Source organism: Salvelinus fontinalis, chromosome 22 (genome assembly GCF_029448725.1).
Source record: "Salvelinus fontinalis isolate EN_2023a chromosome 22, ASM2944872v1, whole genome shotgun sequence".
NCBI classification, from domain to species: Eukaryota; Metazoa; Chordata; class Actinopteri; order Salmoniformes; family Salmonidae; genus Salvelinus; species Salvelinus fontinalis.
Window position 1 is genome coordinate 11,286,449 of NC_074686.1, and position 121,896 is coordinate 11,408,344.

The 121,896-nt window shown below is 41.9% G+C and overlaps 5 protein-coding genes, 3 long non-coding RNA genes and 1 pseudogene across 16 annotated transcripts; 4 read left to right on the plus strand and 5 right to left on the minus strand.

Annotated features, from left to right (window-relative positions):
• Positions 1–5,567: 5,567 nt before the first annotated feature.
• On the plus strand, positions 5,568–13,089 carry LOC129819791 (uncharacterized). Its single transcript, XR_008754123.1, has 2 exons — positions 5,568–6,107; positions 11,071–13,089. It is a non-coding gene; the product is annotated as an uncharacterized LOC129819791 (long non-coding RNA).
• A 1,870-nt stretch (positions 13,090–14,959) lies between these two features.
• LOC129819792 (uncharacterized) lies at positions 14,960–15,878 on the minus strand. The gene is made up of 3 exons (XR_008754124.1): positions 15,570–15,878; positions 15,363–15,449; positions 14,960–15,053 (listed from the first exon to the last, which is right to left on the minus strand). It is a non-coding gene; the product is annotated as an uncharacterized LOC129819792 (long non-coding RNA).
• Positions 15,879–24,547: 8,669 nt separating this feature from the next.
• LOC129819467 (uncharacterized) lies at positions 24,548–26,029 on the minus strand. The gene is made up of 7 exons (XM_055875777.1): positions 25,928–26,029; positions 25,658–25,804; positions 25,488–25,568; positions 25,168–25,382; positions 24,875–24,944; positions 24,696–24,782; positions 24,548–24,604 (listed from the first exon to the last, which is right to left on the minus strand). The coding sequence occupies exons 1-7, from the start codon at positions 26,027–26,029 to the stop codon at positions 24,548–24,550; spliced, it is 759 nt and encodes a 252-aa protein (XP_055731752.1).
• A 21,352-nt stretch (positions 26,030–47,381) lies between these two features.
• On the plus strand, positions 47,382–50,404 carry LOC129819790 (uncharacterized). The gene is made up of 6 exons (XR_008754122.1): positions 47,382–47,863; positions 48,682–48,762; positions 48,883–48,969; positions 49,279–49,383; positions 49,631–50,096; positions 50,193–50,404. It is a non-coding gene; the product is annotated as an uncharacterized LOC129819790 (long non-coding RNA).
• Positions 50,405–51,685: 1,281 nt separating this feature from the next.
• Positions 51,686–70,092, plus strand: LOC129819794 (uncharacterized). Of its 3 annotated transcripts, none has more exons than XM_055876383.1 (13): positions 51,686–51,771; positions 61,763–61,806; positions 62,624–62,704; positions 62,825–62,911; positions 63,221–63,325; positions 63,574–63,672; positions 63,797–63,844; positions 63,961–64,041; positions 64,140–64,376; positions 64,668–64,714; positions 65,516–65,585; positions 65,673–65,762; positions 66,218–70,092. In XM_055876383.1, exons 3-13 carry the CDS (start codon positions 62,669–62,671, stop codon positions 66,272–66,274), a joined length of 957 nt encoding a protein of 318 aa, XP_055732358.1. In that variant the 5' UTR covers positions 51,686–51,771; positions 61,763–61,806; positions 62,624–62,668; the 3' UTR covers positions 66,275–70,092. The 3 variants fall into 3 exon arrangements, with proteins under 3 accessions (XP_055732358.1, XP_055732359.1, XP_055732357.1); XM_055876384.1 differs by having other exon boundaries at positions 66,239–70,092; XM_055876382.1 differs by having other exon boundaries at positions 65,673–70,092.
• Positions 56,798–58,596, minus strand: LOC129819468 (tumor necrosis factor alpha-induced protein 8-like protein 2; annotated as a pseudogene).
• Positions 70,093–75,230: 5,138 nt separating the features above from the next.
• Positions 75,231–87,200, minus strand: gabpb2a (GA binding protein transcription factor subunit beta 2a). Of its 6 annotated transcripts, none has more exons than XM_055876392.1 (8): positions 87,006–87,200; positions 84,667–84,774; positions 84,312–84,479; positions 83,870–84,064; positions 83,375–83,519; positions 79,624–79,794; positions 78,676–78,794; positions 75,231–78,379 (listed from the first exon to the last, which is right to left on the minus strand). In XM_055876392.1, the coding sequence occupies exons 2-8, from the start codon at positions 84,772–84,774 to the stop codon at positions 78,089–78,091; spliced, it is 1,197 nt and encodes a 398-aa protein (XP_055732367.1). In that variant the 5' UTR covers positions 87,006–87,200; the 3' UTR covers positions 75,231–78,088. The 6 variants fall into 6 exon arrangements, with proteins under 6 accessions (XP_055732367.1, XP_055732363.1, XP_055732360.1 ...); XM_055876388.1 differs by having other exon boundaries at positions 79,624–79,797; positions 87,090–87,199; XM_055876385.1 differs by having other exon boundaries at positions 79,624–79,797; positions 87,006–87,199.
• A 4,131-nt stretch (positions 87,201–91,331) lies between these two features.
• LOC129819796 (protein AF1q-like) lies at positions 91,332–94,489 on the minus strand. Its single transcript, XM_055876393.1, has 2 exons — positions 94,365–94,489; positions 91,332–92,722 (listed from the first exon to the last, which is right to left on the minus strand). The coding sequence occupies exon 2, from the start codon at positions 92,714–92,716 to the stop codon at positions 92,450–92,452; it is 267 nt and encodes an 88-aa protein (XP_055732368.1). The 5' UTR covers positions 92,717–92,722; positions 94,365–94,489; the 3' UTR covers positions 91,332–92,449.
• Positions 94,490–95,159: 670 nt separating this feature from the next.
• Positions 95,160–117,742, plus strand: LOC129819797 (CDC42 small effector protein 1-like). Of its 2 annotated transcripts, none has more exons than XM_055876395.1 (5): positions 95,160–95,244; positions 110,576–110,884; positions 113,696–113,800; positions 115,254–115,325; positions 115,683–117,742. In XM_055876395.1, exons 2-4 carry the CDS (start codon positions 110,702–110,704, stop codon positions 115,320–115,322), a joined length of 357 nt encoding a protein of 118 aa, XP_055732370.1. In that variant the 5' UTR covers positions 95,160–95,244; positions 110,576–110,701; the 3' UTR covers positions 115,323–115,325; positions 115,683–117,742. The 2 variants fall into 2 exon arrangements, with proteins under 2 accessions (XP_055732370.1, XP_055732369.1); XM_055876394.1 differs by lacking the exon at positions 95,160–95,244 and adding an exon at positions 100,436–100,642.
• Positions 117,743–121,896: the final 4,154 nt, after the last annotated feature.

The window sequence follows — 121,896 nt, forward strand, 5'->3', positions numbered from 1 at the left end:
CTTAATAGCGCGTTAAGTTTCTAAAGATTGGGAGGCCCTGCCCTTAGCCTCAAAATGGTTTGATCCACTGCCTCCCAGCCCTCAGAAGTCGCACACTATGCAGGTACTGTGCACAGTGTTGCCAACTCAGCGACAAAGTCGCTATATTTAGTAAGTATTCAGACCCCTCCAGTGACAAATTTTCAAAAAAGCGACTAGCGCCAAATCTAGCGACGTTTTCTGGTGTTATTGGAGACTTTTGGAGACTCTGACGTGAAAGCACATATCATTCTTACTCTTCTCAACGAGCTGCGGGTGCTACCGCGGGCCCCACCTCCTTCGCAAAGCACTCCCAGTCCTCGCGCTGCAGTCAGGGCAGGAGATGTTCACCCTCCGCATCCAAACTGAAAATGAATCGCGTATGCGGGAAGCCGTTGCTGGCTGATCCCACCCTGGCTTGCAGAATGTGATTTTATTTTAACTGAATTAGGGCCAGACTAGTTACCATAAATTTTCTCACATTGCCTTTGACAGTTTTTTTCTATTGTCTCTTTTTGGTCCATTTAGATTAAAAATGTTCATGTTTTACTGTGACTTGTTGTAGGCTGTTGATAAAACAGTTACTGGAGAACTGAGATCAAGTTGTGACACTGGACAAGGTGGATAATGGTATAATAAAGGCAGTTTATTAAAAGGTAAAGATATCTGGCAAAGCATGCAGCACGGTCTCGTTCGTCCAGCTCGTATTGAACCATCGGAAGAGAGACCCGCAACATATTGTGCAGTTCATTATACAGTAAGTGATGTAGGTTGAATCTGGTAGTCTGGCCTTCTGATTGGTCGCTCTGGGTCGTGGGTAGTCCTGTTCGGGCCTGGTGTCGATGTTCCATTGGCTCTTAACATGGTTCTTTGTCTTAAAGTCTCAACCTTGAATATAATGTGTGTGCGGGTTGTTTTAGCAGGGCCCTGTTCATGGGGGAGGGGAGTGTGTGTGGGTCTGTGGTTGTTATCTGATGAGAGCAGAATGTGAGGGGGGAAAAGAGGGGGATGGGTGCATATTGTGTCAAGTATAGCTTGTGTTGAGAAGTTGTTATAACAAGTTTCCAGTATCTATTACAATTTCTTACAAGGCTCCTATGTGGACCATAAGGTTAAAAACCAAACCAAATAAGAAAAATAAAAACGAAGTAACTCCGCCACAGTGTCTCTTTTGGGTCACTTTTGCCGGTCCCAAGCTTGGATAAAAGAGGAGGGTTGGAATTTTGACATAAAAAAACAAGAATCGACAGAAGAAAGTTCATTTGTAGTTCTAAACATATTAAGGGTGTTTTTTACCCACTTTTTGTCTCTCCCGACTTTTAGAACAGCCAATAACTACTTTCCTTACTGAGTTGGCAACACTGATGTGCACGTGTGGGAATCTGACAATGTCAGTCGTTGGTGGCTGACATCCAGTAAGTAGTTCAAACAAAGGATATGTTAGACATTTCTTTACTTCTACCACTCAATACAAGAAAACACATTTATAACCGTCACCAGTCTTAATTTTCGCTGCATTAAAATTACAGGTCACTATGTTAGCTAGCGGTTAGCTAATGTTTGCTATCTACAGTAACATCAACCAGTGTTTGCAGCTATTTGAATGTGAGTCAATGAGAGAAGCTAGCAATGCAATGTAGTGTTCCTTACCTGGCAAGGTAACAGAGGGTTCGTGTCTGACATCTGAAAGGCACTCAATGCACGTAACTAACGTGAGGTTAATCCAGTCAATCGCACCATAGTAATGTTGTATGTTGGCAGGGTTCACACACACACAATAGCTGAATTTGCAGAGCTAGCGAGCAAACTAAAGCAAACATTAACTATCAAGCTAGATAGTACCTAATCCATTTCTGTGGCGTCGTCAGAGATGGAATTTTTGCTATCGTCAGTTTATTCCAAGATCAGCATGCAGCTGTAGTGCTTCGAAGTCCCTGTGATAAGGTTAGCGATAAACTGAACTCCAAACTGTGAGGGTTTAAAATATGCTTGGCCTATCATTGGGGTTTCTGTGTGTGCTGGAAGTAACATTTTGCAACATATGGTGTGGCTAGCGGGAAGGCTGTGGTTAACCTTGAGCGGAAACAGTATGTTGAGCTGAGGACACGATGCATAGAAAACAATGTTGCAGAACAGTCTGTGTTAACCTGATGAGGACAGGGGGTGCTGTTGTCACTTTTTCTGGAAAACGTGTCCAATTTAAACGGCTTTCTACTCAATTCTTGCTCGTACAATATGCATATTATTATTATTATTGGATAGAAAACACTCTCTAGTTTCTATAACCGTTGAAATTATGTCTGAGTGAAACAGAACGCATTCTACAGCACTTTCCCTGACATGGAGTGAGATTTCAGAAATCTTGGCCCCTGTTCCCAGGTCAGCTGTAATGTCCCTGTAAATGCTATGAGGATACAAACACTGCCTACGTCTTCCTCTAGATGTCAGTAAGTGGTGACACTTTGAATGGAGTCGATTGCGCAATCAGGGCCTGTATAAAACACCAAAGACCGGAAGTACATGTCTTTTCTTCTCTGCGCCTGACGCACGATGGACATCGGACCTGCTCTCTTTCCAAGCTTTAGTTTAGCCAGTAATATTTCTCCGGTCATGTTTTTACTCGTTATAGGTGTTAAAAACATCATAAGGTAGTTAATTTAAACCGTTTTATAGCAATTTATATCCGTTTAGTGCGATTTTGAGGCATTTCTTTCTGATGCACTTTGAACCGCTGGGCATGTTTCCAGTTCATGCCGAACGTTAGTGGTCATTTCCACATGGCAAGAGGACATCTTTCGACCAAAAGACGATTAGACCGGAGAAAGGATTCATTGCCCAAGATTCTGATGGAAGAACAGCTCATAGTAAGAACAATTTATGATGATAAATCGTGTTTCTGTCGAAAAATGTTAAATGCTTATGCCGCCATTTTGTTTGGTATAGCTTCGCTTGGCGCAACCTGTATTGAAAAGTAAGAATAATTTAAAAAATGTAATTCAGCAATTGCATTAAGAATTAAATTGTCTATCAATCGCTGTCCACCCTGTATTTTTTAGTCAAGTTTATGAGTATTTATGTATAAGACTAGATCACTGTCTAATATGGCGCACAACATTTTCTGACCAGCTGGGCTACTTTTCTCATTGTCTAACCATGATTTTGGTGGCTAAATATGCACATTTTCGAACAAACTCTATATTTATGTTGTAATATGATGTTACAGGAGTGTCATCTGAAGAATTCTGAGAAAGTTAGTGAAAAAATTAATACATTTTGGTGGTGATAATGCTATCGCTCTTTTTGCCGTGAATCAATGCTGGGGTAATGTTTGCACACGTGCTATGGTAATATAACGATTTATTGTGTTTTCGCTGTAAGACACTTAGAAAATCTGAAATATTGTCTGGATTCACAGGATCTGTGTCTTTCAATTAGTGTACGCTGTGTATTTTTAAGAAATGTTTTATGATGAGTAAATTGGTAATACACGTTGCTCTCTGTAGTAATTCTAGTCGCTTTGGTGAGATTTGTGATGGTGGCTGCAATGGCAAACTATGATTTATACCTGAAATATGCACATTTTTCAACAAAAAAAAACTATGCTATACAATAAATATGTTATCAGACTGTCATCTGATGAGGTTTTTTCTTGGTTAGTGGCTATCAATATCTTTATTTGGTCGAATTGGTGATAGCTACTGGTGTTGAGAAAAAATGGTGGACTAAGAAAAATGGTGTCTTTTGCTAACGTGGTTAGCTAATAGATTTACATATTTTGTCTTCCCTGTAAAACATTTTAAAAATCGGACATGTTGGCTTGATTCACAAGATGTGTACCTTTCATATGCTGTATTGGACTTGTTAATGTGAAAAAGTTAAATATATATAAAAAAAAAAAAATAATTTTTTGAATTTCGCGCCCTTCACCTGAGCTGGATGTTGTCATAAGTGTACCGGTGTCGGGCTGCAGCCATAACAGGTTTAACTAAGCAATACATGGCAAATGCAACTTTCGTATATACGGGTTCAATATAACATCACGCAGGATGAAACACAGAACTGGGCAACACCCCAAAGCCCCCCCCCCCCCCCCTATATACTCTAACAGTTGTTAGTTCCTGTTTCAGAGCAGGCCTGTTAGAGTAGAGGTCCAGTGGTTTTAGACTTACTGGCCTATCGCTGGTGTTGGCGCTTAAGCTAGTCCAGCCCCTTAGCGCTTCGGAGGGTCCGCTGATACCTTGATAGTGTGGCTGTCTGGTCCCCCATTCCTGTTGTTGCACTCAGTTCCTGTTATCGTGTCTTTTCGGTACTTTCCCATCCCTGCTACCCCTCGTGATGTGCACCCCTCCTCTCCCAAGAATAGTCAAGTCATGCGATATGTCTAGCCACCCTTTGTTGCACAATTATAACACACACACATATGTTTAATGTACTCATCTCCCCCCCATACAATCAATAAAACTCAGACCTCACACAGTCCTATAACATCAGGTTATACATACACTTATGTTTTGTTCGAAAATGTGCATATTTAGAGCTGAAATCAGTGGTTATACATTGTGCTAACGTAGCATCTTTTTCCCAGAATGTGCAGATATTTTTATGGCACTCAACTATTCTGACCAAATAACTATACATAAACGTTACAAAAAAATACATGTTGTATAGGAAATGATAGATACACTAGTTCTTAATGCAATCGCCGTGTTAGAATTCTAAAAATAACTTCATTACGACATCCAGCTTAGGTATAGCGAGAGAGTACCCAAAATCTCGGCGCAAACGATTATTTCACATGTTCGACAGACATGAAATAGCATCATAAAATGGGTCCTACATTTGATGATCTTTCATCAGAATGTTGTACAAGGGGTCCTGTCGGGAACAATCGTTGTTTGGATTTAGAATGTCCTCTTCTCCAGTCAATTAGCACGGAAAGCTAGCAAAGTGGCGCGAAGCTCTCCTTCCTGAACAAAGGCACACAACGCAACACGCCTAACGTCCCGAAAAAATTTCAATAATCTAATAAAACTATATTGAAAAAACATACTTTACGATGATATTGTCACATGTATCAAATAAAATCAAAGCCGGAGATATTAGTCGTCTATAACGACAGCTTATCAGAAGGCAAAACCAGGTCCCTTCACGCGCTCTCCAGAAAACAGGAAACTGGTGACACGTCATGCCGAGAGCTTTTATTTGACCCCAGATCAAGTTATTCACTCCATTTCTTCTCTCACTGCCTGTATTCTAATAAATATCAAGGACATTTATAGGCAGGCCTTAGAACAGAGCATCGATTTCAGATTTTCCACTTCCTGTCAGGAAGTTTACTGCAAAATTAGTTCTGTTTTACTGACAGATATAATTCAAATGGTTTTAGAAACTAGAGTTTTCTATCCAATAGTAATAATAATATGCATATTGTACGAGCAAGAATTGAGTACGAGGCCGTTTGAAATGGGCACCTTTTATCCGGCTACTCAATACTGCCACTGCAGCCCAAACAGGTTAAATGAGGACACGATGTATAGAAAACAATGTTGCAGAATAGTCTGTGTTAAATTTAAATGGGGACACAAAAACAGGAACCAAGCTTGTGGCCTCAGTATCTAGGGTGTGGGCACATAGGTAATCTGCATGACAACAGCAACGCCTGACAGCTGGAGCGCCTTGGGGCTGGGACTAGCATGTGCGCCTACGATAGGCTGAGTAAGTCTAAACCACACTCAGCCTCGACTCTGACAGGCCAGCTCAGAAGTGGGAACTATTTCTGTCAGAGTATATAAGAAGAACTTTGTAAGAATAAGTTAATTCTCTGTTCTGCCCTGCGTGGTGTTAAAGTGAACCTGTATATATGAAAATTGCATTTACCATTTATAGCTTGAGTAATAAAAATACTTATAGTATATTCAGTGACTCTGCGTCACATTTTATCCTGATACCAGATTCGATTGACGCAACCCTATCAATTGGTGACCCCAACGTGATCTGGTAGAAGGACTTTGCTGGAAATTGTCCGGCCGATTGGCCATTGCTGTCGTCGGACGGCGTGCCTCACAAAGTCTGACCAGTCAACTAAAAAGGTAAGCAGACACCTATTGTGAATAACTAAAGTTCTGCACATTGGCATTATCCACATTTATTTTTGTGAGGCACCTGTTTGATGTTAGTTACCAAATTCATATGACTACTATAATTGACAATGGATATTGAATTTAACATTGAATGATGTGGTGAATGCAATTTTGAAATTGATCGATCACTCTTATGATATAACTGCGAATGTAATGTACTAAATGGATCGGTTGGTGTAACGCGTATCCACTAGTTTGTGTGAGGGTGGGTCGGCGAACCGGCCAGTGTGAGTGTGGGTAGGATCGCAGTGTAACAGTGAATGTGATATACCCTTTAGTTTGTATGTGGTAAAGTCGGCGAACTTACTGGTGTGAATGAAGATTTGAAGAAGTCAAATCGTGTGAATGGGGTACATCTGATATTAGTCGGCGCACTAAATATCATTTTGAATGATCTACGGATAATATAACAGGCCAACAGATTTAAGGGACCTGTGTTACATTGGATGGTTACCGTGTGACTAGTACATTGGGTATCAAGTTGGTGTAACGTTGATACCAAGTTTGTGTGACCTAAGGGTATTGATAGGATTAAAGATCCGTAAAGAGTTAAGAGTTGGGAAAGGGTTATAGAGATATGTTACATTAAAAAATGTTTTCCAAAATTATAATATTATTGAACCCGATTTATACGACAATTAATAAAATGAACCGTTGAAATGGCTAGTCAGGAGGTCGAAAAAGTGTTGAAAACATTGAAATCCACGCTAGAAGTCAATGGAGGTAAAGACGGAACGGACTGGAAGAAGATTATATAAGGAATGGATAAAATAAGGCAGTATTAATGCGCTTAACGGACTCAAGTCGACAGGGAACCCGGTAGGATATTGGAAATTTTGAGTGAGACATATACATAAAGTGTGTAGAAAATACCATAAAACATAGCTATAGTAATCAGATAACAGTAAGAAGCTCTGTTCCTCTTTCTGGCACACACATAGATCATAGAGACCAGATACACACCATAGAAATACATACACATAGATAATGGTAAATGCCATAGTGACTAGGAACGGCAATGATTTATCAAACATGGGTAGTAAATCCTCAAAGGAGGTCCCGGAATTAACTGGGGATGAGAGGTAAATCTAATGCCCAAAATGGAGAAAGAAGTATGAATTTGAGGGAAGCCTAGATGTAGAAAAATTAGAATTAATGATCAAGCAAATGCATAAGGCATGCGAAGATAATATAGAGAAGTAGAGGGGCTAGACACCGCTAGGGTGCGGTTGTCTGAAGCCAGAAAAAGAAAGGGAGAGAGAGCGTACTGAAAGGAATCGAATAAGTATTGCTACTCTAGGGAAAGTCAGTAAAGATTTAACCGAACTAGGACAGGATTTAGCAAACTTATTGAGAAAGGGAATAGAGGTAGAGAAAGTCGAGAAGTGTATAGAGACAGTGAAAAGAAAGATTTTGATGGAATGCGTTGTCTTGCCTAAATGGTCCGCTTGAACAACGTATTGGGAATGGAGTCGTATTTAAAATACTGAATCATAGGAGAGACATTTACCTAAATCTAATGAATTCTAAATAATAACGAAGAGACAATTACGATAAAGTTGTGCCCATCGAAATGTTATTCTTATGGATTGACTGGCATACGTTATAAATTTATCGAAGTACATGGTACTTTTAAAATTTGGAGTAGAGAAAGTTGGAAAGTTTGCGATAGACTTAAAGCGGAGCTCGGTTTGAGTAGAGAGTAAATTGCAGGAGGCAGGTTGGGTTGTTGCTAATTAACGTTGTGATATCATTTAGGAACTTGCTAAAAACTGTCATAAAGTAGAATACACCATAACGGTACTCAAATTGATTTGACAGTTGCTCGGGTACAGCCGGTGTGAACGCTGCTTGTAACACATCCGGTGTCAGGATAAATAAAAAGCAAGGTCTGCTAACTTGAATTATGTTTAATTACCGCAAACAATTAATGGCAAATGCAATTTTCGTATATACGGGTTCGCTGCATCACCACGCAGGGTAAACAGGGAACTGGCAGGAAGTATGTAAACAGCTGTTCTTATACCATGATGACGTAGTTCCAACGCGTCTGTTGGCCTATCACAGTAGAGGCTGGGCGTGGTTTAGACTTTGCCCCGCCTTTGCTGGCCCTCGGATTTGTCCACGCCCCTTGGCGCGTTCCTTTTGTCCACATCTGGTTGCTGGGTAGATTAGATCCGTCTTGTGTCTGTCGATTCTACACTGAAACAGTTCCTAATATGTCCAGTATTGTCCAGTACAGTAATCCCTCGTTTATCGCGGGGGTTACGTTCCGAAAATGACCCGCGATAAGTGAAATCCGCGAAATAGAAAACTTTTTTTTTTTTTACAATTAGCAACTATTACATGTATACAAATACAGTGACTCACGTGTAGGCCGTTTCACTGCTCTTCAGACTGGGCCGCTGCATCCTGACTGCGCTCTAATTTGGCCAACTTAATGTAAATTTGCCAAGCTGTTTTATGTACGTACACATAACTGCACGAGACGACAAAATGATAGCACAATTCGTAGCATGTTTTGATACAAGAAGCGGGAGTGAGTTTTTAGCGAATCAGAATGCAGAGCACAATGCACCAAAAAAAAAAAAAAATGCATTATGAAAATCCGCGAAATAGCGAATCCGCGATAAGTGAACCGCGAAGTGGCGAGGGATCACTGTATTCTAAACTCCTGGTTGGCCTAGAGAGATTGCACCCCTCCCCTCTCCAGACTGTCCACAGCTTTTATGGCCTGTGTTGGTCAGTCCTTACACCTACACGCACACCCCCCTCTGTATAGTTTGTGTGTAACAAAACAATATTCATCTTCAAACAATATGCTAACAGGCTATTATGCACAAACATAAATCCTAACACCGGTGGAGCTGATTTTATGTTAAAGGGACAGTGCACGTTTATCACAGTTGTGGGTGTCTAATGGTAGGGTATTCCTATCAAGCATTTTGGGGAGACTGTTTGAAGAGATGTCACAGTATGTGGCAGGGTCTACAGTCAATCACGGATTACAAAAAGAAAACCAGCCCCGTCGCGGCCACCGACGTCTTGCTCCTAGACAAACTAAACAACTTCTTTGCTCGCTTTGAGGACAATACGGTGCCATTGACACGGCCCGCTACTAAAACCTGCGGGCTCTCCATCACCGGAGTCAACGTGAGTAAAACATTTAAACGTGTTAACCCTCGCAAGGCTGCTGGCTCAGACGGCAGACCAGCTGGCTGGTGTGTTTACGGACATATTCAATCAATCACTATTCCAGTCGGCTGTTCCCACATGCTTCAAGAGGGCCACCATTTTTCCTGTTCCCAAGAAAGTTCATGTAACTGACCTAAACGACTATCGCCACGTAGCACTCACTTCCGTCATCATGAAGTGCTTCGAGAGACTAGTCAAGGATCATATCAGTTCTACCCTACAAGACACCCTAGACCCACTCCAATTTGTTAACCGCCCCAATAGGTCCACAGACGACGCAATTGCAATCACACTGCACACTGCCCTAACCCATCGGGACAATCGGAATACCTATGTAAGAATGCTGTTCATCGATTACAGCTCAGCATTTAACACCATAGTACCCTCCAAACTACACTTGTGTGTGTATAAGGTAGTTATTGTGAAATTGTTAGATTACTTGTTAGATATTACTACGTGGTCGGAACTAGAAGCACAAGCATTTCACTACACTTTCATTAACATCTGCTAACCATGTGTTTGTGACCAATACAATTTGATTTGTTTTGACATGATGTAGGAAAAAGGAAATCGCACATTGCTCTTGATAGTATTACCGATATTTAATAAGCTTACGTATCGGCCACATGGACTTTGTCAGAGGTTTTGTTGTTTTGATTTTTTAAAATTTGCACCCTTATGTAGACCTGGCTTAGTGAACTTTTATGTTCACTAATTCTCTGTTTGAGAGAGCGGGTGGTTTTACCGACATAACAGAGCCCACATGAACATTTAATAATGTAAATAACATGGGTGGTGGAACACGTAATAATGTCATTTATTTTGAACCGTTTTCCTGTGTGTGGGTGGTAGAAATATTCACACTTCATCATATTGTTGCACTGTGCGCATCCTCTGCATTTGTAGAGGGCGTAAAAGAGCTTGGCTAATTTTCTTTTGTGGCTGGCAGTTGGCATGAACCAATTTATTGCGTAAATTGCGACCTCTCCTATACACAATACGTGGTGGATATTATTATTTAAATTCAGCCGGCAAAGCTTGGTCCGATCATAAAATATGCCAGTGTTTCTTGACCACACCTGCCACTTTTCGCGAATTCAAAGTATATGTATTTGTGAACATTACGGAGTGTTCTGTAGCTTTACCGTTTTTTTTTTGTAGCTGTTCATCTCGTGTTTTTTTCCAATGCCAGATTATGAGCTTCATCCACACATTGTGATGAATAGCCTCTTAGAAACCTCATGCGCATCTCCGCTGCTTTTTCTAGATAATCCTCTGTGGAGTGGCATATACGGCGCAGTCTAAAAAATTGGCTTGGAAGTCCTCTTTTTAATGGCTCAGGGTGGAATCTGTCACCCTGTAATAGAGTATTTCTGTCCGTTTCTTTTCTATACAGAGTTGTGAACAGGGTTCCATTTGATTTCTCAACCCACATATCGAGATAATGAACAGGTTGAGTGTCACGTTCAATAGTGAATTTGGGAATAGGGTCATTGTCATTGAGTAGTGCCATAAAATCTGACAGTTAATCTTCAGTTCCATCCAATATACAAAAAATGTTGTCAATATATCGATACTACTTCAGGACTTGCACCTGCAAATAAGATTGCTCAGATGTGCGAGTGCCTTTTGAATTTTGACATGATGTAAAATTAGTTTCAGATTGACAGATAATGTTTAAATGCAAAATACTTTATTTTGTGTTTGGGATCCTCAGCTCAGTTTGGGACCCATAATCCAGGCTGGACAGGAGGAAGTCAACCTGCATTTCTAGATTCACCATCACCTGCCACGAGAGCCTCAGTGGGCTTTTATAGATGGACTCATCGAGGTTGAAGATGGAGTCCAACCACGCCTTCATCTGATCCTGACGACAACAGACACATCATCAACTATTATTTAATGACCAACTACAAAGATAAGGATGAACAAACCATCACACAGTTCGAGAGAGAGAGAAATGCACATTAATGAGGAGGTAGAAGTTCCCAGCAGACTCTGTCCAGGCTCCTCCAGCAGGGCGAATCCTCATTATCACTTCCATGAGCAGATAAAAGGTACCAGGCCTCTGGAGAAGGAGCAGGGGACATGAGTGAGTGGCTACAGACCTGGTATGGCTACAGTGTGGATAGGGTAGATAAACAACAGGATGTTTACATTATTAGGGCCACTTACAGATGTTGGAAGAGATGTTTTTCCTTCTAGAAGGCTTAGTAGAACGAATTCATAAAATACATCCGTGAAGTTGATGTGGTTGATCTGAAGTCGAACAAATAAGATAATTACATCATTTTCATTGACAAGCACTTTAGAAAGTCTCATTGAGTAGATGTTGGATGACGGTGACGGTGCCTGCAGCTAACGCTCCAGCTTGCATGTAAACCTACTCCTACAAGAGCCATCTCCAGCTCTAGTCGCTCCCTGTTTGCTGGCTCATAAATTAAGTTCACCAGGATGTCGTAGGCCTGCTGAAACTCCCTCAAATCCTCAAAACAAAACAATCATAAAATTCCTTAGAACTTGGATCATAAACTCAAAGATTCAGGTCTGTAATTCAGAGGGCCTCTGATTGTTTGGCTTGTAAGACATTGTAACTTTTCAACTAAACCTTATGAATCACTATTTCCTAAATGTCAGCCACTGGGCAGACTGGTTGAATCAACGTTGTTTCCTTGTCATTTCAACAACAACAATGTAATGTGATGTTGAATCAACATGGAAAACTGATTGGAATTGAAAAAAGTATTTTTTTCACCCAACTTTTAACCTAAGTCCAATGACATGGTACATTTGTTTCATTGATTTCACATTGAATTCACATTCGTTGACAACTCAACCAAATGTAACTAAAACTACATGCTGAAATGACGTCTGTGCCCAGTGGGAACTATATATCTGGTCTGATGAATACTGTACAATTATGTAAATGGTTACCTGCTGGTTGAGCTCGGACAGGCCACTCAACACCATCCTCCCAGCGTGGGTGAGGTAATTAAGGGAGGTACTGTCTGAGGATGTCAGAGCCTGTGAGAACAAGACAGTACATTTAGAAATAGTACAGAAATGTACATCAAATGAAATACAAAAGGCGGTAAATTCACACTTTCTCACCTCCATAGCACGTTGGATACCAGCCAGCCTCAGAGAGAAGTTGGTTGTCCCTTGGTTTCCAAAGTAACTCCTGTAAATACAAATGTTTAGTAACAAATGTGCAACATAAGAAGCTTAAGTATAAATTAATGCCATGAGATTAACATATCCTTTTATGTTACAACTGCAGGATTCAGAAAAACCATACCAATGTAGGATCTTAATTTGATCACTCGTTTGTTGCTGAGAAACTTGTAGTGTATTTTTTTTTTTTTTTAAGGCTGTTAAATTTTGTCATTTCCACTTGGAAATGTCAGACTTGATTTGCCCTAACGAAAAGTATATAAACCCCTACAAAAATGTAAATTATAATCCACATAATAACTAATATTTCCTATGCCAAAAGTGTGCAAACCTGTTAGCCACCCTTTGCCTTGATATTTGAAGAATCTTAAACATAAAATATATTTTGATTTGTTTAACATTTCTTTGGTTACTACATGATTCCATATGTGTTCTTTCATAGTTTTGATGTCTTCACTATTATTCTACAACGTAGAAAATAGTAAAAATAAAGAAAAACCCTTGAATGAGTAGGTGTTTGAAAATTTTTGACCGGTAGTGTATATAAACTGTTTCAAATCTATATCTGAAATGCTAAAGGTGTCTTCTTTTTTAAGACCATATCCATGTGTGTGAGGTGTGTACTTTTGTTTCAAAGTAGATTTGTTTAAGACTACAAAGAAACACTGTGTGTGACCCTGATTAAGCCCACTGCAGTAAAAGGTTATTAAGGTCCTACATCTGTATAACTACAATATAGGGGCAGATTATTTCAAAGCAAATGTTTTTACTATAGATGAACACATGAAAGCAAACTCACCGTATTTATTTGCCAAGTATATTATTTATTCGATGACATCCTCAAATTAATTGTGAGAGCCTATAATATAATTTCCCTCCAATGCAGTTTGAGCTAAATGCAATAATAAATAGTCAAGATAGGCAGAGTAGGCTCTTTCAACAATGAGACCAACGTTGAGGAAGGTGGTATGACTATTTCTTTCACACACACCTCATTGGCTAGGTTAGCAAGCTAGGTTACGCTAACGCTAACTAGCCACATCTAGCACAAGCTCACTACTAAACTGACCTGGCAATCCTACTATCGTGGACACTTGTCTCCAAGCAGCATTTTTTGTGTTTATGTCCCTGTAGCTGTCAGCAGTTGTGTCAAAAAGACACGGTTTTGAGGATACTGCGAAAATGATTCTCTCCTCCATGTGTCCAACCGCATGCGACCATTTGCAAAAGGTACCTGCATCAGTATAGTTGCCTAGCTGCGCAAAATGTTATGCAGCAGTGATGCAATGACGCAGTCGGTGTGTTCGAAGCGTTAGACACACACCTATACACACAAGTACAAATGTCAGGAAAACAAAGAAAAGGGGTTATTGACTGTAGAAAGAGTTTTACCTGAGGAGTGCTGTCAGGGGTCTGGGCCTGGTCCTGGGTGAAGTGGTAAGGTGGAGGGGAATCGTAAGGGAACGGGGAAGGTGGAGAATCCTGAGGGAACTGGTGAGAGGAGCCAGGGGACGGCTCATGAGGGGTGGTGATAATGTCAGAGGTAGAGAACTGATACGCCATCATGTCCTCCCACCTCTCCTGGAACCTCTCCACTGTGGTGGAGATATCCACCTGCTGTTTAACAAACAACACCGTCAGCCCAACCACAATGTTGAAAACCCCTCAACCAAACACTGAAATAAATCCTACCACAGAGAAACAACGAGGCATATCTGGGCGTCCTCGTAATAGGTGAACTCTGACCTCTTGACGAGGCAAGACCTGAGTCCATGGATTCTTCTACCAAGGAACTAAAAATGACGATAGAATTCAAACGTATCATTTCATTTTGTCAACATTTATTTAAATAGGTAAATGGCTATTTGCCACTTTCAGTTTTGTTAATGAAAGTGTTTGACTGTACCTTAATAATACCAGTGACCTCCTTGTTGGTGAGGACCACCTGGACAATACCCTTTCAAAGAGACACAGGGGAAAATTACATTTCATTCAGGAAATATAAGTAGCCCTATATTTTGTGTGTCATTTGACACAAATCAGGTGCATTTGAGGTGAAAGATCAGTTGAGAATCTCACCCATGGGTCCAATTTTCCTGAATGACTCTGCTCCACCACAGCTGTTTCTCCACTCCCCTCACAATGCACAGGTGATTCATGTCCTCTTCATTTTGCTATAAAGAAAAACGTCTTCAGTCTGCACACCTCTGTGTATATTTTAGCTGTAGATTTCTATATCATTTGGCAGGCGATTTCAGTTTGGACTATCACCACTGGCAGTGATATAGAGCCCACATGCTGTTCGTCAACAACTTTCCCCTAGGTTTCAATTAGGACCAGACATACAAAGAAAACCCAGAGACAAATGGGAGTTAAAGCACACAGGTGTGTTCATAAATGTTAAGAATATGTCTGAAGTACCTGCACTCGTCCATAACGGATTATCCAGGTATGGAAATGAAACAAACCCCAGTTCCCAACCAGCTGCATCTTCTCATAGGGAAAACCAGAATCTTCACTATTTGGCTGCAAAACAAAGACATCCCCTAACTGTAGAGCTTTCTCTGTGATTAATAATAAACAGACCAAGGGATTAAAGCCAGACAGGGCCGCTGCCCAACCTCCTCATCCACATAATAAGGAACAAGACAGGATCAATTTAAGAGTCAGTTTGAATGATAGACTGGTAGCCTATAGGAGTGACAGACTGGTATATGGAGGATCACAAGAGGAGGCCACTGCATTATAGATTCTAAAAGAATTGGCAGTTGAACTACACAGGTCTGTGTTCAAAGGTTAAGGAAACATCTGAAATATCTGCATATGAATGGCTACCTGTTCAGTTTGAGAAGACAGTTCCTCCCATACCATTCTCCCTACAGGAGTGAAACAGATGAAAGTAGGCTGCTCCATCATGAAAATCTGTGAGAAAATAAGAAACAGCTTTAAAGACGTCAAAGTATTAATCTACCATAGTGGATACTGAAGGTAATTATCACTATTAGATCACATGAGCATTTGGTTAATAATCGGCATGGTTACCTGTGTATTTAATACTGACAGCTCTCTCACCAGCATGTTCCCAGCATGGGTAAGGTAATACCTTGGCTGCAGTTTGACAGGCTATAACAAAAGGGAATATGTTAATAGAAATGTATTTCCATACGTTTTTCTCTTCTTCAGAGAACGTTATGTTTAAGCCCCCTAAAGACCAGAGAGTATCAGAATGGACTGTTCCTCCCATACCATCCGCATAGCAGGAGTGAAACAGGTGAAAATAGGCTGATCCATCATGAAAATCTGTGAGAAAATGAGGGAACGGACAACAAAGTATTTCACTACTATAGTTGATACTGAAGGTAATCCTGCCTATTAGATAAAATTAGCTTTGTCCAATCATCTGCATGGTTACCTGCGTGTTTAACACTGCCAGCTCTCTCACTAACATCCTCACAGCAAGGGTAAGGTAATAAGTCGGCTGCATTTGTAAAAAAATAAATAAATATATATATATATATGGAATATGTTTGCAGAAATGTATTTCCATATTGTTCTTCAGAAAATGTCATGTTTGTGTTTAAGCTACATAAAACAGTCATAAGACCTGAGAGAAGACAGGAGAGTATCAGTACTGTGGTACAGAGCTGGGAACCCACAGAGGTCCAGACCAAGGGACTAAAGCCTGACAGGGCCGCTGCCCTACCTCCTCATCCACGAACTGAGGAATAAATCAGGATCCATTTTCGAGTCAGTAAAATGACAGTTTGAATGTCAGATTGTTATTGAACCAGTCCTGATAATGAAGCAGTATTGTTATAGCCTGGGTGCCAGGCGGTTTCAGCTCTCTGACAACTCCTTATGGAATTGTCATGCAAATAGAATTTTGCCACGATGGAATTGGCAATAGAGCAGAAACAGACCAGTACCCAGACTATTGACAGGCCTACAGTATTCTTACCTGAACAAGGACTGGGTCCTCCTGGTCCAGGGTGGGATCATGATCTATATGAATAAACAATAAAGGATTTTTTTCTGTAAGTTGAAGAAATACTACAAGACACCAAACATCTGTCCTTGTAGTTAGGCTGATCTTATAATTTAATTGTGTTTATATTGCATGATATCACATTGTATTTACGTGTCTCTTTAGCATGGTTCGTTCTGCGTTGTGTACTTTTAATTAGGACGCTGCCACAACTGAAAGTCTGCTAGTTGAATTCTTGAATTATTTTTATTTGCCCTGCACACGAAGAGACAACACACATTATGTTAACCCTTGGCGCAGTCCTAGCTCTCAGGCACCTTGCTAGCCGAAGGTCAGGCAAAAGAGCGCCAAAAGGAAATAACAGGTGCTGCGTGCACACATTCGATGCACAACAGCACACCATACAATACAAGTAAAATTATACAAAACATAATTCGGACAAAATAAAAGACATACACGAAGAGACAACACACATTATGTTAACCCTTGGTGCAGTCACAGCTCTCAGGCACCTGCGCGAGCACATGGACACTCACTCAAACACTGTCCCAAGTACTCACAAGTTACAATAGATACCCTAGTTAGCGAGCTTTGTGAAACTTGTTAACATAAATCTTTATATTATCCACATTGTAACAAACTTACGGTTGCAAAACAGTACATTGTGTAACATTATGACGGTTATATATTAAACAATTTTGGAGCCAAGGACAACATACCTTGCTAGCCGAAGGTCAGGCAAAAGAGAACAATAAGGGGCTATGGAAATACAGATAACCCGCGATGGGCCAAACCAAAATATACAAAACTTTTACAATCACATGTATGTACAATATTGATATGAAAAAGTGTTTGTATACCAAATATAAACATTAGCTATGCAGCTGTAATTAAATTTAAAAAATACACTGACATCCCCTCTTGACCTGGCCTATTTGAATTGGTCCTTGTGTGCAACTTGGTGCATAATCTAGGGGAACAACATCACACTGCTACATCTCCATAACGTACCAATATGTTCAATTCAACCTCAAGAAAAGGTTTGGTTTCAGAGGAGCATGTTCATTTGTTGTTGTTAATAGTGGAATTACTAGCCATTATCATGTCATCAAATGAGTACTAAATGGCAACCTATTCCCTATTTAGTGCACTACTATTAACCAGAGCCTTTTGACAATATAATCAATGGTCCTGGTAAAAAAAAAAAAAAAGTAGGGTATAGGGTGCCATTTTAGACGACGCCTGAATATAGTTTCAGTCCGGACGATATACAGTGGGGCAAAAAAGTATTTAGTCAGCCACCAATTGTGCAAGTTCTCCCACTTAAAAAGATGAGCGATGCCTGTAATTTTCATCATAGGTACACTTTAACTATGACAGACAAAATGAGGGGAAAAATCCAGAAAATGACATTGTAGGATTTTTACTGAATTTATTAGCAAATTATGGTGTAAAATAAGTATTTGGTCAATAACAAAAGTTTATCTCAATACTTTGTTATATACCCTTTGTTGGCAATGACAGAGGTCAAATGTTTTCTGTAAGTCTTCATAAGGTTTTCACACACTGTTGCTGGTATTTTGGCCCATTCCTCCATGCAGATCTCCTCTAGAGCAGTGATGTTTTGGGGCTGTTGCTGGGCAACACGGACTTTCAACTCCCTCCAAAAAATTTCTATGGGGTTGAGATCTGGAGACTGGCTAGGCCACTCCAGGACCTTGAAATGCTTCTTACGAAGCCACTCCTTCGTTGCCCGGGCGTTGTGTTTGGGATCATTGTCATGCTGAAAGACCCAGCCACGTTTCATCTTCAATGCCCTTGCTGATGGAAGGAGGTTTTCACTCAAAATCTCACGATACATGGACCCATTCATTCTGTCCTTTACACGGATCAGTCGTCCTGGTCCCTTTGCAGAAAAACAGCCCTAAAGCATGATGTTTCCACCCCCATGCTTCACAGTAGGTATGGTGTTCTTTGGATGCAACTCCGCATTCTTTGTCCTCCAAACACGACGAGTTGAGTTTTTACCAAAAAGTTATATTTTGGTTTCATCTGACCATATGACATTCTCCCAATCTTCTTCTGGATCATCCAAATGCTCTCTAGCAAACTTCAGACAGGCCTGGACATGTACTGGCTTAAGCAGGGGAAACGTCTGTCACTGCAGGATTTGAGTCCCTGGCGGCGTAGTGTGTTACTGATGGTAGGCTTTGTTACGTTGGTCCCAGCTCTCTGCAGGTCATTCACTAGGTCCCCCCGTGTGGTTCTGGGATTTTTGCTCACCGTTCTTGTGATCATTTTGACCCCACGGAGTGAGATCTTGCGTGGAGCCCCAGATCGAGGGAGATTATCAGTGGTCTTGTATGTCTTTCATTTCCTAATGATTGCTCCCACAGTTGATTTCTTCAAACCAAGCTGCTTACCTATTGCAGATTCAGTCTTCCCAGCCTGGTGCAGGTCTACAATTTTGTTTCTGGTGTCCTTTGACAGCTCTTTGGTCTTGGCCATAGTGGAGTTTGGAGTGTGACTGTTTGAGGTTGTGGACAGGTGTCTTTTATACTGATAACAAGTTCAAACAGGTGCCATTTAATACAGGTAACGAGTGGAGGACAGAGGAGCCTCTTAAAGAAGAAGTTACAGGTCTGTGAGAGCCAGAAATCTTGCTTGTTTGTAGGTGACCAAATACTTATTTTCCACCATAATTTGCAAATAAATTCATTAAAATCCTACAATGTGATTTTCTGGATTTTTTCCCCTCATTTTGTCTGTCATGGTTGAAGTGTACCTTTGATGAAAATTACAGGCCTCTCTCATCAATTTAAGTGGGAGAACTTGCACAATTGGTGGCTGACTAAATACTTTTTTGCCCCACTGTATGTGTCCTCATTTAACATACTGTTCCCGCTCAAGGTTAACCACAGCCTTCCCGCTAGTCACACCATATGTTGCAAAATGTTACTTCCAGCACACACAGACTCCCCGATTATAGGCCAAGCCTATTTTCAACCCTCACAATATCCTTTGTTTGAACTACTTACTGGATGTCAGCCACCAACGACAGACACTGTCAGATTCCCACACATGCACATCAGTGTTGCCAACTCCTCAGTAAGGAAAGTAACTATTGGCTGTTCTAAAAGTCGCTAGAAGTCGCTAAATGACGTCACCATCTAATTGCATAATTGGCTATGTGCATGTAATTGTGATGGAAGCTGTAGGAGAGGGGAATAACGTCGTGGGAGAGACAAAAATTGAGTAAAAAACACCCTAAATATGTTTAGAACTACAAATTAACTTTCTTATGTCGATTCTTGTTTTTGTTTTTTTTTGTCACAATTCCAACCCTCCTCCTTTATCCGGGCTTGGGTCCGGTAAAAAGAGACACTCTGGCGGAGTTACTTCGTTTTTATATAGTTTTATTTGTTTATTTTTTAGTTTAGTTTTCTTAATTTAGTTTGGTTTTTAACCTTATGGTCCACTTAGGAGCCTACAACAAGTCACAGTAAAACAGTAACATTTTTAACCATAACATTATTTATTTTTTGTATACAATCTACATTAACAATCTAAATGGACCAAAAAGAGACAATAGAAAAAACTGTCAATGGCAATGTGATAATTATGGTAACTAGTCTGGCCCTAATTCAGGTTAAAAAAATGTTTTACGTAAGCCAGGGCGGGATCAACCAGCGGCGGCTTCACGAATTTGCGATTAATTTTCAGTCTGGACACGGAGGGGTGAACATCTCCTGCTCTGACTGCAGTTCGAGGACTGGGCCACCTGTGAGTGCTATGGGACGAAGGTGGGGCCCGCGGTAGCACCCGCTGCTCATAGAGAAGAGTAAGAACGATACGTGCTTTCACGTCAAGTCTCCAAAAATCTCCAATAACACCAGAAAAAGTAAATTTGTCACTAGAGGGGTCTGAATACTCACTCAATATAGCGACAAAGTCGCTAGTACCTGCATCATGTGCGACTTCTGAGGGCTGGGAGGCAATGGATCAAACCATTGTGAGGCTCAGGGCGGGCTTCCCAATCTTTTGAAACTTAAAAACGAGCGATTAAGTGTCTATAATCAGCACAAGTGCTTTCATGGCGCATTACTAATATTATTGAAATTACAGTTATGTTTCCAGTGATATATTGGGGGGGGACAAATCATATTTTTCCCAGGATGGGGGGGTCGTGTCCCCCCCTGGGATTTCCGCCTATGTGTGCAACACAAGAACGCTTCACGAAATGCTGTTCCTGCGTTCTTGTGTAGTGTTTTTTGTGTAGCTGCTTGTAGTTATTTATTGTGTACGTATGTAGGGTATAAACTACGATTTAGTCCCATGTCATCAAATGAATACCTAAATTAAAATGAAAAATGATGAAAGATACAGTATTAATCAAAATCTGCAATACAAATTGTTTATTAAAACAACCATTAAAAAGTATGTAAGTGATCGAAAAATAAAATACCTAGTTCTGTTAGGATTTATGTTTATGCACCATAGGCTGTTAGCATAATGGTTAAAGGTGAGTGATGTTTTGTTGCACACACACACACAATTTAGAGGGGTGTGTGTGAGGGTGGGTAGGGATTGACCACCACAGGCCATAAAAGCTGTGGACAGTCTGGAGAGGGGAGGGGTGCATCTCTCTAGACCAACCAGGATTGTGAAGGGACTGGACAATACCATATTAGGAATTGTTTGAGGGAATAATCGAGGGGGACACAGAATGGAGCTGCTCTACCCAACAACCAGATGTGGAGAAGGAAAACGCCAAGGGGCTTGGACAAGTTTGGGGGCCCACAAAGGAGGAGCAAGAGTATGAACCATGCTAAACCTCTACTATGATAGGCCAACTGGAAGAGTTGAGAATAAACTTGTCATAGTATAAAACTACTATTTTGAGTACATTCCACAGTTCTCTGATCTATCCTGCGCGGAGATCCAGTGAACCCGTATATACGAAAATTGCATTTGCCATTTATCGTTTGAGTTTAATTAAAATACTTAAAATATATTCGGTGACTATGAATCACATTTTGTCCTGATGCCAGATTTGAACTGTCACAAATCTCTTTCAGTTCCTCAAAGCCCAAAAAGTTTAGCACCACTTTCCTAATCGTAAGAGTAGAAGCTGCTGTCGGCCTATCCTCCTTGTAATTCTTTAATTTAGGCTATATATCTACATCAAATGTAGAGGCTGCAATGGACGTGGATCAATGATTACAATAGGGAGAGGGCATCAGATGTACATCACATCTAGTAAATTGGTTGGGCTTCTTAGCTTATCTTCCTAATCACAGGAGAAGCTGTAGATGTCTGAATGACATTTAGAAGCTCACATTCCTAGTTACAGGAGTGGGCGCTAATAAGGTATCAAAAGACCCAGATGGAATTTTGGTGTTGAGTAGCCTATAGTGGATCTTCCTTAAGGAGTATAAACTAATGGTAAGCTAGTCCACTGACAGCCTGGTTCAAATAGAGCAGCATTAGGGGACTCAAAATGAAAACAGAAATGAACAACAAAAATAAAAATGTTGTATTGAGGCCAGTTGTGGTGTCCTCCTCAGATGTAGCCTGGCAAAAGCAACTGACATGGGCTGCACGTCATCCAGACTACCCATCAGAGGACCCAGAGGACTTGCAGGTGACCACGCGTTTCCAGGCCTTCTGGACTCCCCAGAAGAAGCCCCAGATGCCTTTCCTCATCTTGGATAATTTATCTGGCAAGAAGATGAAAATATGTAAGAATTTCAGATGGACAATTGTCTGATAAAACAATCATTTATTACTTCTTTATACTTCTTTATATATAATTGTCCCATAAGAACATTTCCCCCCAGGAATACTCACTCATAGGTGGAGAATCCGCTGCAATGTACATCTCTGGCTGGTCTGTAGTGTCTGTAAGGACGACGCTCATGTTGGACTGTGATCAGAATTCAAGGATGCACAATTAAACTTCAATTTCACTTCCTTTACATATTCCTATAATTATACAACTATACTTACTGGTGCCGATATCAAAAAAGCACAACCAATGACCATTCAAGAGTAATCTGAGCTTGTCTTACCTTTCTGCCAGTGGCATAATACACCCCCTCAGATTCCGCATCCTCCACATCATCACTGCATGAGTCTTCAAGGTCTGAGTTCTCGTGGTCATATGGGTTGGGCACTGAGGGTTTCAAGAAGGCCAGTAGCTTGTGGGAAACAATGTCAGAGACAATGGAAAGCATCTCCTGATCCTCAAATAAATGGTTCATTTTCAAGGAGCGTTTCAAATGCTTGACCTTCCCAAGGTCAGTGTAGATGGCATCTGCCAGCTTCGATGTCATCTTAGAATTGAAACCTTTTTGCTGGCTTTCCATTTCCTCAATCAGATATTTGGCCACCTCATCATCGAACATTCGAATCAGCTCAGTCACCAGATCACTGATCTGGATGCGCTGACACTTGTTGGTCCTTTTTGATATACGGCATATCTTCTTGACAAGCTTCATCAAGACTTCTTCTAATATAAGCTCCCTAATGAAGCTGGTGGAACTGGATGTCACTTGTTCCACAGTGAACCACTCCGGCTGTTCAATCTCAGTCTTGATGCTGCTTTGCTCAGCTTTCTTATTCAAAGGATGACGGGTTGTCATTTCATTAAACAAGGCTGTCAATTCTTTCAAGTTAAGTGTAGATTTCAGATTTTTGGTGCCTTGAAATTTGGACGGTGCATCCATAAATCCGTTCGTGACAAGACAGACAATGTCCTTGTGCAGCTTGGGTGCCTTGTGGCACAGTATCTTCTGTAGGGCTTCCATAGCGGTGCATCAACTTTCTATGCACAGACAGCACCAACTGAAAGATGTCTGTTGCCTTCAGGCAGACATTTGCTTCCCTCCACCTGTTAGTCAGGACTTTGAATGGCCCCACAAACCGCGGGCCAGGCTTCCTGCAGGCGGAGGGGCAGGTTTCGGGTCGAACACCGCTCACCTTCTGACTCCTCAGGTGCACATGAGCGGCTTCCCAGGTCTCCTTCGAGCGCTTACACCATTCGTCCACCGCAGGAGCCTTGATCTGGCTCTGATGCCAAAGTGCCAGAACCGGCTGATACCCCAGTACGCACTGGAAGGGGGAGAGGTTAATGGAGGAGTGACGGAGCGAGTTTTGGGCCATCTCTGCCCAGGGGATGAATGCCGCCGGCCGGTCCATTGATTTTTCCAAGCGGTGGGATGCGCAGAACTTAGAAAACAGAGTGTAATGAAATGGCACAGAAAATTTGGGGCGGTCTTTCCATAAAAGTCCATGGCCACACACCAATACATGGATTTGACAGTCAAACTATTACTTAAAAGGCAGTCAACTGTTGTCACCGCTGTTATTCTATAGAGGGTCGTGATTCGTTTAGGTTAACTAACAAAAAAAGTGGTCTGGTCCCTTTTCCATGATGGAAGCCTCCCGAAATCAACATCCAACATTCCAAAATATAGATATAAGCCTTCAAGTACTCATCTAACCAACTTCTTCAGGGCTAGCCAGGCCCCCTGTCGCCCCCCACGCGCCCTGAAACCCAACCCCCATAAGAAGAAGCCCAAATACAACCTGCCCTTGCCCAGTATACATACAAGGTCAGGGGACAACACTGGTTTTTCATCTTGTAGTTAAACGTGTTTTATGCACAGTTTAAAGGGATAGTTCATCCCAATTACAAAATGACTTAAGTTGTGTTTACATTTAATTTGAAATCCAAAGTGTACATTAGTCTTTCCTGGTTCATAACATATTTTCTGGTCCCTTTCAGATCACAGCCATGTCAACAGTGGGCGTCAGGCTTGTAAGAGACATGAATTATATGTGAGATTCAGTGAACAAAGCTGGAAGGTGAGATTCTATCTCTCTTAACTACTCATTGTACTGAATAGATAATCATGAGCTAACATTGTAGCACCTTATTTGCTGTAACACACAGTTAGTATTTTTTAGGGAAGCAAGGTATTTGTGTAGGATGTGCATTGTAGAGTATGTTCTTTGCATTCTTTATCATGTATCATTCTTTATCATGGACCACAAAGTCCTTATAGGTACGGATGAACTTGGCCTCGTCCTATGACAAAGAAAAGAGCATCTTAGTGAACAGAACACATCCCCTCAGGGACGCTCTCTTTCCCTTGAAAGAGAATGAGTTAGTGAGTTACCATGTGGTTGGCCTGAACCATTGCGCCCAGGAGGACCTTTCCCGCCACAAACAGATGGTTCCTGCTCAGGGTGGAACCAAGCAGGGTCTAGGGAAGAGGGAAGAGTTAGGGTGAGACATCTTCCTCTAGGAGACAGAACAAGAAGTCACAGAGAGAAAAAGAAAAGTGGGTCCACTCACAGTGAAGGCCTGGCGCAGGGAGACAAGCCTCAGGGCGATATCCTCCACTCTCTTGGTGGTAAGGTAGAGGCTGTGAAAGGGAGGGAATGGAGCATGTCAACCATTAGAGTCAATAGTGGATAACAGCATTATGACCACTATCCTTCAGCATCTGACAAGCCCAGACTACACAGACATTTAGAGGAACTCACTTTAGCAGAGGAACCTCCCTCTCCTCAGGCAGCAGGTCCTCCGCCCAGCCCTACGACAACAAAACAAGCATTCAAAATCAGTGACCAATGCAATGACATAACAAACAATCGGTCATTGGAAGGATCTTAATGCTCCTAGTCAATAGTATGTGTGTGTGACGTCTGACCTCATAGCAGTTGTGGCCCTCAGGCTCTGGGTCAGTGAACTGCTGAGTGGTGGGCGTAGAGAAGGAGGCAGCCTCCGACCACGCTGAAGAGGAGAGAAGCCCGTCCAGCCCCATGTGGAGAGTGGCGTACACCACTGAGACATCAGTCTGCTGCTCAAAACACACACACCTGTTTACCACACACACGTTATTAGAAAACACACCATATCTAATGCAAAATGTCTAGTCTATATACATAGGAAATCGTTTATTTACCTGGTAGCAGCCAAGCGTCACGTCCACAGACGTCTCGTGGCGGAGGTGAGACGCATAGTGGGTCACCCTGCCAGCCACACGCTGACAGAGAGAGAATACATGTTAAGGCCAAATGGAATAAGTGAAGAAAAGCCTAATCTAATACTATTTCAGTAGTATTTACGTCTTACCTGGATCCAAGTGATGGACTGCACTTTGGTGGCACAGTAGCGGATGCCCTCTGGACTAAGCCTGGCTGTCTCCTTGGAGATGGCCCACACCAGTTGAGTCTCCGGGCCTCTCACCCTACTCACGTGGTGCATCCTCACCACCACCTGCTGTTGAGATAAACAACAAGACAACATCAACAAAACCACTTCAGCAATTGCTGTGACACATTTCCATCAAGATCAAATGACTGACAATGTAGATTAGGATTAGGTAGTTACAAAGACACATACCCGGGATCCCCCACGCATGTAGGTGATGATGGGGCTGATGAACTGGAAAGTTCTCCACGCTTTAACCACTGGACTGGCATTGTTCTGCACATTACAATACATTCATGTTGGAAACAGTAAACATTGTGACCGTGATGTGACTGTGTGTGTGGGGGGGGTGTCTCTTACCCTGATCACAACAGGCCCACAGTACAGGGGGCTGAACCTAATCGGAATCAACTGCCAATTGCCAGTGGCATCCTAAAGCAGAAAGCAGACAAGATATTTGTTTAATGTCAAAGAGACACAACTTGAATATCTGGGATATTTTTCAAACATAAAACCCCAAACTTTCAGAAAATTGTACCTCAAGGTTAGTCTGCACATCTGGCACATCCTCAAGGATGATAGCAGCATTCTGGACATCAAGGAGGACTGGCAGCTGTGGAACATCTGGCACATCATCCAATGGCACATCCAACTGGACCTCATCCAGGACAGTTGTTTCTAAAATTAGGAACATTGGAATATAAAAGAAACAATTGTTAGGACATAAAACGTAGCAAGATTGCTAATACTAGCTAGCTAGGTAGCAAAAGTCCATCGCTTAGCAACAGTTACTGAAGTTAATGTTACAACATCTCTAGCACAAGCATTTTTGCCAAGTCTGAATGATAGAAATACACAACATTTCGCAAATTATAATTACATTGATAAATGTAGTAAAATAAGAGTTTTAAACTCCACATACCCTCTTCGAAGTCGCTGTCGCTGTCCACCTGTCGGCAATCACGAACCCTGCAAAACAGAAAAGGACAAGAAAAACAAGCCACAAATGAATTTGAACAACCTGTCGACGCAGTAGGCCGCCGACGTCCACGCACTCTCTCCGCCAGTTTTGAAAAGCACCCAGGCATTTTCCAGTAGATTGTTCTATCTCAGGTGTCAAAACCAATCAAGTTTGTTGTCAGCAGCAAACTGAAGTTGTTTTCGCACAGAAAACGTTCCATAGAACGTCGGTTAGATGTCTCTTGGCAACACACGTTCGTAAAATTATTGTTTACAAAATTGCCAACTGTGTCGCCATAGAAATGAGTTTGGAATTCTATGATTCCCTTTAGAATTCGTTAAAGTTGCTCGTCATCATTCTAATTACGTTGACGTGGTCCTTCGTAGCTCAGTTGCTAGAGCATGACGCTTGCAACGCCAGGATAGTGGGTTCGATTCCCGTCATCACCCATACATAAACGACAGTAGGTTTTATTGTAAGTCGCTTTGGATAAAAGTGTCTGATGAATGACATATTCTTTTTATATATTCACTTACAATGTAGAGAGAAAAAGGCTCAATTCCAGAGGGAGCTACGAAATTCATGTACAAAAGTTGTTTTCTTTGCCTGATGTCATTAGAAATTACATAGAATTAATCATTAGCTTGTTCTCTACAATATTATAACATTAATATACTTGTACTTGACAGCGTTGATGAAATAATAACGATAATTTGCTGTGACCATTGCTAGTTTAGACTGCACCGCACTTGGTTGTATGTGTCCAGGACCTCTATACCAGGCGGTTTCAGAGGAAGGCCCTAAAAATTGTCTAAAACTCCAGCCACCCTAGTCATAGACCGTTCTCTCTGCTACCGCACGGCAAGCGGTACCGGAGCGTCAAGTCTAGGTCCAAGAGGCTTCTAAACAACTTCTACCCCCAAGCCATAAGACTCTTGAACATCTAGTCAAATGGCTTCCCAGACTATTTTCAGTGCCCCCCTACACACACACACCCTCTTTACACCGCTGCTACTCTCTGTTGTCATCTATGCATAGTGACTTTAATAACTCTACCTACATGTGCATACTACCTCAAATAACCGGTGCCCCCGCACATTGACACTGATCGGTACCCCACTGTATATAGTCTCGCTATTGTTATTTCACTGCTGCTCTTTAATTACTTGTTACTTTTATCTCTTATTCTTATCTGTATTTTTTGAAACTGCATTGTTGGTTAGGGACTCGTAAGTAAGCATTTCACTGTAAGGTCTACTACACCTGTTGTATTCGGTGCATGTGACTAATACAATTTGATTTGATTTGTACATCTCTGATTCAAAGTCTTTAAGGTGATTGGGACATTAGTGTGTCCTGACAGGGTGAGGAGACAAAGTAGCCATTGATGGTTGTTGTTCTGGGGCCTGACCAGGTTGCACAGCTAACTGGTCATTCTGGAGCAGTATCCTTCCTGTATGACTGGCAGGGTATTCAGGGCTGTGTGGTGATCAGTTTCCAACTACAACAGTTGGTTCCAGGCCCATTGACTAACTGGATGATGCTAGGATTCCCCAGTAGTGGAATGGTTAGTTGTCTGGTTGTGAAGGAGAGTCTGTGAAAGAGCTGTCACTAAAGCCTTGTTCACCCTGCAAGCATTCCAGGTGAAGCCACCCTGCAAGCATTCCAGGTGAAGCTGGTTGAGAGAATGCCAAGAGTGTGCAAAGCTGTCATCAAGGCAAAGGGTGGTTACTTTGAAGAATCTAAAATCTATTTTGATTTGTTTAACACTATTTTGGTTACTACATGATTCCATATGTGTTTTTTCATAGTTTTGATGTCTTCACTATTATTCTACAATGTAGAAAATAGTAAAAAAATAAATAAAGAAAAACCATGGAATGAGTACGTATGTCAAAACTTTTGACTGGTACTGTATAAAAAATATAAAATAATAATAGTAATATATATATACATTTACAACTGTAGCAATGATACATGCCCGTTGGGGGCAATTTTACCAACACAAAAAGATTCAACCTTGTCTAGCGTATTTTGTTTTGTCGACATTTGGAAAGTAGACCAACAAATTTCCTGTTTCCATCAGGCCTATCGTGATATATTTTTTTTATCCGCCATGCACTTTATTCGCAGTAAAAGGTTGGATGAAACCTGATTAGTGTGACCATTTACGGTATGTAGTTGTTGATTCTAAAGAGCAGAAATGTGTGTCTTACTACTCACAATCTTTCCAGTGCCTAATTGGTCTGTGGATGGAGATTTTTAGGTTGATTGTGGCAAAATGTCCTGCAGTTCACATTCTACATATTCCTTCATATTCCTTTGGAAGTCGGGTAGGATGGCAGATATTAGCTCTTTGTGTTTGGCTGTGAGCAGGCCCTGCAGGAGACATGGAGAGGAACAGAACCGGGTAGGGTGACCTCAGGTTAACTACAGGTTACTTAGAGGGTAGGTCATAGACTACGACTAAGAAGCGTTATGAGGGACGTAGCACAACTCCACACGCATATACATTTGAAGAGAATCCCTGGGCTTTGATGGAAAGTAAAGGGGTTGCAGAAGGAGGTGGAGCTGGTCAAGCATGGTGCACAATGACCACTATCTCACAATTAATCCCCAGCCACCATACACAATGACATATAGCATCTTTGTTTAAGTTTGTCCATTTTAAGAGGCCTCTTTTTTGCCATAGATGGCATATGTCCATAACTGCACCCGCTGATTTGGCCTCGTTTTTATTGGATTGCTCCTCAAGCGGCCATGACAGAAGCCAAACGTGAGTTGGCTTGGGGGTGTGGTTTAATGTGGGTGTTCTTGAGTGTGTCCTTGCCACCTTCAAGACCCAGGAGTAGAGATCAACACCAGGGCAAAATGGAGTGTTAAAAAAATATGTTGTTGTTATAGTTTACTCATGTTCTCTGTACCAGACAACACAGTGCCTGACACCTGTTTGCTCTAAAATTAGACCTTGTCCAGGGTCAGGAGTTTTCCCTGGTCAGTTCATGTGGTCAGGAAAACCTCCTTAGTCTGCTCATACTTTACAGATATGCCGCTGGGTCAAGGTCAGATCCCATCCCTTTAGCATCACTGTGCTTTTTCTATGTATGAAGGGAGTGAATACTGAATATACATTGCTTTTACACTCTTTGGTTTACTGCTGCTGGCGAGTGTATGTAGTGACCCGCAGTCTAAACTCAGGGTCACTCTCAAATTCCAAATGGGGTTTGAAGGCATTTGTCGGTCCACTTCATCCTCGCGCAGGAGAAATACACTCATGGCTGTGCTTTTAAAGAAGAGACATGCTTTTAGTTTGGAAAATGCCAAACCCCAGCCAGCTGCTTTCTTCAGTCACATTTCATTTCAATGGAGGGGAACAAAGAGAAGTGTGTGTGAGCAGACTTCTAAGGCCACGATCAGGTTTCCAACCAATTTTTATATGCGAGTAAAGGACCTGATGGATAAAAATTTCACGACAGGCCTTATGGAAATAGCAAATTTGTTGGTCAACCTTACAAATGTCAACAAAGCAAAATACACTAGACAAGATTGGATCTTTTTGTGTCGGTAAAATGAATTATGTAAGAAATGGCGGTGGAAACGCCTTTATGTGCAAATATTTATATAATAACCATCATATCGAAGTAAACTTGGAGTCATATTGTGTGGTCCTCCCACTATGACTCGGGAAAGCATGCAGTTTATTAGGCTACAGATGAAATAAGTTATGATGAACTTGATGATGTTGATGCTCCTTTCCAATAAATATCAAGGGTCCTATTCTGATGGCATGATGATCGATGCTTGGCTGCCGTTTGACAAGTCAAATCATACAGTATAGGCTATACCCGCACTTTATCAGCGAGCTGTTGGCTAGAGCACACGTGCCTAGACCAGTGTGGGCACATTCTCTATATAAATGCAAACAATTTTCTGACAAAACCATCAGTAGAGTTGAACATGCGATGGAAGCCCAATTGTTTTGTATTATTTGGTACATGGGAATTTAACCGCAAAAGTTATTTTATGTGCACTACGTCTTAATCTGTAACAAGTCAATTTGATGGAAACACACTGGTGGGAAAATATGCATATTTTTTCATGCAGAATCTTGAATATTCGCATGAAAATCTGTCGCAAATTGGATGGAAACCTAGCAACTGACAGGAAAAGAGATTTAGTTTATGCATTTGTGGTGATTTAAGAATGGTATTTACAATATTGCATATGGATAGGAATAAAATACCTCTACAGTTACAGTATGTCAGAAACCAAGGTTATCATTGACAGAACAGGATGGTATTTAAAATATTATAGATAACACTGTTATCCAACTGGACCTCTAGAGTTACAGTTTGAGATACAGTGATCAGTTGACAGGTCTTCTGAAAAGGACATACCAGGCCTTTCCTGCCAGTATGATTTTGCCCGTATTGTATCACTTTTTTGTTGTGGTTAGCCACTGTTTACTGGACAGTCTCTGGACTCATGTCCGTTTACTCATGTCTGACTCCCAAATCCAATAGTCTTTTAATTTTTACATTGTTAATAAGCAGGATGTGTGTTAAGCAGGGGAAACAATAATGGGGGACATAAGGAGGAAATGTCAGCATGGATTTGTTTGTTAGCCTCTGGCAATGTGGGGAAGGAGAATAAACAAACATGTAGAGTTCCTTACTAGTTTTTAATCAATCCAGCTGTACTGAAAACAAACAGATTTTTATTTTTTACTAATTGCCTAGTCTATAACACATTGGTTGATGTTTGACAGTTTTTCAAAAAGCAAAATGAGTTGGACAAATCTTGACATTTTGGCTACAGAGGCAGTCATTCTTTTTTAGTTATAGATTATGAAGGGGGGGGGGGCATAAAGTTATGCTTAAATCCTCTGAGGACATAGAAGTCTAAAAACTATCAAGTAGTCTGAAACAAAGTACATCCATTTTTATTAGAACTGTTGTAAGGGTCACCGGGATTCATAGTGAAGATTCTAGGATGAGGGCTCTCAAAAGGCATGTAGGAAATGAAGTAGGCAGCCAAAGCTCAAAACTTAAATACATAAGAAACTTGTGGAAACACAAAAGATTCACACAGTGCAGAATGATTTCCCAGTAGTTGTAAATACAATCTATTTTTCTACAGGATATTTATGTATTTATTTTTTAGCACAGTGGTCACATCACAATGTCAGGTGTCATCAAATAAAATAAGATGTTATTTGTCACATGCGCTGAATACAACAGGTGTAGTAGACCTTACCTGTCTGGCACTGACAGGAAGTTTCCAAATTGTCATCAGTGGCACTGTTATCGAGTGATTGAGTTTCTCATAACTCACTGGGTTGTCTTATTGGGACATTTGTGCATAACTCAAACTGTCATATCTGTGGTAGCGTCCCAAATGGCACCCTATTCCCTGTATAGTGCTCTACCCTGGTCAAAGGTAGTGCACAATATAGGGAATAGGGTGCCATTTGGGATGCTCATTGCAACCTGTGAGTATGGCTCTATTGGAGCATTCATGTCAAATCTTCCCATTTGATCTCAATGTCAAATTGAATCCCACCCTGATAGAAATATCAGATTGAAAGGGCTTCATTGTTGTTTATTCATAAACATCTGACTTAGGTAATGCACTTGCCTGATGCACAACTGTTTGATGTTCCTAAGTCTGACTTTAAGCCCCTTTCTTCCCATTTTCTACTTGCCTCAATAATCATACCATATCTCATATCACTGACTTTACCCGACAATGAATAATGCCATAGTATAATTTTAGTCCGCTTATATACAATAGGCAGCTTAATTCAATATATTCCTTCTGGTCATTAGAGTCATATTACATATTATTAATTTCCTTCATTAAATCATGTTTATTCATGCTTTCCAGACATGAAGGAGACATCAGCTTTCTAATGCTTACCCGCTGAAGCAGAAAGCAATTTAGAGCCACTGTGCTCTAGTGGAGTAATAGGTTCACATATTGATTATTCTCATAGTTGGGCTCTGGAGTGTGTGTTCAGACTATAGCTGAATCTCCTCAATCTCTCATTAGGTGCTGTGAGGCAGATGAGGGAGACAAAAGAGCCACCAGTTCTCAGGGAATACATGTACAGTATTTGTAACCCTGACCCATGACACATACATATAGGGAGACGTACACGTGTCAGTCACATCTTTAATTATACTGCATTCAACACATGCATTTGTCTGGCAAGGAGACTGCTCTCTTTGTGATGTAGCATTGGTTAAAACATGACAACAGACAATGAAAAAGGAATCTTCAACCTCTTTTCAACCTTTGGATAAAAGCGTCTGCTAAATGGCGTACTTGATATTGAGCAACTCAGGGTATAGAATGTCAAAAGGAACAGAGGTGGCTTTGTACACTGACCATCAGGGCCGGTTCCAGGCATAAGCGACATAAGCAGTTGCATAGGGCCCCCGACTGCTAGAGGGCCCCCCGACCAAAAATAAAGAAATAAACATACCCCCAAAAAAAATTTACTCAGAAAAATGTGGTTGTGCATATACATGAAGTATGTGGACACCCCTTCAAATTAGTGGATTCGGCTATTTCAGCCACACCCGTTGCTGACAGGTATATAAAATCATGCACACAGCCATGCAATTTCCATAGGCCTTACTGAAGAGCTCAGTGACGTTCAACGTGGCATCGTTATAGAATGCCACCTTTCCAAAAAATCAGTTTGTAAACTTTCAGCCCTGCTAGAGCTGCCCTAGTCAACTGTAAGTGCTGTTATTGTGAAGTGGAAATGTCCAAGAGCAACAATGGCTCAACTGCAAAGTGGTAGGCCACACAATCTCACAGAACGGGACCGCCGAGTGCTGAAGAGTGTAACGAGTAAATATTGTCTGTCCTCGGTTGCAACACTCACTACCGCATTCCAAACTGCGTCTGGGAGCAACGTCAGGACAAGAACTGTTTGTCGGGAGCCTCATGAAATGGGTTTCCATGGCCGAACAGCCGCACATAAGCCTTAAATCCCCATGCACAATGCCAAGCGTTGGCTAGAGTGGTGCCGCAGTGGAACGACTTTCTCTGGAGTGATGAATCAAGCCTCACCATCTGGAACGACTTACGATTCTGGGTTTGGCGAATGCCAGGAGAATGCTACCTGCCCCAATGCATACTGCCAACTGCAAAGTTTGAGGAGGAATAATGGTCTGGGGCTGTTTTCCATGGTTCGTGCTGGGCCCCTTAGTTCCAGTGAAAGGAAATCTTAACACTACAGCATACAATGCCGTTCTAGACGATTCTGTGCTTTTAACTTTGTGGCAACAGTGTGGGGAAGGCCCTGTCCTGTTTCAGAATGATAATTCCCCCATGCACAAAGCGAGGTCCGTACAGAAATGGTTTGTCGAGATCGGTGTGGAAGAACTTGACTCACCTGAACAGAGCCCTGACCTCTACCCCATCGAACACCTTTGGAAGGAATTGGTAAGCCGACAGCGAGCCATGCCTAATCGCCCAACATCAGTGCCCAACCTCACTAATGCTCTTGTGGCTGAACGTAAGCAAGTCCCCGCAGCAATGTCCAACATCTAGTGTTATAGCAGCAAAGGGGGAACCAACTCCATATTAATGCCCATGATTTTGGAATGAGATGTTCGACGAGCATGTGTCCACATACTTTTGGTAGTGTAGTTTAGCCCGGCTATCTAAACTAGTAATAATTATGGCCAAATGCCGTGCCCAGGGGCCCTGACCTCCAGAGGGCACCCATTTATTTTGTTAGTCATTCACACTCAGATAGATATCTTGTTAACATGGCATAAGTCATTACAAAATGTGTAGAATTGCAGGAAATTTGCTTTAAATCTGCAAACATTTCTATCCACCCCATGGCAAAATGGGTAAAATTGAAGAAAATAAGCTGTAAAACTGCACATTTTTTATTATCTGTGCCCCATGGCATACTGAGTATAATTGCATGACATTTGTTATAAAAAGTTCTCACTGTCCCATAGCAACATATGTAGAATTGCAGAAAACTTGCTTCAAACCTTACATTACACACCTTACACATGGATTGTGTATGTGTGCCGTTCAGAGGGTGAATGGGCAAGACAGAAGATTTAAGATTGAATTGCCTTTGAACGAGGTATGGTAGTAGGCATCAACAGTTTCCTGTGTGTATCAAGAATGGTCCACCACCCAAAGCACATCCAGTCAACTTGACACAACTGTGGGAAGCATTGGAAACAACATGGGCCAGTATCCCTATGGGACGCTTTTGACACCTTGTAGAGTCCATGGCTCGACAAGGGTGTTCTGAGAGCAAAAGGGGTGCAATGGAATATTAGGAAGGTGTTCCTAATGTTTTGTACACTCAGTGTATATACTTCAGGTTGTATATATTTGAAGTTACAGGAGCATTTGAGTCTTACAGCCAGCTGCCAAGCCTAGCACGCTAGTTTAGTATGATGTGACATATGATATTTATGCACCACATGTTTATGTGACTACTCTATGTTTGCCTAACTTGGGTAGACAAAGAAAGTAATACTTACTTTCAGAAGAGGACTTAGTGTAACGGCTTTCGTTGGTGGAAGGAGAGGGGGACCAAAATGCAGCGTGGTACGTATCCATAATATAATTTAATCGAGAATGAATACAAAAGAACAAGAGAATAAATGAAAAACGAAACACTACCGTATGGTGCAAACACTAACACAGGAAATAATCAGCCACAAAACACAATAGAAAACAGGCTACCTAAATATGGCTCCCAATCAGAGACAACGACTGACACCTGCCTCTGATTGAGAACCATACTGGGCCAAACACATAGAAATATAACATACAGAACAAAACATAGAAAAACAACATAGAATGCTCACGCCCTGATCAAACTAAAATAAAGACATAAAAAAGCAACTAAGTACAGAACGTGGCAGTTCCCCCGCCCAAAGGTGCGGACTCCGGCTGCAAAACCTGAACCTATAGGGGAGGGTCTGGGTGGGCATTTACCGCGGTGGCGGCTCTGGAGCGGGACGTGGACCCCACTCCACCATAGTCTCGGCCCACTTCTGTGTCACCTTAGGAGCGGCGACCCTCGCCACCGACCTCGGATTAGAGACCCTAGTAGAGGGCACCTCTGGACTGAGGGGCGCCTCTGGCAGCTCCAGACGGGCGGGCGGCTCTGGCAGCTCCGGAGTGGCGGGCGGCTCTGGCAGCTCCGGACTGACGGGCGGCTCTGGCAGCTCCGGACAGACGGGCGGCTCTGGCAGCTCCGGACAAACTGGCGGCTCTGGCTTGGAGAGAGAACCTGGAGGGAGGAGACGGAGAGACAGCCTGGTGCGTGGGGCTGCCACAGGACCCACCAGGCTGGGGAGACCTACAGTAGGCCTGGTGCTTGGAGGAGGCACCGGAAGGATCGGGCTGTGGGGGAGCTCTGGTGCGCAGCCTTGGCACCACTTCTCCAGACTGGATGACAACTTTAGCCCGGACCCTCCAGAGTGCAGGCACAGGTTGAACCGGGCTGTGGGTGAGCACTGGAGATCTGATGCCTACCACTCGCACCTCTCCCTTAGGCTCAATGCACACATTCGCCCGGCACGAGCGGAGCGCAGGCATAGGATGCACTGCACCCTCCCAGCGCCCCGGAGACACAGCACGCAGAGCCGGCGCAGGATACCCTGGGCCGAAACGGCGTACCAGAGACCAGACACGCTGAGCCGGCACAACACGCCCTGGCTGGATGCCCACGGCACTGGGCAGACGGATGGCTCAGACGGCACTGGGCAGACGGATGGCTCAGACGGCACTGGGCAGACGTGGCGGCTCTGGCAGATCCTGTCTGGTTGGCGGCTCTGGCAGATCCTGTCTGGTTGGCGGCTCTGGCAGATCCTGTCTGGTTGGCGGCTCTGGCAGATCCTGTCTGGTTGGCGGCTCTGGCAGATCCTGTCTGGTTGGCGGCTCTGGCAGATCCTGACTGACGACTGGCTCTAGCGGCTCCTGACTGACTATCGGCTCTGACGGCTCGGGACAGACGGGCGGCTCTAATGGCTCGGGACAGACGGATGGCTCAGACGGCGCTGGGGAGACGGATGGCTCAGATGGCGCTGCGGAGACGGATGGCGCTGCGGAGACGGATGGCTCAGACTGCTCCTGTCTGGCGGAAGGCTTTGACTGCTCCTGTCTGGCGGAAGGCTCTGTAGGCTCATGGCAGACGGGCAGCTTTGCAGGCTCATGGCAGACAGGCAGTTCATGCGCCGTTGGGCAGACGGCAGACTCTGGCCGGCTGAGACGCACTGTAGGCCTGGTGCGTGGTGCCGGAACTGGAGGCACCGGACTGGGGACACGCACTTCAAGCCTAGTGCGGGGAGCAGGGACAGGGCACATTGGACTCTCAAAGCGTGCTATATTCCTGGTGCGTGGTACCGGCACTGGTGGCACCGGGCTGAGTGCACGCACATCAGGACGAGTACAGGGAGAAGGAACAGTGTGTACAGGGCTCTGGAGACACACAGGTGGCTTAGTGCGTGGTGCCGGAACTGGAGGCATCGGGCTGGAGACACGCATCATAGAGAGAGTGCGTGGAGGAGGAACAGGGCTCTGGAAACGCACTGGAAGCCTGGTGCGTGGTGTAGGCACTGGTGGTACTGGGCTGGGGCGGGGAGGTAGTGCCGGAAATACCGGACCGTGCAGGCGTACTGGCTCCCTTGAGCACCGAGCCTGCACAACCTTACCTGGTTGAATGCTCCCCGTCGCCCGACCAGTGCGGGGAGGTGGAATAACCCGCACCGGGCTATGTAGGCGAACCGGGGACACCATGCGTAAGGCTGGTGCCATGTAAGCCGGCCCAAGGAGACGTACTGGTGGCCAGATATGTAGGGCCGGCTTCATGACATTTGGCTCAATGCCCAATCTAGCCCTACCAGTGCGGGGAGGTGGAATAACCCGCACTGGGCTATGCACATGTACAGGAGACACCGTGCGCTCTACTGCGTAACACGGCGTCTGCCCGTACTCCCGCTCTCCACGGTTAGCCTGGTAAGTGGGCGCAGGTCTCCTACCTGCCCTTGGCCCACTACCTCTTAGCCCCCCCCCCCCCCAAGAAATTTTTGGGTGGTACTCACGGGCTTTTCGGGCTTCGGTGCAAGACGCGTCCCCTCATAACACCGGTTTTGGGCTTGATTCTCCGGTCTCCAGCCTTGCTTCCTTGCTGCCTCCTCATATCGCCGCCTCTGCTCTCGCTGCCTCCAGCTCAGCTTTAGGGCGGCGATATTCCCCTGGTTGAGCCCAAGGACCTTTTCCATCCAGCTCGTCCTCCCAAGTCCAGTAGTCCTGTGTATAATCCCGCTCGAACCTCCGCTGCTTGGTTCTGGAGATTTGGTGGGTGGTTCTGTAACGGTTGTCCTCCTCTTCATCATCCGAAGAGGAGGAGCAGGGATTGAACCAAAATGCAGCGGATTGTGAAGACATGATATTTATTAAAGAAAAGACGGAACACATGAAAACGAAAAACACTTGACTAATTAACAAAATAACAAAACGGAGTAGACAAACCTGGACATACGAACTTACAATAAAACACGAGAACGCACGAACAGGGAAAATAGCCTACACATAAATGACGATGAACAAACAAACCGAACAGTCCCGTATGGTGCGACAAACACTGACACAGGAGACAACCACCCACAACGAACACTGTGAAACAACCTACCTAAATATGACTCTCAATTAGAGGAACGCCAAACACCTGCCTCTAATTAAGAGCCATACCAGGCAACCCTAAACCAACATAGAAACAGAAAACATAGAATGACCACCCAAACTCACGTCCTGACCAACTAACACATACAACAAACTAACAGAAATAGGTCAGGAACGTGACACCCGCTCAATAATGGAGGGGAGGGAAACATCCAAAGGGGCTGGAGGTGTCACACTCTCTCCTTGGCCATTTCTATCTTGGCTGAGGCAGATCGACGAGACCTCAGTAGCAAATTGATTCTCCCGCATGGTGCTGCTGCTAGAGTCAGGTCCAGGAACAGTTGAAATAGAGCTCACAGCCAGGGAGCAAGGAATGTCACTCATTCTGTCTAAAGTCTTGATGGAGGAGGAGGAGGTGCTCCTGGCTGACCCCTGCTTGGCAGGCATGTCAGTGGCTGAGAGTTTCAAAGTGGTCGACACCAGGGAACTTCTGCTAGATGAGCCCTGGCTGGAGGGGAAGCTAGTGTTGGAGGAGGAGGAGAAGAAACTGGCCATGGTCTGTTTGACGGGGATGACATGTCCATGACTAAAACAACATATCAGATCTGGGCTAGCTGAATGTGGTGTGCAGCCCACTACAACAGATGGGGGTTCATAGACATCAGTGGCAATAAATGTTATGTCAGATTGTGGCCTGGCAGACTGTGACGTAGCAAATTGTTGCGTAGCTGAACATGGCCTAGCACCCTGGAGGTTCTCAGTAGAGACCTGATTGGAGGCTGAGTGAGCTCGTTCCTCGCTGGATAGGGAAGTGCTGCTGCAAGTCACATTCAGGAACATTTGAAATGGAGCTTACGCTCAGGGACCAAGGAATGTCACTCCTACTGTCCGAAAGCTTGATGGAGCACGAGGAGGGGAGGCTGCTGGAGGGGAGGTTGGTGTTGGTCTCTTCGCTGGAGAGTAAGGAGGAGAAAGGGGCCAAGGTCAGTTTGACAGGGATGACATGCCCACGACCTACCACAACAGATAAGGTTCCAGAGTAGTCAGTGGCAGTAGGTGGTTTAGCAGATTGTGGTTTAGCAGATTGTAGTTTAGCAGGTGGTGGTTTATCAGATTGTGGTTTAGCAGATTGTGGTTTAGCAGATTGTGGTTTAGCAGGTGTTGGTTTAGCAGATTGTGGTTTATCAGATGGTGGTTTAGCAGGTGTTGGTTTAGCAGATGGTGTTTTAGCAGATGGCGGTTTTGCAGATGGCGGTTTATCAGATGGCGGTTTATCAGATGGTGGTTTATCAGATTGTGGTTTATCAGATTGTGGTTTAGCAGGTGGTGGTTTAGCAGATTGTGGTTTAGCAGGTGTTGGTTTAGCAGATTGTGGTTTATCAGATTGTGGTTTAGCAGGTGTTGGTTTAGCAGATGGTGGTTTAGCAGGTGTTGGTTTAGCAGATGGTGGTTTAGCGGATGGTGGTTTGGCAGATTGGGGCCTGGTAGAACGTGGCCTATTAGCCAGGAGGTTCTTAGTAGAGATCTGACTGGAGGAAGAGTGTGCTCGTTCCCCACTGGAGAGAGAACTGCTGCTACAGTAAGTCTGGACAGCAGTGACTGGTTCATCAATGGAGATTGGGGAGGACTCTGAGTGACAGAGCCCTGGGTTGAATCTTTGTTGGTGTCTTTGCTGATGGGGAGCATACTCTCTGCAGCACTTTCTGAAGCTCTCAGCCTTATAAGGTCAACAAAGGCAGGGATCAGGATGCTATTTACCTCCTCCAATACTGAGCTTGTTATGTGTCCAATCATGAGCAGCAAGTCCCTAACAGTAATCTGTATATATGAACACAGAAAGGTACATCAACAGAATTGATTAAGATTTACAGTATAAGTTGGAAATCAAAACACATGTTAATCCATATCAAAAATGTTTTTTAAAGTAAATATAACAAGTATACCTTTATTTCTTTTTTTAGCAATTACTCTATATGAAATGTATGGTCTCCATTGTTGCAACTTAATCATCTTCCTCATCTAGACTTTACATTTACCAAAGTGGCAAACGCATATCACATCATATCATCCAAATACAGTGGCAAGACAAAGTATATAAACCCTATTGGATTTATCTGAATTTCTGCATAAATTGGTCATAAAATTTGATTTAATCTTCATTTAAATCACAACAACATATTAACACATTCTGCTTAAACTAATAACACACAAATGATTGTATGTTTCTTGTCTATACTGAATACATCATTTAAACATTCACAGTGTAAGTTGAAAAAAGTATGTGAACCCCTAGGCTAATGACTTCTCCAAAAGCTAATTGGAGTCAGCTAAACAGGACTACAATCATTGAGACAAATTTAGAGATGTTGGTTAGAGCTGCTTGCCCTAAAAAAAACACTCACAAAATGTGAGTTTGCTATTCACAAGAAGCATTGTCTGATGTGAACCATGCCTCAAACAAAAGAGATCTCAGAAGACCCAAGATTAATAATTGTTGACTTGCATATAGCTGGAAAGGGTTACAAAAGTATCTCTAAAAGCCTTGATGTTCATCACTCCACGGTTAGACAAATTGTATATAAATGGAGAAAGTAGTGGCCGTTCTGCAAAGATGACTGCAAGAGCACAGCGCAGAATGCTCAATGATGTTAAGAAGAATCTTAGAGTGTTAGCTGAAGACTTAAAGAAATCTCTGGAACATCCTAACATCTCTGTTGACGAGTCTACGATACATAAAACACTAAACAAGAATGGTGTTCATGGGAGGACACCACAGAAGAAGCCACCGACTGTCCAAATAAAAACATTGCTGCACGTTTGAAGTTCGCAAAAGAGCATCTGGATGTTCCACAGCGCTACTTGCAAAATATTCTGTGGAGAGATGAAACTAAAGTTGAGTTGATTGAAACGAACACACAACACTGTGTGGAGAAAACAAAAGCACAGCACACCAATATCAAAACCTCATCCCAACTGTAAAGTATGGTGAAGGGAGCATCATATCATGGTTTGGAGCTGCTTTGCTGCCTCAGGGTCTGGACAGCTAGCTATCATCGATGGAAAAATGAATTGCCAAGTTTATCAAGACATTTTGCAGGAGAATGTAAGGCTGTTCGCCAATTGATGCTCAACAGAAGTTGGGTGATGCAACAGGACAACGACCCAAAAAACCTAAGTAAATCAACAACAGAATGGCTGCAACAGAAGAAAATATGCCTTCTGAAGTGGCCCAGTCAGAGTACTGACCTCAACCCGATTGAGATGCTGTGGCAGGGCCTCAAGAGAGCGGTTCACACCAGACATCCCAAGAATATTAATAAACTGAAACAGTTTTGTAAAGAGGAACGGTATAAAATTCCTCCTGACCGTTGCGCAGGTCTGATCTGCAACTACAGAAAACGTTGAGGTTATTGCTGCCAAAGTAGGGTCAACCATTTATTAACCAAGGGTTCACATAAACTCAGCAAAAGAAGAAACGTCCTCTCACTGTCAACTGTGTTAATTTTCAGCAAACTTAACATGTGTAAATAATTGTATGAACATACAAGATAGAACAACTGAGACATAAACTGAACATGCCCTAGATCGTCTTGTCACTTGATCAGAAAACCTTTTCCCGATCCATGAGCAGCAGCAAGTTACATACACAGTTGAAATAAAACGCATGGAAAGGTGTGTCTTACAATATAGCTTTTGTGTTTTTATAATTGTGCATCTAGAAAGTAGACCACTCTAACCTGCTGGGCACAGCACTGCTTCTCCCACAGCAACTGAACTGACTTGATGTAGCTACTGTAGCGATTGTACTCTTTACACGTACACAGCACCTGAAAGGGAGGAGCCACAAAAGAGCCATTTTTTAGAGGAAGTTCATGTGTACAAACATCCAATCCCAAATCTACCTCTAACCCCTACCCTAATATTGATTGATTTTGCCTTTATTTAACCAGGTAAGACATTAAGAAAACATTCTCTTTTACAACCTGTACTAACAATGACCATATGCACTTGTAGATTTGGATTTGTGTAAACTAAGCAAAATGGCAAACATTTCACCTAGCCATCATATTGCTTACACCTGTCCAATTTTCTCAGTTCCATATAAGTGTCACTTTTAGATTTTGGAAAGAAAAGGGAGGTTTGCCAATGGATACTACAGTGGGAATGGTTGTGGAATTAGGACTGGAAATGGGAAGGAAGTAATGAAAAATGTATAATTAGGTAACATTTAATTTGAAAGAAATTGAGGATCTCAGATCATTTGGAATGTCATACTATCACACTAACCTTCTCCCCTAGTTTTCCTCTGAAGAATGAAGAATGTCCTCTCTGGGGTTTCCTGTAACCCCTACAAAGACAGAGACAATCGTGACAAAACTTTTTAGACGTGGAGTTTTGATGGTAGACCCCATCCCTGTCACTTGGTTTGCAATAATTCCACACTTCTGATCTCCTGCACCATGGGTACCCCTACAGTTTATACCCTGACGAAGACAGCTTGTCTGTCGAAACGTTGGATAGAACATTTTTGCATCTGAGCTCCAAGAGTGTGCGGCTCTCTTTTATTTTTATAAGTACCCCTACAGTTTACACACAGAACTTTTTCCACCGATACTACGCATTCCTGTCTCGTGTCCTCCTGCCCACTTCTTGCTTGAGAAATTGCTCTTTGCTAAGAAGCTATTTTTATTTATTTTTGACCATTTTATTTGAAAACAATCACAATAAGGTACTTTACTGTTACCCAGAAATGAAGTGAAATGTATATAAAAATGGCTGCATTGGATCTGAAATATGAAAATGATCAGGGAAATCGCCAGGTAACCTATTGTTTTGGCAAAGATGCATCCGTAGCAGATTGCTAAACTGTATTTTATATGGATGATATAAAAGTAGGCTCCTCTGTTTTTGCCAGGCAAAGCAGGAGAAAATGTAACAAGTGAATTCTGGTGCACCTGCCTTTGTGCACCAAAGCTGATGGCTGGTCATTCATTGTTCAACAGACAGGAAGCACAACCTTTTGCTACTGAAGCACAGATTAGTTGTTTTTGAGACAAGAATTTGGTGCAATGCCGTAGGCCTATGTTTACTGACCAGATCGAATAGGCAAAGGTACAGTATAAGTATAAAATACTATAAAAATATGTATGAACAAAAACATTTCTCTCTCTTAAATATATATAAACTCAGCAAAAAAAGAAACGTCCCTTTTTTATTACCCTGTCTTTCAAAGATAATTCGTAAAAATCCAAATAACTTCACAGATCGTCATTGTAAAGGGTTTAAACACTATTTCCCATGCTTGTTCAATGAACCATACTGCCCACCCAAGCAAAAAGGAGGTAACTGCTCATTTGGTCAAAAATGAGTTAATATAATTTTTGTTACATTAAATGCATGCTTACTCATGTGGATAAGTATCTTGCCTCTATTGTATTGTGTTCTGGAGAAAATAGGGGTCGTATTAGCACTAACTGCAAAAAGTTACTGTGAAACCAAGGTAAATGGCAATAACTGAACTTACTGCCTTTTAGCTTGGTTTCAACCTGCCCTTGTCTGCAGTTACTGCGTTTTATCTGTGTATCATATCATAATTGAACCTGTATGACACTGACTGACAGCTACACACACATACATTGCTAATCTAGGGATACAACACCATGGCACAGCATTCCTGGGGGGAAATGATGGTTGAACTTGCTCTGGAACGCCAACATCCAGACACTAGTAAGAACTAGCTAGCTAAGTAGATCTGACATCAAAATGAATTAGCTAGCAAGCTAAGCTAGCTAACTAGCTAGCGAGCATAGACTAACAATGCTACCTGCTCTCATAAGAGGGATCTGCAATTGATACTAACGTCAATCTATTAGCCATATAATGTGAGTAAAACATTTAAACGTGTTAACCCTCGCAAGGCTGCCAGTCCAAATGGCATCCCTGGCCGCGTCCTCAGAGCATGCGCAAACCAGCTGTCTGGTGTGTTTACGGACATATTCAATCAATCACTATCCCAGTCTGCTGTTCCCACATGCTTCAAGAGGGCCACCATTTTTCCTGTTCCCAAGAAAGATAAGGTAACTGAGCTAAATGACTATCGCTCCGTAGCACTCACTTCCGTCATCATGAAGTGCTTCGAGAGACTAGTCAAGGATCATATCACCTCCACCATACCTGACACCAGAGACCCACTCCAATTTGCTTACCGCCCCAATAGGTCCACAGACGACGCAATCGCAATCACACTGCACACTGCCCTAACCCATCTGGACAAGAGGAATAACTATGTAAGAACGCTGTTAATCGATTACAGCTCAGCATTTAACACCATAGTACCCTCCAAACTCGTCATTAAGCTCGAGACCCCGGGTCTCGACCCGTCCAGTGTAACTGGGTCCTGGACTCTCTGACGGGCCACCCCCAGGTGGTGAGGGTAGGAAACAACATTTCCACCCCACTGATCCTCAACACTGGGGACCCACCAGTGGGTTCTCAGCCCTCTCCTGTACTCCCTGTTCACCCATGACGCCTCCAACTCAATCATAAAGTTTGCAGACGACGAGATGGCCTGCAGGGAGGAGGTGAGGGCCCTCGAAGAGTGGTGTCAGGAAAATAACCTCACACTCAACGTCAACAAAACAAAGGAGATGATCGTGGACTTCAAAAAACAGCAGAGGAAGCACTCCCCTATTCACATCGACGGGACAGAAGTGGAGAAGGTGGAAAGTTTTATGTTCCTCGGCGTACACATCACGGACAAACTGAAATGGTCCACGCACACAGACAGCATGATGAAGAAGGCACAACAGCGCCTCTTCAACCTCAGGAGGTTGAACAAATTTGAAAACTCGGTTGCGTGTCCCTTCAAGTTTGCATGTCTAATGGTTACGTTTCTGGGTTTGCAAATAATGTCAATTTTCCGCACCCATCAGTAACTGCCTGTTTTGCATGGCAACGGTTACAGATACCGCATCAATTTATTTGCTCCTATCGTCTTTTACCTTATGATTAACATTTTGATCACTAATTTGCCAATTGTAACACTGTGGCTATAAATTGGCACAGAGAAAAATGTTGAAGTGCATTTGCACACCTCTCTCAAGTGTGATTCCTTGAAAGACATGAAACCTGACCTACATCACAAGTGTGGCTGTTTTGTTTCAAAATGTGTGGCACTTTTTTACAGAAGAGTCTTACTTCCTGTGTGAAACAGCCATAAGAAGGAGACATTAAAATGAAATTGAAGAAGTTGGCTACCAGTGCTCTGTATGCAGTAACTGTCTTTGCATGGCTCAAAATGGCTTGGCCTCAAACATTCAGATGACACACTCCTTCAAACAGTGAAGGTCAAATTTCCTGGTGGGTCAATGTAAGCTAAAGCTAACAGAGCTAATAGTTAGCTGTCCGAGAAGCTCAAACACGAAGGCTGACAATTTCAATTTGCAACATGACCTTCTGTGTTGGCATCCTTCTGGAGAAACTTGTTTCCAAGTGTTCGAAGTAGAAATCAAATCTTACACAAAATATATTGGACAATTAAATGTGTAGTAACGCCAAAAACAACAAGCAGTCAATTATTCCTCGACTGCTAGACATGGACATGGGAGATGTTTGGCTGCTTTGATTGGCTGATGCCTAATGATTTTCAACATCAAGTGACTGGTTTAGGCATAGGGTTAGCCAATAGCACATGGGTAGACCATACTTCAGGTCTCAATAAGGCAGCAATGCTAACTCATTATTTTGCCATACATACTGTATCTATTATCTTGGGTGAGATCATGCCTATGGACACCCAGTTGCATTGTCAATGTTTGGATAAACCTCAAATGTGTAAACTTGGCTTTTACACAATGACTCAGCCTCTAAATGTAGTTTTTTGCACCTCATTTTTTCATGGACAGTTCCACAAGTCCATATTTTCGGGCTCATCCCCTTTGAACTATCTCTTCTTCATATTCAAACCTACAAAGGCTGATTACCTGTGATATCTGCCACAATCCCCACCCCTTTACATAGGATGTTTTGATACAGATTAAGGATCTTCATTTGAATTTGAATTATGTTTTAGTCCCATGCGTGGAGGTTGAACGCTTTGACACAATGAATGTGAAAGTGAGAGTGGTTCAGTGAGTGGGCTCGGCCTAGAAAGAACGTTCCTTTTCAGAACCATGGAGAGCGCATTATGCATGGTGGCGCAGCCCCTTTTCCAACTCCGGGATAGAGCCATATGTATTTGCTAAACTGCTCTACTCCCACTGCTCTCTAAACCATGGTTCATAGTTCACAATTTTATAAACTCCCAAATCCTCCCCAAAATGCAATTTAATTGATGTCACTGTTGAGTGTTTTTTAATCAGTTTGGTAAACATGTTCATCCAATTGTGACATTGCCAACCATGACGTATGGAATAATTTGACGTATTAATGGTTCCCTATAAAACCCTTTAATTCTAAGAAAGTGTCATATGGTCTTGAACTGGGTCAAAACACTACAGTATGAAGGGTGATAATGAGTAAGCCTACGTTCAGTAATTTTTTGAAAGCGACCACGCTGAGATTGCTCCGCGAGCGGCCGCTTCTGTGTGCAGCTGGCCTGGTGATCGCGACGGGTTCGGCAGTCTACTTTTATAACAAGTATTACGGCGTCGGTGAGGATGAACCGGCCACCGTGGAGATCGTGGACCGTGTTGTTACGGTTGCGGAGGGTACATTTACAGATTTTACAATGTCTAAATAGCAATACTGACTGTATATAGGTGTAGAAAAAAGGAGGAAGGGAAGCGCTGCTAAGGTACACAATAGTAGGTTTTGGTAGACAGAAGGGGCTTTTCGGTAAAAGTGGTAAATTGGCCATCAAAAGGAAAGGAGGCCCAAGGCACTCTTCATATAATTCATTAAAATGCCTTTATTTGTATGGAATGTTCAATGAACGTTTTTAAACATTGTTTCCACTGAACATGCCATACAAATGAAGGCATTTTAATGAATGATATGAAGAGGTCCGTGGTCCTCCTTACTTTTTGGCATGCTGTATATAGTCCGGACTGAAACTATATTCAGGAGTCGTCTAAAATATCACCCTATACCCTATTTTTTTTTTACCAGGACCCATAGTTATATTGTCAAAAGGCTCTGGTTAATAGTAGTGCACTAAATAGGGAATAGGGTGCCATTTAGGACTTATTTGATGACATGACGATTGCTAGTAATTCCACTATTAACAACAACAAACGAACATGCTCCTCTGAAACCAAACCTTTTCTTGAGGTTTAATTGAACATTTTGGTACATTATGCAGACACGTAAATACAATGTGATATCATACAATATAAACACAATTCAATTATAAGATCAGCCTAACTACATGGACAGATGTTTGGTGTCGTGTAGTATTTCTTCAACTTAGAGAAAATAATCCTTTATTGTTTATTCATAAAGATCATGATCCCACCCTGGACCAGGAGGACCCAGTCCTTGTTCAGGTAAGAATACTGTAGGCCTATCAATAGTCTGGGTACCGGTCTGTTTCTGCTCTATTGCCAATTCCATCGTGGCAAAATGATATTTGCATGACAATCCCATAAGGAGTTGTCAGAGAGCTGAAACCGCCTGGCACCCAGGCTATAACAATACTGCTTCATTATCTGGACTGGTTCAATAACAATCTGACATTCAAACTGTCATTTTACTGACTCGAAAATGGATCCTGATGTATTCCTTAGTTTGTGGATGAGGAGGTAGGACAGCGGCCCTGTCAGGCTTTAGTCCCTTGGTCTGGACCTCTGTGGGTTCCCAGCTCTGTAAGTCCAACAGTACTGATACTCTCTTGTCTTCTCTCTGGTCTTATGACTGTTTTATGTAGCTTAACACAAACATGACGTTTTCTGAAGAATAATATGGAAATACATTTCTGTAAACATATTCCATATTTTTTACAAATGCAGCCGACTTATTACCTTACCCTTGCTGGGAGGATGTTAGTGAAAGAGCTGGCAGTGTTAAACACGCAGGTAACCATGCAGATGATTGGACAAAGCTCATCTTATCTAATAGGCAGGATTACCTTCAGTATCAACTATAGTAGTGAAATACTTTGTTGTCCGTTCCCTCATTTTCTCACAGATTTTCACAATGGATCAGCCTATTTTCACCTGTTTCACTCCTGCTATGAGGATGGTATGGGAGGAACAGTCCATTCTGATACTCTCTGGTCTTTAGGGGGGCTTAAACATAACGTTCTCTGAAGAAGAAAAAAACATATGGAAATACATTTCTATTAACATATTCCCTTTTGTTATAGCCTGTCAAACTGCAGCCAAGGTATTACCTTACCCATGCTGGGAACATGCTGGTGAGAGAGCTGTCAGTATTAAATACACAGGTAACCATGCCAATTATTAACCAAATGCTCATGTGATCTAATAGTGATAATTACCTTCAGTATCCACTATGGTAGATTAATACTTTGACGTCTTTAAAGCTGTTTCTTATTTTCTCACAGATTTTCATGATGGAGCAGCCTACTTTCATCTGTTTCACTCCTGTAGGGAGGATGGTATGGGAGGAACTGTCTTCTCAAACTGAACAGGTAGCCATTCATATGCAGATACTTCAGATGTTTCCTTAACCTTTGAACACAGACCTGTGAAGTTCAACTGCCAATTCTTTTAGAATCTATAATGCAGTGGCCTCCTCTTGTGATCCTCCATATACCAGTCTGTCACTCCTATAGGCTACCAGTCTATCATTCAAACTGACTCTTAAATTGATCCTGTCTTGTTCCTTATTATGTGGATGATGAGGTTGGGCAGCGCCTCTGTCTGGCTTTAATCCCTTGGTCTGTTTATTATTAATCACAGAGAAAGCTCTACAGTTAGGGGATGACTTTGTTTTGCAGCCAAATAGTGAAGACTCTGGTTTTCCCTATGAGAAGATGCAGCTGGTTGGGAACTGGGGTTCGTTTCATTTCCATACCTGGATAATCCGTTATGGACGAGTGCAGGTACTTCAGACATATTCTTAACATTTATGAACACACCTGTGTGTTTTAACTCCCATTTGTCTCGGTTTTCTTATGTATGTCTGGTTCTAATTGAAACCTAGGGGAAAGTTGTTGTACTAACATAATGTGGGCTCTATATCACTGCCAGTGGTGATAGTCAAAACTGAAATCGCCTGCCAAATGATATAGAAATCTACAGCTAAAATATACAGAGAGGTGTGCAGACTGAAGCCGTTTTTCTTTATAGCAAAATGAAGAGGACATGCATCACCTGTGCATTGTGAGGGGAGTGGAGAAACAGCTGTGGTGGAGCAGAGTCATTCAGGAAAGAATCCTGGACCCATGGGTGAGAGATTCTCAACTGATCTTTCATCTCAAATGCACCTGATTTGTGTCAAATGACACACAGAATATAGAGCTACTTATATTTCCTGAATGAAATGTAATTTTCCCCTGTGTCTCTTTGAAAGGGTATTGTCCAGGTGGTCCTCACCAACAAGGAGGTCACTGGTATTAAAGTACAGTCAAACACTTTCATAAAACAAATGGAAAGTGGCAAATGTCCATTTACCTATTTAAATAAATGTTGACAAAATGAAATGATAGATTTGAATTTCTATCCTCATTTTTAGTTCCTTGGTAGAAGGATCCATGGACTCAGGTCTTGCCTCGTCAAGAGGAGGTCAGAGTTCACATATTATGAGGACGCCCATGTATGCCTCGTTGTTTCTCTGGTAGGATTTATTTCAGTGTTTGGTTGAGGGGTTTTCAACATTGTGGTTGGGCTGACGGTGTTGTTTGTTAAACAGCAGGTGGATATCTCCACCACAGTGGAGGGGTTCCAGGAGAGGGGGGATGACATGATGGTGTATCAGTTCTCTACCTCTGAAATTATCACCACCCCTCATGAGCCGTCCTCTGGCTCCTCTCACCAGTTCCCTCAGGATTCTCCACCTCCCCCTCCGCCTCCCCCGTTCCCTTCCGATTCCCCTCCACCTTACCACTTCACCCAGGACCAGGCCCAGACACTCCTCAGGTAACACTCTTTCTACAGTCAATAACCCTTTTTCTTTGTTTTCCTGACATTTGTACTTGTGTGTTCAGGTGTGTGTCTGAGTGTCATTGTGTTCCAAACACAGTGTTTTGGTTTCAACAGGTCTGTCAAGTTTTTAGGTCAAGATGAAAGTATTGTTATGATGTCACTGAATGTTTTGTCCTCTTCAGTTGCAGGTGAAATGCAGTTTATTTATTTTATTTACTTATCCAGGTAAGTTAGTGAAGAACACATTCTTAACTGACTTACCTTGGGAGCCCAGAGTTGATGTTAATGTGATGTCTGTTTTAGGAGTTTGTGGAGGAGCAACATAATGTTGCAGATGTGCCCCAGCTGCGGTGAGTTTGCTTTCATGTGTTCATCTATAGTAAAAACATTTGCTTTGAAATAATCTGCCCCTATATTGTAGTTATACAGATGTAGGACCTTAATAACCTTTTACTGCAGTGGGCTTAATCAGGGTCACACACAGTGTTTCTTTGTAGTCTTAAACAAATCTACTTTGAAACAAAAGTACACACCTCACACACATGGATATGGTCTTAAAAAAGAAGACACCTTTAGCATTTCAGATATAGAGTTGAAACACTTTATATACACTACCGGTCAAAAGTTTTCAAACACCTACTCATTCAAGGGTTTTTCTTTATTTTTACTATTTTCTACGTTGTAGAATAATAGTGAAGACATCAAAACTATGAAAGAACACATATGGAATCATGTAGTAACCAAAGAAATGTTAAACAAATCAAAATATATTTTATGTTTAAGATTCTTCAATTAGCCACCCTTTGACTTGATAACAGGTTTGCACACTTTTGGCATAGGAATATTAGTTCTTATGTGGATTATAATTTACATTTTTGTAGGGGTTGATATATTTATCAGTAGGGCAAATCAAGTCTGACATTTCCAAGTGGAAATTACAAACTTTAAAAGCCTTTTTAAAACTAAAATACACTACAAGTTTCTCAGCGACAAACGAGTGATCAAATTAAGATCCTACATTGGTATGGTTTTTCTGAATCCTGTAGTTGTAACATAAAAGGATATCTTAATCTCATGGCATTAATGTATGCTTAAGCTTCTTATGTTGCACATTTGTTACTAAACATTTGTATTTACAGGAGTTACTTTGGAAACCAAGCGATGGAGGTGAGAGAAAGTGTGAATTTAACACCTTTTGTATTTCATTTGATGTACATTTCTGTACTATTTCTAAATGTACTGTCTTGTTCTCACAGCCTCTGACATCCTCAGACAGTACCTCCCTTAATTACCTCACCCACGCTGGGAGGATGGTGTTGAGTGGCCTGTCCGAGCTCAACCAGCAGGTAACCATTCACATAATTGTACAGTATTCATCAGACCAGATATATAGTTCCCACTGGGCACAGACGTCATTTCAGCATGTAGTTTTTAGTTACATTTGGTTGAGTTGTCAACGAATATGAATTCAATGTGAAATCAATGAAACAAATGTACCATGTCATTGGACTTAGGTTAAAAGTTGGGTGAAAAAAAATACTTTTTTCAATTCCAATCAGTTTTCCATGTTGATTCAACATCATCACATTACATTGTTGTTGAAATGACAAGGAAACAACGTTGATTCAACCAGTCTGCCCAGTGGCTGACATTTAGGAAATAGTGATTCATAAGGTTTAGTTGAAAAGTTACAATGTCTTACAAGCCAAACAATCAGAGGCCCTCTGAATTACAGACCTGAATCTTTGAGTTTATGATCCAAGTTCTAAGGAATTTTATGACTGTGTTGTTTTGAGGATGTGAGGCAGTTTCAGCAGGCCTACGTGGTTGGACTCCATCTTCAACCTCGATGAGTCCATCTATAAAAGCCCAGTGAGGCTCTCGTGGCAGGTGATGGTGATCCTAGAAATGCAGGTTGACTTCCTCCTGTCCAGCCTGGATTAAGGGTCCCAAACTGAGGATCTGAGGATCTCAAACACAAAATAAAGTATTTTGCATTTAAACATTATCTGTCCATCTGAAACTAATTTTACATTATGTCAAAACAAATCAAATCAAATTGTATTGGTCACAAACACATGTTTGATGTTAATGCAGATGTTAATGCGAGTGTAGCGAAATGCTTGCGCTTCTAGTTCCGACCGTGCAGTAATATCTAACAAGTAATCTAACAATTTCAAAACAACTACCGTATACACACACGAGTGTAGTTTGGAGGGTACTATAGTGTTAAGTGCTGAGCTGTAATCGATGAACAGCATTCTTACATAGGTATTCCTCTTGTCCAGATGGGTTAGGGCAGTGTGCAGTGTGAATGCAATTGCGTCGTCTGTGGACCTATTGAGGAGGTTAACTTATTGGAGTGGGTCTAAGGTGTCAGGTAGGAGGTGATATGATCCTTGACTAGTCTCTCGAAGCACTTCATGATGACGGAAGTGAGTGCTACGGCGTGATAGTCGTTCAGCTCAGTTACATTAGCTTTCTTGGGAACAGGAAAAATGGTGGCCCTCTTGAAGGATGTGGGAACAGCCGACTGGAATAGGGATTGATTGAATATGTCCGTAAACACACCAGCCAGCTGGTCTGCGCATGCCCTGAGGACGCGGCTAGGGATGCCGTCTGGGCCAGCAGCCTTGCGAGGGTTAACCTCTCTTGGGTACGTGAGACGTTAGCGTCCCACCTCTTCAACAGCCAGTGAAACTGCTGGGCGCCAAATTCAAATACAGAAATTCTCAGTGTAAAAATTCAGAAAACAAAACATATTTTACATAGGTTTAAAGATGAATTTCTTGTCACGCCCTGACCTTAGTTCCTTGTTTATGTCTCTATTTTGGTTTGGTCAGGGCGTGAGTTTGGGGTGGGCATTCTATGTTTTTTTCTTTATTTTGTATTTCTATGTTTTTGGCCTGGTATGGTTCCCAATCAGAGGCAACTGTCAATCGTTGTCTCTGATTGAGAACCATACTTAGGTAGCCTGTTTTCCCACTGTTAGTTGTGGGTGGTTATTTTCTGTTTAGTGTTGGTTGCACCTTGCAGAACTGTTTCGGCTATTATTTTTGTTATTTTGTATTCAGTGTTCATTCAGTTAAGCTATTAAAGATGAACACGTACCCCGCTGCATTTTGGTCTGACGATTCCTCTTCTTCTTCCGATGAATGCCGTGACACTTCTTGTGAATCCAACCACGGTGTCAGATTTAAAAAATGCTTTACGGCGAAAGCATACCTTACGATTATTTGAGAACATAGCCCACTAGACAAATCATTACAAACAGTAACCAGCCAAGTAGAAGAGTTACACAAGTCAGAAATAGAGATAAAATTAATCCCTTACCTTTGATGATCTTCATATGCTTGCACTCAGCAGACATTTATTTACTCAATAAATGTTCCTTTTGTTCGATAAAGTCTCTTTGTATCCAAAAACCTCAGTTTTGTTCGCGCGTTTTCTTCAGTAATCTACAGGCTCAAACGCAGTCAAAACAGGCAGACAAAAAAATCTAAATTGTATCCGTAAAGTTCATAGAAACATGTCAAACGATGATTATATTCAATCCTCAGGTTGTTTTTAGCCTAGAGACCCCAACTGATGTATATAACCATCTTAAAGTGATCTATTTCGGTTTAGAGACAAGCATAATGAAACCTCTAACACAATAAATTCATTTGACTTGGTAAAATCTGTTTTTTGGACCTTACTTGCTTATCACTTTTTCCATGTGGTTTCTTTCCTCACTGACTCCATGACATGATGAGCGCTTCATTTTGTGTATGGTTTCCTTGAAACGAGGGTGGCTCAACTTACCCCTTTGGCTCAAACTACCCCACTCTCCCCTATGCAGATTTTAAATAAATATGGGGTTCAAATCATCATTGGTCATCTGAGTTTTGATACAAGCCTCTGCTCTGATTCAAACAAGAGATATTAAATGATCATCATATCTAATGGATGATCATCATATCAAATGGAAGAATAATTCTGTCCTACCTGGTACGAGATGAGTAGGGGTCCCACCACACAAGAAGTAGATTATTTTAGGACTTTTATTGTAGGCTTCTATAATATCAATACAGTTGTCTAGATAATAGTACTGATTGTATATTCATCAGATTTGAAAGAAGGAACATTAATTTCTGGTCATCAACAAGAGCCAGTAAGTAACCCTCCTCCAAGTGCAATAAGCCATCTAGCCCATTAGAGGAGAGCATTGATTTATTTTTCACAGTTATGGCTACGAACAGGATAACCTGTTACATTAATGACATGTTCTGTAACTGGAATGACAAGTTCATCAATGTCAAGAACAATGTCTGCTTATCTAGTCTCACAATGCAAACAGGTGATGCATGCTCGCCTTATTTCCTGAGGCCGTTTTCTGTGGAATGTCTGGGGTGCTGTCTTTCTGACACTTCCTGTTTCCTTCTGTGCATAAAACGTTGTGGTCTGAAGTTGAACAAAACAGATGACTCATAACAAGCCATCAAGACTTAAGATATATATACACTATATTTTGGCCCGTAAATCCTGTAATTGCAGATTTTCACTTTTAAATGGTGTACATCTAAGACAGTTATAGGAGACATATAGCTTGCAAAGGGGTAGGGAACACCATTAGAGTTTACTTGCTTTGTGATTCTATTTCTCCTGTGGAAAGTGTTATGGTTCATGGCCAATTATTGCCTCATTCTTCTCCCATTGCACACCATCCACTAAGTGCTACTGCTGAAATACTACAAACTTATTTATAAGATGTTGTTTACACATACTCTTGCACTGATATCCCCCCAACCCCATCATGCGATCTTAACACACTCATAAAATAGCAAATAGAATCTTTGTAGTCAATAGCAAAGCTTTTTCTGGTTCTGACCTTAACTCCTAAAATGGTCCGTCTGTGAAACAGCACCGTTAAAAATATATGGCAAATAGAAATCAAACTGGATGGACATCAGAAATAGATGAGAGAGGTTGAGGAAGGACAGGACTAAAATCAAACAAAATATAACTATTGTAAAGTAGTATATAGTAGGTATAACCTGGAAGTAGAGGCCTAAGTGTTGTTGTTCACTAGTTTACTCCAATTAGGGGAGGGGTGGAAATATAGTAATTAAGGAAATATATATATTTTTAAATATATATGCATGTATTATTCTTTTATTTAACTAGTTAAGTCAAGTTCAATTAAGAACAAATTCTTATTTACAGTGACAGCCTACCTGGGAACAGTGTGTTAACTGCCTTATTCAGGGGGAGAACGACAGATTTTTACCTTGTAAGCTCCATCCCACCAAAACAGCCGGATATTTCAGGCAGTCTTTTCAGTTACTGGCCGAACGCTCTAACCACTAGGTTACCTGCCGTCCCCGAGCTGATATATATAAATATATATTTACCAAAAAATATATGGGGGATTGGAAACGATAAAAAAAATTACATTGACGGAAGATACAATCTATCTACAATCTTTAAGCTGATCTACCCCCTAAACAAAATAAAACCTTTTATTTTTAAATGGTCCATCTGCAGTGTTTCCAGAAAGCTCAGAGGAATATTAATGTTGTGGAATTATCACTGATTGATTGAAAACTTTAAGAAATATATAAAGACCATCCAATCATCACATTCAATGCAAAGACTGTACAGCAGGACTTTAATTCAGACATGTATTAGAAATGAAATGCCATTAGCTGGTCTCAGAAACTCTTTGTAACAAGCAGAACAGTCAGTGATCAGACAGATACTAAGACTGCATGCTTAGATGTGGACCAGACACTAATTGAGGTGGTTGTCTGTTGGTCCTAGATAGCCACTTTTAATTTGAATAGTACTTAAATGAGGTTAGCAACTGCTGTGACTGAACAGGCAGACTGTTGTCCTATTAAAGTCCATTAGTTTCCCCGGAAACTGAATATCTTAGAACAGGAGGACAAATCAATTGAAAGTAGACCACAGATTCTTATCATGCTGGAAGCAGGGAGTCCTGACAAAGAAGCATATTATATACAGAGCAGGTTATGTATATAATTATCTCTTTGGAGAATTTCATAGGTGATTTTTGTAAAATGTAAGCTTTTTCCCCCGTATATCATATTTGAATGGACTTTACTTAGCTCCAACAGCATTGGACTGAAATGCATCTAGGCAGAGGTAGAGGTAATATCGTGAGATACTGAAATGTGACTGCATATCATGCACATTCATACTGTGATAATGACAAATACACAGTCCTCATGCAGATGGCTTATGTTGTACAGCAAGGATCATGATTCCATGTCCTCATAAAGATCCCAAAATAAATCAATATCTACATCATCAACTGACACTGAATCAGTGTCCCCATTTAAGCTATCAAAATGATATCTCCTGGTATTTTCATTGGGCTAACTGAATTCTGAATTCTTTAATAGGATTGCAAAAGTTTTTCATTTTTCCAGGACTGTTTGGAATTCCAAGGCCTCTGCAGATCTTGGTGAGATTAGGCCAGAGAGGGACACCAGGGGGTGTAGAGGTTGGTCAGTAGGTCTTGGTCAGAGTAGTGGTTGAAGACATGCCGAATGCGCCCGAGGGATTTGGGAGTCAGGTGTTTCTCTACGAGCTTCAGCAGGATGTCCCTACAATCCGTCAGAAGATCTGTCATGACAGCCTTATCAAATGTGAACTCCACCTGGGCCAAATAGACAGAGAATAAGATATTAGTGACAGCACAGTAGTAATTACAACACAGTTATTAGAACACCTGTACCAGGTGCTAGTTTATGGTATTGGCTTCAGGATAGAGACTATTGTAAGTGGGGCATTGTTGTTTCCTATTAAAGTCCCCTTAGGATTCTGTCCAGATAGTTTGACATTTTAGTAGGTATGATCAATGACTGTAGGGTGATGTCAGTAGGTTATATCATGCAGGCTTTAGGTTGTTGGCATCATGCAGAGTTCAAATGAGGCTCTGAAGAGTTCTACATGTAAAGTTACCTCCTGGAAGCTGATTGCCGTCATGACCCCCTGGTGCAGTTTCTTCTTGAAGTCCTGTGCCAGGTTGAGCTCCTCTTTACTGAAGCGATTGTGCCGAAAGAGAACAGCTACATTTTCCACCAGGGGAAAATGATCTGTTACAGGTAGAGGTTTGTAACTCTTTGTTATTGGTCAAATAACTAATTTACCTCCAGGTGATGTCACCAGGCAGGTCAAAACTCCATCCCACCAAAACAGCCGAAATGTCAGGCATTCTTTTCAAATACCTCTTACAGTAAAAGGGCATAATCATAATTTCCACAATTTCAGATTATATTTCCAACCTCATAGTGTGGAAATATACATAAAACACAGGAAATGCACGTTTTTGACTGGACTAGGTATTACGTTTTAGGGAAGGGCCAAATGCAGACAGTGTCGAAGTAACAAAAGTCTATTACTAGAACAGGGGGCAGGCAAAACAACAGGTCAAGGGCAGGCAGAGGTCAGTAATCCAGAGCAGAGTCCAAAAGGTACAGAACGGCAGGCAGTCTCAGGGTCAGGGCAGGCAGAGGTCAAATAATCCAGTGTGATGGGACAAGGTACAGGACGGCAGGCAGGCTCAGGGTCAAGGCAGGCAGAAAGGTCAAAACCGGGAAAACTAGAAAACAGGAGCTAGAAACAGATAGGAGCAAGGGGAAAATGCTGGTAGGCTTGACGAACAAAACTAACTGGCCACAGACAAACATAGAACACAGGTATAAATACACAGGGGATAATGAGGGGAGATGGGAGACACCTGGTGGGTGGTGGAGACTAGCACAAAGACAGGTGAAACAGATCTGGGTGAGACACAAGGCCTTCATAGGAGCACTTGGCACAGTTAACCTTTACTATTCACATTGAGGATCCGGGAACTCACACTGCGGTAGTATTGTTTGAAGTTGAGTTATGACCTTGGATGACCAAGATTATTGCTCTCCTGAGTGTGAGGGTCAAGAGGAAACACCCAAAGGAAATAAAGGCATAAATCTTCCCCTATGCTGGCAAGTCTGTGTCAGTAGAGGCTGTTGTTGGTCATTGGAGCAGTGTGGGGTTTCATTTAGACACATTCAGGGTCGGAGGTCAATATCGAGTATATGCTGGTCTTGGAGACAAGTTTAATGTGGCTACCATTTTCATACACCTCCTCTTGCACCACTCTCTTTACCTTGCACTGACATCCACTCTTTCTAGAAGAGATTCTCTCCTACTTCCAAAGTAGATAATACAGCAACAATGGAGGAATGTAGACCTTTTGGGATTTAAAAAAAATGACTGTGTATTATCTCAACTAAAATTAAGTTCAAATTTCCATCATTTTGGCCTATGACCTTATTCCTGATGACATCTTCTCTCTAGAATCTTCTGAATAGCTCATCATGTAGCATTGCACAGCACATAAAGTACAGTAATTGTAGGGGTTAACATCGCTTCACTCAAAGTCCAGTGGCACAAATGGATAAAAGTGGAGACAGTGATTTAATTGGTCCTGTAATCTGTTTGATCTTCTATTCCTCAAGGGATGTTTTCAATGGAACACTCTGTGACTCAGAGTGACATTCTGCATGGTTGTTCAGATACCAACAGGAAGTATGTTAAACATGTCACATCACCCAGCCTTTGGAGTTAGTTGGTTCTGATAGCCTGAAGAGAAAAAATCTTTGTACAGTAGAGGAAGTCTAAGACACACTGCAGCTGCCAGTTTACCTTAAATGCACTGACTCTGTCATAGGTGTGTTAAACATAGTCTATGGTAAAATGGTAATTTACCAACTGCATGGATTATGAAGACCCACTCTGCAACCAGTCATCTCCGTGTTCATTCAATAATCTGTGTGAGAATGAGAGGGGATTCAGACTATGCGTATTATCACCAACCACAACTAGGACTTTCATGTTGACCACATGAGTTAGAAACCTTGATCAACCAGACACTTGAGTTAATTAAGTAGGTCAGAGACTGTATGTGGGAAATCACACTGGACACTCGCTTGCGTATCCCTTCAAGTTTGCATGTCTAATGGTTACGCTTCTGGGTTTGCAAATAATGTCAATTTTCCGGACCCATCAGTAACTGCCTGTTTTGCAAGGCAAAGGTTATAGATACCGCATCAATTTATTTGCTCCTCTTCTGATTTGAATAGAGCCTGATAAAATAAGTATTACTTCCTGTGTGAAACAGCCATAAGGAGGAGTCATTAAAATGAAATAGAAGAAGTTGGCTACCAGTGCCCTGTATGCAGTAACTGTCTTTCCATGGCTCAAAATGTCTTGGCCTCAAACATTCAGATGACACACTCCTTCAAACAGTGAAGGTCAAATTTCCTGGTGGGTCAATGTAAGCTAAAGCTAACAGAGCTAATAGTTAGCTGTCCGAGAAGCTCAAACACAAAGGCTGACAATTTCAATTTGCAACATGACCTTCTGTGTTGGAATCCTTCCGGAGAAACTTGTTTCCAAGTGTTCGAAGTAGAAATCAAATCTTACACAAAATATATTGGACAATTAAATGTGTAGTAACGCCAAAAACAACAAGCAGTCAATTATTCCTCGACTGCTAGACATGGACATGGGAGATGTTTGGCTGCTTTGATTGGCTGATGCCTAATGATTTTCAACATCAAGTGACTGGTTTAGGCATAGGGTTAGCCAATAGCACATGGGTAGACCATACTTCAGGTCTCAAGAAGGCAGCAATGCTAACTCATTATTTTGCTATACATACTGTATCTATTATCTTGGGTGAGATCATGCCTATGGACACCCAGTTGCATTGTCAATGTTTGGATAAACCTCAAATGTGTAAACAAGTCCATATTTTCGAGCTCATCCCCTTTGAACTATCTCTTCTTCATATTCAAACCTACAAAGGCTGATTACCTGTGATATCTGCCACAATCCCCACCCCTTTACACAGGATGTTTTGATACAGATTAAGGATCTTCATTTGAATTTGAATTATGTTTTAGTCCCATGCGTGGAGGTTGAACGCTTTGACACAATGAATGTGAAAGTGAGAGTGGTTCAGTGAGTGGGCTTGGCCTAGAAAGAACGTTCCTTTTCAGAACCATGGAGAGCGCATTATGCATGGTGGCGCAGCCCCTTTTCCAACTCCGGGATAGAGACATATGTATTTGCTAAACTGCTCTACTCCAACTGCTCTCTAAACCATAGTTCATAGTTCACAATGTTATAAACTCCCAAATCATCCCCAAAATGCAATTTAATTGATGTCACTGTTGAGTGTTTTTTAATCAGTTTGATAAACATGTTCATCCCATTGTGACATTGCCAACCATGACGTATGGAATAATTTGACGTATTAATGGTTCCCTATAAAACCCTTTAATTCTAAGAAAGTGTCATATGGTCTTGAACTCGGTCAAAACACTACAGTATGAAGGGTGATAATGAGTAAGCCTACGTTCAGTAGTTTTTTTAAAGCGACCACGCTGAGATTGCTCCGCGAGCGGCCGCTTCTGTGTGCAGCTGGCCTGGTGATCGCGACGGGTTCGGCAGTTTACTTTTATAACAAGTATTACCGCGTCGGTGAGGATGAACCGGTCACCGTGGAGATCGTGGACCGTGTTGTTACGGTTGAGGAGGGTACATTTACAGATTTAACAATGTCTAAATAGCAATACTGACTGTATATAGGTGTCGAAAAAAGGAGGAAGGGAAGCGCTGCTAAGGTACACAATAGTAGGTTTTGGTAGACAGAAGGGGCTCTTTGGTAAAAGTGGTAAATTGGCCCCCAAAAGGAAAAGAGGACCAAGGCACTCTTCATATAATTCATTAAAATGCCTTTATTTGTATGGAATGTTCAATGGAAAGTTTTTAAACATTGTTTCCATTGAACATGCCATACAAATGAAGGCATTTTAATTAATGATATGAAGAGGTCCGTGGTCCTCCTTACTTTTTGGCATGCTGTATATAGTCCGGACTGAAACTATATTCAGGAGTCGTCTAAAATGGCACCCTATACCCTATACCCAATTTTTTTTTTACCAGGACCATTGGTTATATTGTCAAAACGCTCTGGTTAATAGTAGTGCACTAAATAGGGAATAGGGTGCCATTTAGGACTTATTTGATGACATGATGATGGCTAGTAATTCCACTATTAACAACAACAAACGAACATGCTCCTCTGAAACCAAACCTTTTCTTGAGGTTTAATTGAACATATTGGTACATTATGCAGACACGTAAATACAATGTGATATCATACAATATAAACACAATTCAATTATAAGATCAGCCTAACTACAAGGACAGATGTTTGGTGTCGTGTAGTATTTCTTCAACTTAGAGAAAATAATCCTTTATTGTTTATTCATAAAGATCATGATCCCACCCTGGACCAGGAGGACCCAGTCCTTGTTCAGGTAAGAATAGTGTAGGCCTATCAATAGTCTGGGTACCGGTCTGTTTCTGCTCTCTTGCCAATTCCATTGTGGCAAAATGATATTTGCATGACAATCCCATAAGGAGTTGTCAGAGAGCTGAAACCCGCCTGGCACCCAGGCTATAACAATACTGCTTCATTATCAGGACTGGTTCAATAACAATCTGACATTCAAACTGTAATTTTACTGACTCGAAAATGGATCCTGATGTATTCCTTAGTTTGTGGATGAGGAGGTAGGACAGCGGCCCTGTCAGGCTTTAGTCCCTTGGTCTGGACCTCTGTGGGTTCCCAGCTCAGTAAGTCCAACAGTACTGATACTTTCTTGTCTTCTCTCTGGTCTTATGACTGTTTTATGTAGCTTAACACAAACATGACGTTTTCTGAAGAATAATATGGAAATACATTTCTGTGAACATTTCCATATCTTTTACAAATGCAGCCGACTTATTACCTTACCCTTGCTGGGAGGATGTTAGTGAGAGAGCTGGCCGTGTTAAAGACACAGGTAACCATGCAGATTATTGGACAAAGCTCATCTTATCTAATTGGCAGGATTACCTTCAGTATCAACTATAGTAGTGAAATACTTTGTTGTCCGTTCCCTCATTTTCTCACAGATTTTCATGATGGATCAGCCTATTTTCACTTGTTTCACTCCTGCTATGCGGATGGTATGGGAGGAACAGTCCATTCTGATACTCTCTGGTCTTTAGGGGGCTTAAACATAACGTTCTCTGAAGAAGAAAAAAACGTATGGAAATACATTTCTATTAACATATTCCCTTTTGTTATAGCCTGTCAAACTGCAGCCAAGGTATTACCTTACCCATGCTGGGAACATGCTGGTGAGAGAGCTGTCAGTATTAAATACACAGGTAACCATGCCGATTACTAACCAAATGCTCATGTGATCTAATAGTGAAAATTACCTTCAGTATCCACTATGGTAGATTAATACTTTGACGTCTTTAAAGCTGTTTCTTATTTTCTCACAGATTTTCATGATGGAGCAGCCTACTTTCATCTGTTTCACTCCTGTAGGGAGGATGGTATGGGAGGAACTGTCTTCTCAAACTGAACAGGTAGCCATTCATATGCAGATATTTCAGATGTTTCCTTAACCTTTGAACACAGACATGTGTAGTTCAACTGCCAATTCTTTTAGAATCTATAATGCAGTGGCCTCCTCTTGTGATCCTCCATATACCAGTCTGTCACTCCTGTAGGCTACCAGTCTATCATTCAAACTGACTCTTAAATTGATCCTGTCTTGTTCCTTATTATGTGGATGAGGAGGTTGGGTAGCGGCCCTGTCTGGCTTTAATCCCTTGGTCTGTTTATTATTAATCACAGAGAAAGCTCTACAGTTAGGGGATGTCTTTGTTTTGCAGCCAAATAGTGAAGACTCTGGTTTTCCCTATGAGAAGATGCAGCTGGTTGGGAACTGGGGTTCGTTTCATTTCCATACCTGGATAATCCGTTATGGACGAGTGCAGGTACTTCAGACATATTCTTAACATTTATGAACACACCTATGTGTTTTTGCTCCCATTTGTCTCTGGGTTTTCTTTTGTATGTCTGGTCCTAATTGAAACCTAGGGGAAAGTTGTTGACAAACAGCATGTGGGCTCTATATCACTGCCAGTGGTGATAGTCCAAACTGAAATCGCCTGCCAAATGATATAGAAATCTACAGCTAAAATATACAGAGAGGTGTGCAGACTGAAAACGTTTTTCTTTATAGCAAAATGAAGAGGACATGCATCACCTGTGCATTGTGAGGGGAGTGGAGAAACAGCTGTGGTGGAGCAGAGTCATTCAGGATAGAATCCTGGACCCATGGGTGAGAGATTCTCAACTGATCTTTCATCTCAAATGCACCTGATTTGTGTCAAATGACACACAAAATATAGAGCTACTTATATTACCTGAATGCAATGTAATTTTCCCCTGTGTCTCTTTGAAAGGGTATTGTCCAGGTGGTCCTCACCAACAAGGAGGTCACTGGTATTAAGGTACAGTCAAACACTTTCATTAACAAAAAATGGAAAGTGGCAACTGTCCATTTACCTATTTAAATAAATGTTGACAAAATGAAATGATACATTTGAATTTCTATCGTCATTTTTAGTTCCTTGGTAGAAGGATCCATGGACTCAGGTCTTGCCTCGTCAAGAGGAGGTCAGAGTTCACCTATTATGAGGACGCCCAGGTATGCCTCGTTGTTTCTCTGTGGTAGGATTTATTTCAGTGTTTGGTTGAGGGGTTTTCAACATTGTGGTTGGGCTGACGGTGTTGTTTGTTAAACAGCAGGTGGATATCTCCACCACAGTGGAGGGGTTCCAGGAGAGGGGGGAGGACATGATGGTGTATCAGTTCTCTACCTCTGAAATTATCACCACCCCTCATGAGCCGTCCTCTGGCTCCTCTCACCAGTTCCCTCAGGATTCTCCACCTCCCCCTCCGCCTCCCCCGTTCCCTTCCGATTCCCCTCCACCTTACCACTTCACCCAGGACCAGGCCCAGACCCCTGACAGCACTCCTCAGGTAACACTCTTTCTACAGTCAATAACCCTTTTTCTTTGTTTTCCTGACATTTGTACATGTGTCTGAGTGTCATTGTGTTCCAAACACAGTGTTTTGGTTTCAACAGGTCTGTCAAGTTTTTAGGTCAAGATGTATTGTTATGATGTCACTGAATGTTTTGTCCTCTTCAGTTGCAGGTGAAATGCAGTTTATTTATTTGATTTACTTATCCAGGTAAGTTAGTGAAGAACACATTCTTAACTGACTTACCTTGGGAGCCCAGAGTTGATGTTAATGTGATGTCTGTTTTAGGAGTTTGTGGAGGAGCAACATAATGTTGCAGATGTGCCCCAGCTGCGGTGAGTTTGCTTTCATGTGTTCATCTATAGTAAAAACATTTGCTTTGAAATAATCTGCCCCTATATTGTAGTTATACAGATGTAGGAAACTTAATAACCTTTTACTGCAGTGGGCTTAATCAGGGTCACACACAGTGTTTCTTGGTAGTCTTAAACAAATCTACTTTGAAACAAAAGTATACACCTCTCGCACATGGATTTGGTCTTAAAAAAGAAGACACCTTTAGCATTTCAGATATAGAGTCGAAACACTTTATATACACTACCGGTCAAAAAATTTCAAACACCTACTCATTCAAGGGTTTTTCTTTATTTTTACTATTTTCTATGTTGTTGGATAACAGTGAAGACATCAAAACTATGAAAGAACACATATGTAATCATGTAGTAACCAAAGAAATGTTAAACAAATCAAAATATATTTTATGTTTAAGATTCTTCAAATAGCCACCCTTTGCCTTGATAACAGGTTTGCACACTTTTGGCACACTTTTGGCATAGGAAATATTAGTTATTATGTGGATTATAATTTACATTTTTGTAGGGGTTGATAGATTTTTCGTTAGGGCAAATCAAGTCTGACATTTCCAAGGGGAAATGACAAACTTTAAAAGCCTTTTTAAAACTAAATACACTACAAGTTTCTCAGCGACAAACGAGTGATCAAATTAAGATCCTACATTGGTATGGTTTTTCTGAATCCTGCAGTTGTAACATAAAAGGATATCTTAATCTCATGGCATTAATGTATGCTTAAGCTTCTTATGTTGCACATTTGTTACTAAACATTTGTATTTACAGGAGTTACTTTGGAAACCAAGGGACAACCAACTTCTCTCTGAGGCTGGCTGGTATCCGACGTGCTATGGAGGTGAGAAAGTGTGAATTTACCGCCTTTTGTATTTCATTTGATGTACATTTATGTACTATTTCTAAATGTACTGTCCTGTTCTCACAGGCTCTGACATCCTCAGACAGTACCTCCCTTAATTACCTCACCCACGCTGGGAGGATGGTGTTGAGTGGCCTGTCCGAGCTCAACCAGCAGGTAACCGTTCACATAATTGTACAGTATTCATCAGACCAGATATATAGTTCCCACTGGGCACAGACGTCATTTCAGCGTGTAGTTTTTAGTTACATTTGGTTGAGTTGTCAACGAATGTGAATTCAATGTGAAATCAATAAAACAAATGTACCGTGTCATTGGACTTAGGTTAAAAGTTGGGTGAAAAAAATACTTTTTTCAATTCCAATCAGTTTTCCATGTTGATTCAACATCATCACATTACATTTTTTGTTGTTGAAATGACAAGGAAACAACGTTGATTCAACCAGTCTTTGCACAGTGGCTGACATTTAGGAAACAGTGATTCATAAGGTTTAATTGAAAAGTTCCAATGTCTTACAAGCCAAACAATCAGAGGCCCTCTGAATTACAGACCTGAATCTTTGAGTTTATGATCCAAGTTCTAAGGAATTTTATGATTGTGTTGTTTTGAGGATGTGAGGCTGTTTCAGCAGGCCTACGTGGTTGGACTCCATCTTCAACCTCGATGAGTCCATCTATAAAAGCCCAGCGAGGCTCTCGTGGCAGGTGATGGTGAATCTAGAAATGCAGGTTAACTTCCTCCTGTCCAGCCTGGATTAAGGGTCCCAAACTGAGTTGAGGATCCCAAACACAAAATAAAGTATTTTGCATTTAAACATCTGTCCATCTGAAACTAATTTTACATCATGTCAAAACAAATCAAATCAAATTGTTTTGGTCACAAACACATGTTTAGCAGATGTTAATGCGAGTGTAGCGAAATGCTTGCGCTTCTAGTTCCGACCGTGCAGTAATATCTAACAAGTAATCTAACCATTTCAAAACAACTACCTTATACACACACAAGTGTAGTTTGGAGGGTACTATGGTGTTAAATGCTGAGCTGTAATCGATGAACAGCATTCTTACATAGGTATTCCTCTTGTCCAGATGGGTTAGGGCAGTGTGTAGTGTGATTGCAATTGCGTCGTCTGTGGACCTATTGGGGCGGTTAACTTATTGGAGTGGGTCTAAGGTGTCAGGTAGGGTGGAGGTGATATGATCCTTGACTAGTCTCTCGAAGCACTTCATGATGACAGAAGTGAGTGCTACGGAGCGATAGTCGTTTAGCTCAGTTACATTAGCTTTCTTGGGAACAGGAAAAATGGTGGCCCTCTTGAAGCATGTGGGAACAGCCGACTGGAATAGGGATTGATTGAATATGTCCGTAAACACACCAGCCAGCTGGTCTGCGCATGCTCTGAGGACGCGGCTAGGGATGCCTTCTGGGCCAGCATCCTTGCGAGGGTTAAAACGTTTAAATGTTTTACTCAAGTTGACTCCGGTGAAGGAGAGCCCGCAGGTTCTGGTAGTGGGCCGTGTCAATGGCACTGTATTGTCCTCAAAGTGAGCAAAGAAGTTGTTTAGTTTGTCTGGGAGCAAGACGTCGGTGTCCGCGACGGGGCTGGTTTTCGTTTTGTAATCCGTGATTGACTGTAGACCCTGCCACATACGTCTCATGTCTGAGCCATTGAATTGCGACTACTTTGTCTCTATACTGACGCTTAGCTTGTTTGATTGCCTTGCGTAGGGAATAGCTACACTGTTTGTATTCGGTCATGTTTCCAGGCGCCTTGCCATGATTAAAAGCAGTGGTTTGCGCTTTCAGTTTTGCGCGAATGCTGCCATCAATCCACGGTTTCTGGTTGGGTAAGGTTTTAATAGTCATCGTCGGTACATCACCGACGCACTTGCTAATAAACTCGCTCACCAAATCAGCGTATACATCAATGTTGTTGTCTGATGCTATCCGGAACACATCCCAGTCCACGTGATCGAAGCAATGTTGAAGCGTGGAATCAGATTGATCGGACCAGTGTTGAACAGATGTGAGCATGGGCGTTTCCTGTTTTAGTTTCTGTCTATACGCTGGGAGGAACAAAATGGAGTCGTGGTCAGAATTGCCGAAAGGAGGGCGAGGGAGGGCTTTGTATGCGTCGCGGAATTTATAGTAGCAATGATCCAGAATGCTGCCAGCCCGGGTCGCGCATTCGATATGCTGATAAAATTTAGGGAGCCATGTTTTCAGATTAGCTTTGTTAAAATCCCCAGCTACAATAAATGCAGCCTCGGGATATGTGGTTTCCAGTTTACGTAGAGTCCAATGAAGTTCTTTCAGGGCCGTCGAGGTGTCTGCTTGGGGGGGATATACACGGCTGTGATTTATAATCAAAGAGAATTCTTTTGGTAGATAATGAGGTCGGCATTTGATTGTAATGAATTCTAGGTCAGGTTTGAGTTCCTGTATGTTGTTATGATCACACCACGACTCCTTAATCATAAAGCATACACCCCCGCCCTTCTTCTTACCAGAGAGATGTTTGTTTCTGTCGGCGTGATGCGTGAAGAAACCGGGTGGCTGTACCGACTCTGATAACCTATCCCGAGAGTGCCATGTTTCTGTGAAATAGAGAATGTTACAATCTCTGATGTATCTCTGGTAGGCAACCCTTGCTCGAATTTCGTCTACCTTGTTGTCAAGAGACTGGACATTGGCGAGTAGTATACTCGGGAGCGGTGAGCGATGTGCCCATCTACGGAGCCTGACCAGAAGACCGCTCCCTCTGCCCCTTCTTTGGCTTTGTTGTTTTGGGTCGCCTACTGGGATCCGATCCATTGTCCTAGGTGGTGGTCCAAACAGAGGATCCGCTTCGGGAAAGTCGTATTCCTGGTCGTAATGTTTGTAAGTTGACGTTGCTCTTATATCCAATAGTTCTTCTGTATGTAATAATGTGTCTGTTTTTTATGACTGTTCATGTTTTCTTTCTGCGTGCCTTTTGATGTGTGTATTTCTGTAATTCAAGGCTCATCTGTGTGTAAAAGAGACATTGGCCTCAGTATGACTCCCTGATGACATAAAAGTTAATAAATCTAAGGCTCCGAATCAATAGATGTTTAACTTTACCCAGAGGCCAAATCTGAAGGGACTATGTCACGAACCGGCTCAAAGCCCGTAAAAAAAGGGAGACAAGCACAAAGAGAGAATATGGCAGACAGAGTGGGAGGGTTGTCACAACTAGTACAGAAAACATACAGATTACATCACATACATAGTTATATATGAACTGACTCAATCAATGTGCACGTTTATCAAGAAGTCACAAGATCAGAAACCCGGTCATCTGAAGGTACTTGATGTCTACTATAAGACTAAAGGACATTAGGTAACACTACTTTTCAGACAAGGCCTGAAAGCTATGTCATAAAGCTTTCTTTGTTATAATCATGACAAAACATTTTGTGACTTGAAGGATATTATTTGAGAGAACAGTTTCCTTCACTTTGCAAGGAGCAAATATTTTAGGCAAGCAGCAAATATTTTTCAGTGTGGACTTTGGGAGAAATAAGGTGAAGAAATGTCAGATCATTTGTATGCTAGTGATATTTTTCTTAACTCTGGAGACAGTCTGCCAGAGTCAACAAGAAACACCTAAATACTGCACAGAATTGGTAGTTTTGTACACAGTTCACTTAGAGAAAAAGTGCTATCTAGACCCTAAAAGGGTTCTTCGGCTGTCCCCATACGAGAACCCTTTGAATAAAACTTTTGGCTCCAGGTAGAACCTTTTTGGGTTCCATGTTCTCCCTGGAACCAAAAAGGGTTCTTCAAAAGGTTCTCGTATGGGGACAGCCACAGATCTCTTTTGGAACCCTTTCTTCTAAGAGTGTAGGCTACACACCTCAAACATTGTTTTTAAATGATTACAAGAAAAGAGATTTGAGAACACAATACACTGTGATCCAATATTATTTTTAGACATGTTCATTCACATCATCAGGCATGTTTTATAGATTGTCCTGTGGCTAGAAAATGTTTTTGTTCATCTGGTGCCATCAAGAAAAAGTAGTACAGCTAAACAGCACAACTACAATGGTATACTGCAGCATTTTAATTATGTAGATTAAGAAGATTACTTGATTGTCACAGAGAAACAAGAGAAATACAGTGAGCTCCAAAAGTATTTGGACAATGACAATTGTTGTGTTATTTTGGCTCTATACTCCAGCAATTTGAAATTAAATAATGACTATGAGGTTAAAGTGCAGACTGTCAGCTTTAATTTGAGAGTATTTTCATCCATATCGGTCGAACCATTACAAAATTACAGCACTTTTTGTACATAGTCCCCCCATTATAGGGGACCAAAAGTATTTGGACAAATTCACTTACTTCAGAAAGTATTCAACCCCTTTATTTTTTCCACATTTTGTTGTGTTGCAGCCTGAATTTGTAATGGTTTAAATGTAGATTTTTGTGTCACTGGCCTACACACAATACTCCATAAGGTCAAAGTGGAATTATGTTTATAGAAATGTTTTCAAATTAATAAAAAAAATGAAAAAGCTGAAATGTCTTGAGTCAATAAGTATTCAACCACTTTCTTATGGCAAGCCTAAATAAGTTCAGGGGTAAACATTTGCTTAAGAAGTGTCATGGAAATTTAGTACTGAGAGAGATTTGGTCATTTCTTCAAACAATCATCTTTATTTAATATTGATTAATTATTGCAATAATGAGGCTGGTCGAACCCCCACCCTTGAGTGTTGGACCAAGTAACCTAACCTTTACACAAATGCAGAGCACTATATATAGCAGATACTAACAATGCTCAGTCATGGTTGGTTCAACCCCCCTCATGCAGACCAAGGAGCATCATAAGCCACTCTGGGTTCATCTTGTCGTTATCTGCACGTGGGTTGTTGTCTTAACCCCATCCTGGCTTAGTTTCCCAGATGCAAGGATGATTTTGAGACAATGAGGGATTTTTCTGCTCCTAAGCGATCTCTAGTAAAACAGATTCCTGTCTATGTAATGCAGTCTTTAACTCATTTGTCAGCTCAAGCCATCTCCAGTGACCATACGCCCAGATTAGCTGCAGGGAACTAGAGTGGAGACCATAAAAACACAGACACTAACAGGACATAAATATCGTCCTATTTTTTAAGTATTAATTGCTAACTATTAATATCAAAGGTAGGTAAATCAGGTAAATGTGTAATTTGTCTATCACAGAAGTTCCATGTGTGCAATAATGGTGTTTAACATGATTTTTCAATGATTACCTCATCTCTGTACCCTACACATACAATTATCAAATCAAATGTTATTTGTCACATGCGCCGAATACAACAACCTTACAGTGAAATGCTTACTTAAAAGCCCTTAACCAACAATGCAGTTCAAGAAATAAAGTTGATCAAATATTTACTAAATAAACTAACTAAAATCAAATCAATCAAAAAGTAACACAAGAAATGTACATAACAATAACGAGGCTATATACAGGGGGAACCGACACCGAGTCAATGTGCGGGATAGTCAAGGTAATTTGTAAAGTGACTATGCATAGATAATAAACAGCGAGTAGCAACAGTGTAAAAACAAGGTGCGGGGTGGGGGGGATCTTGGTGGCCATTTGATTAGTTATTCAGCAGTCTTATGGCTTGGGGCTAGAAGCTGTTAAGAAGCCTTTTGGTCCTAGACTTGGCGCTCCGGCACTGCTTGCCATGCGGTACCAGAGAGAAAAGTCTATGACTGGGCCTTTCTCTGACACCGCCTAATTTATAGGTCCTGGATGTCAGGAACCTTGGCCCCAGTGATGTACTGGGCCATGTAGCGCCTTACGGTTAGATGCAGAGCAATCGCCATACCAGGCTGTGATGCAACCGGTCAGGATGCTCTCGATGGCGCAGCTCTAGACCTTTTTGAAGATCTGGGGACGCATGTCAAATATTTTCAGTCTCTTGAGGGGGAAAACGTGTTGTCGTGCCCTCTTTTTTTTTATTTATTTTTTTACCTTTATTTAACTAGGCAAGTCAGTTAAGAACAAATTCTTATTTTCAATGACGGCCTAGGAACAGTGGGTTAACTGCCTGTTCAGGGGCAGAACGACAGATTTGTACCTTGTCAGCTCGGGGATTTGAACTTGCAACCTTTCGGTTACTAGTCCAACGCTCTAACCACTAGGCTACCCTGCCGCCTGGGTCTTCACATCTGTCTTGGTGTGTTTGGATCATGTTGGTGATGTGGACACAGAGGAACTTGAAACTCTCGACCCGCTCCACTTCAGTCTTGTCGATGTTAATAGGGGCCTGTTCTGCCCGCCATTCCTGTAGTCCACGATCAGCTCCTTTGTCTTACTCACATTGAGAGAGAAGTTGTTGTTCTGGTACCACACTCCCAGGTCTCTGACCTCTGACCTCCTCCCTATTATCTATAAGGTCCCTCAGTTGAGCAGTGAACTTCAAACACAGATTAGACCACAAAGACCAGGGAGGTTTTCCAATGCCTCGCAAAAAGGGCACCTATTGGTAGATGGGTAAAAAAAAGCAGAAATTGAATATCCCTTTGAGCATTGTGAAGTTATTAATTACACTTTGGCTGGTATACCAATACACCCAGTGACTACTAATTAATCGTGAATAATGATGAGTGAGAAAGTTACAGACACACAAATATCATACCCGCAAGACATGCTAACCTCCCACCATTACAATAACAGGGGAGGTTAGCATTTCTGGGGTGTATGATATTTCTCACTCATCATTATTCACGATTCATTCAGAATTATCCATAATCACGGTAGCATCCACATTAATGTAGAAGTGTTTAGAAACATTATATTCTTATCTACAATAAAAGTGACTGCAAAATGACACAATACATTATTTACCATTCATTTCTATTGGGCACAAAATAATCTGAAACACAACCAAAACAAATAGCAAATGCATCCAACAACTTTGTAGTCACAAGCTTGCTGTAGTCATTACTGTGCTATCAATATGGGACCAAATACCTTTTACTACTTTAATACACATATAAGTGAATTGTCCCAATACTTTTGGTCCCCTAAAATGGGGGACTATATACAAAAAGGGCTGTAATTTCTAAAGGGTTAACCCAATATGGATGATAATACCCTCAAATTGAAGCTGACAGTCTGCCCTTTAACCTCATAGTCTATGTATCATTTAAATCCAAAGTCCTGGAGTACAGAGCCAAGACAACAACACATTTGTGGCTGTCCCAATACTATTGAAGCTCACTGTATGTGCATGCATTTTATCTTTATGAATACAATACAGTAGTTATCTTCAATGGGTTTGGCCATTGATCTTTTGGCTAAAAGATAAGTCATCATTATCTCTGAGTGCTCTGTCACGTTGCTGTTACAAATATTTCAAATGTCTGAAGTAAAATATAAAGTAATTTTCTTGGAAATATAAAAACAACCACATCAGCGAATTCAAGGTGCTATTAGAAACAACATTGAGTCCCATTAAATCTCTCACGTTGTCTCCTTGTGTACGATCCGAACATGTTCAAATCAATTTAAATGTAATGTGTAGACAAAAGGGGAACAAGCAATGCACAAGAGGAACACAATTATTTTCTCCTCTTCGTTATCAAATTATGCTATTCTCTGTGCTGTAGCCCCTTGGGAGAACATTAACATGCAGCCTAAGAGCCATGGAGGGAATTAAGCATTTAACTCCTTCACGGGGATTAGTTTAATTAAGATTTTGAAGTGAGGGTGAAATAGTGAAAACAATAATGTGGAGTTCTGTAGAGTTATGGAGGAGCTCTGCAAACCACCATTCAATGGAGGTCCTGAAGAAAGCATCCTTTCTTCCTAATGTGGTCCGTGACATGGTCACATTAGCCATCACTTGTTTTGCAACTTACGGCTTCTCTCATACAGTTGAAGTCGGAAGTTTACATACACCGTAGCCAAATATATTTAAACTCAGTTTTTCCACAATTCCTGAAATTTAATTATAGTAAAAATTCCCTGTCTTAGTTCAGGTAGGATCACCCCTTGATTTTAAGAATGTGAAATGGCAGAATAATAGAGAATGATTTACTTCAGCTTGAATTTCTTTCATCACATTCCCAGTGGGTCATAAGTTTACATACACTCAATTAGTATTTGGCAGCATTGCCTTTAAATTGTTTAACTTGGGTCAAACGTTTCGGGTAGCCTTCCACAAGCTTCCCACAATAAGTTGGGTCAATTTTGGCCCATTCCTCCTGACAGATCTGCTGTAACTGAGTCAGGTTTGTAGGCCTGCTTGCTTGCACACTCTTTTTCAGTTCTGCCCACAAATGTTCTATAGGACTGAGGTCTAGGCTTTGTGATGGCCACTCCAATAGCTTGACTTTGTTGTCCTTTAGCCATTTTGCCACAACTTTGGAAGTATGCTTGGGGTTATTGTCCATTTGGAAGACCCATTTGCGACCAAGCTTTAACTTCCTGACTGATGTCTTGAGATGTTGCTTCAATATATCCACATAATTTTCCTCCCTCATGATGCCATCTATTTTGTAAAGTACACCAGTCCCTCCTGCAGCAAAGCACCCCCACAATATGATGCTGTCACCCCCTTGCTTCACGGCTCTAATGGTGTTCTTCGGCTTGCAAGTCTCCCACTTTTTCCTCCAAACATAACGATGGTAATTATGGCCAAACAGTTCTATTTTTGTTTCATCAGACCAGAGGACATTTCTCCAAAAAGTACAATCTGTGTCCCCATGTGCAGTTGCAAACCGTAGTCTGGCTTTTTTATGGTGGTTTTGGAGCAGTGGCTTCTTCCTTGGTCAGCGCCGATGTCGATATAGGACTCGTTTTACTGTGAATATAGATACTTTTGTACCTGTTTCCTCCAGCATCTTCACAAGGTCCTTTGCTGTTGTTCTGGGATTGATTTGCACTTTTCGCACCAAAGTACGTTCATCTCTAGGAGACGGAACGCATCTCCTTCCTGAGCGGTATGACGGCTGCGTGGTCCCATGGTGTTTATACTTGCGTACTATTGTTTGTACAGATGAACGTGGTACTTTCAGGCGTTTGGAAATTGCTCCCAAGGATGAACCAGACTTGTGGAGCTCTACAATTTTTTTTCTGAGGTCTTGGCTGATTTCTTTTGATTTTCCCATGATGTCAAGCAAAGAGGCACTGAGTTTGGAGGTAGGCCTTGAAATACATCCACAGGTACACTTCCAATTGACTCAAATTATGTCAATTAGCCTATCAGAAGCTTCTAAAGCCATGACAATTTTCTAGAATTTTCCAAGCGGTTTAAAGGCACAGTCGACTTAGTGTATGTAAACTTCTGACCCACTGGAATTGTGATAAGATACAGTGAATTGTAAGTGAAATAATCTGTAAACAATTATTGGAAAAATTACTTGTCAAGCACAAAGTAGATGTCCTAACCGACTTGACAAAACTATAGTTTGTTAACAAGAAATTTGTGGAGTGGTTGAAACACTAGTTTTAATGACTCCAACCTAAGTGTATGTAAACTCCTGACTAACTGTATGCAAACAGGGGTTACAGCAGCAGGCAGAAATGACATACTAGAAGCATCTATTACACAGGTTATTGTAGGGTAACCCAAATGTTGCTACAAAAAAAGCAGTTCTCCCTCGTATAAGTTTGCATTTATTTGATTCTTTAAAAAAGTCCATAAACTTCTCTTGGAAGAAAAAAACAATACAAAACTATCCTACATTAGTTGTTACACATTCATTCTTGTGGCAAGACCATCGTTCCTTATCTTCTCAAAACTGTCAAGAGGAAAGTCCCTGATCGTGTTCTGTCTACTGTATCCCATTAGAGATAGAATTAGAATTCTGGATCTGGTATATTCCATTAGTCTTTATATCAGAATGTTTTCAGATGCTTTATGGTAAAAGTCAGATCAGACAACTCTAAAGCTTCACAATACAGGTAACTTCACTGCAGTGCCAGGAATAGCTGTTCGACATTGCAAATCCCAAACAGTTGGAGAACTTGGCCTGCATGCATCAAATGAGGGAAGTTAAAGGAAACTCTGTCCATTGTTGATAAAAATAACAAAAAGAGAGTTTTGGGGTGTAGTTTTTCTTTAAAATGTGGCTGAGGGACACTAGTGAGTGAAGGATCTTGACTACAGTGAGGATATATAATTAGTCTTTAAACCCAAGATCCACATCATTTGCAGGTACGAGCTTGTATTTTATTTTCAATTATGTTATCCAGGTAGGCAGTACAAGTGAAATATCACCTTACATAAATGAGTTAGAAAAAGGAATGCATTTAATAAATCTTCAACGTCACCATATGATACTCTACAGTCGTTTCACTTTCTGTATTAGCAGCAAATCGACTCACTTGAGGGTAAGAAATATAGATATGATCCCTGTTCAATTTCATTTCACAGACCAGTCCGTTAAAGTGTAGTGCCACCTGCTGGTCAATATGGAACAATGTCTAAAACAAAACGGAGGAAATGGTAGAGCAACCGGTTCTCCATCTCTGAGAAGACCGAAGTTATTCAACAAATACTTCAAAGCATGTTCCATAAACCAGTTGTAACATTTTAAAAAGGGAGTTTCATACTTTTAAATCAAAGCAAGCGAAGTCCACACAAAGTCATTCATGGCTCGGTCAAGTGCCCTTAACTGAGAGCAGTAGCGAAACAGGTAGATCTATAAACCCGTCAAATGGAATTATGTAATAATTTGGTGCATACACGTTCACCTATACAATCTGGCAAAGAGATGCTAAACTAAAAAGGGACAATGTGCTTACAACTCATATAGGCAATCTACATTCCAAAGCATTCAGATACACTTAAAAATACAATTTTATATGTACATAATAAAAAGGCTTGCTGAGAGCTTATAAAAAAATATCATACTCGTGGAGAACATCGACTTCAAAGGAAGAGAGCGGTCTAAGTTTACAATGGGTGAGTGGAGACCGCCATAGGAACGGTATTCCAGCAAAACAGCAGGCCTCTTCCACAAAGTAAAGAGGTTGTCTGAGGGGGTTTCAATTCTGAAACTGTGGTGTATTTCATCCACCCAGTTAGCCATGTTGGAAAATTAATTATACAAGATGTCCTCCTCTCAAACTGACCACAGATCAGTGTACATTCACATTATTTTAATGTTCAAATTGGTGTGCGTGTATTTATATCTGTCGCTCAACATGGTTAAACTCAAATTGCTGTTAGACCCACTAAAGTAATTTTAAACCTGGGCAAGAGCATCCGATACGTCAGAACTTGAGATCCACAATCTGAACTCGAATTTCAGTGGAAATCCCCCCCATTGACGTCAATGCAAAATGTAGGCACAACTTAAATCAGCGTTGGCATCTCAAGTTTAGATTGGCCCTTACTGAATAGCAGGCAGAGATGACTTTCCATTAACACCCTTCAACCCTGAGAGATGAATGTTAACCCAGAAGATGACCACATTCTCATTCAGGGTAGGAGAAGACAGAATGGCACAGTAACTGTAGCAGAAACAAGTGTCGGGACATGGGAAATAGTCATTGTCATAAGAACACAGCAATCTGAAAGCCTTATTCCTGTCCTTCTCCGGCTTTGGGGAGTGGGACTACTAGTGATTAAAGCCACAGGGGCCTTGAAACGGGAGGAGGTTATTCTTTGTATTGACATCAGCAGTGAGGGGGGGGGTTGTGGCTTTTGCAACAGTAAACCTATAATTGCCACTGCACTCTGGAAGTGGCACAGACCATAACAACCACAGAGGACAAAGCTAAGGTGGTGCCATGAAAGTCAAAACACTGCAATTCCCAACTTGGAAACAATTCATTATTACATTGTGAATGCAGAGTCCAATAAATGTTGGGAATGACTGTTGCCAACTACATGCCCTGTCATTTGTCCTGTAAGACTAAGAATACCCATTTGAAAAGAATAAATACAATTCCCATTGCAGTGGAGCCCATGATGGTGGGTGGTAGGATGGAGGAGTGAGGCAGAGGGCGACTTTTGAGACCCGAAGGAACTGAACAAAAACAGTGTTCTCTCCACAGACTGGTCCTCTGGCACCATGGATGGACATGTCTTGGACATCTTATGATATGTAGTTGGCAACATGAAAATGTATTTCCCACACCATTGACATGTCTCAGACACCATAGACAGAGACTGAGTGACCCGTTTCTCTCAGATAGCATATACGTTTTTCAGGCAGGAAACCTTATCCACAGGCTGAGCAGGTCCCATTCTGGCTCATCAACCAACCTGTGATGCACCTCCTATTCAGCTCATCCCTTCGCTACTTGTTAAAAAAAAACATGATTGAGAGAGAAAAAAAACTACTGAAATGGCAGAAAGTAAGTAAATATAGTTCAAAAACAAAACAAGAAAATCAGAAGGGGAAAAACTTAACAAAGAGCTATGAAAACGCTGATAGGCTGCCCCGTCGCCTGAGTTCATGTCCATTTCTCCTTCCGTCAGTGACATCAGTCTGTCTGATGTTATGAGATGACCTCGGTGTGGGAGGGCACCGACTCCACCAGCGTCACCTGCTCCTCGGCCGAGTCCAGCTCCTCCGTCTTGATGATGATGTCTCCCTCCTGGAGCACCACCACCTCCTCCTCCTCCTCCTCAACCACTTCCTCCTGCTCCAAGGTGCCGTTGGTATGGCTGTGCGACATGGCCTCCAGCTTCATACGGTACTGCTCTGCTTCCTGCTCTTTGCACATCAGCTGCTGCCGGTACTCCTGGGCTTTCCGGTTGGCCTCCTGCAGCTGCCTCTGTAACTGCTCCTGGACAGATGGATGGAGAAGAGGAGAAAGGGACAGAAAGGTCAGACCGAAGTTCACACACTTGCACTTCACCTGTGCCAACTGCACAGTCTCAAAGTACCAAAATAATCTAAAGGGTTTGTTTTCTAATTTAAGCCCCCCCAAAATTTCACAGCAGCGTCTAGAATCTCTAGAGAAATATGCAATACAAAATAAAATAACATAACATTTTGCTTGAGTCAGAAACCAGTTAAATGGCAGAAGCATATCAGTTCAATGTGTTGCACAAGAGAAAATGTGCCCCCCCCTCCGCCGACCGTGTCTCCAGACTCCATGTGGTTGGCCGAGGCCTCGAGTTTCCTCTTGCGGGCAGGCGGGGGCTGGGGTTCCTCCTCAACCACCTCCTCTGTCACCTGATTGGCTGGCATCGCCAACACTGCAAATCAACAGACAACAGCTCAGAGCCTGAAGGAACATAGTATTGAACGGGACTATTAGGTTTGTTAATAAACTACATTAATGACGAAGTAGTACACAATGTTCTACAAAGGAACTAGAACAAAACGATCTGCCAGAAAGCTAAAAACTGTTGTCTACAAATACAAAGTACAACACTGTCACAACAATAAGGTTTCTTGTAGGTTAAGTGAACATTCCACCATGTGGCTAAACTTACCTACTGCTTTAATGCTGCGTTTATAAAGTGAGAAGATGGTAATTGCCAGTTGTGAAGTCACAAATACCGGTTGGATGCATTCACGTTCTTTGAAGTCTTTGAGAAAGGATGATTGGCTAATGGCCAACAATCTGTGTCAACAATATTAACAGATTTATAAAATAAAAAAAACTATGTTTTGTTGTTGCATTTAAGTGACAAATGCTGATGGTAATTTCCTTATTAGGTGACGTCAGAGGTAAGCATGTGGGAGAGGTCAGAGCTGAGGGATGACAGGCGAGTTTCCTACTAGTAATTACCAGTTGGAGGGGTGATAGTGGATTTTCCCAGTCGTACAGTATGTGGTAAGACCACCTTCCCACTTGGTTATGAATGCAGCATTAGAACACCAAATGCTGGTTTCCCAGACACAGATAAACACCTACTCCTAGACTCAAAACAGCTATCAATTGAGATTCTCCACTGAGCATGCTTTTTCAGTCCGAGAGTAGGGTCCAAGAACCTGTTCCCAAATGGATAGAGGCTATGGGAAGTGGCTACAGGCTGAAAAGAGCACCGTTAAGTGACCAAAAGTGAGACGTTCTCTTACTCTGTTGTCCATGCTGCATGGTGACAAAGAATGGCTGACCAAGCCCTCCAGTCTGCAGGTTACCGTGTTGGTCGGTCACTATGGTGATAACCCTTTGACCTTGCTCGTTCACCATGTGCTGGATGCTGCCGGGGTCCAAAGAATTGGCTGCTATGGCTTCCTCCGAGTCACCTGCTGTCAGACAAGGGGTCAAACAGAGGGAGAGCGGGGGAAAAGGTTAACTTTTAGTGTCGACCGTCGTTCTTGTATTAGGAAATAGTTCATGTTTAAGCCTATATACAATACCAGTCAAAAGTTTGGACACCTACCTATTCAAGTGTTTTTCTGTATTTTTACAATTTTTATGTAGAATAATAGTGAAGACATCAAAAATATGAAATAACACATATCGAATAATGTAGGAACCAAAAAAAAGTGTTAAACAAATCAAAATATTTTAGATTCTTCAAAGTAGCCACCATTTGCCTTGACAGCTTTGCACACTCTTGGCATTCTCTAAACCAGCTTCAATTGGAATGCTTTTCCAACAGTCTTGAAGGAGTTCCCACATATGCTGAGCACTTGTTGGTTGCTTTTCCTTCACTCTGCGGTGAAACTCATCCCAAACCTCAATTGGGTTGAGGTCAGGTGATTGTGGAGGCCAGGTCATATGATGCAGCACTCCATCACTCTCCTTCTTGGTCAAATAGCCCTTACACAGCCTGGAGGTGTGTTGGGTCATTGTCCTGTTGAAAACCAAATAATCCCACTAAGCGCAAACCGGATCAGATTGCGTATCGCTGCAGAATGCTGTGGTAGTCATGCTGCTTAAGTGTGCCTTGATTTCTAAATAAATCACTGACAGTGTCACCAGCAAAGCACCCCCACACCTCCTCCATTCTTCCCGGTAGGAACCACACATGAGTAAATCATCCGTTCACCTACTCTGCGTCTCACAAAGACACAGCGGTTAGAACCAAAAATCTCACAATTGGACCCAAAAGGACAGATTTCCATCACTCTAATGTCCATTGCTCGTGTTTCTTGGCCCAAGCAAGTCTTTTCTTCTTATTGGTGGCCTTTAGTGGTTTCTTTGCAGCAATTCGACCATGAAGGCTTGATTCACAGTATCCTCTGAACAGTTGATGTTGATATGTGTCTGTTACTTGAACTGTAAAGCATTTATTTGGGCTGTAATCTGAGGCTAGTAACTAATGAACTTATCCTCTGCAGCAGAGGTAACTCGGGGTCTTCCTTTCCTATGGCGGTCATCATGAGAGCCAGTTTCATCATAGCGCTTGATGTTTTTGCGACTGCACTTGAAGTTCATGAAATTTTCCGGATTGACTTGACCTTCATGTCTTTAAGTAATGATGGACTGTAGTATTTCTTTGCTTATTTGAGCCGTTCGTGCCATAATATGAAATTGGTCTTTTACTAAATAGGGCCATCTTCTGTATACCTCCCCTACCTTGTCACAACGCAAGGAAAGAAATTCCACAAATGTACTTTTAACAAGGCACAACTGTTAATTTAAATGGATTCCAGGTGACTACCTCATGAAGGTGGTTGAGAGAATGCCAAGTGTGTAAAGCTGTCATCAAGGCAAAGGGTGGCTACTTTGAAGAATCTCAAATATACTTTGATTTGTTCAACACTTTTTTGGTTACTACATGATTCCATGTGTTATTTCATAGTGTATGTCTTCACTATTATTACAATGTAGAAAATCGTACAAATATAGAAAAACTCTGGAATATGGAGCGTGAGGATTTCCAACCCTTCTCTATTGGCACAGCGATTTTGTCCCCAGTGAATTTGGAGGTCACTTTATAGTAACAATCCTATTATACATAGCACAGTCCGCATCTGGAAGCAAATAAAGGTCCATTTTGACCTTAAACCAATATCATTCCTGCTTCCTATTGCCAGGAATCCCTCCTTTTCCCCCTCTAACCTTGACAACCCCTTTAAGCGATGGGGAGAGCTCGGGATCAATACCATATGGGATATATAGAAGGGACCGTTGCCTCCTTTGATTTGCTGAGGGAAACCTATAATCTTCCCAGAAGTAACTTTTTCAGATACTTACAGATTAGAGACTGTTAGAAAACATCTTCCGACATTTGGAAACGCTAAACCTTCCATGTTTGACGGATGCATAAAAATGTGTCCCACCTCAGGCAAACTGATCTCGTCTATATGACGCTTTTCAATCTGTTAGCGCACCTTCTACAGATGCCATTAAGGCAAAATCGGAGGAAGAGCTAGGGACTGACATTTCTGTGGCAGACTGGGAAGATCGCTTGGAGTATATACACACCTGCTCCATTAACTCCAGACATCGTCTCATACAAGGCAAGGTATTACACAGATTACACTATTCCAAAACTAAGCAGCATAGGACATTTCCTGATACATCCCCTGTGTATGATAAATGTCATACTGTGAAGGGTCCACTACTTCACTGCTTTGCCCTATGCTCTAACTTTTATGGTTGTTGGTGTGGAATTTTTAAGATCCTCTCTGAAGTTCTGGAGACTTCAATTGACCCAGACCCGCTTCTGATCATTCTGGGAGTGTCAGAAACCCTAAACAGATTAACCAACCCCCCAAAACAACTAATCTCCTACAGCCTTATTTCAGCAAAAAAAAATTATCTTGTGGTTTTGGAAAAGGAAGGAAGTTTCCTCTACCAAATTATGGCTCAGCGATTTGGCAAACACTACACAGATATATTCTGAGCAATAAATGATCAACATTTTATCAAATCTGGCAATCTCCTTTCTTATTTGGACCATTTGGTGCTGTGATTTTGTGCATTTTAAAGCACTGTCACTTGTGATATTTTAATATACCCTTGGGCGGCATGTGCTTGCCCAGGGGGGTGGTGAATCCTCTTTCTGTATGTCTTATTTAGTTTGTACCTATAACTCTGGGTCTTTTCGTATCCGTCTGCTCTTTTATGTTTATACAAAGAATTGCATACTTGTCTTTTCTATAAAATACCTATACACCATTCATGTGTGTTCAGTAAAAAATATTTGATCAAAAAAAAGAAAAGCCTGGAATGAGTAGGTGTGTTCAAACTTTTGACTGGTACTGTACATATTTTGGACTGTACTTTGTGGCAGTCAAAGTGGGGACTCAATCTTCTCATTTAAATAAGCATTACATACAGAAGTAACAAGGTAAAGCGCAAAGGAATTCAAGCTGTGAGAAAGCATTTCCATCGGTCGGTGAGAATCAATGATTCTTTTCTGCATGACCTTTGATTCCCACATCTCACATTTTGGTCAATACCCCATTGTGTGGGACCACACAGCATCAGCAGACCCTATCAGTTTATGAGATCAGAGTGATAAAGGCCAGGTACTAGGCACTAGACTAGAGTAAACAACGAAGCGTGGGGCATTTTTCTCTGAGGCAGGGGGATCCTTGAACAGATGTAGCCGTTAACTGGAGAAACCAGGTCATTTTTACCCGACTGGCTGGCCTTTTCTTTCCATAACCAGTGGAGGCTACTGAGGGTAGGACGGCTCATAATAATGGCTGGAGCAAATGGAATGGTATCAAACACGTGGATCTATTTGATACCATTCCGCTCCAGTCATTACCGCGAGCCCGTCCTCCACAATTAAGGTGCCACCAACCTCCTGTGTTTTTAACATCCACAAACCCTTCATCAGAAGACCAGTCATTTCAAATAGTATGAACCCTAGCCTAACTGAAGGAGGTTTGGTGTCTGTGTGTGTATAAACCCAGTAGCTACCCGAGTTGATGTTGTTGAGGAGGTCCGCCAGGTTGACCACACCCCCCGGGAGCCCTGGGATGCCCTGGATGATAAACTGAGGCTGGGCCGAGCTCCCCGTCATGCCAGCCTCTGCGTTCATGTTCACCTGGTTCTGCATTCCCTCCTATAGACAAACATTGTCAACAACACTATCAGAGCACACATACATACAAATAAATAGACATGTAAAAAATAAATAAATAAATATATAAATATACACACGGGAGAATGCCAGGATTCAACTCATAACAGTTACTACAAACAAAGGAGAGGACAGTTGTGTAAAGACCTGTGGTGTAATGAAATAAGAAGCAATGCAAAAACATCTGTATCTGGATAATTATGTAAATGAATTGTAATCCTAAAGGAGCATACTGTCAAAGAAGTTAAAAATAAGAAACACATTATTGGAGTCTAGAATAGTGCATGGAAACCTTCTCTCAACAAGACCCCACATACAACTTAAGTTCTTACCTGTAGTAGGAACATAAGGTCTGCATTCTGGATGTCTCCTGCGATGTCAAACGGCGTCTTATCAAATTTACTGAGAGCGTGAACATCGGCGCCATGTTTGACAAGCGTCTCTGCTACCCTTTGGTGGCCATTCTGGGCGGCCCAGTGGAGAGCAGTCATCTTCAGCATGTCTTTGGCATTAATGTCTGCGCCACTCTGTAGAGAGTGAACCAGGAGAAATGAAGGGGACAGGGTAAGACAGCTGGCAGATTTTCTGCTTTCTTCGCACATGTATCCACTTTTTTTAGTGTACTTAGATTTAAGAAATGTTGGTCAGAGAAAGAGTAGGACTGCATCTGAAAATGGCCTCTGGTCAAAAGCAGTGCACTATTTAAGGAATTGGCCAGGTCAGACCCTAAACACACAATAAACAGCTAAAAACTTAGAAAAGAGACACGTGTACCCTGACTAATAGATCCACGATGACGTTGTGGCCCTCTGAAGCAGCCATGTGCAGAGGGGTCCTGTCCACTTTGGTTCGGGCATCTCTGCTGACGCCTGCCCTGAGCAGCACCTCGGCGGTGGAATAGTGTCCGTGTTGGGCGGCCAGGTGCAACGGAGATGTGCCCAGCTGCTCAGAGTGCCAAAGAGAAAGAGGAATAAAGAGTCAAAGCACCATAAAGTTGAACCGGACTGGCACTTCAGACAATGTTTTACATCACACAAAACAGCCAAAACCCTAGGGTGGGTCAAACTAGTTAAACTGAAGCAGATAATGAAAATTGCCCAGATAGAGAAGGTAAGACAGGAAACATTACCCAGTCTGTGGTGAAGGGAGCCCCATTGGCCATGAGTGTCCTGACTTCATCGTCCTGGCCTTTCCGTGCGGCCTCAAGGAGCCGCTTCCCCAAATCCACCAGCGACATCTGAGACAACACAATTACAAAGGTTGCAGTATTTGGCCCTGTGATTGTACACGTATGCAACTGTTGCAGTATGTTTTCACTGAGGTGGTAGCCTGACTTATGTCTGCTGTTAAACAGTATTAGGCGGTTGTGAAGTTAACCGTTCACACAATGTAGGCCTGCCTACCTGTTACAGCTCATGTAGTGTACACATAAATAGGGCCCTGTGTTTTGGTTAATCGTGTCACATGAACTGGATTTTAACCTTTTTCATCAAACTGTCCCCCTTTCTTTTTATGTCAGATGGTCCAGCACCATCCTCAGAGAATTGCTTTCATTTTTGGTCCAAATCTAATTTCTGAAAAATACTTAAAATAAAAAGGTTAAAATCCAGGTCATATGACATGATTTACCAAAACACAGGGCCCTACTTAATAAAGTATGTACTTTTATGACAACTTTTGAAACTCAATAATGGGTTAGGGTACTCGTGCATTTTTGGCTAACTTAATCAAATGAGAGGACTCTGTGCCCTGTACATATATTTACAATTTAACATAGCTATCAGTGTTTTAATCCCATTTCAGATATTACATACATAAAGTTATGTTATTAGCTATGCTAGATCAATTTTGTTAAACAGAAATCACCATGGAAGGATTATAGTAGTAATGGAACTTACAACTTTGACTCATCACATATGCTGCGGTTACTGTTTATCATCTATCCTGTTTCCTAGTCACTTTACCCCTACCTATATGTAACATATCTACCTAAATTACCTCGTACCTCTCCACATGGATTGGGTATTGGTACCACATGTATATAGCCAAGTGATCTCGTTACTCATTGTGTATTTATTCATCGTGTTACTATTTTTCTCTCTGCGTTGTTGGGAAGGGCCCTAAGCATCTCACTGTTTGTCTACACCTGTTGTTAACGAAGCATGTGACAAATAAAATGTGGTTTGTTTAACAACTTAACGTTAGTAATGCAAGAAATCAATCGTGAAATAGACCCAAAAAGACACACGGCAGCAAAGGGGCGCGATTTCGTTCTGTGGAGTGTCTAGGCTACACATCTCTGGAGAACAAACGGGCTTTTATTGTTGCTGCAGACTCGTGCAATTTAGGCGAATGAGTCGAGCCAATCCCGGACACATGCTTATCAGACGTCCCATTTGTGCAAAACACAATTAATGTTGTAAAGTAACGAAGTTAGTGGTTATGCTACAAATATAACGTACATCACTCGAAACCCTTTGTTATCGCTCAATGCTGATATGAGTGATGGTAGTTTTACATAACGTCCAACAGGGAAAAAAAGGCTAGTTATACTGTTGAATTCGCGTTGTTCGGACCTATGCATCCGTAAACAATCACGCAGTGTGTTGTTGGACACAAAATAAAATGTGAATAGCTTGATGTGCACTTTTTTGGTTGTCGTTACATTGTAGTTAGCTGGTTGGTTTACTATTACTACATCATGAAAGCCCACTATAACATGAGGCTCTCTTCATAGCAAAAGCGTGGAGATGAAGACGAAGAGTAGCCATCTTATACGCCTCGGTGGTGAAAACGATCAAGAGGCGGCCATGTGTTACATTATCCATTAAATCATTCACCTAAATTATTTAACAACCACGAACAACGACATTTAAATACATGACAGGAAACTCTTTGATATTAAGTTGTTGGTTTTCCGGGGGAAGTCAGAGAAAGTCCTATTTTACACGAAGAGAAAAAACTACTTCCACATCCGGTTAACAACAGCATTCTTTCTCGCACGCTTCATCAAATGGTTTCGCGCATTTTTTTCAGATTTTAACGATCGAGTAATTCATAATTGCTTTTTGTCAAAGAGATGCCATCACCTTTACCGTGAGAGTATTTAAACAATCTCCTATGAGCCTGATGGCGCAAGGTTTGTTATCTAACCAACCATGTAGCTAGTTAGCTAACGTTCGCAAGCAATAACTTCATATACTAGCTACGTTAACGACACTTAAAGTATGAACACACACCAAAGAAATTGGAAAGTTCTACAAACTGTTTTGTGCGCGTGATTAATGTGGACTTTCGCACAATGTCCCAGCTTCGAAACTACCACGTTGCTGTGTTACTCGGTCTTGTAACTAGCCAGATCTAAGATAGTTAGCTAATGCCTGGCTAACTTTAATAACAGCTAACGTTAGTTAGCTAGCTGGAGGCGGAATCCCGAATGGACGCAAGCTAACGTTGTGTAGTTCTTACCTCAATATGGCTTCAAATGAATGCTCTTAGGCTGCAGACATAAGTTCCTTGACTTTACCCAATTATTTTGAATGTTCTCCTCACCTTAGATAATGAAAATAAATTATATTTGTGTATTTAAACGGATACAAAGATGGCGGCAACTCGACACCGGAGGTGGAAATCGAGCTTTTTGAACCCTCTTGTGGGCGGGCGAATGAAAAAGTAGCAAGCCCTTCAATGGCCAATTAACCCATTACGGTAAAAAGGCGATACTGAATTTACGCTGTAAAAAAAATATGAACGCAACTTGTAAAGTGTTTGTCCCATGTTTCATGAGCTGAAATAAAAGATCACAGACATTTTCCATGTGCACAAAAAGCTTATTTCTCTCAAATTTTGTGCACAAATTTGTTTACATCCTTGTTAGTGAGCGTTTCTCCTTTGCCATGATAATCCATCCCCCTCACAGGTGTGGCATATAAAGAAGCTAATTAAAAAGCATGATCATTACACATGTGCACCTTGTGCTGGGGACAATAAAAGGCCACTAAAATGTGCCGTTTTGTCTCAAAACAATACCACAATGTCTCAAATTTTGAGGGGGTGTGCAATTGGCATGCTGACTGCAGAAATGTCCGCCAGAACTATTGCCAGAGAATTTAATGTTAATTTCTTTACCATAAGCCGCCTCCATCGTTTCAGAGAATTTGTCGGTACGTCCAACCGTTCAAACAACTGCGGACCACGTGTTTTCTGATGTCAACCTTGTGAACAGAGTGCCCCATGGTGGCGTTGGGGTTATTTTTAAAATTATTTTTCACCTTAATTTAACCAGGTAGGCTAGTTGAGAACAAATTCTCATTTACAACTGCGACCTGGCAAAGATAAAGCAAAGCAGTGAAACACAAACAACAACACAGAGTTACACATGGAATAAACAAACATACAGTCAATAATACAATAGAAAAAGTCTATATACAGTGTGTGCAAATGAGGTAGGATAAGGGAGGTAAGGCAATAAATAGGCCATAGTGGCAAAATAATTACAATATAGCAATTAAACACTGGAGTGATAGATGTGCAGAAGATGAGTGTGCAAGTAGAGATACTGGGGTGCAAAGGAGCAAAATAAATAACAGTATAGGGATGAGGTAGTTGGATGGGCTATGTGCAGTGATCTGTGAGCTGCTCTGACAGCTGGTGCTTAAAGTTAGTGAGGGAGATATGTGTCTCCAGCTTCAGTGATTTTTGCAGTTCATTCCAGTCATTGGCAGCAGAGAATTGGAAGGAAAGGCGACCAAAGGAGGAATTGGCTTTGGGGGGGACCAGTGAGATATAACTGCTGGAGCGCGTGCTACGGGTGGGTGGTGCTATGGTGACCATTAAGCTGAGATAAGGCGGGGCTTTACCAAGCAAAAACGTATAGATGACCTGGAGCCAGTGGGTTTGGCGACGAATATGAAGCAAGGGCCAGCCAACGAGAGCATACAGGTCGCAGTGGTGGGTAGTATAAGGGGCTTTGGTGACAAAATGGATGGCACTGTGATAGACTGCATCCAATTTGCTGAGTAGAGTGTTGGAGGCTATTTTGTAAATGACATCGCAGAAGTCAAGGATCGATAGGATAGTCAGTTTTACGAGGGTATGTTTGGCAGCATGAGTGAAGGATGCTTTGTTGCGAAATAGGACGCCGATTCTAGATTTAATTTTGGATTGGAGATGCTTAATGTGAGTCTGGAAGGAGAGTTTACAGTCTAACCAGACACCTAGGTATTTGTAGTTGTCCACACATTCTAAGTCAGAACCGTCCAGAGTAGTGATGCTGGACGGGCGGGCAGGTGTGGGCAGTGATCAGTTGAAGAGCATGCATTTAGTTTTACTTGCATTTAAGAGCAGTTGGAGGCCTCGGAAGGAGAGTTGTATGGCATTGAAGCTCGTCTGGAGGTTAGTTAACACAGTGTCCAAAGAAAGGCCAGAAGGATACAGAATGGTGTCGTCTGCGTAGAGGTGGATCAGAGAATCACCAGCAGCAAGAGCGACATCATTGATGTATACAGAGAAAATAATCGGCCCGAGGATTAAACCCTGTGGCACCCCCATAGACACTGCCAGAGGTCTGGACGACAGGCCCTCTGATTTGACACATTGAGCTCTGTCTGAGAAGTAGTTGGTGAACCGGGCGAGGCAGTCATTTGAGAAACTAAGGCTATTGAGTCTGCCGATAAGAATGTGGTGATTGACAGAGTCGAAAGCCTTGGCCAGGTAATGAATACAGCTGCACAGTATTGTCTCTTATTGATGGCGGTTATGATATCGTTTAGGACCTTGAGCGTGGCTGAGGTGCACCCATGACCAGCTCGGAAACCAGATTGCATAGCGGAGAAGGTACGGTGGGATTCGAAATGGTTGGTGGTCTGTTTGTTAACTTAGCTTTCGAAGACCTTAGAAAGGCAGGGTAGGATAGATATAGGTCTGTAGCAGTTTGGGTTATGGTATGGGCAGGCATAAGCTATGGACAATGAACACAATTGCATTTGATCTATTCCAAGTTGAATGCACAGAAATATCAGAATGAGATCCTGAGGCCCATTTTTTTTTAAAGGTATCTGTTACCAACAGATGCATATCTGTATTCCCAATTGTCAAATCCATAGATTAGGGCCTAATTTATTTATTTCAATTGACTGATTTCCTCATATGAACTGTAACTCAGTAAAATCTTTGAAATTGTTTCATGTTGCGTTTATTTTTGTTCAGTATATATCAGCGCTCATGATGAGACCTGCATCCCTTCACCAAGCTATAATATATAGGTTTTTAAAGCATGTTTGCGAGGGAAAATTCGGTCCTGTGCACTTTGAGCAGCACTCTTTATTCGCAGGCAGTTAGGCCTATTTCTAATGGATTTCTGTTTTATTTGCTAGGATACGTACTCAGATGTTTGGCATAGTTTCTGTCTGATTAATAGCCCCATTTTTGTGATCTAATAGGCTGTTTTTATGCTAGCTGCTAGTAGCCTAGGCCAGTGGTTCCCAAACTGTGGGGTGTGCCCCCCTTGGGGTCAGGGGTCCCCCCCCCCCTCATGGCGATGTTGGCTAGCAAAGCTCATGCGTAGAAACACGTCATCAGGTCTAATGGTCGTCTCGCGCTGAACTGCACATGTGCAGGCCGTCAAATCAAAGGCATTCCTTTGATATAAAGTTGTTTTAAAAAATAAAAATAAGTGTCACCTTCACGAGGTTGGAGTAATAACATTTTCAACTACTTAAGACATTAGCTTGAATCTAGGTTCTGCCTTTAGATTTTGAGAAGGAATACTTGTCCACTTCTCTCATTGACTTCTCAAACCAGGGCCTGGTCTGTTTCGCAAGCGTTCCCGGAAGTCTAGATGTTGTGCATCTGGGTTTAGAAACTCTGTGGGGTAATGACACTTGCCTAGGTAGGCCTTTTAAGATCCCCCAAAATGGTTAACCCTTATTGGAGCAGTGGTTAGCAGGTCTGGTCTGTCTACTGGCTAGGAAACCTGGGTTCGAGACATGCAAGTGATGTTCCAATGTCACTGTTCGCAATAATCGCTACTGTGAAATAGCTGTCGACTATTCCTTTATGATTCAATGTACAAATGCAGTAAACCAATGCAATTAACTAAATACTGGTATGTCAATATCTACGGTTATACAGTAACTACTGTGAAACTGAACAATGTAAAACCAATTAATAAAAACCATAAACATTTTACCAATCTCTTTCCGATGTGTCGGTGTAAGTAAATAGGCTACAATGAATACTAATGTGCAGTGCACCTAGGTATTTTAATCAAAGTGTAACGGTCCCAGAGTAATGTACTGTCATAGGCAGAGCTTTTCATTCACAGAGGCTACTATTGTATGAAAACTGTAGCATTGTTGTATACCAAATCCCCCAAAGGAAGCTGTTGGCAGTATTATTCCAATAAGAATCCTGGAAAAGCTATTAGTTTTGGATAAGTAAACCATATATTTTATTGTGTGTCGAAGGACAAAACAGGAGTCCATAGCCTACTCTGGCTGTTGGTGTTTAAGAAGCTTCTAGAAGATTGACCTCACTTTATTTTTTATCAACACCTCCCGTTCACATAAACTGTAAATGTTATGCCTACAAGGTGCATGGCCGTTTCTACACTGAAGCCGGTTTGACGAGACATCTCAAACCTACGACATGTTTTTGTACGTGAAATGTGACGTTAATTTCTCCATTTATTTCAAAAGAAGCAAATAGTGATTCATGGTGAGTTATCTCTCCGAACAAATGCTGCCTGTTTAAACCCTTTAGTTTGAGATTATTTCTCACAGTAAACAAAGTGGATTGATATGCACAGGATATCTTCATTTATTTCAGAAAAGTCAAGACAAAGTATGATGAGTCACATTTGGGAATTTACTGCTCAATGCACAATATCACAAAAAGTTAGCTTTATGATTACAAGTATCCAGTTAGAACTACCGTACTTTCAGGAACACTTGCAACATCAGTATTGACAGTTAAAAACATGTATTTCCCTTTTTTTCATTAAACATTTCCATCCATTCTTTCCTTGACATTCAAACTAAACATCAGACAATGCAGTAGTCTATGCAGAAAATAAAGAAAACAGTTGGCCAGCTCTGCATTTGCACAACTTACATTGTGGAATCTAACATTTACCCTCAGTCATTGCACTCAGTTGAGGCCTACTCAGGGCAGCCTGAAAGCAGCATACTTAATAAATCAAATTCATTAGGTGGGTTTGAGCCAGTCAGTTCAGTGCCTGAAACAAATCACAAGGCAACCAATCTAAAGCGCAAAAGACAGTCATGTTTGTGGCTCCCTAAGTGCTTGTACAATCTGTTGTGTGGAGGTGCTTTGCTTTACTTTCTCCTACTAATACATACTACACGCGGAAACTCCAAGGCTCAGGTTGGCACTACCCTTCAAGGTTGTTTTAGGTCAAGGGAAAGAATTTTCATTAAGTTCAAATGAGGCAGCACTTTGCATTTGTTAGTGTTCAAAAATATGATGTAGCATACTCAAGGTACCTCACAAATTATGAATGTGTAAGTCCTTAATGTGAGACAGAAGCCTTGCAGTCAGTATGCAATGGAACTATTTATATTCATTTAAAGGCTGACCTTGTTGCCATTTCTACCTAGTTATGTTCGTTGACATTAGCCAATCGAGTTATGTAGCCCGCATGTGGAGAAAACCTAAGCAGAAGTGCCTATACTGTCATTCACAGTGCCAGTCACCTGCAAGTTAAAACATTTACCCCTAATCCTTTCAGTATTATTAAGAGGTTATACAAAAAAAACATAGTACAGACTAATACAGATTCAGTACTTCTTCTTGAGTGGACCAGAATCTTGACAAAAGCCATGGTTATTCAGATAGGGTGAGTGTGAGGAGAGGGAGGTTCTTATGACTGGGAGGCTGAGATGGGATGGTCCTCACAGAAGCAGGTTGAAGTCGAGGAGGTCGATGCTGGGGATAGGCTCTCTCCAGTAGTTGAAGGTGGTGTACTCTAACAATTCGGCCTCTTGCTGCTTCCTTTGCTTGGCTAGGGCGGCATTCTGTTTCTTGGTGGCCTTCTTGCTCTTCTTGGTTGGCTTGCTTTTGGTCACACCCAGGTCTTCCAGCTCGGACAGATCCGGGGCGGAGATGGGCTGTCTCCAGTAGAGGAAGGAGTCATACTCGCTGTTTGATTTCACCAGCATTTTTATCTGAATGTAAAAGAGGAATGAGGCCAAATTAAAATGTGATTTGGGGTCATAGCTTGAAATAGATTAGACATAGATACTGCTCTCATCTTAGTCTCTACATATATTTCAACTCCACTTAGTAACCCAGTACTATGTCCCTATAATTTTGAATGGCTCCCTGATATTTTTTCATTCATTCCAAAGGGACCCTATACTATAGATGCCATGGGTAGGAGATAGCCAGTCAAGCCAAAACGGTCAGGTTAAGATACATTTATGCCATTACATAAGAACAAGGATTTAAGTAGCTTTTTCTTGAGATGCAGATTTAGGTCAATCCTTATTGCTCATTTGGACCTAAGTGTTGGCAAACTGAAGCAAACTAGGTTACATAAGCTTTCTGGTGATTGTGTTCTTTGTTCTAAGGCCTAACATGGAAATGCTAGGCCTAGATTGCAATACTGTGGAGTCGCATATTTGTGAACATAACCTGACATAACCTGATTGTAATTGTATCTAATCTTGAAATGTGTGTGTGATATATGCATAATACTTTTTTGAAAATTACTAAGTTAATTGTGCCACATAATTATAGGTTCCCCATGTGTGAATGTGAATTTCCTAAACTAAATGATAAAACATAAAAAGCCTAATGTCGTTATACAATAACACGGCCACACACTTCTCTCACAAGTCTGGCTGTGGTTAAACAAATGTAACACTCAAAATTATGTAAAATGCACATAGTGAAAATGGACCACAGAGACAAGATTCTGTTGTTAAAATGTAATTACTGTAGCATGAAATCAACTGTTAAAATGCAATTACTGTAGCATGAAATCAACATTTAGGGTACAAATGACCCCACCCTGTCAGTAGGTTATGACATATTACATGGGGTAAGAATGATTGTCTATCAGTGGATAAAGGTCCCAGTATCAAGATGCTCTACATAACTGATTTTAAAATTCCCTTTGAAACAATCGTTCTTATCCATTAGGTCATGCTTTTGTGTAGAACTGTCAAATACTGATTAAGAGCATCAACGGTCTTCAATACCACACCCATTCGGCTACAGAGAAAATTCACCATATGACGTAGCCATATAAAAGCATCATTGATGCCTATGATGGTGCAGTGGTTGACGCCCATTGGGGCTTGAGAAATGACTGGCGATTTCGATTCGGACATCTATCTATTCTTTAATCATGTAAATATAGATTCTCTAATGACATCCCCTTTTTTGACGGCATGTCATCTGTGCGAACGATGGAGACTATTCCAGAAAATGGGTCATGCAGTTCTAAATATATCTGAGATAATGTGCCAAGAATTTACATACAATAAAACATGGCAAAACATTATATAGACAGCATTGACATTCAATTCGGAAATTACCCGTTTTTTAATTGTGTGCATTTATATATTTTTATGTAAACAAGCTATCTTGCCTTGCTAGCGTAAAGGACAAAATTAGGGTATAGGCTATTGTATTTGGTTTCTTTCTTATGCCTATTGGGCAATTGTTAAAAGGGTTAATACTAATATTACTATTACACGCTATAAAAAAATACATCAACTTTCAGTATTGTTAGTTAAAGCATCATGTAATTCTGTATCCACTATCCAGCAAAGGTGCTCTGAAAATAAAATATTATCTTACGTCTTGACAAATGGTTCTTGGCTGACAAGGTCCTCTGTTTGTCGCAGGATAGGCTCCACTGAGGTATAATAACAATGGCACGCTCGTGCTATGTGGCGATGCTGTAAAATCCTCGCGCACAAGCCAGTTTTTTCAGCACCAGGGACAACCACTCCCACACTCTGTGACGACATTCGGCGCCTGTGTTGGGTTTTTGTCATTTAAAATCAAATAGGCCTACTGTTTTATTAACTAATTATTGTGCATAAAAAATGTAGTTTCTATTAAATTATGGAAAAAATCTGTACGTTTTGCAATAATCTACCAATAAAGATCAAGGCTATAACGACAATGTACTAATAACATTGTGATGTAATATAATGATAGGCTAATAAAGTTCGACAATTGACTGAAAACGTGGGCTAAATCATCATCTGATATTATGAATAGCCCAAATAGCCATAACTTGGATCCATGTTCAGTCCAATACATATGGCTGTTTCATTAGAAAATACATCGGCGACGTTGTACCCACCGTGAGGTTTCCCTGCTTCCCCAATCAAAAACCCTGGATTAACACCGAGGTTGGCGCTAAACTAAAGAGCAGGGCTACCGCACACAAAACTATCATAGACAACCCTGATGCTACGGCCGAAGACAGGAATAAGTACAAGAAGGCCAGCTATGACCCCCGCAGAGTCAAGCGAGCAAAAGGACAATATAGGAATAAGGTGGAATCATATATCTGAGATATATCTGAGTGTAATTACTGTAGCATTATTATTATTATTATTATTATTATGCTTTTGCAACAGGATCCGACGCCCACCGCATGTGGCAGAGGCTACAGTCCATGACGGATTACAAATGAAGACCAGTGGCGACCCGTTATCCAGGGCAGGTGGGGCTAGCTATATATATATACATATACAGTACCAGTCAAACATTTGGACACACCTACTCATTCCTGGGTTTTTCTTTATTTCTACTATTTTCTACATCGTAGAATAACAGTGAAGACACCCGAACTATGAAATAACACATGGAATCATGTAGTAACCAAAAAAGTGTTAATCATATCAAAATATATTTTATATTTGAGATTATTCAAAGTAGCCACATTTTGTCTTGATGACAGCTTTGCACACTCTTGGAATTATAAACCAGCTTCCTGAGGTAGTCACCTAGAATGCATTTCAATTAACAGGTATGCCTTGTTAAAAGTACATTTGTGGAATTTCTTTCCTTAATGCCTTTGAGCCAATCAGTTGTGTTGTGACAAGGTAGGGGTGGTATACAGAATATAGCCCTATTTGGTAAAAGACCAAGTCCATATTATGGCAAGAACAGTTCAAATAAGCAAAGAGAAATGACAGTCTATCATTACTTTAAGACATGAAGGTCAGTTGATCCGTAAAATTTCAAGAACTTTTAAAGTTTCTTCAAGTGCAGTCGCCAAAACCATCAAGCGCTATGATGAAACTGGCTTTCATGAGGACCGCCACAGGGAAGTAAGATTCAGAGTTACCTCTGCTGCAGATGATAAGTTCATTAGAGTTACCAGCTTCAGAAATTGCAGCCCAAATAGTTCAAGTAACAGACACATCTCAACATCAACTGTTCAGAGGAGACTGCGTGAGTCAGGCCTTCATGGTCGAATTGCTGCAAAGAAACAACTACTAAAGGACACCAATAATAAGAAGAGACTTGCTTGGGCCAAGAAACACGAGCAATGGACATTAGACCGGTGGAAATCTTTTTGGTCTGATTAGTCCAAATGTGAGATTTTTGGTTCCGACCACCGTGTCTTTGTGAGACGCAGAGTAGGTGAACGGATGATTTCCACATGTGTGGTTCCAACTGCGAAGCATGGAGGAAGAGGTGTGATGTGTGGGGGTGTTTTGTTGATGACACTGTCAGTGGTTTATTTAGAATACAAGGCACACTTAAGCAGCATGGCTAGCACAGCATTCCGCACTTAGTGGAACTGTCATTTGTTTTTCAACAGGACAATGACCCAACACACCACCAGGCTGTGTAAGGGCTATTTGACCAAGAAGGAGAGTGATGGAGTGCTGCATCAGATGACTTGGCCTCCACAATTACCCGACCTCAACCCAATTGAGATGGTTTGGGATGAGTTGGACTGCAGAGTGAAGGAAAAGCAGCCAACAAGTGCTCCGCATATGTGGGAACTCCTTTACCTGGAAAAGCATTCCAGGTAAAGCTGGTTGAGAAAATGGCAAGAATGTGCGAAGCTGTCATCAAGGTAAAGGGTGCTACTTTGAAAAATCGAAAATATATTTTGATTAGTTTAACACTTTTTTGGTTACTACATGATTCCATATGTGTTATTTCATAGGTTTGATGTCTTCACTATTATTGTACAATGTAGAAAATAGTAAAAATAAAGAAAAACTCTGTAATGAGTAGGTGTGTCCAAACTTTTAACTGGTACTGTATATATTTATTTTTTGCCTGTTTTGCATGTTCTTTTGGTATTAAAACATATCAGTTTGCAAACAATATATATATACAGTATATATTGCTTTTTTGAGTAAGACGGCTTCAAAATACAGGTGTTTAAGCCTAGCTCAGTGCTTTCTGTGGTGACGGGGCAGCCAGCGGAAAATACAGAATGTTCTGGTAATGTTCTCTAGATGCACCGTGATTGGCTCAGTGTTCTGTTACTCATGGGGACACTATGTCACCGCAAAATCTACAAGGATTTTGTTGACCAAGTTTTTTATTTATACATTTTTCAAGCACCTTGGGTAAAAAAAATTCTCCCCAATTACGTGGTATCCAATTGGTAGTTACAGTCTTGTCTCATCGCTGCAACTCCCGTACGGACTCGGGAGAGATGAAGGTCAAGAGCCGTGCGTCCTCCGAAACACAACCCAACCAAGCCGCACTGCTTCTTGACACAATGCCCACTTAACATGGAAGCCAGCTGCGCCAATGTGTCGGAGGAAACATCTTACACCTGGCGACCGTGTCAGCATGCACTGCGCCCGGCCCGGCACAGGAGTCACTAGTGAGCGATGGGACAAGGACATCCCTGCCGGCCAAACCCTCCCCTAACCCAGACGACGCTGGGCCAATTGTGCGCCGCCCCGTGGGTCTCCCGGTCGCGGCCGGCTACGAGACAGAGCCTGGACTCGAACCCAGAGTCTCTAGTGGCACAGCTAGCACTGCGATGTAGTGCCTTAGACCACTGCGTCACTCGGGAGGCCTTGTTGACAAAGTTTGATGACAAAATGTGCTCATGAAATGTGCCTCCTTCCTGTTCAAGTGAGCCCAGCACAACAAGGTGAGTCCAAAAATGTTTTTTATGCTGCTGCATAAATTATGTAATATGCCAAGGAGATATGTATAATGTAGCTAAGAAAGTAATACTAAGTGTATGTTGTGTAGTAAGCTGTTAGTAGTAGCCCATGTGCCTCACCCTAATAATTTGGTCCCTTTTCCCCTAGTAATTCAGCCTACTGTTCTGACTTGGTGGTGCACATGTAGCCTATAGCCTGTTTTAGAGAAATATCACCATCAAATATTGTAAGAGCTTTCATTGTCTGCTTATATGCCCCCTTTATTTATCTTACTGTTCTGACTTGATGTACAGGGAGAATACTGTAAGAACGGCCCATGTTCTGAAGTATGTCGCTGTACATTTCAAAAGTGCTGAACAAATAGTTATATTGACTACGTCCGTCCTAGCTCGCTCATTAATGTCTTAATCGAAATTACGAATTAGCTCTTATCCGCTCGTCATCCCCTTATGCCATAGTTTGCACATCTTAATTGTCAGTAGAAACCACATTTGTTTCAGCTATGTTTTTTTAAAGGCAGTAAATGAGGCTGAATTAACTGTTTCTCTACCAGACTTTGTTATATGAATCGGACCAAGGCGCAGTGTGGTATGCGTACATTCTTTATTATATTAATAATGAACACTGAACCAAACCGTGAAGCAATACAAAAGATTGCTGACAGGCAACTACACATAGAAAAGAACCCACGAACCCCAAAGGGAAAATGGCTACCTAAATATGATCCCCAATCAGAGACAACGATAAACAGCTGCCTCTGATTGGGAGCCATATCAGGCCACCATAGACCTACAAATCACCTAGACTTACAAAAACCCTAGACATACAAAAAACCCTAGACAATACAAAACTAACCCACCCTAGTCACACCCTGACCTAACCAAAATATAAAGAAAACAGAGATATCTCAGGTCAGGGCGTGACACAGACAAGGTTCTGCTGATAGACAGGTGTAGCAGTGGTAAAGTGTTGGGACTCTGCTGTTGGGACAGCTTTAAGTAGGCTGTAACAGTTTGTGGGCACCGTTTGTCACCGTTATAGTGAAATTAATGTATTGTTTAGTGTTGTGTTGTGTTGTGTAGTGGCTTGCTGGCATGGATGAAAAATGTTTTGGGGTAGATTGCCCCAACGCAGAACGGCTGACAGGCATATCCACAGTAATGTTCAACCTCTCCTTGTCCCAGTCTGTAATCCCCACATGTTTTAAGATGACCACAATCATTCCTGTTCCTAAGAACGCTAAGGCTTCTTGCCACAATGATTACCGCCCTGTAGCACTCACTTCTGTAATCATGAAGTGCTTTGAGAGGCTGGTTATGGCACACATTAACTCCACCATCCCAGCCACCCTAGACCCACTCTAATTTGCATACTGCCCCAACAGATCCATAGACGATGCAATCTCAATTGTTCTCCACACTGCCCTCGCACACCTAGATAGGAGGAATACCTATTGTGAGAATGCTGTTTATTGACTACAGTATTCAACACCATTATCCCCTCCAAGCTCGCCACCAAGCTTAGGACTTTGGTTCCTGACAGGCCAACCCCAGGTGGTGAGGGTTGGCAACATCCCCTCCAGCGCGCTGAAGCTTAACACAGGGGACCCACAGGGGTGTGTGCTTAGTCCAATCATGTACTCCCTATTCATCCACGACTGTGTGGCCATGTACGACTCCAACACCATTATCAAGCTCGCAGTGGAGCAGGTAGACAGCTTCAAGTTCCTCTGTGTCCAAATCACAAAGACTTAAAATGGTCCAAACACACACGCAAAGTCGTGAAGAAGGTGCAACAGTCCCTCTTCCCCCTCTGTAGGTTGAAAAAGTTTGGCATGGACCCTCAAATCCTGAAAAGGTTCTACAGCTGTACCATTGAGAGCGTATTGACTGGCTGCATTACTGCTTGATATGGCAATAGCACCGCCTTCGATCGCATTGCGCTACAGAGGGTTGTGCGGACAGCCCAGTACATCACTGGGGCCGAGCTCCCTGCCATCCAGGACCTCTATATCAGGCGGTATGAAAAGAAGGCCCGGAAAATCGTCCCCAACCACCCAAGCCATAGACTATTTTCTCTGCTACCACACGACAAAAGGTACCAGTGCATCAATTCTGACACCAAGAGGCTCTTGAACAGCTTCCATCCCCAAGCAATACGGTTGATAAAGAGCTACACGGACTGAGTTTACCTTGTATCTTTATTGACATTTTATTTCAATGTTTGCATTGTCTATGCACACTCACAGGGCACTAGACACACATGTACTCACTCCTTTTGCTCATTCACGCATAATATGCACATACATTTATACTGACTCTACACACCCACACACCCACTCACATGCAAGCTGCTGCTACTCTGTTTATCTTATATACAGTTGCATAGTCCCCTTACCCCTATATATATCTACATCCATCACTCCAGTATCCCTGTACATGTCAATTTGGTATTGGAACTGACTTTTTTTTAAATCCTGTATATAATATTCTTACTTATGTAATTGTGTATTTCATATTTCATGTTCTTATTTCTCGTGTTTTTATTCTTCTAGTAATACACTGCTATTGCATCATTGGGTTTTGAGTTTGCAAGAAAGGCATTTCACTGTACTTGTGCATGTGACATTCAAACTTGAAACTTGGATTGCGTACTAAGAGTAGGTCTATACCTGCAATTTCCCTGTAGGTGGCAGTGTTGACCTTATGATGACGCGGGGTTTAATTAATCTCACTTCAAATCGCGTCTATGTCCATAAGGGGTGCTGTTTGACATTACCGGCAAAATAAGCTTTTGAAAAAATATTTTAAAACATTTCAATTTCCTGATTGAACAACTTAGAACCACACCTCAAAAAACGAGAATCAGCATAAGTGTGGTTGGTGCTATACGTTGGTGTTTGAAAAGGCATTCAGCGAATACTTTTGCTACTGGATATCCACATTGTTTGGTGTACATTTAAGAACGGAGGTAAGTTAGCGCCGCTATTGAGACTTTCTTCATGTAGGCTAGCCTACTAGCTAATTCTGTAAATGAAAGGGGGTACGTGGTCATTGTTACAATGTTTCTCTTACTGAGAAGGCTTAGAGTTGACCAAACCCATAGACAATTGTGTTACGTTGTCTAGAACCTAAATGCACTTTGACATTTTCAACATTGATTAATTTAAACGTTTTATGCTTTAAAGGAAACTACCAGATTCTATCAAACTCGAAGTCATTACTATTTGGTTAAATAATGCTTAGCCTATCGTGCTACATAAAGGTAGGCTATGTAATGTATTTTGTGGCTATTCCCTTGGAAATGGCTTGCTGGAGTGTGATCTGTCAGGTGTAAATCAAACACTTGTTTGAGTAGTTCTAGCCCAAGATTAGCGTACTAAACTCTGTGTTGAAGTTCAGACACTTCATAAACCGCGGAGTTTAGTCCGCTAGCCAAGTGTCTACCATTACTACTTTAAGGTCGAAAGGATATTGTGTTATTTTCAGAGGTAGACTGGCTCTAGCAGCCAAAAACTCAATCTGAAGTGAATCTATTCTCAATTGTGAAACGGTTCTAGAAACTTTACTTTCATATCACATCCAAAATAATTTCACAAATGTAACATATACACTGTTTTTAACCGGCTTTAATACAGTTGCAACAGGCAGTATGTCAGAGTTACACAAACTCGGTGTACGTTTTGGTTTTTGCTGTAACCACTACACAGCTGACTCAACGTGCTGATATTTGAATCAGCTGTATAGTCCTAGGGCAAAAACCAAAACGTCCACTATGGGGGTTCCAGGGACCAATTTTGGGGGAAACCCGGCGTTACAAACAGGTGTTCAGAGCATGCTAGATAGAGGGACCACCTGTGCTAACTAGCTGTCTTCTGTAAACACGCGCTGTAACCTGGGAGATATGGTCATGTGGGAACGCACACCCTGTAAAGTTTTCTCAATTGAACATGTCGTTTAAAAAAATATATTTATAGCCGACATGAAAGATGAAGTCATTATCCTTCCAAAATAGTAACGCAAGGGATGCGTGATAATGTTCAGACCCAGCGTCAGGGCTCTTAACAAAACTCCCCCATACAGAAGATGTCTTCATCCAATGACAGGAATAATTCAAGCCCTCTCTTTATCAGTTTTTATTAAATGTTATGTTGTGTATATACTGAAAAAAAATATAAACGCAACATGCAACAATTTCAAAGATTTGACTGAGTTACAGTTCATATAAGGATTTCATGAAAGAAGGCCATGGAAGAACTGGGACATTTTCAGCTTCCAGGAGTTGTGTACAGATCCTTGCAACATGGGGCTATGCATTATTATGCTAAAACATGAGGTGATGGCAGCAGATGAATGGCACGACAATGGGCCTCAGGATCTCGTCATGGTATCTCTATCCATTCAAATTGCCATCAATAAAATGCAATTGTGTTCATTTTCCGTATCTTATGCCTGTCCATACCATAACCCCACCGGCACACTGTTCACAACGTTGACATCAGCAAACCGCTCTGGTGGACATTCCTGCAGTCAGCATGCCAATTGCATGCTCCTTCAACATCTGTGCCGTTGTGTGACAAAACTGCACATTTTAGAGTGACCTTTTATTGTCCCCAGCACAAGGTGCACCTGTGTAATGATCATGCTGTTTAATCAGCTTCTTGATATGCCACACCTATCAGGTGGATTGATTATCTTGGCAAAGGGTAATGCTCACTAACAGGGATGTAAACAAATTTATGCACTACATTTTAGAGAAATACTATCTTTCTGCGTATGGTACATTTCTGAGATCTTTTATTTCAGTTCAAGAAACATGGGACAAACTCTTTACATGTGTGTATATATATATATTTTTGTGTACCTTTTTTTAACTTTTAAAGTAATAACAACATGTTCCCTCAAGACAATGTGTGTATTCATTTCCTCTGAGACAAGAGAGCTGGACAAATTACATAGCCTGTTTATGACTTGATTTCTTATTTTTTGACAGTTCCAAATTAGAGGTCTAAAACATTCAGGGAAGTCAGGCTGGCGACAGTGGCTCAGTCAGTTGAATGCATTGGGTAAAGTAAGCCATTGTGGTCTATTTTCAGGAGGGCATAGTTTTGGGATGAGACTGTAAATGGTCTTGTGCTCCCTCAGACTGTTGCTTCTCCTCTATGGGAAAGCCCATTGGTCAGGGATGGATTTGGCTCCTCTTCAATACTGTGTGCTCCAACCTCAATGTTGAGGTCTTCAGCTTGATAATATTGTAGCCAATCCTGGTCTCTTGCATGAAAACAAAACCCCATACACCACGGCCGGCCCGCTCATTAGGCAGGGTTAGGCACCACCTATGTTGGCAGATTGATGAGGGTGGCATTTTCTGAGCTAAACTGACCAAGACGCACCACGAACAACAACACAACTTCACATAATTCTGCCCTGAAACAGTGGCAATTTCTCTCAACCAGTGGCATAAGAGCTTTTTAGGTGAGCGTTGATGCCGCCATGTGATGATCAGTGCCCACTTTGTCAAAGGCAGGGGCACAAAATATTTTGCTTGTCCATTCCCAGCGCGCCTCTCCAGGGTGCTGTTCGAGAGACTCATCCCTGTGGCGTTCCACCAATGTCCTGTCAAAGAAATGCTTTGTCATAAATCATGTAGCAGAATTAGGATATGGTAGAAAGCGTGTGGCCTTTTCTGTAGCCTACAGGCTGGAGATAGACTTTTTACATCATGCAAGTTTCTTTGATCAAATGGCTTAACCTCAATGGCGCCCAATCAAATAAAAAATGTGCTGTAATGTTAAGAAAAAAACATATTCTAAAAACAGGACAGGTAAAAGAGACCATCACAACTGTTGTCCAGGAGTTTCACCGCATTGTCATGATCAGTGGTTTCAATTTTTTATCCATCAACTCTTGACAAGCTGATCATAACGAAAAATTTAATTGTTCTGCCTTTCCTGCTGTGTAAATACATTGCAAATAGGCTCACGACAACTCCTTATTGAAGTTGGGCAGCTGATATTCAAATCAAATGTATTTATATAGCCCTTCTTACATCAGCTGATATCTCAAAGTGCTGTATAGAAACCCTGTATTCAGGACTTGAATAGCTAAATTGATTAGTCACAGGAATCAGGACTAATAAAGCCAATGCAACGGCCTGTTTCACAAATGGTGGACCTACCACTTGGATGGGCATTCATAAAATTCCATTGCCAGCGACATGGTAGGCTACACCCCAGTAAGCACGAGCCGACATCTTTTGGATGACTATTTTTGGTTCTGCCCAGATCGGAAGTCTTTTTGTGTATTACAAATGTTAGGCTTACCACAGATGGGCATTCCTAACATTTCGGTCAACACTGTAGGCTACACCTTAGTAAGCACGCACTAATGTCTTTTTTTTTTTTTTTTTTGCAGTCTGTTTGGTTCAGATTTGGTGCGTTCCAGAACGGCCTTGATTTCAACAGACGGAGATTTTTGGCCCGGACCAAATCTGAACCAATCATAGACGTCTATGATTTATTTTCAACTTTCATTCAAAACCCCAAATGTTCCTCACTTCTACGTCCCCCCCCTGTGCTTTAAATACTCACAAGTCTGGGCCGTGCGTTCTGATGGCCTCACAGCCGCCATCCCATTTCTGACACCAATGTAGCAACGCCTGGGCAAGGAAGCCAACCTGGGTTGCTGGAGTGAAAGGTAAACACCCTACGCATCGTGCCAATATGAGAAACCCATCCCATCCGGTAAAAATCTCTTCATCAAGCCATGTTTATTCTCGGCGTTTTACTCTTTCTCAGATCTCTAGTTTACCTTAGGGTTGGGTGGTAAATTAGATTAATTTGATTTCCGCAGTGGCGCGAGCATTGTAAGCCAAGGATTAAACTAAAAATAAATGAATAATAATTAAATTGGGACACACAAAACAATTGATGCAGCAGGGATTTTGATACAGGAGGGGATTGAATGTCAAATAAAATGTTATTGGTCGCATACACATTTAGCAGATGTTATCGCGGGTGTAGCGAAATGCTTGTGTTCCTAGCTTCAACAGTGAAGTTATCTAACAATACACACATCTAAAATAAAAATCTAAATATATTTTATATAACACTTTTTTTGGTTACTACATGATTCCATAAATGTTATTTCATAGTTTTAAAGAAAAACCCTTGAATGAGTGGGTGTGTCCAAACTTTTGACTGGTACTGTATGTGTGCAGGGCCAGGGGAATTCTATCTTTTAGTTTGTTAGGGTTTTCAGTTCATGTCTGAGGTGGTTAGAACAGCCAACATGTGCAGCTGAGCCTGGCATGTGGGGAGTGTACTTTACCCCTGCTAGTGTGGAACTCTGTGGAGTAACCTATGACCCGTGACACGCAGGGGGGTTGATAATTCCGATAAAGATAGCAGGAAATGTCAAACTAGCTGTATTGAGTCATGGAAGTGTCGAATCCCATTGTGACATTAACTGCGTTCTTTCCTGTACATTTGACTTTGTACTTGTTGTGGATAGGAGCAACTTTAATCTTTATTCATTCCTTTCTTTTAAAGGACACCCCAGTGTACACTGCCACATTAGTGACCTAAGTAGTGGGGGTGAAGAGAGGTTCCTATACTGTAAGCAAAAGGTCCATGTATACATTGACCATACTTAATCTTTCATGAGGAGAGTCACTTTGGAGACCTATTTCAGTAAGCCTACCAGTAACTCATTCTGGGAGGACAGGACACTATGTAAACTCCTGTTATGGACTAATGGTTCTCTTCCCCATTTTAATTTGGGATTGATGCGTAGTTGCACACAACAGATGATGTGGAAAATGGACACTAGACCTCTCAGACCTGAAAATATCTGAATAACTTGATTTTGAAGAGACCTATCTTCACCAACTATATAAATGTAGGCCTACCTGCTTTCATCTAATGCCAGGCAGGACTCACTACACTGATGCTTTTCTCGATATAACGCAACCGTCCTAAAGACCTCAGTTCCAATACAATTCTAAACACCTGAACCATTCATCAAATCGTGGATGGCAGTGCACTGGATTCCGTGAAAGATCTATGTTGTCCTCAAGCTGTTGCTTGACAACTGATGTCGGAAATGTTTTTTGTTTTTTTCCCCCTTTTCTCACCAATTGTTAGTAATTACTATCTTGTCTCATCGCTACAACTCCCGTACGTGCTCGGGAGCGATGAAGGTCGAAAGCCATGCGTCCTCAAACACAACCCAACCAAGCTGCACTGCTTCTTAACACAGCGCGTCTCCAACCCGGAAGCCAGCCGCACCAATGTGTCGGAGGAAACAGTGGTCTCCTAGCTACCTTGGTTAGCACGCACTGCACCCGGCCCGCCACAGGAGTCGCTGGTGCGCGATGAGACAAGGATATCCCTACCGGCCAAACCCTCCCTAACCCGGACGACGCTAGGCCAATTGTGCGTCGCCCCACGGACATCCAGGTCGCGGCCGGCTGCGACAGAGCCTGGGCGCGAACCCAGAGTCTCTGGTGGCACAGCTAGCGCTGCGATGCAGTGCCCTAGACCACTGCGCCACCCTTGTGTCTGCAATTTTTAAATGTGCCATTAACCAGTTGTAAAGTATTTTTTTAAACCAGATCCCATGAAAAGGCCTCATTGTAATTCCTGCGTTAGAGACCACTCCCCTCTTTTTCCTCTCGCCTTTTGACAGTGAGCCACTGACCCACATCCAAGATTTCACCCAGTTGGTAGGTAGGTAGCTTGCAGGACTCTATCGCATTAGCAAACAAACTATTATAGTATAGGTGTAACTATTGAGCATGTCATTGAATAACTGTGACCATGGAGGGGGGCATTCTGCAGTTGCTACATACATTTTTGGATATGTAGCCATTGATTCTTGAGGAATATAGCTTCTAAATATCTCATGAGCTTCTAAATATCTCATGAGCTTAGTTCAACTATTGTACCACATTAGAACCCAAAATATAAGCTTCTTTTACTCAAATGTTTGTAAACTAAGTAAATGTAAACAAATGCTGTAAAGCCTTTTTAAAACACAGCTAAAACTATGATGTTGATGTCATGGATGCTCGGCGTATGAATTTGAGTGGTTACACTTCTTCAGCCCCATCCCTCCGCCTTTTACAGAAACCGTGGCGGTGAAACGCTTTGTTTATTGTTTCGACTGCAGCTTGCCTCGTTAAAACCTCTAACAAGGGTATCAGAACATCTTAATCTCAACATTGTTGTTGCTGAACGATCTCATTAAATTATTTTGAGATGCGAGGATCACAACCAGTGTACGAATCTTAAGGTTCCACTATCTTTTCCAGCTCACATATAATGCTGTTAGATCTGGCTCTATTAATTGGGCATCACGTTAGGTTACTCTCTACTAGTCTAGGTCAGAGGCGTTGTCTATAGTGCGACCCGGCACCTTGTCCTTTTGAGGGAACAGGGCTTGGTATTATGTGTCCATGTCAACAGGGAGACTTCCATGGAAATTATTATATTTGGGGGGGGGGGGGGGGGGGGGGGGCTTGGTTATATGATCGTCTGTGAGCTGGTCTTTAGTCAGGGTTGAACGTCATTTTCATCAATATCTCTGATCACATTACCTCTTGTCTGTGTTGCTTCTCAATTCATAAATCCCAGTAAGTTATAGCCATTATGTCTTTCAAATGCAGCCTCTATGATGGTAGCCGTGGATGTTTTATATACATGTGCTGTTCATTCTGGCTATTTGGAAAAGAGGGCTGCAATGAAATGTGTTTTGCCACATCTCTTACAGGGGGAGTCTGTTAGCATGTCTATGGAATTTTTAGCCACGTCAGTGTTTGGTGAGTTAGCAGGAAGTGTCGTCACTGTCAGCCTACCCATGGGGATATGAAATGAACAAACACATGTTGAGACTAAGTTTTGCTAACTGCCTTAGAATGGTCAAGTTGATGCCTTGTATAAAAACATATTGTCTTGAAGATACATTTTTATAAATTCATTTTTATAAATTTATAAAGGTAACAAACCTGACAATTGGACTCGTGATGCATCACATGCTGTCTGCTACTGTAGCTACATTGTGGTGTTTGAATAAGGTTAGTCTCACAGTGCTTCTTTGTCATCCTTCTTGTTTTGGCTTTTCTGCATGTTCAGCATAGATAACAGGGAAGTCTCAGCAGCACTGAGGATCATGTGAAATCTGGACAGACACAGGAGTCCAGTGAGTGAGGGCAGGAGGATTCCATTATTTGTGTTGGCAATATACAAACTTGTGAGTTCTCACTCTGTCGATGCAAAGATACACATGCATCCAAAGAAGGTTGCTGGATGGTTTTGGCACAAAGAAGAGGTGTTGTCTCAAGGGATCCTGACAGGGTGAGCTATTAAACTGTCAACCTTTTTTGTACTGTCTGAGGAACCACCTTGCCCATTTAATAATAAGACAAAAAGTTGGGTGGGGGAAAAAATCCCTGTTGGGGAACCAGAGCGATTCTTCCCTGTTCCCACAGGGTAGCCTGTAGTAGTTGAACAAATAAACAGCTGTGGCCTAAGAAGATATGCAAAATATAGCACCATCTTATCAAGGTCTCGCCAGCACTTCAACAGATGAGTCTCCAGTAGTAATTCAACAGAACTGGACTGTTACTCTTCTGAAGAGGGTTCGTTTTGCTCATTGTTCGTTGCTCTTCAGTGGAAACCTCAAATTAGAGACTGCCCCAGGTCTCTGGAAAGCCGGTTTATTCATACAAGATGATGAGCATGGCGTCATAGACCAGATGAGCCCAAAGCGGGAGTTTCCGTTAATCCTTACCTCACCGGACAAGTATTTCAACTGCCCCTAGTCTGTCCCTACCCCCACCCTCTGTTCTTTTTTTGTGTGCTATGAATCATGGGGAACTTGGTCATGAGGTTACTCTCCTCTAAATAGTGTACCACAGGAGATATTCCGAGCCCCAGTGCTGTCCTGAAGACAGTTCTAGCCCTCTTTCCGAGTACTGTGTTCTCACACTGCTGTGTGTCCTCACTATAATCCCTTTTTGAAGTGTACCTGCTCTGGGGTGAAACGGTAAGAGGTCAACGCAGAGAGAAGTTAGACCCAGACTTTGCCTGAGCAAGGCTGGCTCGGCTAGTGGCTCAACTCTACAGACGCCTGTGTCCTATTTGACTTGTGCCAGCCTGTAAGGCCTGGCCTTTGTGACGTAATGATGGGCCAGTGTTTTTGGCACTGCCTGCCTGCCTTGCCATCCATCCACACCCCGTATATCGTCATAAGTCTGTGTACAGACTTCCACTTCATCCCAGTAAGCCATGGGGCATGAGAACAGTCTCTACACCCACTGACCAGCCCGTCTTACAACCCTGATGTCTTTACCGTACACCAGTCTACTAGCTCTCTGACTGCCCTGATGACTGTTAACCAAATAGCCTTTAGTAAGGGAACTATATAGTGAGTGTGTCAGGCTGGTAGCTTACCTGTTAAAGCCGCTGTGATGCCCAAATGGCAGCAATCTGCTTGTGCTATCAGGTGACCCACTCTGTGTGGTGCCATAGGTTTACTCTGACTTAGTCCTGGAAAACAACAGCTATGTGCTAATTTGAATGTCTTAAGGAGGTTATTTCTACAGTATTTTTGTATCGGGTTTGAGAGAGCATAGGCTTGACCTTGTTCTTGTGAAAAGGTATGTGAGAGCGACTCCACCACACACATTCCTAAACAGTTTCCTCACACAGCCTCTGGGCACGATATAGCGGAGCTGGAGGAGAGCCATGTCATTATGAAAAGTTTAATCAAACGATCGGCAGCGGGCCCAAAGTAAACTAAAGTCCAAGCACAGTAGTGGAAAAGAACCTGTAGAAGCAGAGTCCTTGGAGCAGGCGGTAACCACGGCGCCGCTACTCTCCCCTATTTGACCTAGATGTTTTATGTGTATGTGTTGATATGTAGGCTGTTTAAAAATAAAACATTTAATTTGTAGTTCTGTCTTTGAGCTGTTCTTGTCTATGAATGTTCTGTTTTGTGTGGATCTTAGGAAGAGTAGCTGCTGCATTCGCAACAGATAATGGGGATCCTAATAAAAAATACCAAAAAGCCGCAGCTCTAATTTGCCTTAACGGCTCATCAGTGACGACCTTAAAAGCATGGCAATAAACCAAAGACGACACTAAGTAGTATAAACCAAACTTTATGAAGGCAGAAATGGTCTTGGCAGAACTTTCTTTCACACTGCAAAGAGGTCATATAAATGGCTTCAGAGATGGTGCTCCAGAGTGTTATCATTTTGGCTTCTTCGTGTGACTTAGCAAGGCTGGAACTGGGACGAGATGGGAACAACCTAGGAGGATGCTTGGTCATTGCTGTTGCAGATGTTTTTTCACCCTTGGAATGACTTTCTCATGTCTAATGTGCTTGTCACTTGTTTGTAAAGCTGTATGTTAGACGTGTTATGCATGTTTGTGTGGCCATCCGTGTCTGATCAAACCTTCCGTTATGTCGGAACTTGGAACAGAAGATGGGGCCACTGTGGTCAGACCACAAACCCTTGAGTCTTAGAACTGGGGGACGGGGCAATGTGAGTCAGTGTGTCATCATCGGCACTCATGAAGCAGACTTACTCACGAAGAATTGCAACATTTTAAAATAGTGCAAGCAAAACACTGTTCAAGATGCTGGTTTGGGCAGAATTCAGTGAGAAGTATGCTGCTACACCTGCATCGCTTGCTCTTTGGGGTTTTAGGCTGGATTTCTGTACAGCATTTTGAGATCAGCTGATGTAAGAAGGGCTTCATAAATACATTTGATTTGATTTGCTACCTTAGGAGGTTAGGCTTGCAGTGATATGTTGGCTAAAAATAAAATGAACAACTAGTAGGACTATGTTCACATTACATTGGCTATTATTTTGAATAAACTCCTGTCTCAACAGATTAAACCCTACGGACTTTAATCTGACTGGATACCGAAGAAGGATCAAGACACCGGGAGGCTTGAGCGAATCAGGACCTGACCTTTGGGGCGGAGGGTTTGGGGATTGACCAACTTTGGCTATCTGATGCAAGGGATCTGGATGCATCAGGACTATCCCAAGATTGAGGGTCACAGAGGCTACCTGTCTTCACCAGCCTGCAGGGCGGCAACAGAAAGCAGGGCGCTGAACCGACAGAACCGGCGGAGCCCGGGAATGAGCGAGTTCTGGCACAAGATGGGCTGCTGCGTGGTGGCCAAACCCCCACCGGTGAGTCTGGGCCAGCTGCCCCTTATTTACTCATCTAGAGGTATAAAATACCCACTACTCTAATGTTCTTTGTCAGGTTTCACAAAATTCCTCATCTAATAGATTTATTTGACTATGAAGTTTACTCCCCAAGCTTGCGCTATATTAGATCCTGGCCAATTCTATTCAACCCTCTCTTGCCAAGTTCCAAAGTGGTTGTTAGAGGTCCCTGGCAAGTCTCTTGTAGCCAAAGGCAAGGTTTGGGCATCCCAGGCAGCCAAGCATGCTTACTCTGACCACACACAAGAACTTTGTGTTTTTGGCTGTTGCGTTCAACACACAGTTATCAGAGTTTTATTGATAGGTACAGAGGCCCAATCAAGGGAGTCCTAAATGCATGCTTAGAACAGCCAAAAGTGAAACACTCCCCAACGATCTATTTACCCATTATTTTTTTATGCCACGATGTTACGAGGGAACCTTTTTAAATGCATCAAAGTCCAATAAATCTGTTGGCAAAGGCTGATGTATTTATGGTGTTTTTCAGACTCCATCTGCATTCACTTACAGGCTGATATCTTTAAACAGGGGTTTTATAGCTTGCAGTTTAGAGGCAACCACATCATGAGCGATATCTTGAGAGTGCCATCTTTTGATTTGTTATTTCACGCGCACTATATGCCAGTCATTAATATTCACTGACCATGTGACCCATATTTATAACTTTGACCGTGCATAGTTGTGTCCAACAGTAATGTAAGCATCACAATATGGGGACGGACTGTATTGAAAACATGTCCTTACTATCTTACATTCTAGTCTGATGTTGATTTAATGACGCTAACGACTGAATCGATCTGTCCAGGGAACTACAATGCCTGGACCGAGAGTAGCTTAGCGTCATCAGGTGTTTCAAAGCAAAACATTTCATGGAATCCTGGCGAGCATTACAGGGTTGAATAGAGGTCCTTTTTGATGACCGAACATATCAGTGTTTCGCCGTAGAGTGGAAGAACTTCCCTTTAGCTCTCCAGAAGCGACTGCTGACCCTTGACCTCAGGGCGGCACCCTTTCCTGGCCCAGATTTTGCAGGGAGAGTTGCGTAACGGCAGGTTGTGTCCATCCGTTCCCACTCGTCAACAATGAACCCGGGGGCCCAGGAGAGGGGAAGGGGACTGGGCCCAGGAGAGGGGAAGGGGACTGGGCCCAGGAGAAAGGAAGGGGACTGGGCCACTGTCCCTTGGGATGGCTTTTTCCCTTCCTCTTTTCTTATTTATTTTTAGGGCCTGTGTTCTATTGTTGAGGGAGGACTGTACAGTTACGCCGCTTTAAATAAATACATGCAAGGATTTACATGGTGGAACTGTTTCGAGAGTATAGGGGCTTGTGTGGCATGTCATTTTTTTAGAATATTACTGTATTGAGACCCTTCTTACTGATGCTCTCATGAGATGTTGGTAGTTTGGGTCTGCCTAACTTCCTGTATGTCAGTCATGTAATTGCTACCCACTTTTCTAAGCACAGGCTATGCCAAATGGTTGCTATTACACACTGAAGGCCTCCTAAAATAAGTTGCTAAGCGACGGTTTCTCTTTTGCAGCACACGCAGCTGACCATTTAGCTAGACCTTCCATCAATCAGCCACTGGATAGAATACCTCCCATTAAGCAACATTATAGTGCAGGCTTATTTCTGAGTTTGGTATGACTCATGGCTGCCACTTGAGTGGATGCCAACCAGCTGGGCATTTGGTTAGGTTTGGTATGCCTTTTTTAATGTTTTCAAGGGCTGTTTGGACTGAAGTACCAAACAGCGAAGTGTTTTAATCGATTGCCGTATTGATACTCGGAAGTTGGTCTACACAGAGTGAGGCTCCTACTTGATCGTCAAAGAATGTCAATAGAGCCAAGAAAAGTATAGGGTTACCTTATTTGGTCGCATATGTTTGAGTTCAATTCCTGGCATCTTGCGTTGCTAGGTGTTCACTGATTCAATATGCCTGCTGAAATTGTCATGAGGTTGTCTTTCCGAGTCTGTGGGAATGACTGCTTTCCTCTGTCATGCCAATGTAGCAACAAGAATGGTCGGTAAGATGCCTGATTCACTGGGTATGTAGGCATGCTCCAACAGATCCTCCGAATTCAAGATGACGTCAAGAAGAAAAGACACACACAGTGGTCTACCTTGTTTTTGTTACATGACTAGCTCATAGGATACAGGGTTCAACGTTTGGTCAGCAGCACGTTTTTGTTTAGATGTAAGCATCGGTCAAAGTTGCTTATGTAACACTTAAAATGGCTTAAGGTCTATATGCTGGTCAATGGCATCTGCCAGATGATCAACTAACAATAGTGGACAATTAAAAAGCCTTCATTTTTTTTATGGCTTATGCATAGCAAGAACATTTTATTTAATATTCTAAGCCATCACATTTTTTTTGTTTTTATTAAAAATCCTCTACTTGACTACTTCTGCAAGTTTTTTTGCACAGAGGCTTTTTTGACATTGTTTACTCTCCAGCATCAACTTCTGTTTGTTCTATAGTATTTCATCCCATGATCAATAGACCACCTCATGGTTTACACCTATAAACAAATAAGCGTTCCTCTCCTGTGTCTCTAATAATATAAGCTGCTTATTTGGAGACAAAATGTCGATCATAGTTCGATTAAGTGCATGTTTATGTTGTAATTTTAGAGCATCTTCTGAATTAAAATCTAATTTCGCTTTCATTTTTGGTTGCACAGCTGCTGTGCTATGCAGTTGCCTCGCCATATTTTAATTACTATAGGTCGCTGGCCACTGACCTCTGACGTTTTGCATTTGTTTCAGAAGAAGAAGAGGAGGAAGATTGACTGCAGCATGATCGGAGAGCCGACGAACTTTATGCACCTCACACACATTGGCTCTGGGGAGATGGCGGAAGGTTTGCCGCCGGTATGTATAAGGTTTTGGCTACTTTCATAAAGACCATCCTTTTACACATTTTGTAATCAGTGTTTTAGAAGAATGATAGGTCAGTCTGTAATCTTGACAGATAAATCTCTGACAATTGCTGTTGGGCTGCTCATAGTGAGTACCATTATTTGGTCTTTGCGTTATACTTGCATTGCATGTCAAATTCATTTTTTTTAACTGTTATTTCAACACTTGGATCAAGTCTGGAAGATATTGCGTAAAACATCTCAGTGCACCATGGTACAAACCAGGGAATTGGTATTGTCCAGAGGTTTTCTTTGGACAAAAATGTATACAAAAACACTGATGCTTTCATACATGAACTGCTACACTAGTCCCACCCCCATTCGTTGGCTAACTGGCCCATCGCCAGCCAGCCACCTGCAGCCTCATTTTTGAACAAGGCTCAGCCTGTGGAAGTGGTCCTGTGAAACACAGGCCCTGAAATGGACCCCCTCCCTACCACTTCATGATGTTCCCTACACCCTGTTGCTCAGTCCCTCTTCCCTCCCTGGGAGTGATTCCAGAGGGCACACAGAGAAGGGACAGTGACAGGGGACACAGCTGGGAAGGCCTTGGCTGCTAAATGAAAGGCCCCCTCTGTGTCCTGCAACGCTGGTAGAGGATTCCCCCAATCATCTAGCACAGCAACCTAAAACAAGAGCTCCTTTCTGTGCCTGTTAAAGGGGAACTCAGACATCCCACTGAAAACCAAGTAAACTCACCAGTGATCAAGTCTTGTTTACTTAGCATTGACAACCTTAATGAGCTTTAATGCCGAATGAGAGACGTATACGTTTTGTGTTTACACTAAGCCGGTGACTCCATTGCCAACCATGACTAACCCTTATAATGATACAAAGCCCATTAATTGGAGTCAATTCACTGGAACAGTGTAAATAGGCGTGGTATACAAACACTGCTGCCTTTTTTGTTTAAGCAGAATTATTACATAACACTATTCCATAACACCATTACGAAACGTCTGTCTGTGTAATCTTGACACTGCCTCTCCTTCTGCGGCGTCAGTATCCCGACTACAGGTCTGTTTTGAGTTTTCATGCACAGTGTTCTGATGTTGCAAAGTTAGTTAGCGGTTTCCACATACCCACCTCTAGTTTATCCATCAACCGCTCTGGATTGTAGGGCTACAGCGTGTTCCCATTCGGCATATGAAATGTCAACATGTCACACCATTTGTGAGTGAGCAAAGGGCACTTACTTAGCAACCACAGTTTTCGCTGTATAATCCAGCTGCAGGTGGAATGACTCAAGGTATCTTTAATAACACTGACGGGTCCACAATACCAGAAAACGGGTAATCTTGTCAATGTCCTCTGTTCTTGCTGGTTGACGCTCCACTGTATTTGACATAACTCTACCAGGGAGTGACGTTAGTGTGACTGCCATGTTGCTCTTGTCCCCCATGCAGTCAGGGTCAGTCCAGGAACAGATGAGGTCCAAAGGACCCAGCACCAATGGCAGAAGCAGCCTCTTATAGCCAGTAAGTACCGTCTATACACTCACTCTTTAGATCATACTGTTTTAGGGGTTAAATAAATATGTCCAGCTGAACGTGTTCATATTAATTAGTTTATTTTAGACTGGGGAATTGTTTGTCAAGCAGTATGAAAGGCAGAGCCATCCATTAATATCCCAATCTTTTGTTCTTCCAAATGACGATGAGGAACTACTAGCCTGTGTTCTTGTAAAACTTTTTTTAAACACCTGACTGCATACTCTGTGGATCTAAGTATTTATAAAAAAAATAAAATAAAAAATTGTATCTGAAGATATTCTTCAGTGTTTTACTTTTTATTCAGAAACTACTGCTCTCCAATGACATTGTTTGCGGTTTCAGACATATGGACCAATCCAAGGAATCGACGTGAGCTCCTCATTTCCCCTTTCCTCGGACCCAGCCTCAAGCCAACCTTCATGGACCAACTCTGCATATTGCACTTAGGCCCACAATGACCACCGCAAATGGCACAATAAAATAAAAAAAAGACTTAATTTCCCAGAATCCCTTTCATCCCCCATCATCCAGTTTCGAATGGAACATGACTCTTGCCTTGAAGCGGGAAAGTACCCTGGATTCTCACTCAGCACTGGGGACTGGACGGGACTGTGTGTGGGCTTTTAGGAGGTATTTGTTACACTTCAGGCTGCTGGCGGATACAGATTTTCACATTTGCCTCTGTCTCAAGCAAGGGATTGTCCGAACATTTCATATTTCACCAACAAGAGCGTCTCAAGTGTAATACTGCTCTTTCAATAACGCAAGCAAAAGTTTTCTTTGTTCTTGACACGAAGTGGCGTGCATTTGTGCCCTTTTAAAAGTGTTGTCTGTAATTATAATGCCTTATTAGTGAATGGTGGAATCTGAGCCCATCTGTTTCCTATAGTGCCATGACAAGCAGGCAGTTTTCATATGTATTGCTAAAGTGCAGTGGTCAAATTGTTATTTAGGTTTTGGAAGTAAAGTTGCTCAACTGACAAGCAGGATGTGGCATCACCCCTGGCTCCACCCGCTACTTGTCTGGAGTAGTTTAAGATCCAATCTTAGCAGCACTGTAGACATACAGGGTGGGAGTGGTCACTTGTAGGCCTACTTTGCTAATGTTTTGGCACTTTGCCTGTTTCACGTGGAGGATTCTTAAAGTTTTCCAGTCTTTCTCACACATTCCACCATTAGTCACTCAGTCTTCCTTACAAATGCACACCAAGGTTCTCATAGACAACCCTCTCATATATACTTCTACCTTAAGTGTTATTTCCAAAGTTATGCCTTTATATATTAGGTGCTTTTTTTACCATGCGTGCTTTAACACCAGCACATCTGAACACTGGATAGCGCTGGCAGGTAGCCAGCGGTGGTTAGAGCGTTGGGGCAGTAACCGAAAGATCGCTGGTTCAAATACCCGAGCAGACGAGGTGAAAAATGTATCGATGTCCCTTGCTCATAGGCACTGTACTATGGCTGACCCTGTAAAACGACACATTTCACTGCACCTATCCGGTGTACGTGACAAAAAAATATAAAAATCATTACCTTCTGTAGTGTCCCATAGACTCACTTTTTGGCGTTTTAAACAAGTTTGTATGGGGTAGTAGTCTTGCGCAATCCACTTGTAAGTGTTTGAAAGCTGAATGTAAGATGCAGTAACTAATCTTGATCGTTTGCCTTCATCTAAAAACTCATCTAGCTGGACTGTTAGTTCAGCAGGTTTATGACACCAACATCTCAAATGTATCAAACTATGGCAACTTGGCCTTGGTTCTCCTGTTGCACAGTGTTCGTCTTAGAATTGGCCCCTGCCAGTCTAAGCTGAGACATGCTCGTTCACTTTTTAGCTATTCTGAAAGGTGACCTTATGGGCTTTCTGTTTCAATGGCAATCTACAGTTCAGGTTAGAGGAAACGGCGAAGCCTATAATACTACGGTGAGAAAGTGATGTCTGATTTTGCTTTCTGTTTTTTTTTTTTTTTTTTAATCAAGTTATTTTGCCTCATTACCGGTAAATGGACCTGCTGTTGTCATTGTATTCAATATTACATTTAGAAGCACAGTTCAGGCAAACACTTGCCGTATGAGAGAGTAATTTTTATTATTTGTTTTACGACTGTCCTCATTTTTGTCAGCTCTGGCGCTGGGTTTTTAACTTTTTTTTTTTTTTTTTTTTTTAAGATTTCTTATCTCTGACTGAAGAGATTCCAGGATGCAATGTACGTGCTTTCTTTTTCAGTTGCACTGTTTTCCTGGGTCTCCCTCTTTTGTTTTAATTGCACATGTGTTCCACAGTCATCCTATGTGGACAGATGTGTGATAGTAGAGGAAGTATTTCAACTGCCGCAAATCTGTGTGTTTTCTCCGCTTCTGGGCTTTTTCCCTCCTGAAAATACAGTCTATTTTATGTATCCATGTGTGTTTCTTGTGTTTGTTTACTTGAAAGTGCCATTTACTTTGAAGGGGCACATCCTCCAGAGGTTTGTTTATTTATTTGACCTATTTTTATTTAACTAGGCAAGTCAGTTAAGAACAAATTATTATTTATACACAAGTGCATATGAAAAATACATTTTCCCCAATTCTGAAAGAGGGTAGCACTGAGTGAAAAGTTTAGGAACTCCTGATTTAGGGAATAATATGCAGACAAATTATACCCAGTTTGATAAGTCAGCAATACTTTGAGTTCAGGGAAATCAAACATTTCAAGTGTTTAATTAGTCTTCAGACCCAGATTGACAGCAAAAATCTGTAAACGAATCACTGTTATCAACCTTGGTTACATTTGCTGCGAAGAACACGACTCAAATTGAAGTTGAAATTGAAGTTTCCAACAGCCAGAGCAACTCACACTGTGCAACGTTGCAGGAAGAGACTTACTATTATGAGAGGTTTCATCCAGCCTCCGCACATCTCATCCTCCAACATCTTGTGCTTTTATTACAAGCAGCTGTCTGAGACCACAGTAATCTCAACAACATAATAATGATTTTAATCTGTGTGAGCAGCCCTGAGTCAAACCATAGGGCAGAGCTCGGGATAACACATTCATTACCTACTTCACTGGGGAGGGAGGGAACGTGCCCATGGAAAAACTGAAAATGTGGTAGGTGTAGTTCAGTGTAAACAATGTGGGAAAAGACTGTCTTCGCACTGACTGTAGCGTAAACTTGACACAGGGCAAGGATGACTCGATAAACTACTGGCTGTAGTTAGCTATTTGTAATTTATCTACAGACTAGAAATATATTTCACTTGAAAGTAAATTAGTGGGCAGCATCAAGTATCATCACTTACTATTTCCAGTTTGTTGAATATAGACGGACAGAATGTGGTTAGAAATGTTCGTTCAACGTTTCTGAATGTCGACGGCATTGTAAACTTCCAACTGAACCATCTGAGACTGAATGTAAAAGGAGACCACATACATCCCTTTGCTTAGTGTGCTACTTTACATATTTACTTGCTCCTTTATACATTGGCATCTCTTTGCAGCCAAGCAATTCTACTTACGTTTTAACATATGCTCCTATCCAGAGCAACTTACAGTAGCTAGTGCATACATTTTTATACTTTTTTTCCCTTCTCCAGGTTCCCCAAGGGACTCGAACCTACAACCCTGGCGTCGCAAGCGCCATACTCTAGCAACTGAGCCACACGGAACCTACCCTACAATAGTGTTTTTTTTTTTTTTGCTCAGGGATTTCTCTCCTGTCCTCACCATAAGGTTTTCAGCTTCCCTCGCCCGGCACTCTTCAATGTATTTTTTTTTTTTTTTTAGAGGATATTAAACCTTCAACACTCTACTTCCTCTTTAACAATGGATGCTGTTTCTATATAAAACATTGGGCATAGCCAACAGTTTTGGGCCTTGGCTGCAAACACACCACTACACACATGGGGCCTGTCCTTGGCAGAGCCCAGCAAAAGCCCATCGCCTGAATGAAGGAAATCTATGGTCCATTGTACTTCTTGATTACACTAAAAGCCGCCGGCAGATCAGATCGGGCCTGGAACAAGATAAGAGCTCCTTTTCATTGCGTTTCAGCATGAGAAGTTGGAGCTGTTGGTTAATATATAACATGGGCTGTTTATATCGGGCCTCCAAATAATGACTGGTAGTGGTGGTTCTGTAATGAATCTTACACAATGACTGATGGTAGTTATCAGATGACTGAGCCACAGCTGAACTTGCTGTACTGCAGGTCCTGTTTTACAACCCAACTAAGGGAACATGCTGTTATGTCTCCAACTGTATTTATGGATGATGTAATAAAATTCTAATGAATAAAACTAGGGATTAAAGCAGTTAGTCTCAACTGGTGGGGAGGTTTGAGTTGATCGCGGAATTTAAAAAAAGAAAATAGTTTTTGGGGGGGGGGGTTTTACAATGGAAAATATTCCAGTCTGAACTTTAATGACTTAGACCAGGTAGAAAATGTGTAGAACTGATAATTAACTTATTTTTTTAATAATTGAATTTATCATATAGAAGTGTATGCGACTTAATACCACATATGGACATTGAAAACACAAGCCAATGATGAGATACAATCTCAAACAAACCATCTACTCTGTATACAACCCAGAACAGCATATCATGTTTTTCTAATCAAGGGCTTGAAAACAGATATTGATGCATGCACAGTAAAGAAAGTGGCAACATCAGTAAATCATCTCTAGATTCAAAACACCTATTTTAAAGACCTGAATGACTCAAACTTTGGACTTCTTTTTCCTATCGTGTAGATGGGATCGGCCGAGCCTGATTTCCTTAACTGTAAACCTCGGCCTGGCACCAGTCTCACACTTCATACACTGTTCTCTGTTCCTGTTTATTGAGTTTCCCCACAGCTACCTCACTTCCTCTCCCTGTAAGGGTCCTTTTCCTGTGCGTCTGGTGGGTCCGAACAGCCAGTCTCACCTTCTGCGATCTGGGCCAAATTCCCCACCCCCTCCCTCTGTGTTCCTTTATTAAGTGCTGTGTGGAAGGGGAGGAAGCTGGTAGAGGCCAAACACCCTCCCACTGTACCCAACAGAGCTCCTAAAAACAACACATTAACTCCTGTACTGGAAAACAAGTCACAGTGTAGAATGGGTTCTATTGAGTGTCTCAAGAATTAAGTTGAACATGAGACATTGGGGTTTATTCATAAACGTGTCGATCACATGGAGTAGTTTCCTATTTAAAGGAAAATACAGCAGACATTTCCAGAATCCAATTTGGTGAACTTGGTGTTTTAAGAAAGCATAATCTAAGTGCCGTAGATGTACTTCCAATGGATTTGATGAGGTATTTACAAGCATGTTGTTTTCTCTTGGTAGACAAACATTTGAGAAAGTTACGTTATTAAGACAAAAATGTAAATAAAAGGATGAAATGAAATTACCCCCAGCTGATGCTTCCATCATAGGTCATAACAGTGAACAAAAATATATACGCAACATGCAAAGTTTTGTTCCTATGTTTCATCAGCTGAAATAAAATATCCCAGAAATGTTCCATATTGTCATGCCAGATTTGTTTACATCCTTGTTAGTGAGCATTTCACCTTTGCCAAGATAATCCATCCATCTGACAGGTGTGGTATATCAACAAGCTGATTAAACAGCATTATCATTACATAAGTGCACCTTGTGCTGTGGACAAAAGTCCACTCTAAAAGGTGCAGTTTTGTCACACAACACAATGCCACAGATGTCTCAAGTTTTGAGGGAGTGTGCAACTAGCATGCTGACAGCAGGAATATCCACCAGAGCTTTTGCCAGAGAATTAAATGTTAATTTCTCAACCGTAAGCTGCCTCCAACATTGTTTTAGAGAATTTGGCAGTATGTCCAACTGGCCTCACAACCGCAGACCATGTGTAACCATGCCAGCCCAGGACCTCCACATCACCTGCAGGATCGTCTGAGACCAGCCACCCGGACAGCTGATGAAACTGTGGGTTTGCACAACTAAAGAATTTCTGCACAGACTGTCAAAAACCGTCTCAAGGAAGCTCATCTGTGTGCTCGTCGTCCTCACCAGGGTCTTGACCTGACTGGAGTTTGGTGTTGTAACTGACTTTTTGGGTAAATGCTCACCTTTGATGGCCACTGTCACGCTGGAGAAGTGTGCTCTTCATAGATGAATCCCGGTTTCAACTGTACCAGATGGCTGATGTCAACGTTGTGAACAGTGCCCCATGGTGGCGGTGGGGTTATGGTATGGGCAGGCATAAGCTACGGACAACGAACAGAATTACAATGTGGCAATTGGAATGCACAGAGATACCGTGATGAGATCCTGAGGCCAATTGTCATGCCATTCATCCACCGCCATCAACTCATGTTTCAACATGATAATGCACAGCCCCATGTTGCAGGGATCTGTACACAATTCCTGGAAGCTGAACACGTCCCAGTTCTTCCTTTCCCTGCATACTCACCAGATATGTCACCCATTGAGCATGTTTGGGGTGCTCTGGATCGACGTGTACAACAGCGTGTTCCAGTTCCCGCCAATATCCATCAACTTCGCACAGCAATGGAAGAGGATTGGGACAACATTCAACAGCCCACAA

What these genes read in the sequence shown, in the direction of transcription:
- gabpb2a (XM_055876388.1), bottom strand. Translation starts at nt 84,774, where the DNA reads ATGTCGCTGGTGGATTTGGGGAAGCGGCTCCTTGAGGCCGCACGGAAA. An exon ending in ACCTTATGTTCCTACTACAG is followed by an intron (nt 83,520 to 83,869) that starts GTAAGAACTTAA and finishes GTTTGTCTATAG; the next exon opens with GAGGGAATGCAGAACCAGGT. An exon ending in ACATGGAGTCTGGAGACACG is followed by an intron (nt 78,380 to 78,675) that starts GTCGGCGGAGGG and finishes CCATCTGTCCAG; the next exon opens with GAGCAGTTACAGAGGCAGCT.
- LOC129819797 (XM_055876395.1), top strand. Translation starts at nt 110,702, where the DNA reads ATGCAAGGGATCTGGATGCATCAGGACTATCCCAAGATTGAGGGTCAC. An exon ending in TGGTGGCCAAACCCCCACCG is followed by an intron (nt 110,885 to 113,695) that starts GTGAGTCTGGGC and finishes CATTTGTTTCAG; the next exon opens with AAGAAGAAGAGGAGGAAGAT. An exon ending in TGGCGGAAGGTTTGCCGCCG is followed by an intron (nt 113,801 to 115,253) that starts GTATGTATAAGG and finishes TCCCCCATGCAG; the next exon opens with TCAGGGTCAGTCCAGGAACA.
- LOC129819794 (XM_055876382.1), top strand. Translation starts at nt 62,669, where the DNA reads ATGCTGGTGAGAGAGCTGTCAGTATTAAATACACAG. An exon ending in TGTCAGTATTAAATACACAG is followed by an intron (nt 62,705 to 62,824) that starts GTAACCATGCCG and finishes ATTTTCTCACAG; the next exon opens with ATTTTCATGATGGAGCAGCC. An exon ending in AGGAGGTCACTGGTATTAAG is followed by an intron (nt 63,845 to 63,960) that starts GTACAGTCAAAC and finishes CGTCATTTTTAG; the next exon opens with TTCCTTGGTAGAAGGATCCA.
- LOC129819796 (XM_055876393.1), bottom strand. Translation starts at nt 92,716, where the DNA reads ATGCTGGTGAAATCAAACAGCGAGTATGACTCCTTCCTCTACTGGAGA.
- LOC129819467 (XM_055875777.1), bottom strand. Translation starts at nt 26,029, where the DNA reads ATGTATTGTAATGTGCAGAACAATGCCAGTCCAGTGGTTAAAGCGTGG. An exon ending in CTTCCAATGACCGATTGTTT is followed by an intron (nt 24,945 to 25,167) that starts GTTATGTCATTG and finishes TCCCTTTCACAG; the next exon opens with CCTCTACCTTACCACCAAGA. An exon ending in TGGTTCAGGCCAACCACATG is followed by an intron (nt 24,605 to 24,695) that starts GTAACTCACTAA and finishes TCTTTGTCATAG; the next exon opens with GACGAGGCCAAGTTCATCCG.